At 47.2% G+C, this 113774-nt stretch overlaps 2 protein-coding genes and 1 pseudogene across 2 annotated transcripts; 2 read left to right on the plus strand and 1 right to left on the minus strand.

The window, feature by feature from the left end:
* Positions 1–21632: 21632 nt before the first annotated feature.
* On the minus strand, positions 21633–32019 carry LOC101531072 (acyl-CoA desaturase 1). The gene is made up of 6 exons (XM_004579962.4): positions 31566–32019; positions 30838–31123; positions 27810–27940; positions 25994–26199; positions 24466–24698; positions 21633–21861 (listed from the first exon to the last, which is right to left on the minus strand). Exons 1-6 carry the CDS (start codon positions 31587–31589, stop codon positions 21662–21664), a joined length of 1080 nt encoding a protein of 359 aa, XP_004580019.2. The 5' UTR covers positions 31590–32019; the 3' UTR covers positions 21633–21661.
* A 21609-nt stretch (positions 32020–53628) lies between these two features.
* On the plus strand, positions 53629–113205 carry WNT8B (Wnt family member 8B). The gene is made up of 8 exons (XM_058671091.1): positions 53629–53758; positions 54392–54505; positions 63440–63536; positions 108947–108980; positions 109774–109912; positions 110634–110759; positions 112172–112314; positions 112510–113205. Exons 1-8 carry the CDS (start codon positions 53629–53631, stop codon positions 113053–113055), a joined length of 1329 nt encoding a protein of 442 aa, XP_058527074.1. The 3' UTR covers positions 113056–113205.
* Positions 74569–74663, plus strand: LOC118759477 (U6 spliceosomal RNA; annotated as a pseudogene).
* Positions 113206–113774: the final 569 nt, after the last annotated feature.

The raw sequence follows: 113774 nt of genomic DNA on the forward strand, positions 1-113774 counted from the left end.
AGGACTGAGCGTGTGAGCTGCAGTGTTCCCGTGAGGCAGCCGGGGCCCTCCCCCTGTGCACAGCCAGGGCTGGGGAGAAGGGAGCTGGCTGCAGGGCTGGGCCCAGCTCCGCCCCCAGCACCACCTGCCACTGTGCATCTCTGTGTGGTCTGAGAGTTCTCAAGCCAAATTGAGCCTCCCAGGTCACGCAGGCTCATGTGTCGAGATCAAAGGAAAGGACACGTGAGCATCTCCGGGTGGCTTGTCACTGCAGACATCGCTGTCCCTCTTCTTTTCCTGTGGCCCTGCCAACGTTGGGCCCCATTTGGGGATCTTTGCTATCAGGAACAAGTTAGGAAAGTGCAGGTTAAAGAGCCCACTGGGTCTGTCTGTGCCTTTTGCCACAATAGTTTCATCTGCTAGTTTGGCGTTCATGGGCCCAGTTGGCCCTGGAGTAAGTCAGCACATGCCAAACAGAGCCAAAGGTCAGTGACTGCAGGTGGCCTGAGCCGGAGGACCAGCCCTGCCTCCCTCCCACGTCCCTGGATGAGCAGGGTCCTGTCACAGTCAGCCCTGCTGAGCCCACCTCCTCTACACATGCGACCTTCCAGGCCTCCACCTGCTTCTCCATACATGTCTCCCCCGCCTCTCCTTCCTGCCTTCTTTCCTCTCCCCTCTTTCCTTTGGCACGGCACCCATTGTTGGGATTGTCTTTGGTTCTAGAATGCCACAACCTTGGATTGCAACATGCTGACCAGTGCGTGGCACCAAGCCAGGCCCTTGCTCGTCGCAGTGTGCAAGGCCCCGGGAACCCCTCAGCAAGGCCTGGAGCTCGCCCTGTACCTCTCTCCCCAGCTCCCCGCACAGAGTGGACCCTGCTCTTACTGCTTCTGCAGCCTCTGGACACAGAGCAGCGCAGATGTCACGTGGCTATGTTTTATTCATGAGGAGCAGCATGAAAGCAGTGCACAGTGAGGAAGAACTCTGTCTCACAGGGCAGTTTTTTCATCCACACCCACTCAATCTCAGCACTTATGTCCTTTCTGATCAAGAGTTAACATGACCTATCCTGGCTACTGCTCAGTCTCTCTCATGTAAATAGGACAGTCTGGAGACAGGACCCAAGGGTACAGGACTGTGGAGTCACTGAAGGGCAATGGTTCCTTCTGGTTCTAAGGGTCTGCAGGTTTAATTTCTGGACACTTGAGTAGTGGGATTCTCAGGGAAACAGGAGATGCTTTCCCATTCTCTCAGTGTTGACATTGCCCAGTCTGGCTTAGGTTGAATTTGACACCTTAGCTCTCATCTGGGCCAAAGTCACTCAAGGTCACAAGATCACAAATGGAATTTTTTCCAAGGTTATCTGTCTTGTGGGGATGAATGCAAAAGATAGGTAGGAAGGGCTGCCTTTCACACACTCCTAGCCTGTCCCTTTATTGAATTACTAGGCTAAGGAGCAAGAAGTATAGATTTTAGAAGTCAACATTCATGGAAAGGGAGCTCTGAGCTGGTATAAAGCAGAAACAATGCACGGGTGTGTGGGCCACATGTTCAGAGGGAAGGTGAGAAGGTGAACACACCGCCACCATCAAGAAGTCTTGGTCTCACGTCAGAAAGGATGAGCTGGCACCAGGAGCACAGGGGCCACCATTACACCTCCCTGCAGCTGCCCTCCTGTTCGGAGCCAGCAGCAATGGCAGCTGAGCGTCAGCGCCCACACCTGGCTGGGCAGCTTCCGTGGCCTCCTTGAACTGTGCTGCATCCTCGTGCAGAGTCTCCCTGGGCCCATGTCAGGAAGCAGTTCCTGGTCTCTGCACTTGTCCAGTGCTTGGGGGACATGCTGCCCTCACTTGGATGCTTGCTGAGGCATCCACATGAAGTACATGCTTGTCCCTCACCTGAGAATGATCCAAGCACATTCCTGTGTTTCCTCCTAATGATCTTGCAACCAAGCTTTGTAGAAAGAGCATTCTGGGCAGTGTTTAAGGACAATGGCAACTGAAAGGATGGCAGCTCTTATTCCTGATGTCTTGATGAAGAGAATTATTTTCCCCCATCCTGGTCCTGAGACGAGATGCACATCATGTCTCTAGCTGGCATGTGTGAGTCCCGTCATTGTCTCGCTTCTTCCCTGATCTCTGTGACCATTGCAGCTCCAGGAGAGGGCTCCTCTGGTGGATCTGTGAAAAGACTTTAATCCCAAACCCAGTTCCCCGGCTGTGTTCAGATGACTGTGTGACTCAGCAAAGACCCTAAGGGATGTCTTAGTGTGTGCTCCACTCTGTGCCAACCTTAAAAATGCCAAGTCTGGGGCCCAGCGCAGTAACCTAGTGGCTAAAGTCCTCGTCTTGAACATGCCGGGATCCCTGGACAGGGAAAGCAGTTGAAGATGATCCAAAGCCTTAGGATCCTGCACCCGTGTGGGAAACCCAGAAGAGGCTCCAAGCTCCTGGGTTTGGATCAGCTCATCTCTGGCCATTGCGGCCACTTGAGAAGTGAATCAGCAGATGGAAGATCTTCCTCTCTCTCTCTCCTCCTCTCTGCATATCTGACTTTGCAATTAAAAAAAAATCTTTTTAAAAAGGGGAAGTCTGGGAGCCAGTGTTGTGCTATAATCATCCTATAACAGTGCTGGTCCAAGACCCTGCCACTTTGCTTTTGATCCAGCCACTTGCAAAAGCACCTAGGAAAGAAGCGAAAGATGCTCCAAGTAATTGGACCCATGATTCAATATAGTAGATTCAGATGGGGTTCCTGGCTCCTGGCTTCAGCATGGCCCAAATCCAGCCCTTGTGGCCTTTGGGGAGTAATCAACAGCTGGAATATCTTTCTCCCTCCACCACCCCTTCCTTTTGTTTCTCTCTCTCTCTCTCTCTCTCTCTCTCTCTCTCTCTCTCTCTCTCCCCTCTTTCTGCCTTTCAAATAAATAAACAAACCATTTAAAATATGGAAAGTTAGGTTTTCTTAAAAAAAAAAAGATTTATTTACTGTTATTTGAAAAGAGACACAGAGAGAGACCTTCCGTTCACTGGTCCACTCTCCAAATGGCTGCAACAGCCAAAACTGGACTGGTCAGTAGGCACAAGCCTGAAGCTTCTTCCAGGTCTTCCATTTAGGTGGAGGGCCATCTTCTGCTGATTTCCCAGGCACATTAGCAAGGAGCTGGTCCAGAGTGGGGCAGCCATAGGGAATACTGGCATTACAGATGAAAACTTAATGTACTATGCCACAGCGCTGACCCCACATTAGCTTTTAATTCAATAAGCCAGAATGGAAATGTTTTTGCCTAGCTTTGTATAGTTCTCTGATTTTATCTGCATAACATGATTGAGTAGACAAAAAGCTAAGGGTAAAGTTCTATTCCATCAAGGTCTGTATTGGTTGGGGAACCAATGTGGGTGCAGGGTCCCAAGGCTTTGAGGCCATCCTCTACTGCTTTCCCAGGTCATAAGCAGGGAGTGGATGGGAAGTGGAGCAGCTGGGACACGAACCAGCACCCATATGGGATTCTGGCACTTGCAAGGTAAAGATTTAGTCATTGAGCCATTACGTCAGGATCTCATTCTGCTTTCTTGAATACCATTTGTTCACATTTCAACAACTTTTCAATTGAGTATCTATCATGAGTCACAAAATGTTCCCAAGACCTCTTTGGGAGACTGTCCTAGGAAGGCCAGGCAGTGTGCAACAAGACCAGATTGGCAGTTATACTGGCATAGGTTGAGTTCTGGCTGCACCATCCATCACCAGTGTGACTTCAGGTCACGTAATCTCTGAATACTTCATTTCCTCACTTGTAGATGAAGCTAGTGATTTAAGCCTGATCAGGCCACTGTAAGTTGCAACATAGGAGGAACCAACACAGTTCTAAGGTCACAAGCACCACTTAGAGTTAGTGGCTTTGATTATGACTCTGAACAAAGCACCAGCCTGCAAGAATGTGAACTGGCACTTAGGAGATGGATAAATACGAATCATAAGATCAAGCTAGCTTGCTTCATACACCAAAGCAAATATTAAATGCAGGATAAATTAAATATGTTTCCCTGCCAAAATAATATGGGTTATATCACTCATTTATATTAAAATGCCATTATTTTAAAAGAAAAAATATTTATTTTTACTGGAAAGGCAGATTTTTACAGAAAGGAGAGATGGAGAGCATGATCTTTCATCCACTGGTTCATAACCCAAAACAGCCACAACAGCTGGAGCTGAGTTGATCCAAAGCCAGGAACCTGGAGCCTCTTCCAGGTCTCCCACATGGTTGCAGGACTCCAAGGCTTTTGGGCCGTCCTTAACTGAGTCCCCAGGCCACAAGAAGGGAGTTAGATGGGAAGCAGGGCTGCTGGGATTAGAACTGGCGCCCATATGGGATCTCAGTGCATTCAAGGCATCAACGTTAGCCACTAGGCTACTGTGCTGGGCCCTAAAATTATATTTATTTTTAAATAAAGAATCAGGAGGTTGGTGCCATGGCATTGAATTGGGTCCCAATTCAGTTGCTGGCTGCTCCACTTCCAATCCATCTCAGCACACAAGGCAAGGATTTTAGTTACTAGGTCACTGCCCCCAGCCTTTCAAATGAAAATAAAAATAAATTTTAGGGACCAGTGTGATAACCTGGTGGCTAAAGTCCTTGCCTTACATGCATTCGGATCCCATATGAGCACCAGTTCATGTCCCAGCTATTCCACTTTGTATCCAGCTCCCTGTTTGTGGCCTGGGAAAGCAGTAGAAAATGGCCCAAAGCCTTGGGACACTGCATGTGGGAGACCCGGGCGAAGCGCCTGGCTTTGGATCGGCTCAGTAGCTATTGCAGCCACTTGGGGAAAGAACCAATGTCTGTCTGTAAAATCGGACTTTACAGTGGGAATCCATACTTAGTGGGAATGAACCCCAAATCAAGGACCATCACATGAAATTTTGGAAAAGAGAATAAGGGTCATATTTGAAAATGCTTTTTTTTTTTCTGCCATAAAACAAAACCAAAATGGGATTCTTCAAAGCGTGGCAACTAAGAGGAACACAGATGACCAAGGGGCAGGGGTTTCCAATGAGAGGGAAGAAAGGGAACCCTCTAGAATGACACTGAAGAGAATCGCAGGCCAAGAATCATGCAACATGTTTACAGAACATCAGTCCAGCCAGGAGCAGGATAGGAACCAGGACAGAGTGCTTCCAAAAAATGAAATTGGTGCACTCCCCATGGGAGCAAATGTTGAGAGGCCATGGAGACCCCTGGTTGGGATATTGGGCTGAATTCATAAGAAGCACCTCAGACAGCATAAAGGGTAATTAAGATCATTACTGAATCTGTGCCCTATGCAGTAGCCTAGTGGCTAAAATCCACACCTTGCACATGCTTGGATCCCATATGGGTGTTGGTTCGTGTTGTAGAAACCCCACTTCCCATCCAGTGCCCTGCCTGTGGCCTGAGAAAGCAGTCAAGGACAACCCAAAGCCGTGGGACCCTGCACTCACATGGGAGACCCAGAAGAGGCTCCTGGCTTCTGGCTTCGGATCAGCTCAGCTCCAGGGAGTGAATCAGTGGATGGAAGATCTTCCTCTCTGTCTCTCCTCCTTTCTGTAAATCTGAATTTCCAATAAAAATAAAATAATTTTTTAAAAGATCATTATTAAATCTGGAGAAAATTTTTAAAAAGTTGTACAAGAAAGAAGTCATGTGTGCCTTATATGACTCAGGTGTGAACACTATGTACAGAGTGCTAGGAATGCAAACAGTGACTATGGACGTAACCGAGACTGCAACACAACTGGATGGGGAGGATGGAGAGTGAGGCATGCAGGTGGCAGAGGTGGCATCCAGTTTGTCATTTAGAGATACAGAAAGAAATGTCAATATTTCAGGGCAAACGGTATAAAGAAGAACTCACTTTAGTTCTTGTTTCACATGAAAGAACTTCCTTGCAAACAGCAAAGTGAGCAGAGCAAGTTGTACCAAAGTCTTCCCCCACCCATCTGCAGGCAACTGCCTAGGCTGTCTTGTACCTCGGCAAGTGTTCTACACGGAGAAAAGCAGCTAATAGCTAGTAGGCATCCTGGGCCTGGTTAATGCCAAATTTGTTAGCTATACCAGTGTGCCAGCATAGTTGCTTATTCTATTTTTGTTGTTGTTGAATATGTGGGAGGCAGATGCCGGCATGCCAGCAGATCCGGTCTGGAACCCATGTATGTGCAAGTGTTTGTGGGCCCCTGGTAGGCAGGCAAGGCCCCAGGCTAGCACAGCACACTGCTGGAGCAATGGGCTTGGAGATTTGTGTACTTGTGGGCATGGGGGGCTGTGGATTGCTCAGTGAAGCATGTCTAGAGATATGTGGGAGGTAGGAATGCTGAGGGAGAATGTCAAGGTGAGGAGTGAATTCTGGGGGGACTTCCACCAATCACGCTACTGCACAAGGGTGCTGAGACTGGGTGGTTTAGGGGAGAGAAACTAGAAGACCTCAGGGCCAAACCAATACACCCACCCATATGGAGACCTGAGCTGGGCTGGTAAGTATTGACCACTGCCTACTGGTACACACAAAGCCATGGCTGAGGGGTCTGCCTGGCAAGGCTCGACCACAGTACGCACCACTTGTTTTGGGACAGGGTGTAGACCATGTTAGGCTGGGCCATGACACCAACCAGCTCACGAGAGAACTGGGTCTGGGAGCAGATTCTGTGGGGATCATGGACTCACCCTTGTGGGACTGCCATACTAGCTGGTTTGCTTAAGGGCTGGAGGTGGCGATGGGATGAGTTATGCATGACCACAGAACTCACAAACACACATGGGTGCTGAGATTGGGAACAGGCTGAGCTAGTCCGGGCTGTAGCACCCACAGGTACACCCAATTCTTGGGTGTGAGACAAACTGGGCCCCAAGATACACCAGCACACACAAAGGCTGAGACTGGGAGGCAGACTAGGCAAGGATCTAGCATCCACTATCACGTGTGAGAGCTGGGTCTGGGAGTGGGAATGGTGGGGAAACTTGGGAAACTCCCGCTGGTGAGCATGGGTCGGGCTGGGTGTTGATCAAGCTGAGCAAAGCTGTTTCATTTGTCAGTAGGTGTGTGGGTTGACTCGGAGTGGGGGAGGGGAGGTGGCAGGCCTATGCCAAACCATAGCATATTAGCATGCAAAGGAGCCAGGATGGGGTGTGGGCCATGGTGGGCTAGGCTAAGCCATCACATCTACTTGTTTGTGTGAAAGCCAGGGATGGGGGCAGGCTGGGCAGGGCTAACCTGCAGCACTCACCAGTGAGAGTTGGAACTTGGGGCAGACAGGGACAGGCCAAGCTGCAGCATCTGATAGCAAAGTCCAAGCTGGGTGATGGGTTTATGCCAAGCTGGGTCAGAGCAACTACTGTCACAAGAAAGATCTGTGGCTGGAGCTAGCCTGCTCCAGGATATAAGGGGACACCCCCTACTGGGCTACAGTTCCCACTGGTGAGTGTGAGAGCCAGAATGGGGGCAGCAAACTGGGCTGAACATTGCTACGCTATCCTTAGGCATGGGTGTGGACTGGATCTGGGGTGTGCCAGACTGGGCTAGGCTCAAGTACCCACTGGTGTTCAGACCTGTGCGTGAGCAGGGTCTAGGGGTAGACCAGGCAGCCCTGGGCTATAGCATCAAACAGTAAGAGCCAGAATGGGTGTGGGCCAATTTAGGCTGGGCCAAGAACCCACCAATATACATGAGATCTGAGAAAGCTGATCTGATAAAAGAGCTTGGGGAATTCCTCTGTCCGGACCAAATCCCTGCAAGTGAACGCAAGAACCAAAGCCTGGAGTAGCTCAGACCAAGCCAGGTTACAGTACCCACTGGCATACGTGTGGGTCAGGTCTGGGGTTAGGCCAGGCTGGGCCAGTTCATAGCACCCATTGGCAGATCTAAGAACCAGGATGAGTTGCGGGAGAGACTGGGTTGGACCACAACACCAGCCAGTTCACATTAGGACTGGTATGGGGCAGGCTGGGCACTTTTGGTGAATACCAAGGTGTGGCAGTCTGGGCTGCAGATCCCACCAGGATATGTAAATCTTGTGATGGGTGACAGCCCAGTAGGAGAGCTGCAGGGATTCCTCTGCTGGGCCACTGCTCTCACTGGTGAACATGAGAGCTGGGACTGGTAGAAGACCAGGCTGGGCAGGGCTACAAAGCCCATCAGCCTGTAAGTGAGCAGGGTTAAGGGGGGTGCCAGGTTGGGCTAAGTGATCATATCCACTGATGTATGAATAAGACAGAGTAAATGCAGGCTAGTTGGACTTTGCCAAGGCATCAGCTGGCAGGTGCTGGAAATGGGGGTAAATCCTGTCAGTTGAGGACAGCCCAAAGCCTTGGGACGCTGCACCCACGTGGGAGACCCACAAGAGACCCCAGGCTCCTGGCTTCAAGTCAGCTCAGCTCCAGCCATTGCAGCCACTTGGGGAGTGAATCATCAGATGGAAAATCTTTGTTTATTCTCCTCTCTTTATATCTGACTTTCCAATGAAAAGAAGTGCTTTTTTAAAAAAAACCAAAATTTTGCTACTGAGTTTCTAAACATGAAGCCCAGGCTTCACTTAGTCTGTTGTAGCTCCTCTCCTACACATTCCACAACCCTTGATTCTTTGTTGTTGTTTTTTTTTTTTTTAAAAAAAGACTTATTTATTTTTATTGGAAAATCAGATATACAGAGAGGAGGAGAGACAAAAAGGGAGATCTTCTGTCCACTGATGCACTGATTCACTCACCAAGTGACAGAAAGGGCTGGAACTGAGCCAATCCAAAGCCAGGAGCAAGGAGCCTCTTCTGTGTCTCCCACATGGGTGCAGGGTCCCAAGGCTTTGGGCCATCCTTGACTGCTTTCCCAGACCACAAGCAGGGAGCTGGATGGGAAGTGGGGCTGCCAGGACACGAACCAGCGCCCATATGGGATCCTGGCATGTGCAAAGTGAGAACTTTAGCCTCTAGGCTACCATGCCAGGCCCTCAACGCTTGATTCTGACAGCAACTTCTACTCTTTCCTGCCTGTTGTCTCCTTTAGTGGCTACATTGGCCTTGGGGTTCACCTGCCCTGGGAGAACTTATACTTGCCACAACTTCTATATGTGGGTAGTTGGATCACAGGCTCTGTTGTGACCTTCAGCTCACTTTATTGCCTTCACTGGCACAAAGGTCAAAAGTGTTGTGGGCTGTGATTAAAAAAAAAAAAACCTTCTATACAAAATTCTAGAATGTTCCCTTTTTTCTCCAATGCGTTTTCTGCCTGCTGATTCTGAAGCTTGTACATGATGTAAATAAGTGGGCTGTTGAGAGGTCAAAGTCAGAATGACCATGGTGGACCAGATGGGCTGCTCCATGCACTTCACAGTGTTCAAGGGAGCTGGTGTCCTGTTTCAGATGAGGTCAAAACAAAACATTCCCCTTTATCCTTGGCTCTGACCCAGACAGCCCTCTTATCTGCTATCCAGTAGGCATGTTTATTCTATTTTCAATTAAACAAAGACTGCTGGGGTATTTGATAGCTGAGAGGAAGGAATTGGGTTTCCAAAAGCTCTCAATAGGTTCCCAAGTCAAGCTTCACAAACAAATGGAACTTATCAGACTTACATTTGAAGTCTCCTATTTATGATCAAAATATTCTTTCCTAAGCACAGGATGGGTTTACAGTTCATGTGAAAAAGCCTGTGAATCTTAGCTATCAAGAAGCCTAACAAGTTCACAGCTTTGTAGTGATTGCAAAAACAAAGGTTTTCCCTTTGTATCATCCTGAGGTCATAGGGAAGGTTGTTTCTGTTGTATCAATCAGTTTGCCAGTAAATATTTACTAAAGATTGGCTGTGGGCCCAGCACTGTAGCCTAGTGGCTAAAGTCCTTGCCTTGCATGCATCGGGATCCCGGCTGCTCTACTTCTCTTCCTGCTCCCTACTCATGGCCTGGGAAAGCGGAGGATGGCCGAAAGCCTCAGAAGCCTGCACCTGAAGGAGACCAGAAAGAAGTCCTTGACTCCTAGCTTTGAATCAGCTCAGCTCTGGCTGTTAGGGCCACTTGGGTGAGCAAACCGGTGGATGGAAGATCTTTCTGTCTCTTTTTATTTCTGTAAATCTCACTTTCCAGTAACAATAAACATTAAAAAAAAGGATTGGCCATGTGTATAGTTCCAGGAGGTTGCACTGCCAGGTCAAAAAGAAAAGAACTTAAGGATCTTTCAGCAGGTAGACAGACAATCGAGACATTGATGACAATAATGAAAACTTACATTCATCCTGTCCAAGCATTTGTATCATCCTTTTCGATTTCACAGTTGCTCTAGGAGTTGCTAAACCAAATAGAGTGACCATTTTAAAGATAAGAAAACAGGTTCAAAGAAGTTAAATCAGTGATTTTCAACTTCACACAATGTACGAACTTGAAATAAAAATTAGTATTTCAATATAAGAGCTGCAAAACTCCTAGAAGACTAGGCATAAACTGTTTGACTCTTGGATCAGTGCTGTGGCATAGTAGCTACTCACTACCTGCAGCACCCGTATCCCGCACACCAGTCTGTGTCCCAGCTGTTCTACTATTGACCCGGCCCCCTGCTCACACACCCGGGGAAACAGTGAGAAATGACCCCTGAGGGAGATCCAGACGAAGCTCCTGGTTCCTGCTTTAGTCTGCCTTAGCCCAGACAATGTGGTCACCTGGGCAGTGAACCAGTGGGTGGAAGAGCTCGCTCTCTCTCTCTCTCTCTCTCTCTCTCTCTCTCTCTCTCTAACTGTGCCTTTCAAAGACTCATCTGATACAATATTAGTAGGTCTGACTTTTGACATTGGTCCTACACCTTCAGTCTGGCAAGCATAGCTGTCCTTGCTGCCTCTGTGAATTTGTCCATTCTGGAAGTTTCATGTTAATAGGATCATACATATGTTCTCTAGGAATCTGTGAGCCAGTACCACATAAAGGTTCACAAAATTCTAAATTTTTCATTAAAGTGTCAAATTTTATCATTGGAACAGGAAACATACAGTTTCTTTCGTATAACAATTCTACTTTATTATCATTTGAGAAAATATCATCCAAATGCATATATCTGATTAACCATATTTGCTCTTCATTCTTTTAAGAAAAAAATAATGAGACAGGAAAATGTGGCTGATTTAGTTGGCAACTAGAATGATTACAGTGATGCTTTCTTTTTTTTTTTAAAGATTTATTCATTTTATTACAGCCAGATATACACAGAGGAGGAGAGACAGAGAGGAAGATCTTCCATCCGATGATTCACTCCCCAAGTGAGCCGCAACGGGCCGATGCGCACCGATCCGATGCCGGGAACCTGGAACCTCTTCCGGGTCTCCCACGCGGGTGCAGTGTCCCAATGCATTGGGCCGTGCTCAACTGCAGTGATGCTTTCTTAAAGACAGCCATGATTCCTTGGCAGGTATCTTCAGGTGTATTTTCTATTTCATGCCATAAAAAGATGTATCTCAAAGATTAATTTTTTTAAGATTTATTTTATTTTTATTACAAAGTCAGATATACTGAGAGGAGGAGAGATAGAGAGGAAGCGGAGCTGCCGGGATTAGAACCAGCGGCCATATGGGATCAAGGCGAGGACCTTAGCCACTAGGCCATGCTGCCAAGCCCAAAGATTAATATTTAACCGTACAAATAATACTCCTTTCTTGGGCCCAACATGGTGGCCCAGTGACTAAATTCTAACTTTGCACGTACCTGGATCCCATATGGGTGCTGGTTTGTATCCTGGCTGCTCCACTTCCCATCCAGCTCCATGCTTGTGGCCTGGGAAAGCAGTTAAGGATGGCCCAAGGCCTTGGGACCTTGCACCTGGAACAAGCTCCTGGCTCCTGGCTTCAGATTGGTTCAGCTTCAGCCCTGGCGACCACTTGGGGAGTGAACCAGCAGATGGAGGATCTTTTCCTCTCCTTCTCTTTGTAAATCTGCCTTTCTAATAAAAAATAAATGAATCTTCAAAAAAATATTCCTTTATTAAGAACATCTTCAATGAAAGTGAATTGATCTTTAAGAGCATGGTAGTGGAAAATAGAATAACCAGAGACATGGCTTGGTGTCATTGCCCAACTTGTGGGTAGGGTACAGGAGCTCGCTTAGTACTGCTTTGATACTCTGCATACAAACCTCAAAATGCAAGTGAAAAATGACAAATAGAAGTTACGTATCATCACAAACATCACTGTGGTCTTGCAGATCTTCTAAAAAGTCACTGGAAAGAATTCAGGGGTTCACAGGCCATCCACAGAAAGCCTCTACTTTGGGCCAGCATTGAGGTAAAGTGAGTTAAGCTACCATCTGTGGTGCCAGCATTCCAAATCGGAGCCCAGTTCAACTTCCAGGTGCTCCACTTCTAATCCAGCTCCTTGCTGGGGCTGCTGGGTAAGAAGCCAAAGACAGGGCCCGGCGGCGTACCCTAGTGGCTAAAGTCCTCGCCTTGAAAGCTCTGGGATCCCATATGGGCGCCGGTTCTAATCCCGGCAGCTCCACTTCCCATCCAGCTCCCTGCTTGTGGCCTGGGAAAGCAGTCGAGGACGGCCCAAAGCTTTGGGACCCTGCACCCACGTGGGAGACCTGGAAGAGGTTCCTGGTTCCCGGCTTCGTATCGGCACAGCACCGGCCATTGCGGCTCACTTGGGGAGTGAAACATCGGATGGAAGGTCTTCCTCTCTGTCTCTCCTCTCTGTATATCTGACTTTGTAATAAAAATAAATAAATCTTAAAAAAAAAAAAAAGCCAAAGACAGCTGAAGTACTTGGGCCCCTGCCACCCATGTGGGATATCAGGATGCAATTTGGGGTTCCTAGTTTTGATTTGGCTTAGCCCGGGCTGTTGGATCCGTTTGGGAAATGAAGGAGCAAATGGAAGATGTCTAAGTTAAAATCACAGGGTCTTGAAAGTGGAGAAATCTGGGCCTGATGCGGTGGCCTAGTGGCTAAAGTCCTCGCCTTGAATGTACAGGGATCCTATATGGGTGCTGGTTCTAATCCCGGCAGCCCCGCTTCCCCTCCATCACCCTGCTTGTGATGAAGGATGGCCCAAAGCCTTGGGATCCTGCACCCACGTGGGAGACCTGGAGGAAGTTCTTGGCTCCTAGCTTCGGATTGGCGCAGCTCTGGCCATTGTAGTCACTAGGAGAGTGGACGAAGATACTCCTCTCTGTCTGTAATTCTTTATACTGACTTCGCAATAATAATAAAATAAAAATTTTAATGGCCAAATCTAAGAGAAAGTCTGGTCTTGAAATTGTCGGACAGCCTTGCACCACCCAGAGCTAAATGCCGCACTCGGATCCACCCCTGCCACGGAGACAGTGGAGGACCAGGAGCCCAGAGAGGAGGGAGCTGATGGAGGAGGGGCCAGCTGCGGGGAAGGAACCTCCTCCATTACCAGGCAAGAGACGCCCCAGTCTACAAGGGCTCCCTCATTTCCCCATTCCAGCGGGCGGGAACACTGAGGCCTCAGGGAGCAGAGCCCTGAGGCAGAGCCTTGAAAAGAAAAAGGCCACCAGACCCTGTGGTTCACAGGAGCAGGAGAGGCTGGGAGATCGCGCCTCCTGATTGGAGCAGACAGAATCAGACACGCTCGGCGCCTGCTGATTGGCTCGGCCGGGTCAGGCGCTGTTGGGCGCTGTGAATGTCAATAGCGCACGGGGCCGGGTCGCTGACCGGCAGTAACCCCGGTGGGAGGGCGGGGCGCGCAGCCATGCTCTGGTGCCTGTTGGCCACCAGCCAGGCCCAGCCAGGCCCAGCCAGGTCTGCCCGAGCTCAGCAGAGGGGGCTGAGCGAGAGAAGGGTGGGATGTGTGTCAGTGTTGTTGAACTGGAGCCGAGCTTGGCATGCCCACCGCCAGGGGCAGGGCTGATGCGGGCTGGCAGCTTCTCCTTGGAGCCGCTTAGGTTGTGTGTTGGGCTGTGCCTGTTTGGGAGAGTTTAAAGTGGTGTGCGTGAGGACAGAGGTGCTGGAGGTGGCTGGTGGCATGGTGTTGTGGTCAGATGGGTGGCTTAGTGGCTATGCCCAAGTGACCACGGTTAGGGGGCACATGACCTGGCCTGCTGCAGTGCCCAGTGCCCCAGGGTGGCACAAGCAAGAGTGGACACTTTGGCGTGGGAAGAGTCTTTCCAGCAGAGATGCCACTCTGGCTGGCCACCCTCTCCCCCAGGGCAAGGGCAGTCTGGGGACTGATGTTCTGGGAAGTAGGGAGGAGAGAGGACGGCTGTGTCCACAGGAAGAGCATGGGGTGAGCTGGTGTGTTATGAGCCCCTGTGGACAGCAGCTGGTGTCTCCAGATAGCAGTAACACCCACCAGCCCTGTATGTCAGTCCCTCCTGTCTAGGAGATGCCCCAGTGAGTTGCACAGGTCCCCCAGTGTTTGTATGCAGGTGATGACAGCAGCAACAAGATGGGGACAACTCAGATGGTCATGGGTGTCTGAACTGAGAAGCCAGCAATGAGATCAGAGCACAGTGTAGCCTCAGTGGCAGCGCTGGTTCCTGCCACAGCACAGCAGCTTTATTCTAAGAAAACACAGTGCAGCCAGGAAGGTTGCCCCTTTGAGTGTAGTCCTAAGAAATATCCCGACTAGGTACATTCATGGCAATGGAAAGAAGATGGTCCTGTCCAGTGACAAGTAGTAAGGGAAAGATGAGGAATCCCTGTTGATTAGGTTAAGTGAATTCTCTTCAGATGATGACCATATATTGGATGAAATAGTGACTGCACAATATAGTGAATGTCATGAATGCTAAGGAATCTAAATGTAGTGTATGTTTGTGTATGAAGCAATAAACCCACTAAAAGATGATTCTCTGCTTCCAGAATTTTCTAAGGCATGACAGTTGAGCCATGGTTCATTCTGGGCCCTCTATGGCCTTTATGTTCTCTTTCCTTGTAACTCATTTCCTCTCTTTGTTCACCAAGGTTTCTAAAGCCTTGCCTGGCCCCAGCTGCTCCCTTCTCTCTGTGGGAAATAGTCTGAGGGAGAGGCCCTTTTAGCCACTCTGAGAAGGCCCTGACCTGGGCAGAGAAGCCGTGTGAGTCAGCCTCCACAGAGCACAGTGAGTGTTTGTGAGCCCTTGGTGGCCTGGGTGTGGCAGGCGGGGCGGACTCCATGGGAGAGGGGACCTGTATATCCAAACGGCGAGGTTTGTGCTTCCAGCGCTCCCATGCAATTCCTTGGAGCCTATGATTAGGGCTTGTGGCATTTGCCCCACAGTTAATGAGTAAGAGCCAGTGTTTTACTGGAGGCCTGAAATGTTAAGTGCAAGTCAGCCTAAGGACTCCCACTCTGTGTGACATTTTACACAGAATCACACAGGCAGAATTTGAAGTGGGATGTGAGATTTTTCCAGCTCTGCATTTCTGACTCTTCATTTCTTTCCCTTTTAAAATTTATTTTTATTGGAAAGCCGAATATAGAGAGAGGAGGAGAGACAGAGAGGAAGATCTTTTGTCCACTGGCTCATTCCCCTAATGGCCACCATAGCCGAAGCTGAGCCTGTCTGAAGCCAGGAGCCAGAACCTTCTTCCATGTCTCCCATGCAAGTGCAGAGTCCCAAGGTTGGGCTGTCCTTGACTGCTTTCCCAGGCCACAAGCAGGGAGCTGGATGGGAAGAGGGGCTGCTGGGATTAGTGTCTACAGTTCATGTATGAGGAAAGCTCTCTGCCATTTTCACCCAAGAGGGCCACAGCGCCAGGCTTTGCCTCTGAGTGTCACTGAGCATACACTTGGATGTGAGAAATGTAAGAGTAACTTGTTTGTTATCTTCTCCACACCCAGCAGTCACGTGTTAGATCATAGTTCTGGACCCAGAGCACAGCACATGGCTGCTCCTTCACAGTGTTCATCTTGACAGAACTCAGACACCTCAGCAAAAAAAATATGGGCAGGAAGGGCTATTGCCCCTGGCCTGCTGCTCCACTTCTGATCCAGCACGTGCTGTTTGTCTTGGAAAGCAATGGAGGATGGCCCAAAATCTTGGGACCCTGAACCCATGTGGGAGACATGGAAAACGCTCCTAGCTCCTGGTTTCAGATGAGTCAACTCTGACTTCGTAACCACTGGGTGAGTGAACCAGCAGATGGAAGATCTTTCTGTCTCTCCTATAAAATCTGCCTTTCCAAAGCCAGGAGGCAGGAGCTTCTTCCTCACTTGCATGCGTGTGCATGGTCCTAAGGACTTGTGCCAGCCTCCAGTACTTTCCCAAGTCTTAAATAGGGAGCTGGATGGGTAGTTAAGTATCTGGGAGAAGAACTGGTGTCCATATGGAATTCTGGTGCTTGCAAAGTGAGGGTTTAGCTATTAAATCATTGTGCTAGGTCCAAAAATAAATAAATCTTTAAAAAATAATAATCAGGACCATATGATATGCATTGTTTTGGAGTTTTGACTTTAAATTCCATCAAAGTTCCATCATGTAGCAGCTCTCATAGTTTTTCATGACTGAATATTATTTTGGTTTTTTTGTTTGTTTGTTTTTTAAAGATTTATTTATTTTATTACAAAGTCAGATATACAGAGAGGAGGCGAGACAGAGAGGAAGATCTTCCATCCGATGATTCACTCCCCAAGTGAGCCGCAACGGCCGGTGCTGTGCCGATACGAAGCCGGGAACCAGGAACCTCTTCCAGGTCTCCCACGTGGGTGCAGGGTCCCAAGGCTTTGGGCAGTCCTGGACTGCTTTCCCAGGCCACAAGCAGGGAGCTGGATGGGAAGTGGAGCTGCCGGGATTAGAACCGGCGTCCATAAGGGATCCCGGAGCTTTCAAGGCGAGGACTTTAGCCACTAGGCCACGCCGTTGGGCCCTGAATATTATTTTGTTACCTGAACTTACCACATTTATGTTGTTTATACTTTTTCACAATTTTATCATGCATCTATGAATATTCATGTGTGTAGAAGGACATTGTAACCCTAGAAGGTAGTGAGCACAGGATTAGAATTCATTGGTTAACATTTGTATGAGAACAACTGAATGGATGCCATTTGTGTACTGACTGGATATTCTTCGTATGAGAACAACTGAATGGATACCTTTTATATAACTGATTGGCTGTCGTATGTATGAAAACAACTGAGTGTGTACTATTCACATAGCTAAATGGATATCATTTGTATGAGAACAGCTGAGTGGATAGCATGTGAATGAGAACACTTGGTGGGATATACAAGTGTTCCAAACAAGAACAATTGATGGGTTCTGTTGATAAGCTCAATACCTCCTCCCTTATGCCATATGACCCTCGTTCTATAAAGTCTGATACCATCAGTCAGAGTCAGTGTTGTTATCGGCTCCGTGCACCAAATCCATTACTGCAGGACAGCAAATTTCTCCATAGATAAATGTTCCCAGTTATTTTGGGTATATAATTAGAAGCTGAATTGCTGAGTTTCCTATAACCTCTATGTTTAAGAAAATGTTTATTTTCATTCACTTAAAAGGTAGAGTGACAGAGAATAAGAATATTCTTCACTCACTGGTTCACTACTCAAATACCCACAAATAGAAGAGCTGTTGCGAAGCTGAAGCCTGGAGCCCAAAGTTCCATCTAGCCCTTCCACGTGGGCAGCCGAAGTGCAAGCACTTGAATCATCATCCACTGCCTCCCAGGTGCACTAGTTGGATGCTGGATTAGAAGCAGAGGTGATATCAGTACTCTGATGTGGAATGTGAATGTCCCAAAAAGGGGCTTAACCTGTGAAGCACTATCTCACTCTGCCCCAAGATTAAATCTTGATTCCTAGTAGGACCTCAACATCTTTACATCATTCTCTTCCAAACATGTCACTTGACCCTCTATTCTACATCTCACCCTTACAGGACAACTCAGGACTGTTCCCTCCTCAAGTCTTCAATCCAACTAACATCTCTCCCTTTTCTAACATTTCAGACAGCAACCTGGGCTGCCCAGTGGGAGTTGCAAGGTCACCAATGGCTTTCCCAGGTATTGGGTTTCCTTTTGATCTCTTCCTCTCCCAGGATCTGTATCTTGGGTCTGTGAGACCATGTGATCACTGATGACCAGCCTGGTTGCTGGCAGGCTGAGATGCAGTAGGTGTTAGCATTTGACCTAATGGCAGCCAGCTCTGGTTTGCAATAGCCCAGAGTTTAACCTAAAGTAACCTTTCTGAAGGGTGGGGCAGATTCCTGGTGTGAGTCATCCCACAGCTTCCACTTCTGTTTTACTCTTAAAGGTACAGGATATATATAAATAGGGTGATGGGCCATAGAAGCTGGTCCCGGGAGACTGAATCACAGCCAGACACAACGCAATCAGAATCATTTCCCTTTTTATTATGAATCAACACAGTGTCAGATCAGTACAACTAGCTTCAGAGTTGACAGGAATAGAAACTTTTGTAAAATTATTAAGTGACAAATAACTACTATCCCAAAGAGGGAAAATCGATCCAAGCCAGGAAGAGGTGTCCTGTGTTTGTTTTCGTGGCACTGAAGATGCGTCCTCATGTCTTTTCTGAATAGTTATCCAGCATTTACCCATCTAACAGATTAAGTCAGCCTTGAGAGGGAGACTAAACAGAGTACCCAGGACATAAGAACTACAAGTCCACAGTGGGCACTGCTCCCATAGAAATCCTTGGGACTTGAGAATTCTTCTACTGAAGGATCCCAAAATGCTTTATAAAAAGTTATTAGTCATGCATCAAACCTTTCCTTTTGGTGTGAGTCAGTGTTGTGGTGTTCATTTCACTAGGACAATGAGGCACATTATAATAAAATGCCTAGGGGCACAAAGCAAGTCAGTGGCAAAGTGGTAAGAGGCCTGGCCTTACCCACCAGCATAACCTAGCCACCTTGCTTTCCTACCTTTCCCGCTGACCCATTTGAGGTATGCTTACAGATAACTCACTGAGCATCCTAGCAAGCCAAGAAACTTCTTTTAAAATGTTACAGGCATCATTTATTCTAAAGACAAATTGCAAATTGAATACATTCAGATTATTTTCACTGTCCATCAAATGTGGGCACTGAACCAAAGCATCCCTCAGAAAAAATTTCCAAAGTGAAGCTCAACAAATCCTGAAAACGATTAGCCTGATCCTTCCTCAGGTGGGTTCCCTTTTTTACCTGCCCCTGCTGTGGGCACACAGGTGCAAGAGAGCTCCACTGAGGGAGTGAGGGCCAGCTTGATGCTGCATGGATTAGCAAAGATGTAAGGCACTAGATAAGGTGTCAATACAGTCACAGCATAGGACTGTTAGAAAAACTCTCCTGCTGATTACATCTGAGTTACTCATTAATGTGGCAACCCAACTGGGGCTTAAAGGCTTGAAACTATGGCTCCTTACTCAGTAGTCACACCTGGAGGCCCACAAGTTGAGGTGTCCATGCAGCCCTGTAGAGATTCACACCATGAATCAAATCCGTGAAACAGGATTAGAAGGGAAAACTGATTACATTGTTCATATGATGTAAAACAGGCTGCTGATGACCTGTGTGATGAAAACTGCCCTACAGACATTTCCAGAGGATGGACATGCAAGTTGGCAGATGCCAACAACTGTGATGTTCCATCAGATTTCTTTCTACTGAGTTGAAAGGCTCCAAAGACAAGGATGCCTTTCATCTGCTTTCATCCTGTGGCCTCTATTCAATTAACACATGAAGAAAAACTCTTCTCTCTTCCACCACGGGAGTCACAGTGACACGTGTGTGGCATTGGACACTTCCAGTCGTAGCAGAGCAAAGCCTGGCTTGCACATTGATGGCTAAGGGACAGGGGACAGGAGTCCAAGAATCTCAAAACACTGATGTTCTGTTTCCCAGATTCTCCTGTGCTATTGGCTGTCTATGGCTGGGGGTGTGGGGGTGCGGGGGGATGCTGGCTATTTGTTGAACAGATAATCTGTTCAGCAAGATGCATGGTATCTCAGGTGTGTCTCAAGCTAAAGCTGTGCAGTGCTCACTGCCTCAGGATTAGGGATTCCTTTCAAAGTGAGGCACTTGGGAACTGGGTCTTGCTTTTTGTGCTTGCTAGCAAGGACTAGGCATCCTCCTCCTTCTACAAGCACTGCTCAGTCAGCTGGGATCCCTGATGTTCAGAGGTGCCAGCTGACTGAGCAAGCAGGGTACACTGAGCACACTCTCTGCTCTGACCCCGACACATATCTTCCTTGGCTCAATGGCATAATAGGAGTATATGGCTTAATTGTGTGTTTTGTGAGAGGGCCTTAGAAGCCAGGGAGGGTTCTGGGAAGCTGTGCCAGCCGTGTCTGGAGCCATCAGTGCATCCAAGGGGCATAGGAAGGTGGAGCAGCTCTCCTTGTGGAAGGGAAGCAGAGGTCAGGGGCCCCTGAGCATTGTCTGCAGGAGGAGCTGCCTGTTCAACAGGTTGTCATTGTCTCTGAACACATGCATGGAGGCTGCCTTGCCAGAGCCAGAGTCAGCATGAGGGAAGGGCAGGATCAAAGCAGGAGAGGGGAGAGCCATAAGTGAAGAACAGGTGTGGCTAACAGAGTCCTACCTTGCTTTCCAGGCACTCCTATAATCTAGGCTAGTTCTTAACAGCAAAATATCACTCAAGGCAAGAGGTCAGCTGTCAGAGAACTAATACATGAACTTGACATTGAACTTGTTTCATTAGGACACTCAATTATTTAGAAATCTGAGTCCATGACAATGCAATGTCTGACCCCTTTCTTTAGAAAGTTACCACTTAGAAGCTACCAATAGATCCTGCCCCTCAGCCTCTCCATTCTTTGCCAGCCAATAGAGTGGGGATTGGAGCTAGAATAGAAGGACTAGGCAAATCAGCTAATTTCCCGCATCCTTGAAGTTTCCATAAATATTCCTTACTCATAGGAAAACACTTTCAGGAAAATATTTCCAGATTCCAAGCAAAGGACTTAGGTCTACCTATTTTTGCTTGACCAAACTGTACAATGCTGCTGGCTTAACCTCTGTCCAGAGCCTGCTGAGGCACTGAGATTTGCTGTTGTGAGCTGCCTGTCCAAGCTCCAGGCCAGTCCTCCTCACAGTCAGGAGAGAAAGGAAGCGTTCCATGTGGAGGGGCTGCATGTCCTGGCTAGGCAGGCAGCTGTGTGCCTCCTCACAGCAAGACCATCTTCTGCTCAATTCCCACCTAACCCCTCCCTCACTTAGCAGTCATGCCTGGCAGCGAGGCTCTCCCCTGACAGATGACCTGCACTCACTGTCCCTCTGGCTCAAGCCACCTATGTTAAAGCTCAGACAGCACAAGAAAAAAAAAGTTACCCAGGGTTTAGAAGTCAAGAGACAATTCGAGTTGAGAAAGGAAGTTGATAGGACAAAGCAAGGAGAAGAATGAGAATGGACTAGATAAGCAGGATTTATCACCTTAGCATCGTATAGTTGTTGGTTTTCAATAATTTTTTAAGAATGCTAAAATTTATTCTGATTAAAAAACTGACATAAAGTTTTATGTATTTCTCATGTACAACATGATATTTTGAAATATATATGTCTATACATATATATGAATGATTATTGTTTGGCTAATTAACATGTGGATTACCTAAATAAGTTATCAAAACATTTGCATTTTAAAAAGATATTGTACTGGAATGGGTTAAGGTTGTCATCTTTAGTGTCCTGGGAGCATTATTCAGTAGTTAATAAACAGAACAGTGAACCTCTGCATGGTTGGCCTTTGGAAAAGAAGATGAAGATCTCAAAACTCAGCCACTCTTGTGACTTCCATCTCCAGTCCTCTTAATCCTGGCCAAGATGGCAGCCTTGGATACTCTCTTCCGGTCATAAGCCAGGCCCAGGGCAGCCATGCAGTCGATGAAGAATGTGGTGAGGTTGATGTGCCAGCGGTACTCGCTGGTGGAGTAGTCATAGGGAAAGGAATGGTGGTAGTTGTGGAAGCCCTCACCTGCAAGGAAAGCAAGGAGAGCCGTCATGGAGCTTTGCTGATTGCCATCTTCTTTTCACTGAGCACCAGCTTCCTAGCAGAGTACCTGACCCCAGGAGAAATCTGCTGTTGTGGAGTGGCAGGATGGAGGGAGGGATTGAACCAATCTGTTCTACTCTGTTGTGCACAGATCACGCCAAAGGACATTAAGAAACGATTGATGAGGCCTCTGTCACACCTGCTTGCTTTCTCTCAGGGTCTGCATGAGTTGAGTAGAAAAGGGCTGAGTGCTGAGAATGTAGTATAGACTGGAGACTCCCAGAGTTTCAGGAAACATGACTTAAAACCCTAAAGGTTCTGTGTGTGTGTGTGCATGCATGCACACTGGGGTGGAGAGGGGATAGCCCAGACCCTAAAGGGTTGTGTGTATGTGTTTGTGTGCGGAGGTAAAGAGGAGAGCCCAGAATAAAGAACTTGGGCTGTGTTGCTTACACAGTGAGCAAAGGAGCCTGCTCTCTGCACTGCAGCAGACCACCATGAGTGTGAGAGGTCCCAATGGAATAGGAAGAGGTGCCCAACAGTCAGAGGAATATGAGTCCAGCAAATTCCTCAGTCTCTGATGGTCCAGAGCAGGCCTCTTTGCCTTCTTATTGTCTGAGCTTTGGCCCTGGGCTGGGGCTGATGGTGATAAGAGAGAAATTCTCTGAGGAAAGAAGAAACAAATTGCTTAAATACTCCCTCTAACCTCAGAGATGCTGAGAAGTCATGGAATAAGCATTTCACATGGATCGACAGAAGGATCCATGTGCTGTACTGAGGATAACTCTGCAGCAAGTCAAAGGGAGGTTTCCAACTCTTGCCTGGACTCCTCTTTCTTAGCTGCAAGCAGCACTGACACACTGACCCTTGTCAGGTCAGGGTGAAGGGATGCCGACAAAGAGGCTGTTGGGCCTTCTGTGGGAAACCTACTCCGGATAGGGAAGGGATGACACTAGCAACAAGTAAGGCCATGTATCCTGCAGAGAGCGTGACCCCAGGTAGCTCATCTCCAGGTGGGTGCCTCCTCTGTGAGGCCTGATCACCCACAGTGTGAGCTGAGAAGGAGCGGGTAAGTCTAAGGCTCAGGTGCTGACAGAGGACTGCTGAGCTCCCAGATGAGTTACAGTGATTCTCTGGTTGAGCACCTGCCTGGCTCACAGATGCCAGCCTTAACATGGAGTCAGTCCCCACTGTGCAGAGAAAACTGGGACTGGAGTAAGGGAATGTCAGTTGGTCCAGTTAGCATGAAGGCCATGGTGGATTAGAGGAGGATGTCAGCTATTGTAGAGGTGGTTTGAACATGTAAGGAAAGTGTGTCAAGAAGCAAAACGAAAAGCAGAAAGCAGGCTGAGGGACGAGCAGAGGGTGGGAAAACGAATAGGAGTGCAGAAATATGGAGAATTGAACGATAAACAGACAGCAGTCGGGGAAGCTCACTCTAGGCTAGAGACAGAGGTGTTCAATACACAATACACCTCAGTCCAGAAGAGGGCTTCCCTAAAACAGCATGGGTGGTTCACTTCAAACATGGGTCAAAGTGAGACCAACCCAATGGTAGAAGGTGTTTGAAAGGAAATGAGGCATGTACAAAAATCAAAAGCAATGGGGGAAAAAGGAGCTTTTAATAAACTTGGCAAATATAACCAGGTTTGGAATACAAGATATTCAAGTAAAAGAAGAATGTTAGGAAACGATGGCATGACTAGGAGAAGGGTATGCTTGTCTGGGATTTCTCGGATGACCAACAGCAACGAGCACTGATGGAGGAGTCATTTGTTTCTTTTTGAGAAAACTAATTTGAGATATTAAAAATGGAGACAACTGTTAGAGAACTCTGTCGCTTGCATATCTAGTAATTGAGATTGGAGTTATGGGGAAAAATAAATTCAGGAGCAGGCAAAATGAGATCAAGCAAGAATCTAACATCAAACTACTTTTATGAGAAATTTCCTAAGCCATGTTGTGGGAAGTAGTATGACAGAGTAGTAAATGAAAGAAAAAAGACCTTTCAAAAGGGACAAGGGGGTAGAGGCTGATGGGAAAGAACCACCAAGAGTTGGTCTGATACCCTTCATATTGGAATCACTAAGCAATCAGGTATGGCTCACACCTGAAGTATGATGCAGGGAGGTGAAATATACACTCAGTGTGACAGTTCAACAAAATCACAAGCATTTCTACATTTTATACAGCATTTTTACATAGACAATGCCTGTCTAACAGGTCACTGTGATTACCCCATTGTCTTATACTTTGCCTGTTCTTTTCCCTTGACCATGCAAGAGTGAAGTCCAGGAGAAAGGACAGCAGAAAAAAAAAAAAAAGAAAAGAAAAGAAAACAGACTCAAAATACCTAGAATTTAGAAATGGTTGGAAATCAGAATCATAGTGAAATTTTCTTAATCTGTCATTTTACACAATACTTATTGCCTGTGCATAAGGGTTTTCCAATGTTATACCATTCTTTCATGATGGAGAAAAACGAGATAAAAATGACCACAAGGCAGATTAATCTGTGATTGCTGGTTCCTAGCCTACACTTAACAGCATCCTACAGCACAGTCTTACTATGGACTGCTGACTTACCCACAGCTCCCAGAGAAACTAGGATATTCTCTCGGGATTGAATGTTCTTGTCATACGGGCGATATCCATACATGTGGGCAGCGCTGTTCACCAGCCAGGTGGCATTGAGCACTAAAGCATAACGCAGGAAAGTGGCCACATACAAGCTGTGTTGAAAAGTTTCACCCCAGAAATACCAGGGCACGAACGTGGGCAGGATGAAGCACATCAGCAGGACAGCAGGTTTGTAGTACCTGTGTAGAGAGATCGCAGGCTGAGCCGGGCCCTGGGATCAAGACCTGCCCCTTACCGTCCCCTCTCACAGGGCTGGGCTGTCTCTTTCCTCCTCCCTGTGAGCACAAGTGGGATCAGTTGAGCATGCCAAGACCGGCCCTCTCTGTGCAGATGGGGTGAAGAGGAGGGTGAGGGACTTCTCTAGACTCCCAGTATGGGAACCAGCCCATCATGACTGGGATGCTGGACCCTTAGCTCTTTCCATTATGCATGATTTCCTGGGGGTGAAGTGACAGGTAAGGTCCATGCCCCTGGAGCTGCAGAGTCCTGCTGCCTGGGCCTATGTCTCTCTGTCTTTGGGTTCCCTCCTCTTTCCCATTGCATTCTTGGGCACAAAGTCCATGGGTAGTGTTCTGCCTCCATTTCCTGTGATGCCCCTGTCTGTTACTCATTTGCCTTGGAAGGGCACTGAGTGCCCTTCGTCACATATGAGGCCTGTCCCTCTCTTTATTCTCCAAGGGGACAGGCCATTGACAGCCTGCAGGAGGGATCCCCTTCATCCTCACTATGGATCACTGATGTTTCCTGTGAGTCCGTACTTCCTGTTCCTGCCCCTGCCTCCCCAGGGTGGGTTCCCTGGCCCGCTAACTTCTGTCCCTGCCTCTCCTCTCTGGTTCATGTTCTGACAGCAGCCCTTCTGAAGCACACTTCAGACTGTCAACCTGTGCTCACCCAGGAGTGCCTTCCTGCTGTGACCGAATCGCATCCCATGTCTACCTTCCTGACTCGATGAGGATACAGGCTGTCTCCAGTCTGTTGCCTGTCCCGTCCTGTCCTCCAGGCAGAAGCATTTGGGGTGGAATACTCTGGGTGTTGTGGCTCATCTGCACTTTCTGATTGCGCTGTGCCTGTCCATGCGTCCTTGTGAACATTCCTGTCTCCTTGTGGAATTTATGCAATTCTCTTCACAAGCCCTTTCCTGGAGTCCCCTCCATGTAGGCTACCTCACTGTCATGGTTCTTCAGGTACTTGGTTTATCCCTGCACTGCCCCATAAGCTACTAACTTCATGAAAGTAAAAAGTGCTATACTCATTTAAGTAATCACGTGTTGCACTTGGTTGATTTAACTAAGGTAGCCCAGAGAGGGAGGAGCAGAGCCTTGGTGCAGGGCTGTGAGCCTGAGGTTTGCAATGATGGTTTTGCATCTGCAAACACTCAGTTATTCAACATGAGCTTACTAAGGCAATGGAGTAAAAGCGGAGTCCCTCTGCCACAGGTGCGGGACCACTCCTGGCTGCATGGTTCCTCACTCACCTTCTCTGGAACATCACCAGTTTCTCAGCTTTGAGGTCAGACAGGTCCAGCAGCCCGCCCTTCTCCTTGACGGCCGGGTGTTTGCGCACCAGCAGCCAGCCCACATGAGAGAAGAAGAAGCCACGTCTGGAGTTATGGGGATCGGCGTCGGTTTCTGAGAACTTGTGGTGGGCGCGGTGGTCTCGGGCCCATTCAAACACATCATTCTGCAGGGACAGAGAAAGTGGGGGGGCCTGAGGAGAGATGTCCTCTGAGGAGAACCAAGTCTCGGGCATCGTCTCAGCCCTGGGGCATCCTGGAGGAGCTGCCCCTCTGCTACACACTACCACTGAGGGTCTGTGCCCTCCAGAGGCTCCGGGGCTGTGCCTGCCACCACCTGGGGGGTCTCCTGGTGGATGGGGCAAGGGGAAGGCCCCAGAGCACAGGCAGCTTTATCAGGAGTGAGCACCGTACTTCCTCAAACAGAGGAGATTGGGAAATGTCTTCAGAATCTGCCTGATCCCTGGACAAGACAAATGTGAGGCAGGCCATGCAGTGTTAGGGTCCTGGTTGGGGAGCTCCATTCTAATGGCAAGAGATGGCTCAAATTGCCTGGGCATCCTTCCCATCCCTTAATGAAGGTACCAGTGGCTAGCACAGGGCACAATGATTAAAATGTTGCTAGAGGGCTGTGTGTGGACTGCTGCCTAGCTTCAAGTCTAAAGGCAACTGTTGATCCCAGGCTTCTGCTAAGGCTCACTCTGCAAGGCTACAGGATGACGCCTATGGTCTTGGATTCCTGTTGCCCATGTGGAGAAACTGAATGGGGCCCATCCGATTGTTGCTGCTGTGGGCACTTGGGGAATGAACTGGTGAACACATCTCTTTGTATCTATCTCCATCCCTCTGTCTTTCAAACACAATAATTTAAAAAATATTATTGTAATAGTGTATTCATATATATTCCTTCCTCTTTCTTGATGGGACCTGTCAAGGTATGAGTTACGATGGTGGAGATGATTAAGTAAATGTGTCGAGTAGCATGGATAGTGCCATGAGCAACAGGACTAAGTTGATTCCCTTTCTTCTGCCCCCAAGCTAAGCCCCACACCACTGCTGTCTTTTGCCCCTCACCACAATCTACTAACTTTCAGTCTCTCTTCTATATTCTTTTCATTCTGTCTCTTTTTAGCTGAAAATCTTCAATTCCTGACTTCATGGCAGCTCAAGACCACAGTGCTTGTCTATCAGCCTGTCAGTGACTGTGTTTCAATGGGGGATCATAGCAGCTATGTTGCGAGAGTCGTGAGGATTTAATGAGCTAACCTCTGTCTGCAAATGCTTGGATGAGCACTAGGCATGCAGTCCTTGCTATAAAGCTGTTGCCTATTGAAAAACCTCAGAGTGCACCATTCTGGGAAAACTAATTTCACTGCTGTGGTATCCTCAGATGTTCCAGTTATACTGTGCATTAGACAATGCACAGTATACTACTATCTGCCCAGGAAACCAAGGTTAGTTACTGCCTTGTGGCTCCTGTGGACAGAGGGGCACAGCGGCCAGACAGAATAACGTGGGGACTTTAGGATCAAACCAGCCCTATCTGTGAAGAGTGTGAGCTCCCCTGCTGAGCTCCCCTTCCCCTTCCAGGGACTCAGAGCGTCCACCTGCTTTGCAGACCTCAAGCTGAGCCTGCACTTGCAGTGACATAGAGGAGAGGAGAGTGCCACAGCTGTCAAGAGTGGCTCCTCTGCTGGCGCCAGTCCCCTCCGTTCTGCTCCCAAACCATCTCTAGGGTCAATGGAGAAGCAAGAGCTGAGCCCCACCAGTTCCTTACCTGGAAGGCCATGGTGTTGGCAACGATCAGGAAGAGTCTCAGGGGCAGCCGGGCTTTGTAAGTCCTATGGCTCCACAGACGGTGTGCTCCTGCTGTGATGCCCAGGGCACTGACTAAGTAATAGAATATCCCTGCCAGGAAAAGACAGTGGGTGTTAGGGATGGAAAGACAGTAAAAGTTAAGGAAGCTGTCCTGATGCCAGAATCTTGTCTTGTCTTGTCTTAGGCCTCAGGTGAGGGTCTGCTTCCTTCTAATCTGGAGCCCCAAGAGATATTGAACATAAGCGCCAACTGGAAAATGGGTAGCTGGGTGTACCCATCACTTTGTTTTCAGCAGCCTAGGAGGCAGGGGCTGAGCCTTGTTGGAAACTGTGAACCATAACACCTGGTGGCTAAATCCTTGCCTTGCATAACCTAGGATCCCATGTGGGCAGTGGTTCAGGTCTCAGCTGCTCCATTTCCCATCCAGCTCCCTGCTTGTGGCCTGGAAAAGCAATCAAGGATAGCCCAATGCCTTGGGACTCTGAACTCATGTGGGAGACCTGGAAGAAGCTCCTGGCTCCTGGCTTTGGATCAGCTCAACTCTGGCTATTGTGGTCACTTGGGGAGCAAACCAGTAGATGGAAAATCTTTTTCTCTGTAAATCTGCCTTTCCAATAAAAACAAACAAATCTAAAAAAAAAAGTGGCTGGGGAACTGGTTATAGTTAAGAGACACCGCATAAGCAGCACATGGTAACTGTCCTGTGTGCCTGCTGGGGCCATAGACAGGAGTTTCCTAAATAACCTCCTCCTCTCCCATCCCACCTCCTCCACCCTATTCTCTCCCCTCCCATAGGACCCCCTGGAGAGCCATAGAGTCTGAGTGTCCCAGGGAAAGTTCTTGCCACATTCCTGCCAAACTAGACCTTAGGCCCTAGGGGACTTGCTGATGTTAAGCCATGTGGTGATACATGGCGTCTTCCCAGGACCAGAACCTGCCTGTCTCTGTACCTGCATAAATAGCTGCTCAGTGAGAGCCCTGCAAGCACCCAAGACAAAGCAAACAAGAGAGCAGGAGCACTGTGCTGGGAAGCAAGGACCACTTCACGCTGGCAAGCTGACAGGGAAAGCACCTAACACCACAGACTAGCACGGGAACTGGGAAAAGAGCCCAGGCCCTGCGGTGCCTCTGCCTCCAAGACAAAGATTGTTCATGTCCATACTGGTGATTGAGCAATACCTCATAACTGTGGCCTGAAGCAAGAGTTTTTCCCTGGAGCCCTCAGGGCTGCCACAGCAGTCTATTCTGCTCTTTCCCTCGGGGCTGCTCTGAGAGGTTCCAAAGAGAACTGGGTAGAAGCTTCTGAATGTAGGTCAGTCAAGAGAACTGCTGCAACGACACCCACGTAACTTGAAAAATATGACCTACCTAGTGGTAAAAAAAAAAAAAAAAGTGTTGCCACCCCGAGATGGCTTCTGGACAAATGGAAAGACATCGAGGAAGGGCCTGTTTTCAGCAGTCTTTCACTGTGGTACTTGCATTGTCTCCCATGAAGAGGCTCAAAGACGCCCGACACAATATCACTGCGCAAGTGCCGGGATCCCATATGGCTGCCAGTTTGTATCCCAGCTGCTCCACTTCCCATCCAGCTCCCTGCTTGTGGCCTGGGGAAGCAGTTGAGGATGGCCCAAAGTCTTGGGACCCTGTACCCATGTGGGAGACATGGAAGAAGCTCCTGGCTTCAGAATGGCTCAGCTCCAGCCATTGTAGCCATATGGGGAGAGAACCGACAGATGGAGATCTTTCTGTCTCTCCTTCTCTCTTTAAATCTGCCTTTGCAATAAAAATAAATACATCTTAAAAAAAAAAAAAAGGCTCACAGGAGCTCTCTCACTTGTTCTTCCAGCTTTAGGAAGATCCATGAGGTCCCATAAGATCTCCCTGCCTGTCCACAGAACCATCCTGCAGGACGGGCTGCATGCGAAAGTGCCCCCACCAGAAACTACTCTAGAAAACCTCAAGTTAACTTCAGGGGTGAGGTTCCGAGTTCAGTGCCCCTCACGCTGGGTCTGTAGAGGTTCCTGAGGCCCCTTCCAAATTGAAGTTTCTGGGGGCAGACGTGAAACTGCATCGAGAGCACATGTGTGTCCTGAGGGCAGGGGGCGGCATCCCTGACCAGATGAGCTAGACAAGGTCAAGCAAGAGCTGGAAACTGGCTCCTTCTTACCCCAGCCTCCAGGCCAAGGCTGCACGGGGCTTCTTTTCAGACCCTGCCAGGCTGTTTCTGATGAGACTTGGGGGACAGCCACAGAGGAGTAGGGAAGAAGGTTGGAGCCAGGAGCTTGACACTTCACAGCATCAGCAGAGGCCTGGGAATGGGCTGCATGGGAGATGCCACATGAAGCATGTACTTTTTATCAGCTGCAGAACAGATGACAAGCTGTGCAGCACCCTGGAGACATGCATGAGCAACAGAGCACCACATCTGCGCACTATGTACTGGTGTATACAGGAGCCTTCTCCATCCTTCTCTATACCAAAGGATTCTGGCCTGGCCAAGGAAGAAGACTCAAAGAATTCCCTGGATAGTCACCTTTCCCTTCCTCCTTCAAGCAAGCTCTCTCCCTCAACAGAGGCCCCCCTGCTCAAGCCCATGAGTGGGCTCATCGTCCACCATAAAGCCGTGGGTGTGTCCCAGGCTCCCCTGCCTCTCAGCTCAGGGGCTGGTCTTGTTTTTGGCAGGCCTGGGACAGGAGCCAAGCAAATGACTCAAACATAAAAGTTCTCAGGGACGGCTGACTCTGGCACAGGTCACTTCAGTCACATGGCACGTGGCCTCAGAGCTACTTCCTGAAGACCCTTGCTAAAGGGCCCCCAGGATTCACTTTCCAGCAGTATCCAATCCCCCTAGACCACGTTTCCAACCCAGTGGAGAAATGCCTGGCAAAGCCAGGGTTGGGAGGACCCGGGGCTCTGTGGGAGATCCTGCCTCCCTCCAGAGCAGGGAGAACCCTTGGGCTTGCTCAGCAGGGTGGGAAGCCACTTACCCCAGAGCCAGGTGTGGAACTTGCAACTGGGCACCAAGGTGATCCCATACAGGGCTCCGATGTGTAGCAGAGCCATGAGGATGATGTTTCTCCAGACATACTGGAGCTTGGGCCTGGGGCCCTCCTCGTCCTGGTAGCTGGGGTCATAGATGTCATCTTTGAACTCAGGACGGATGTCTTCCTCGGTGGGCAGGGGGTTCTTCCCCAGCTTGTCCTCTGCACCCTGTGGGAGCCTGGAGTGGGGTGTGGTGACAGTAGCGGTTGTGTTTGTGTAGGAGCTGGAGACCTGTATGGGAGGGAAGAGGAGGTCAGGAAAGAGGAGACAGAGGAGGCAGTGGCAGCCACTTGACTTTCTGATCCCACAAGGGAGAAGGGAGCGGGCAGGCTCAGACCCGGGCCCACCACAAGGTGTTCGGGTAGGTCGAGTGTGCAAAGTGAAGAAGGCTGAGGATCGCAGGAACTGTACAGAGGGATTGGGGGAAAACCTGGTGATGAAGTGCTCTCACTCCTGTTAACACACAAAGGAAACGATGCAAGTATACATAAAGTTGCCTGCAGGGTGTGCTTTTCTTTCAAAGTTTAAGAAACAAAGGGGGGGGGGGAGAACCAGCCCCCTGAGCAGAACGAACATCTGCAATCCAGTGAGGCTCTCCAGTGAGGCTCGGGAGAGATGACAGAGCCCCAACGGGGCGAACCCACTAGCTAGGGGCGGATGCTGGAAAGCTCACCTCTTGTAGCAAGTGGGCGGGCATCTTCTCTGGCCTCTGGGTTGCTGGATCGCGTCAGAGGCCGAGAGTGAGGACTGGAGTTTGGAAGCGCAGGGAAAGACGGTGGACTTGGGATCCGGAACGCGCTGGAGTGAGAAGATCTTCGCTCTGCGGTCGGAAGCTTTGTGGGCGCCTGGGACTCGCGAGCGCGAGATTGTGTCGGCTTCTGAACTCAATGTGCGAGGGCCTCCTCGCGGCCGTGTATTTAAAGGCAAGAGCTGGCAGTGAGTGCTCGCGTCCCCGATTTCCTCAGACCCTTCTCATCCGCTGCCAAGGAAGGGCAAAGTACGCAGAGCTGGATGAATGTGGAGTCCCGCGTGGAGGTGAGGGCGGGACAAGGGAGGGGACGGAAAGGTGGGGCGGGCAGCAACTACAGTAGCCACGCGGGGATGCTGCAGACACCGATGCGCCGCGTCTGCCCCGGCCGCTGCCCCAGGGGAAATGCTAATGAGGCTTCTGTGAACTCTGGCGCGTCATTGGCCAAAGGGAATTTGGTGCCACCTAGGCTGCTATTACCATTGGCTCGGCACAATCTGCTGTTCCCTCCGCCGCGGGCTCCTCGCTCCCCCTCCCTTCCCTCTCTCTCCCACCGTGCGCGGTGCCTCTGCCTGTTCTCAGAGGGGCTCAGAACCTCCGTCTGGCGGAGAGGACTTTGTGTTGCAGCAGGAATGTCAGGGAGTGGAGCAAATGCTAGGGAACGGGGCACAGTTTGCACAGGAAGTACCTGGGTTGCCATCTAACCTTTCCATTTCTTACATCCTAGAAAGGGGACGTTTGACTGTCACTCTTAGAATTGGGGCCCCGGCATTGGACCCACCCCCATCCCTAGAGGGTCCAAAGATCAGGGCTTTCGGGGGACAATGGCTCCAAGACAGAGAACCCAAAGCTGGCTGCATCTCACAGGCCGTGTGCATGTGAGCCTGCACGTACTGTGCGGGCAAACTGGGCAGTCCCAACAGCAAGTCGTGCCGCAGCTGTGCAGAATGCGTTGGATTATCGTGTTGTAGGGAGAGGTTTTGGGAGTGTTGGACTCCTCTTCCTGAGGAAGAGCAGTATGCCCAGTCTCACGTCCTCACAGCAGCAGGGTAGGGGGTTGAGGATAGAATGAGAGGAGCTTGTGTGTCTTGAGTGATCCCTGCCAGTTAACCGTCATTTTGCTGCATTTTGCTCTGATGACTCTGTGAAGTGGGCATTTTGTAAACCCAAAGGAAAGAGAAGTTGTGGGCAGATGCCATACCTGCTCTTGGCCATAGCAGCCAGAAAGTGGTGAGCTCAGACTCAGCTCAGAAATGCTAAAACAAAGCCCAACTTTTAATACTGCCCAGGACTTTAGGGTCCCAGGATCCCCAGAGTTGTGACCCATGGACCTGTACCTTTTGCCACATATTTATTCTCTGTGCCCTGGGAGCCTCATCTGCAGAGCTGGAAAGCAGGGAGGGCATGCTTTCAGGCAGTCTCATTCCATGCCCAGTGTGCCCCACACTGCCCAGGATCCTGTTGCGGGAAGAGGAGAAGGCCAGGAGTCCTGTGCTGAGGATGGGCTCCAAGGAGGGGAGGCCCCTGGGCATGCCCGGAGGAGGACAAGGCAGCTCCCCTTAGGCCCTGTGTGGTCCCTGTGCCATGCAAAGGAGCTGAGTGAGAGCAGGTGCTCTTGGAGGGCACAATGCCTGATCGTGGCTGGGAAGAGCTCTGCATGGGCAAGGAGTCCTTGCTGTGTTTCTGCTCCTCAGGATCTCTGCAGGGAGGCATGTGCCAGCCCCTTTCCCAACAGCGGGTGTCACTCAGTGGGTCAGTCTATTTCATCTGCTCCCACAGAGCAAACTGCTGAGGGTGGAACAGTTTCCATAACAGCAAATATTACTCACAGTTCTGGACACTGAAATTCCTAGGTCAGACACCGGCAGGCAGGGTGTCTGGTGAAGGCCCCTTTCCTGCTGTGTGGATGGCCATCTTTCATTGTATGTTCCTTTGGGGGAGGGGTCTGAGATATTTTGGGGGATTCTTTTCCAGAGGCAGTGATGTCATTCATGAAGGCCCTGCGTTCGTGACCCAAACACCTGCTAAGCACCAACCTCTAAATAAACACAAAATGCCATCCCAAGAGGCTGTGCTTTCCTGAAATGTTAGGAGGAGGGGATACACCTTCATCCATGAAGGAAGAGGGCTCAGGATTTCTTCTGGGGCCTACCCTCCACTGTGGCTCGAGATGGCCGTGCCTTGGACACCAGCTTTGCTTAGGTTGTAATTGCCCAGGCACACTCACCCTGGTGTCTCCCAGAGCTGTGCCCATCGGAAATCATCTGACATGCCAGGATTCTCTGGACACTGCCCTCCTGTGTCCTGAGATCCTGGTGGACACCACTGCTGCTGCTGTGCTTACTTTGGGCTGGTGGCATTGCTTAGGCCAGGGCACTGGCATCATTTTCTGCCGAGAAAGAAAGGGGAGGTGTGTCCAGGCCAAGTCTGAGTTGGAGACATTGTTTTTCCTCCCTAAGACCGCTGCCCTTAGGGAGTCCAGAGAAGGTCTGGATGAGGGACAGGGCGGCGCCCCTTTCAGGGTCTGGAACCAGGCCCCGAAGTGGTGAGTGCTTCATGCATGTGTGTCCCAGGGCTGTGATGTGTCACCCACTGCTTCCCATCTGTCAGGAGCTCACACTGCCCCCTAATTAGGGCTGCATGGTAGGAATAGCATTATGTGAAGAACAGGAGGCTTACTATCAAAAGGTCAGCAAACAATCAGAAGTTTTAAATAAGTGTATGATCAGCATTTGTACACAGTTGAATTCAAAATGACTCAGCTCTGGTAGCTCAGATCTAAGGCCTCCCCACCCCCCATTAATATCCTCAAGGCAAGGGTGTAGTTGAAAAAGACACCAATATCTTAAGAATATATTTGAAGGGCTCGGCAGCATGGCCTAGTGGCTAAGGTCCTCGCCTTGATCCCATATGGCTGCTGGCTCTAATCCCGGCAGCTCCACTTCCTCTCTATCTCTCCTCCTCTCAGTATATCTGACTTTGTAATAAAAATAAAATAAATCTTTAAAAAAAAAAAAAAAGAATATATTTGAAAAACAAGAGGAGAGAATATACTACCCCTCATGAATGTCTTAACTTGGCCTCATTCACCCTAAATTTTTCATATTTCTCATTCTGGTGAGCCGCCAGCTCCACATCACTGGAAGCCACTTGCAGGCACATCACTGGAAGCCACTTGCAGGCCTGATGCAGATGCCTTTGGTTTGATGGAGGAACCCAGCCACCCAAAAGTGGAGAGGTCCTGACCCCTTGCTAACTGTGGGAAGAGGGTTTGCTTGTGTTTTCCCAGAAACCGAGCCACAGCCTGTGTGGGTGCCTGCTTGTAATGTCAAGGCCTGGACCCCATCCACTGGAGGATGCTCCTCCAGTAAGACAACCTCGTGATCTCATCCTGAAAGATCCATCACCTTCGAGGAGACAATGGAGGAGGAGGTCAGACCCCTCCCAACACCGGGTGACATGGGGGATCTTAAGGGATGGGTACCTCGAGCACAGCAACTGTCCCTGACCTCATGATGTATTCAAATCTGTGATAGATTAGGGCTACAGAGAAATCTTCCACATTCAGATGTTTAAGAAAGACCTTAAAAAATCCTCAGCTAGATCCTTTCCATGAGAAACAGGTGATTTATAAGTGACAGATTCTTAACTGATTTGGACATTAAGAAAAGCTGTAGAGTCTTACAGTGGGACCTTTGGGCATGCTCATTACCTCTTTGAGGTGGTTACATGGTCTCTTATAGACCAGGAAGGGATCCCTTAGCAGAGCAAGAGGACAAAAGGAGGTTTGTAATCCCAGTCCCAGTGAGACACTTGGAGGCCTCCCAAGAACGTTCGCTGCAGACTTCTTCTCCAAGGGCTGTCAAGTAGGATACCCAGGACCATGTCCCAACTGCCAAAGTGAACAATGGAGGTTTGACTTCCCCTGAAGGCCGAGAACTTTGGGGTCAGCCACTCTCCACTGAGTCTCCCACTCAGGACTGAAGCAGCCCAGAATTCTCTGCAGGCTCCGGTGCCACACCAGGCCAGCACCCAGGAGCCCCGGGTGGTCCTCATGGTAAAAGGAAACAAAGTTTTCCCTCTGGACACGGGAGAGCAGCTTTCTCTTTCTTTAGCTCTATCTTTGGTATCTTTTCCTCTTAGAGTGACCATAGGATCTCTCAGAGCCCAGCTTAGCTCAGATGAAGACTTCTATTCTCATTTAGAACAAAGACAGAAACTAATATAGAAGATTAGAAAATCGAGGAAAGTTGGCTGGCCTATTACTACCCAGCCTGTTCATTGACCAGGCCCCTCCAGGGCTATTTGCCAGCCTTCCTTTAAGATTTTTTGCTAGACCCATGGAGTTGTAGGATATCTTTATTGCTGTGATGCAGAGTCCATGTCTTCCTCACATGTTAACTTATTGAGGATTTTCTTGTCTACCTAAGACTATTCTGTTCCCTAATTGTCAATATATAGCTTGTTCTCTTAGAACCATTTAATCACTTGTCTCTGTCTTAAGTATATAAAATTCTGCAACTGCTGGACTGTTGTGTAGATCTTTGCAAGCTACTATATGATTCACATAAATCTTTATAATGAGTGTTTTGCTATTGTACTATGTTCTAGGATACTGTAATTGCTTTAGAGGATCTAATATTGCCTGTTTCCTGACTAGATGCAAAATGACCTTAGCATCTTAACGCTCAAAAGTCAGCAGGAGAGGCCTCCAAGCTCTAATCAATACTTCAGACACCAGATGACTTCTACCTTCTATCAGGGACCTCTAGAAATGAACCCCTGGAGAGTGCCCTGCTGCTGCCCTTGGCCTTTCAATGTCCCCTTTTCAGCACAAAGAAGCCAGAGTGGTCACTGTCCTATGTTCCTGGCAGCAGCTAGGATCCACTCTCCTGGGGGGAGATGAGGAGCCAGATGGGTGATAGGCAGTTAGGGTCCCTGGTGAAGTTATCTTTTCATTTTCACAGTGTATTGGGATTAATGTCAAGGACATTCAACATTGCTGTGATAGGCATTCAGTCTGCAATGTGATGCTATAGCATATGATGTACTTATGTTAAATTTTGCCCTCGAATGCCTGTGCCAACATCGTAGAATCACAGGACTTATGACTGCCCTTATGGTGGAAGGTTTTGTGGTATAATTTGTTCCAAAAACAGATAGGGGAGATGTGGGCAATCTCCCCAGGCCCCTTCCCTGCTGCCTGGAGGGAATGGCTTAAGCCTAACCCTCCCCTTGACCTGAAGCTAGAAGGTCAAGGGAAGCACTCCTGAACCTGACCTCTGACATGACCTGAAGATCTAGGGAGATAGATTGCAGTGTCTTTGGTGGGCGTGGGGTCTGCCTGAAGGCTCCCTCCTGCCCTCCACTTCCTTACCCTTTAAAACCTATAACCTGTCCATAACAAAGCAGACATTCCTCCTCACACACACAAAAAAAGACTGATAGAGAACTCAGCATAGATATGGGGAGTACAAAGCACCTTAGGAGCTGGAGCCCGGAACCACAGACTCTCCTGTAGGAAAAGTGGTTTCGTAAGTGAGGTGGTCACAGAAGGTGGCTAGGAACTCGCATTTACTTTTAACATATTGGTTACTCATTACTATGTCAATTAATTCCATAATGATGTAAATTTTTGCTGATGGTATGTTGGAGCTTTCAATTGACTGGGATGATACTCTGCTGGCTCTGTCTTCAGACCAGAAAGGGTATACCTAAGAAGCCGTTGAACTTGACTGGACAATAAGATGCTGGACTCTATGTTTGGTATATGCTTGCAATGGGGGAATCTCAACTGAACTTGAGCTGTGGTTATGCAACAAGGTGGAGGAATCCACCATGGTCAGAGGGTTTGGGGAGGGGTGGGGAGAACCCAAGTACCTATGAAACTGTGTCACATAATACAATGTAATTAATGAATTAAAAATAATAATAAAAAAAAAGTGGTTTCATGATGGTCCTTACATTTCAAGTTGATTCTTCATTTCAGGAGAGCAAGAGAATCAGGCCCCCTTAGGCATCCTTTGTAAGTAATGTGTCTCTAACAAGGAGGCCCAAACAAGATCTTGTATTCATTCAATCCTCTCCAGTGTTCTCAGGTCTGATTCTTTTGGCAAAGAATTGTTTGTATGTAGGCAGGACTGGGAATACAAATCAGTGCTTGGAAAACATTCTCTGATTCACCCCCCCCCCCATTTCTCTGAATGTCTTAAGCTGGAAATCCTGTGGAGCAGATAGTGACGGGACACCATAGACCCAAACCAGGGTGTGAGTGTAACAAGATGCCAGAAATTTAATTCTCTCTCAATCACACCCCGGGAAAATTGCTACTACTTTCACATGAGCTTGACAAAAACAATTTAGAAGAATGATGCATGCTATAACTAATTGAACATAATTGAACTTTGAAAAAAAATAACAGAATAAAGCCACTGATTGTATAATTTCATCTTCATAAAATGTCCATATATGCAAATGTATAGAGACTGAAGATTACATTTTTCTAGGGAAATAAAAGTTGGAGGCTTTGGTTAAGGTAGTTGAATAAGAAGTGCCACAGCTGGGACGGAAATTAGTGCCCATATGGGATGTTAGTACTGCAAACGGAGGCTTTATCATGCCATGACACCAGCCCCTCTCAGCCTTTTATGATTTGATAAATCAAGTATTTGTATCTATTTATGGTCAGCTTTAAAATAAATTTATTAAGATATAATTAACATGCATAATATATGAAACATGCAGTTAAATAATACAATGTTATGACTTTTAGTATATTTACAAAGTGGTACATCTATCATTATAATCACTTTTAGAACACCTGCAGTACTCCAAAATGAAACTACACTCAAAGGATTCAGCAAAAGAAAAATCTAGAATAAGTTCTAGCCTGTAAGATACAAGGTTGATGTACCGAATCAATCACTCCTACATGCTAGCAATGAAAAACTGAAAATAAAAGCACAATACTATTTACATTAGTACCCCCAATAAAATGCTTAGGAATAAATATAATAAAATACGTACAGGACTTATATTAGGAAAACTATGAAACCTTAGTTAAAGATATTAAAGAACTAAATATATGAAAAAATATTTCATGCTCATAGATAGGAAGATTCAATATTGGCAAGATGTTAGTTATTTACCTATAGATTCAATGCAATCCCAAGCAATATGCCAGCCAAGTATTTTATAGATACCAACAATTTTATTCTAAAGTTTAGAGGGACGATTGATCTAGAACAAACACAACATCAAAGGAGAACAAAATTGGAGAACTGACATCATTCAATTTCAATCACTGTTATAGGGCCCAGCACAATAGCCTAGTGACTAAACCTCACCTTACACACGGGATCCCATATGGACACTGGTTTTCTCTGCAGATCTGCCTTTCCAATAAAAATGAATAAATCTTTAAAAAACAAATATTGTTATAATCAGGACAATGTAGTACTCTCATAAGAACAAAAAACACAATGGTGCAGAATGAAAATTTTAAAAATTAATTCACATAAATAGAGTCAACATCTTTGAAACAAGAGTAAAGGTAATTCAATGGAGAAAAGGAAGTCTTTTCAACAGATGGTTGTGGAACAACTGGGCATGCTTAGGTGAATAACATGAATCTAGACACAGGTTTGCACTCTTCATAAAATCAAGCTCATAATGGAATTAAGACCTAAATATAAATTTATAGTTATAGTGGCTGGCATTGTGGCATAGTGTGTTAAGCTGCTGCCTGTAATGTCAGCATCCTGTATGGGCAACAGTTTGTGTCTTGGCTGCTCCTTCCAATCCAGCTCCCTGCTAGTGGCCTGGGAAAATCAGTGGAAGCTGGCCCAAGTGCTTGGACCCTTTTATCTGAATGGGAGACCTGAAGAAGCTCCAGGATTCTGCTTTAGCCTGAAACAGCCTCAACTATTGCAGCCCTCTAGGGAGTGAACTGTGTGTTTCTCTTTCTGTCTTTCTCTCTCTTGCTCTGGCTTTCAAATATATAAATAAACCTTAATTTTTTTTAATTAAACCATAAAAACTGGAAAAGATAAAGAGATCTAGAATGACCTTGAGTTTGGTGACGAGTTTTTGATGTGACACCAAAGGCATGTCTCATGAAGGAAATTACAGATAAGTTGGACTTCGTTAAAAATAAATTCTTCTTTGGCAAATTGTCAGGTAAATATAAAGCCAAAGACTGGGATTATGTATTTGCATAAGATACATACAATAAAGGACTGTTATCCAAAATATCTTTAAAATGCAACAATAAGAAAATAACTTGATTAAAAATTGGACAAAAGCCCAGACACCTCAGCAAGAAAGATATACAAGCGGCAGTGTTGTGTGTAGCGGATAAAACCACTGCGTTCATCCCTCGTGGGCACCAGTCCCAGTGGCTTCTCTTCTAATCCAGCTCCTGCTAATGACCAAGGAAAAGCAGCGAAGGATGGCGCAAGTTCTCAGGGCCTCTGTTATCCATGGCAGATGAACCTTCTGGCTCAGGATTCCAGTTTGCCCCAACCCTGACCGTTCAGACCATATGAGAGTAAACCATCAGATGGAAGCTTTCTCCATCTAACTCTTTCAAGTAAATAAATCTTTAAAAAATATATACAGAAGGTAGAGCAAGTATTTCAAAAGATGAGAGCATATGGGGTAACAGGTGCTCTTATTCATTGCTAATGGTAATGCAAACGATTGTTATAGGTGGGACATATTAATTTTTTTCAGGTAACTTGTTTTTTCATATTTTTAGTTTTCTTTTTGATATTGTTTTACATAGTTGAAATAGATGTATGCCCACATGAACTTCTTACTAGGGTGGGGAGGGTTGAGGTATGGAGGAAGGTGGGTGGGATAAATGTTTCAGTTTTTTTTTTATTTTTTTCTCCTGTGTCTGCAGAAGGGAAAGGAGAGAGGCCACTTCTTGCTGTAAAGCTGTATCAGCATCAGGGATGAGGGACAGTCATCTAGTGATGCCTTGAAGACCCCGATGTGGGGAAGAGAGTTCCGAGGGTGTTACTTGAGTGCTTTTGACAGTTCTCAGATGCTGTCTGTTTCATAGGGGCTTGTTAATTAAAGGGGCAGGGAGTGCATCTTATATCTCTGTACATTTCATTTCATTTTGTTTTGAACTGAACACTCCTTTTAAAAATAAGAAATAAAATGTTTTAAAAAAGAATAAACTGCAAATACATGCAAAGATACGGATGAGAAATTTAGACATAGAGAATACATATGGAATCATTCCCTTCTGTGAAATAATAAAAGCAAATCTAGAGTGTTAGAAGTCAGAATGCGATTGCTTAGGACAACAAGGAACTGTTTCAGAAGGGTCTGGAAGGAAGGAAGTTTCATATAATGGAAATGTTCTAATCTTTTGGGTGATGGTTACCTGAGTATGCGAAACTGCCAAGATTTGTCAAGCTGAGTTCTTACAATCCAACATTTGATTATTTGGTAATCATATGTCAACTGAAAAAAATAACAAGGGCAAAGAAAGAGAGGAGCCCAGGAAAGGGTGTTCTAAATTTTGCCTCATTCATTCCTTCAAGATGCAATATTTGTTGAGGTTTATTGTAGACCTGCTACCATTCTGAGAGAAACAATGATGAACAAATTCCATATTCCTGTCTTCAAGGAGTTTACATTCTAGTGGGAGGGACAAATGACAAAAATACACCAAGGTATGTAATATCAGGTGCTGGGAAAATGTGAATGGAACTCAGAGTAAAATGTTCTATGAGATTCAAGAACACTCAGGCTTTGGGTTGAGCTGCTCCAGAGGAATCCGTACCTAAATGCATTTTTTTTTTTTTTTGCTTTGTTTTGTTTTTACTTAAAACCTACTTGCCCTATCAGCCTGGTGCTTCAACCCTATGCCTAATAATTTTCCTAGCTGAGTTTCCATTTGGCTGTGGCTTTTTCTGGCTCACCTTTGGGGCTACAAATACTGTAACCAGGAGTTTGCTATCAGGGATGTCTTGGGGGCCTGAGTGTAGAGTAGGCAGAATTTCCATGAGATGAGATTGATTTCAAGAATACAGATTGTTCTCAGTCCCACTTTGAGAGCAGGTTTAAGAGGAGACTGAATCAGAGAACTGGGACTCCTATCCCTTCTTGACCCTTGCAGGGGTAGGGATCTCTCTGAGGAATTCTTTGTCCTAGGATTTATTTTGGTTTTGTTTCTCATTGGAATCTTGGCAGCTGAACCATCCCCAGGACCCGAGCTGTTGCATTTACCTGACCTTTGTCTCACAGGGACATCTAATTGGAGGGAGGAAAGTGCAGACGAATTATCTGCCTCTCTCCACTGCTAAAACGGCAAAGACCTTAAAGTTTCCCTCTTTGTACCAAGAAAGGCCATGACCTGTAGTAAATCTGGAGACATGCTGCTCAGAGTAGCATGGGCTGCTCCACTCCCTCCTGGGGAGGCCTTCCCTTTACAACCTTGCTGCTGCAAGCACTTGGGTGCAAGGCTTTGGGTTTCCCAGTCTACACAGTCCAATGATACTGCCCTGGTGTTCACTTGGAATCTGTGATCTCTTCCGGGGAGCTGGGATGGGGAGGGTGGCATAAACTCAGAGTTTTGCAGAAGTAGCCAATTTGCAGGACTTGTTTTGGTTTTTCTCTAGTGGCTGAGAATCTCTCTAGCTACAAAATCAGTGGCCACATGGGTCAAGACTGTACCTCTTGTTGGGTCTGACACGGGGGAGGGTTCTGAAACCTAAGTGCTTGCTCTGGCCTGTCAATGTCTAAGGGCCACTCTGCTTCCTGGTATCAAGTGAAAGACCCTCAAGTCCTGGGCATCTGATTTGCCTTGTGTGCCCAATGCAAGTAACATCCTTTGCATCAGGGTGAAGTGGTAGCCAGCCTTGTGAAGAAATCAGATGGTCCTTGGCAGGATGTGATTTGTGTAAAGAACATTGATTTTGGAGCTTGTTGCTTCTTCCAAGGCTAGTCCAAACTTCCCTGACTTGCTTGTCCAGTGCTTCGTTCCACTTGTGATATGGGAAGAACAGCTTTCAGTTTCCATGTATTTCTCTAGGGGGTGGTAGGATATACATCCAGCTGTGGTCATGCAGAGGTCTGGGGGAAAGGATGAAGTTTCCAGTGATGGACTTTCTATACAGTTGTCACCTGAATCTCAGGAGCCATGTCATTCCCATGGATGCCCACTTAGAATATGGACAGGCTTGATAGCTTAGATCTCCTTTCTCTGTTGTTGACGCATGTAGAAAGATTAAACATGATGATGCATACTAGACTTAGGGTACATCAGTCTGTAGGAAGAAGGGAGATGAGCGTTGTCAGTCAAGGATGGGGACCAATCATTGGATGACACTTACTTTGAGAATCTGTGTCTGTCCCCAGCTAAATGTCAATAAGGGAAAGGACATTCCCTGGAGATCCTATTTGAAATTCTCTTCCTTTTGGTTTTCTGGGTTCCTTGCAAGGAAAGAGTAGAAATAGCCAGAAAGCTCTGACCCGGAGGTAAGGTAAGACTTACACAAGACTGACTGTAAACCCCAGAACTACCAAGGAGCCTTAGGGTTGTCCATTTTCTCAGCTACCTTCAGCTTTGTCCTTCCTAACCTTCTTCATCCTCCCCCATCACCCGGAGCTCAGCCAAATATTGGATGCATGTAAGAAAAGAACACATTGGGCCCGGCGGCGTGGCCTAGCGGCTAAAGTCCTCGCCTTCAAAGCCCCGGGATCCCATATGGGCGCCGGTTCTAATCCCGGCAGCTCCACTTCCCATCCAGCTCCCTGCTTGTGGCCTGGGAAAGCAGTCGAGGACGGCCCAATGCATTGGGACACTGCACTCGCGTGGGAGACCTGGAAGAGGTTCCTGGTTTCTGGCTTCGGATCGGCGCGCACCGGCCTGTTGTGCTCACTTGGGGAGTGAATCATCGGACGGAAGATCTTCCTCTCTGTCTCTCCTCCTCTCTCTATGTCTGACTTTGTAATAAAAATGAATAAATCTTTAAAAAAAAAAAAAAAAGAAAAGAACACATTGTCTTGCATTAACATCCCAGGCACAAAGTTGGATCAGTCCTTCTCCAGTGTCTGGCAGGTGCTCACTCCAAATATTTTCTCAGGTACTATCACTTCAGCAACTCAGGATCCTGAGACTAAAGTGTGATTTTAAGTAAATAAGCTCACCAGGGCCTGTTATCCAATCATCTGCAAATATCTGTCCATCCACACCACATGTGACACAGTCCATTGGGCAAGAGGCCAGAGCAGTAGAAACTTTCTTCATAACCCTGGACCTCTGATGGTTTCCTATAATAGAAGGCAATGAGAGCATCAGCTTCTGTCCAAGAGCTGGACTTCCATCCTGGCGCTTGAGCCTAGTGAAGTCAGCAAGGGCTCCTCCCTGTCCAGGAGTCCATGCTGAGTCAGAGAAGCAGACAGGAGAGATGATGTGAGGAGATTCCTTTAGGACTGCCAAAGCACAGGCCCCTGGTTAATCTGCTTGTCCAGAGCCAGTCTGGACATGACAGGTTCCTGGAAATTGAGTGAAACAAGGCATGGGTAGATATAAGGTCCTGACAGCTCACGACAATGGAGATCTTTATGGCTTTGGGATGTTGAAACTCAGCACAGGGTGTTAGGGACTCAGGGGAAAGGCAGATGCCACAGCAGCTTGGCAAAACAGGGAAGACTTCCTGGAGTAGATGCTGGTATTTAGACCTCAGGGGTTATTAGAGGTTCAGTGACAGAAATTTCCAGAGTACTCCTGAAACAGCTTCCTGGGTTGCCTGACCTCTATTGCTGCACACTAGCCACACAGTCCAGACATCCCCTTCCACTCCAGGCCTTCCTTACTATAAAAGGCAGGGATAGACTCTGTGTGCGCGTGTGTGTGTGTGTGTGCACACGCACACACATGTAGTCATGTTTCCACGCCCAGGTTTGTGTACTGGGGAGAGGCCACAACCCAATCATACCACTTAATCAGGGATCTGGGGGTAGGTCAGCAGATGGGATAGTGAGTGTGACCAGGAACAGTTAATGTCTCGGGAGTGTGTGTGGTCTGAAAACTCGCAGGACAGGCCAGACCAGAGGATGTAGCTGACAAGACCAGGGCTAGGATGAAGACAATGTGCAAACGGCTCCTCCCAGGTCACAGGCCTCTCCCTCCCTTCCCTGGAGTCAGCAGAGGAACTTCCCACCTCACTCCCAAAGCCAACCCCTAACTAGAGAGTGCCTGCAGTGAGGGTGGGCACACAGGGAGCACAAGAGCCCAGGGGCCCAGAGTCACTGACAGCAAGTCAATGAACCAGCAGGAAAGGCTTCTTTATCCAACTCTACTCTGGGCCAAGGTGGGAATGGGGATGAAGCTTGCCCCCTCCTGACCTTGGTGATAAGAGACAAGGGTTTCCCAACTGTCTCCCAGAGGGCCTGAGGGGCATGGAAGGACTCCAGCCAGCCCTGCCTTCCCTCTCCTCAGAACGCCCTCTTCTTTGAGCCCTCCCAGCAAGGCCCCCCTACAAGGCAATCTTCCCTGAGTTCAGCAGGCCCTGGCCATCAGGGCAACACAGGCAGCCGGCCCACTGGCCCAGGCCTCTCTCTGCCTGACAGTAACCTCTGCCACACTGATGTCACCCTGGCTTTGCAGGGACACAGCAGTTGAGCCATGAGGTCCAGAGGGCAGCTGGTTGTGTGCAAAGCTGAGATCCTCTAAGAGCTAGTTCCTCCCAGCCAGAAGTCTGCATCTCTCCCAAGCCGAGTCTGGGCACTCCTGGCTCCATCTGGGGACTGAGTGCTGACAGCACCTCCCCTGTGCCCAGCAGGGGGTCCAAGCTCTGCTCTGCAGTGGGGAGGAGGGAACCTGGGTCAGAACCAGGGCAGCACAGATTCCCAAGAGCAACAGGACAGGCACCACAGGAGACCAGGCGCTGGCATCTGGTGTGGGCAGGACACCAACAGGAAAAATGGGCTGAGAGGTCAGGGAAGCGGGGAGGGTCCCCACCCTACAGAGGCTCTTCCAATCAGGAAAGTGAGAGAATGGGCTACAGACAGGGTGTTTTGTTTTTGTTTTGTGTCTACTTAAATAAATGACCTGTGCTAGGTGCTTGGGCAATCAGTGAATGCTCATGTGCATATTTTCCTACTCTGCAGACTCAGAAAACTGATAGCAGCCTGGGGTTGGTGGGGTAGGGCATGTGGTGAGGGGATTGACTCAGTACCCACCTTCTGTCACATGTGTGCAAGTACTTTGCCTTCTCTAGTAAGAAGTCTGTCCACCCACTACAAACATGTAAAGTACAAAGTCCAATGCACTGTGTCTGGGCCCTTTGTCTCCCCATTCCACCACCGGCCACTCTCCCTTCTCCTCCTCCATGGTGCTCCCTAACCAGGCTGAAGAAACCCTGAGAGCTGGAGTCCCAGCCCCTGTGCGGGGGGCGGGAGGGGCGGGGTCAGATGGCTTCCTGGGACAGATGGAGACTCCCTTCCCCAGGTCCACATTTCCTCCTCATCTCTCCCCACCCACAGGAAAGAAGGAGAACCCTGCCAGCCCTGCTCCTTGCCTTTGGCATCCAAGGTGTCAGTGAATGTCATCTTCGTGGAAGCCCATGCAACTTCTCAGTTACTCCCACACTAGGCACTTGCTGGCTGGATACCCCGTTAAAGCCCAGGGTTATTTCCATCTCATTTCCCACTGGGACACTAGATCCGTTGTGCCTTCTGCTCCAAACATGGTCTTGCAGAAGCCTTGGTTTCACCATGTCCTCCTTTCAAACGGCAGCACAGAGAGCCAAGTGTAGCCGCCCAGGCCTCCCAAGCCTGCCTTTCAGCTCAGCACTGGCCAGCGGGAGAGGAGCCAAGTCCAGAGCCCCATACACAGCAGGCCCCTCAACCCCTCCTCAGTGCTTCCGGCCTCAGGGTGCAGATGGGGACAGTGCCTGAGCAGACACTCTGCACCTAACACTCCCTTTGCCAAATTCCTGCTAACCCCAGATATGCCAGTGTTTCCTTCCTGAGCCCCAAGCAGCTGGCAAAGCTGAGGCCAGGACCTCCCCATCAACTCTAGTGCCAGGAGAGGGGCACCACAGAAACAGGGACCCCAAGAAAGACATGGAGCCTGGTGTTGGCCAACCAGCTGCTTACCAGGGCATGCTGGACCCTGGCTGAGTCAGAGCTAAAACCAATACTCAAATAATTCTGTTACCTCCTTCATGTCTTAGGGCTTAGATGCAAGAAGGAGTCAAAATCCAGGCTTGGAAAAGCAGGCCTTGTGCCTAGGAGTGAGTGAACTGAATTCATGCAGGTGAGTGGGGACAGAGATCCCTGGGGCAGGAGATGTCTGCTCTGTGATCACTGGGTAGGACTGGGGAGGGGGTGTGTGAAATGGCAACATGAGCAGAAGGAAGAGGATTGAACATCTCCCTCAGAGGTAGAACTTGGTTGGGATCCCTGAAGGCCAAGGCTGCCCCTTCTCAAAGGTAGGCATGGAGATCATGGGAATGGGCCTCCCAGACCTCCAGCCATGGGCTGAGCAATTGACCAAGAGCTATACTTCCTGGAGCTACACTTCCTGTGGCCACTCCTAACCCAGGAGCAGCCCCACCAGCACTGTAGCTTCACAGGGATTGTAAGCAAGCCCATACATGGAGGACACAGGAGGGCCAGAAGTCTTTCCACCCCTACATAGAGTGAGCCCCCCAGTCGTCCACCCAGTCTTCCCATGTGTGTCCTTAACTCAGCATGGACGTCCATCACAATCCAGCTCTCCCAGTCTAGCCCCAGCCGCCCTGATGGTTTTCTTGCACAATGGCCCAGCCTTGGAGTCTCTCCTCAGGGGACACAGGTTCACCCAGAAAGTTCCCAGTCGGCTGGAAGGATAAAGCCCTGTGGGTAGAACCTGCTCAGTGTCAGAAGGCACCCTGCAGAGGTTGTCAGGGAAGAGGGTAAGGATCAGGAGGAAGTTGGAGGGTGGTGGAGGGGAAAGGTCCCTGGACTGACCAGGACTCCAGGAGAGCACAATCCTCCAGGGGGGGGTCTCTCAGTTTTAGGAAAGAGCCCTCCCTCCCTACTGGCAGAGACTGGGCCAGAGTTTCTATTGCCTCCTGGTGGTCATGCTGTGCATAACACCTTTGTCACATCCCATCTTGTGCTGGGATTCAGCTGGAGGGAGAAGTGGAGAATTTGCTTGTTGTTTAAGGTCCTCTCACACCCTCATTTACAGCAGATTGCAGGAACTCTGACCTCCAAACCTAAGGCTCAGGATCTCCTGTTCTGAAGTCAGCTGTGTAGCTGTGCACGTGTGCAAATGATGCCCAGACCCATTGCACTGTACAGGGTGATTGGAGGAACTGTGCAGTATGGGAACTCTGCCTCGGCAGAGCTGAATTAAAACTTATACCTTAAGGACCCGGCAGCGTGGCCTAGTAGCTAAAGTCCTTGCCTTGAACGCTGCGGCGCCGGTTCTAGTCCCGGCAGCTCCACTTCCCATCCAGCTCCCTGCTTGTGGCCTGGGAAGGCAGTCGAGGACGGCCCAAAGCTTTGGGACCCTGCACCCGCGTGGGAGACCTGGAGGAGGTTCCTGGTTCCCAGGTTCGGATCGGCGCAGCACCGGCCGTTGCGGTAGCTTGGGGAGTGAATCATCAGATGGAAGATCTTCCTCTCTGTCTCTCCTCCTCTCTGTATATCTGACTTTGTAATAAAAATAAATAATTCTAAAAAAAAAAAAAAAAAAAAACCTATACCTTAAGAAGAGTTGGAGGATTCGATGGTTCTAGTTCATGAAGTGGCAATTGTTGGTTCAGTTTCTTGGGACATCTCCAAATAGATATGCAAGATCACACAGTAGGTATTCAATGAATCCTCAATAAATCACTTATTCAGTAAAATGCACCTGCTCCATTGCCTCACCATCTGCCTTTTCATGTATTGGCTGACTTCCTCAATTCTATGTGTGTCTAAAGCCTTCTCTCTTGTCCATGGTCACCTGAGATATTTGAGCGCAAAATTTCAAAACCTTTGATTTCATCAGACCTTCCTTGGACCTGGATAACATTCCATGCTGTCACTCATGACCTCCCTTCTTACAAATCAGCTCCTCTTTATTTAAAATGTTATTTGTAAAATTCATTTGTTTCCTTCTTTATTGATTTACTTGAGAAATGGATAAACAAACTTGAAACCATATGGGATGCAGGCATTTTAGTCAGTGGCTTTACCTGTGACACCATTCCAGTTTTAAGGATTGCTTTTAAAGAAAAAAAGATTTATTTATTTTTATTGGAAAGTCCAATATACAGAGAAGAGTAGAGACAGAGAGGAAAATCTCCCATCTGTTGATTCATTCCCCCAAGCGGCTGCAATGACTGGAGCTGCACTGATTCGAAGCCAGAAGCCTGAAGCCTCCTCTGGATCTCCCACGCAGGTGCAGAATCTGAAGACTTTGGACCATCCTCGACTGCTTTCCCAGGCCACAAGCAGGGAGCTGGATGGGAAGCGGAGCTGCCAGGATTAGAACTGGCACCCATATGGGATTCTGGTGCATTCAAGGCGAGGACTTTAGCTGCTAGGTTACCATGCCAGGTCTCCAAGGATTACTTTTATACTCTCCTGCTGCAGGGCATCATTCTGTTCTACTGGTGAAACAGACAATGTCGGTGAGGCCCTGGCTGAAGGGCTGGCATGCACAGAGCCTGGTGCAGTGGCTTGATTGGCTAATTCTCCCCCTTTAAGCACCAGAATCCCATATGGACACCAGTTCATGTCCCAGCTACTGCACTTTCCAACCAGCTCCCAGAAAGCAGTCAAGGATGGCCCAAACTTTTGGGACCCTGCACCCATGGTGGAAGACCCAGAGGAAGTTCCTGACTCCTGGCTTCAGGTCAGCTCAGCTCTTGCTATTGCAGGCACTTGGGGAGTGAACCAGTAGATGGAAGATCTCTCTGTCTCTCCTCTCTGTAAATCTGCCTTTCCAATAAAGATAAATAAATCTTTAAAAAAGGTAGGGTACACAAGAATGAATGCAATGATAAGATCCATAAATAAGTTTGACAATTGACCTAAACAATTTTTTAGGTCAGCGGAGCAGATACTGTTCTTAACACTTTGCAGAAACTAGTCTAAAACCCACTCACACTGCTAGGATGTTGCTGAGCCAACAGTTAAACTCAGGAATTCAGACCATATCAAGCTCAGGATTCTGAGTTACTGCTGGGCAAAGGCAGCGTGTGCCTCAGGACGTCTCTGACAGTGCCTGCTCTTTGTAACAGGAATAGTGAAGTGCCAGTAGAAATTTGAGGACATGGAGAAGAACTGGACACAAAATCACCAGGAGATTCCACTTGATTACCACATTTGCAACTTCTTGAGTAAGTTGAATTACCACAGGAAGGCACGGCACCTTCTGGAAACATTTCTCAAGCTGTATTACATCACCAGTGCTCCTGAGGCCATGGAGGTGAATCCACGTGGGGAGGCCCAACCCTGAGCAGGGGAGAGCTCAGGCTTGTATCCCAGGAGGTGGCCATGAATAAAGCTGTCTGGCCATGGTGTGCTCAGAGGAGTGACCCGCATCACATGTTGCACCTCTTAAGTTCATCCCACTTGTTACTGGCCTCCTCCAGAATTCAAATAAGCCCCAAGGGACTCGGAAGCCATCTCCTGTTTTCTCTGGACCACACTGCAGCTTCCTATTCATCATCCCTGTCCTGAGGTCCACTTTTCCAAGTCCAGGATTGCCAATTGAGCAAAACATTATAGGCAGGAGGCAACAGCTGCCCTTTCCTTCCAGACCAGCTGACTTGACACGGGATGCTTGATAGTGCCACAGTTCCTCAGACTTTTTCTTTCCAAAGAGCACAGGTGCCCTGGAGCCTTACTAGCTGGAAAACAAGGAGATTGTCCCCCAACTGACAATTCCCCAGCTCCAGTCTAAGCAGGGAGATAATTCCCTTAGTAGTGCCAGGGCCTGGAGCAGGAGACTGTTTTAGCTGACTGAAGAGTATGATAGCCACTTTTTGAACCCTGTCTTAGAAGATGTTGTTTATCAAAAGTTAAGACCAGCCCTCAGCTATGTGAGACCAAGATTGCTCTACAGGAGCACTCAAGACAGGCTCCACCACGGTGAGGTTTTCCTGAGCCGGAAAGAGGCATGCGGCCACTGCAGCAGCATAGTAGTCCTGGGTGGGAAGCCCAGAGTTGGCAGAGGACAGCCTCCTGCCAGGCATCCGAGACGGAGGAGTACCAAGGGCACACAAGCCAACATAGAAAGTGTAACTCCAACAGTCCAATCTATACTGTTTTTTTGATTGTCTTTTGCTTGTTTGGCTGTATCCCATGTGTTTTGATGTTTTTATCTCAGTTTGGTTGCTTCCAAATAATCTCTTTTCTCTAGTAGAATTCATCACATGCTCATGAAGTATACGATGGCATCATTCTTCCCAAGAGACTTCTCTGTTTCCTTTTTGTCACGCATGTGTTGGTTACTCAGTGGTATGTTATTTTATCAGGGTGCTATAATTTGTTGTTGATGTTGTTGTTGTTGTTGATAATGATGTGGCTGTTATGAAATTATGTCAATCCGAAAAACAATAATATTATTTCAATCCCAAACAGCCTGTATCTCACGCAATAAGATATTGTGAAGTAACCAATGAACCAACAATCGATATGAGTCAGATTGCTTATGATCTACATCAAAGAATTGTAAAACCTAATATACTTGTCAGGACCTATGCTACTCGGAAATGGGGAGGGAGAGCAGAGAAATCTTACTTCACCCTAAAAGGTGTGAGGAAGACGGGAAGTATAACCTATTAGGATCATAACTGGTAACTCATAGACAACAGACTCGAATCAGCATTAGACAATAGCAAAACTACAAAGGCATATGGGGGGAATCAGGAGCAATCCTAACAACCTCTTAACAGGTGGTCATATGCATAGAGCAGGGGGGGACCCCAGAGTGGAGCAGGCGGATAGGAGAAGGCTTGTATCCCAACCCTGAAGACTCCTAGTTCCTCACCAAGGACTATCAGTAGGATCACTGAAGACTACATCACAACTGCCAAGGAGACCACAGGGAAATGGAGTACCTTCGGAGGCCAAGAACTCTGAGGTCACCCACCCTCATTTGGATCTACCACATGGGATGGAAGAAGCCCAAATTCTGCCTTGCGGGATCCAAGGTCATCGGAATGACAACCAGAAGCACTGAGCGGTCCACAGAAACAGAAGAACAGTAAACTTCCTTCGGGAGTAGGGAGAGCAGCTTTCTCTGGTCCTTGCCTGGTTCCGGCTTTGGGTCCCCACCCTATCTCGCAATGACCATCAGGATCGCTCCAAAAACCCCTCAAAAACAAACAAACAAACAAACAAACTAGAATAGATAGATAGAGAACAACAAGGAAAGCTTAGAAACAGACAGGAAACGGTCAGCGGGGATGTACTTATAACTCACTGAGTGGGACACAAAGGTTAGTCACTCCTCACTGGGGTATTGAAGATTTCTCTGCGCACCCCTACTAAAACTGTTCACCTAAACTGCTGACATATGTCTTGTTAAAGTTATAGAGTTAGACTACTCGAAAAACAGCCAGGTTCAGCAAAATCATGCTTCAATGCTATGAACTGCTAAATACTAAAATTAAAATAGCCATGAGACAGCCATTTTAAGGTGTATAGCACCTGGTTGTATATAAACTAATAATTGAAATGTCAATGTAGAAGTCACAGGATGTGGTTCAGAACTTGCATTTTTTTTTTCCTCTTTTAACATATTGGTTACTCAATACCGTGTCAACTAATCCCAAAACATCATAAATTGTTACTGATGTAATGTCGCGGCGTCTAATTGATCGGGAAGATACTCTGCCAGCTCTACCTTCAAACCAGAGATGATCTCCCCAAGAAACTGTTGAACTTATCTGGACAATAAGATGCTGGACTTTATGCTTGGTAGATGCTTGCAATGAAAGAGTCTCCACTGAATTTGAACTGTGGTAATGCAACATGGTGGAGGAATCCACCATGGGGGGGTGTTGGGGAGGGGTGGGGGGAATCCCAGCGCCTATAAAACTGTGTCACATAATGCAATGTAATCAGTAAAAAAAATGAGCTTAAAAAAAAAAAAAAAAAAAAAAAAAGACCAGCCCTCAGCTACGTGAAACCAAGATTGCTCTACAGGAGCACTCAAGACAGGCTCCACCACGGTGAGGTTTTCCTGAGCCGGAAAGAGGCATGCGGCCACTGCAGCAACATAGTAGTCCTGGGTGGGAAGCCCAGAGTTGGCAGAGGACAGCCTCCTGCCAGGCATCCGAGACGGAGGAGTACCAAGGGGCACACAAGCCCTTTTGTAACGTCAAACCCCTTCCAGGGCACGGTACATGCCTGTGGGAAGCCAGGCCAGGTGATAAAGCCACAGCTGGGATGTGCCTTGAGACTCATGTCAAGGATTTTACTAGATTCATTCCTTTATTTGAAAGGCAGTGAGACAGAGAGGAAGAGACAGATATCTACCATTTGCTGGTTTGTTCCTCCAAAGGTTGCAATACCTGGGGCTGAGATAGGTTGAGGGGAAAAAAGCAAGGAACACCACCCAAGTCTCCCACAAGTGTGGTGGGACCCCACTGTCTGGGTCATCCTCTGCCGTTTCCAGGCACATTAGCAGGACAGCTGCACTGAATATGGGACACAGTTGGTAGGAGTGGCAGCCTAACCCACAGCACCCCAATGCCCACCTCAGAGTTTTTATTCTGAGGTAGCCCAGTACCTGTCAAGGACAACCCTGATTGCTCTTATGAACCAAGTTGCATATCTCTCACACGCCAACCACCGTGTCTCTCACGGACCAAGCCCACATCTCCCATGGACCACGCCTCCCGTCTCTCATGGACCAATCGCGAAATCCCTTACAGACAACCCCAAGTCTCTCACGGACCAATCCTGACATCTCCCATGGACCAACCACGACCTCCCTCACAGACACACGTTGGATCTCCCACACGTTAATCCAATGGTCTTTGAAGATGAACCTGAAAACTCCTGCTTCCATTCTTGGCTCAGACCTAATAGCAGGCAGAGGCACAGGAAAGGGGGCCGCCGGCTCCTGGAGCGCCTGACACCTAATGCTCACAGGGAGCCCAGTAAGCTGTCATTTCTTGTTCTCTGATCATCCCCACCCCCGGCAGGACTTGACCTTTTCATGAACTTAGTGCCATTTGCTAAGGCACATAATTCTGTGACTGTGCCTCTCCCCAAGCCTGATGTATAGCTGCCCGTGGGTCCACAGAGGTATGCATGGGGTAGAGGGAATACCTGAAGGTCTTAGCAGGAGGTGTTTCAAAGAAGACATGAAATCACAGAATGGCCCTGGAGTTTGTGAATTGCCTAGGTTAGAGCTGCCTGCCCCAGTACTGGGGCCACACTCGGGTCCAAAGGGGGAAACCTAGTGTGGTCATCTCTAAGGTGCCTAGAGGGGCACGTGGGTGCCAGGCTGAGTGAGGACATGGGCACAGTACTTCCCTACACTGTCCCCTCTGGCCCAGGTGCCTCCTTCCTGCCTCATTCTGTAGGATCCAAGGCACCCACCCTGCCTACCTCATGGAGTTGGAGAGTGCAGGCACAGGTGTGGGCAGTGGGCAGATTCAGTCAAGGGGCAAGGCAATGGGCATGAGAAGCTCAGCTGGAAATGGGTACAGTCCCAGGGCAGAGCAGTGGGGGTGGCTGGGAGCAACACTGCTGTCAGGCATGCTGATCACTCTCCCAATGCCCCTTAGGACTTTGGGGAACGACCCTGACAGAGAACACAGCTGAGAACCGGGAGCCTTACATCAAGACCACCCTGCGGGAGCTGCTGGTGTACATCGTATTCCTGGTGGACATCTGTCTCTGTGAGTAGCTTCTGCCTCCATGTCCCTGTGTCCTGGAGCTGTGTGCAGTGACTGTCTCTGCCTTCCTGCAGGCAACACTCATTTCTGTAAGCTATGGCCTGGGAACCTGATGCATCAGTCTTCAGACCCTACTCAGTATCTCTCAGCTCCAGATCCTTGGTTTAAAAATAATTTGTCACTGTTTACAGTACAAGGAAAGCAGGTGGCAGATGGGAGGGTGGCCTATGGAAAGAGTGGAAGAACCATGATGTGGAATGCTGAAGTTGGGCCAGCAGGTGCTTTTAGGCCCAAAGAAGAGGGTAGGAGTTTTATACATGGATAATTATTTCCTTATAAAGTTGCACAGGAAGTGAAGTTTGCCTCACTTATGAGGGTTGTGTTTGGCTGTGTGCATGGTATGCTGACTGAGGCTGCAGCAGGCCCACAACTAAGGTGTCCCGCTCACTAGGGGCTCAGTGGCCCCAGCAGGCACTGGTCCTGTTAAGGGCATGGATCTATGCAGGAGGAAGCTGAAGCTCTGATCACATTAAGCAGATGCCATCAGCTTGTCACAGTGTGCACCCTCCAGGAAGGCGGGGCAGAAGGCACTTGTTTCTGCTGGGCTCTGTAGGGATTCTGTGAGGACCAAGGGGCCTTAAGTCCCATCCATGCATGTTTTCTGTTTTCAGAAGCCTCAGTACAGTGGTCAGTGGCAGGTCTTCCAGGACTTGCTGATGTTGGGCACAGACTCAGTCTGATCCCTGTGGAATCCTTGAAGGCCAAGCGTGTCAGAGGCCCTCGGGTTTGGGGTGCAGATATGCAGAGTCACTGCTCTGCTGTCTCCCATGGTGCCCTGCCAGGGGCCAGGCAGCCCAGCCTGGGCAATGTCAGTGGGGACTTTACTGTCAGTGTGGAGTGTTCCATTTTACTACAGTTGAGCAGCTCTGTTCCCTTCCATTGCCAGGCCTCATGGGAGCATCTTAGATGACTGGCATGTGGGCCTTTCCCATCAGGGCTCAGCTTCTCGTTTGTAGAATCTCCCTGTTCTGTTGAGCACTGCCTTACCTGACTCTCTGCAGTGACTTTTCAACTGTTTGAGTGACGTAGCTCTCCTGTTTCTCCTTGGTCATTTGTCCTTCTAGTTAAAGAATTTTGATCTTCTCGCTAAATTGGTGACAATGATGTTCTTAGAGGTGGTGCTGAGTAGAGATAGCAGGCAGAGGCTCTGAACTTGTACAGATTTGCGTCCAGGTGTCATACTTTACCATCAAGGGACATTGAGCAAATTGTTCAACTTCCTTGAGGTTTGGTTTCCTCAAGAAGATTGTGGGACATGGTATCCATGACGTCATTCACTGAGAGCCTGGCTTGTCCTAGAAACTCTTCTGCCTGCCTACTACCCCGGTTCCTGTCTCCAGCCCTGGAGTACACGATGCCAGGTACTGCTAGAAGTATTCCATGGGCATCTGACCAACACAGAATACTCCTGCTGTATCCAAACCTGGGGGCTGATGAGGACAGACAGAGGAAGTGGTATCTCATTGGACAACTGAGAGATTAAGAACATTTAGTTTATTGAAGGTAGATAGGAACAAACTTTCCAAGAAGAGGGGAAAGTATTGTCAAGAGCCAGGGCTGAGGACAGAGTTTAGTGAATGTACGTCATGTGCAGCAACACAGAATAAGCAACAGAAAGGGAGCAGAGAAGAATGGTGGCAGGGGCAGATTGTGGTGGGCTAGACAATGCATAATATACAATTTGCCCTTTACCCGAGGTCCCCAAGGGGCCACTGAAAAGGTTGTAAGCATGAGAATGGACCAGCCCCAAGTTGGGCCAACTAGGATATGTGGGCAAGTTCACTGGTCAGGATGATGGTCTTGGGCTAAATATGTTAATGGAATATTTTGCTTAAGCTTCACAATGTTTTCAGGGGCCACTGGGCCCTATAGCATACTGGTTAAAAACCGTGGTCCTGGATCCAGTGCGGCGTGGCCTAGCTGCTAAAGTCCTCACTTTGCATGCTCTGGGATCCCATGTGTGTGCTGGTTCTAATCCCAGCAGCCCCGCTTCCCATCCAGCTCCCTGCTTGCAGCCTGGGAAAGCAGTTGAGGATGGCCCAAAGCCTTGGGACCCTGCACCCACGTGGGAGACCCAGAAGAGGCTCTGGACTCCTGGTTTTGGATCAGCTCAGCTCTGGCCATTACGTCTGCTTGGGAAGTGAATCAATGGATGGAAAATCTTCCTCTATGTCTGTCCTTCTCTCTGTATATCTGACTTTGCAATAAAAATAAATAAATCTGAAAAGAGGAAAAAAGAACCACAGCCCTGAAGTGAGACAGATTGCAGTTTATACTTTGAATTATTAACTGTGTCATTTTGAGCAAGTAGCCAGCTCAGAAATGATCATGTCTATCTGGTAAGATTGATACAAAAGTAAATTAAATAGCCCACTAATATACTTAGCACAATTTCTATCTTGCACATCAGGACTGTTATTCTTTTCATCTCACTGTAGACTCTGTGAAGCTACAGTACAACGCCATGAACCCAACTAGTGATAGAGCATTATGGAGAATTAACCTTTAAATGTAGAAACCTGCAATTGCTGAGGAGTTGGACTGTTAGCAAAGATCTAAAAATCACCAAACTACTGGAAGATGTGCCATGTAACTTCCTTTGATGCTGAAGACTGAAGTCCACACCCACAAGTTGCCAACTTCAATGAGAGCTTTCTGTGAAACAGAATTTGGAGCCACTTTGTAATCTGATGGTTCCTACAACGCTTAGTAAAATGACCCTTATGCTGAAATACTAGGTTTCCCTGACTCTTCATTTTTTTCAGATCCATCTTCAGGTCACATCAGTCAGTTGTGGTCTTAGTAAGGCCACTTTGGCACTCACCAAGGTCGTGAACTCCCCTTCCCTGACTTTCAAGAAAATAATTTCCTAGAGACCAAAACCTCCAAGGTATTCTAAACATTTTTAACCTGCCAAAAGGCCACAGGATAGAAGCAAGTACAATTTAATTGGGGTGGAGGGGTAATTAGAAAGATAAGACCTAAAGAGGCTGCGTGGGGAGGAATCATGTGTAGAAACACTGCAGAGACTCATCCTAGAAACCAGCAGGAAACAGGTGTGACGCCAACATAGTGTCGCTCAAGGGCTGGAGTCATGCTGTTGCAGATGCACCTTGGCCAACATGCTTCCGCTGTCAGTTCCTATGACTACTGCCAGATGCTGCAGACACCACGAGTTGTGTTAGGGAGGGAAATCTATGGCCTAATGAAAAGATAAGGACATTGGAGTCACACAAACTGAAATACTAGCTCTGTCACTTACTAATGTTGTGACCTTTGGCACTTCCTTGGTAGAACAAACATAATAATACTTATCTTATGCAGATAACATGTATCAGGGATCTAACACAATCATCTCTAGTAATTATCTGCCACATTATCTAGTTGAATTTCAAAACCCTTAATCCTCTAGATGGGTTATGAAAAATACTTTCCAAGAAATAAGGCAATCTGAAGAGGCTAAGTAGTCTACAAGTCTAACTAAATAGTGGTCTGTAAATACAAAACTATGGAGATTGTAAAAGTGATCAGTGGTTGCTAGGGGCTGGGGAGGGGAAGAAGAAAGCAGAGAATTTTTAGGGTAGTGAAACTACCCTGCATGATACTGCAAACATGGCTTGCATCATTATATTTTATCTAAACCCATAGAATATGCAATACAGGGCCCGGCGCAGTAGCCTAGTGGCTAAAGTCCTCGCCTTGCATGCTCCGGGATCCCATATGGGCGCGGGTTCTAGTCCCGGCAGCCCTGCCTCCCATCCAGCTTCCTGCTTGTGGCCTGAGAAAGCAATCTAGGAGACACCCGGCAGAGGCTCTGGGCTCCTGGCTTTGGATCAGCTCAGTTCCGGCCATTGTGGCTGCTTGGGGAGTGAATCAACAGATAGAAGAAGAAGAAGAAAAAAAAAAGAATATGCAATACCAAGAACTAACCCTACAGCACACTACGGGCTTTGAGTGAAAGTTGTAGGTCCAGTTTGTAACAACTGTACCACTGTGATGTGGAATGTCTGTTGCCATTGTTACTTGAGAGGCAGATAAAAAACACTCCCATTTGCTGGTTGTCTTTCCAAATCACTGCAATAAACAAAGCTGGGCTGGGGCCAAAGCCAAGAGCAGAGAACTTCATCCAGCCTACTTAGGTGGCAGGAACTCAATTACTTGAGCAATTACTGCTGACTCACAAAGTCAGCAGTTGGACCCAGGTATCAGATTTAGGCGAAGAGTCTTAACCAGCTTCTTAGTGCTAGGCCAAATGTCTGCCTGTGATGTGGGATTTGCTACAAGAGTAGCCTATGCCTACACAGGGGCATGGAATATGTTCTGTGTTGGAAATCCTCATAATTTTTCAATGAATTTGTATGTGTTTGGGTGTGAATTTAAAACTACCCTAGATGGGGGCTCGGCAGCGTGGCCTAGTGGCTAAGGTCCTCGCCTTGATCCCATATGGCCGCTGGTTCTGATCCCGGCAGCTCCACTTCCTCTCTGTCTCTCCTCCTCTCAATATATCTGACTTTGTAACAAAAATAAAATAAATCTTTAAAAAAAAAGAAAAAAAAAAAAAAACTACCCTAGATGGCCCAGCACAATGGCTCAGTGGTTAAATCCTCACCTTGCACACCCGGCATCCCATATGGGTCCCAGTTCATGTCCTGGCTGCACTGCTTCCAATCCAGCTCCCAGCTTGTGGCCTGGGAAAGCAGTAGAGGATGATCCAAAGCCTTGGGACCCTGCACCCACATGGTAGACCAGGAAGAAGCTCCTGGCTCTTGGCTTTGGATTGGCTGAACCCTGGGCGTTGCGGCCACTTGGGGAGTGAACCAACAGACAAAATCAATCTTTCTCTCTGCATTTCCTTCTCTCTGTAAAATCTGCCTTTCCAATAAAAATAAATAAGTTTTTAAAAATGTCCTAGAAAACAGAGTATTTTATGAAAGTACAGTAGCAATAATTTTCATGGTTATAGTTAATAATAAAGTACTGTGTGTTTCATACAATGAAAAAAATAATTTTAATTGTACTCACTACAAAGCAATGATAAATATTTTAGGTTATGGATATGTTAATTATCCCCATTTTACCCTGTTACAATGTGTATACCTCACAAAACATAATCCATATGTGTGTATATGTATATATACATTTATATTTGTAGAATTGTTATTTGTTGGGGCTGGTGCCATGGTATAATAGGCTAAGGCTTCCATCTACAGCAATGGGATTCCATATGGGTGCTGACTTGTGTCCCAACTGCTCCACTTCCCATCTAGCTCCCTGTTTATGTCCTGGGAAAGCAGCAGAGGATGGACCAAAGCCTTGGGACCTTGCATCCACACGGGAGACCCAGGAGACGCAGGAGAAATTTCAGGCTCCTGGCTTCAGATCAGCTTACCTCTAGCTGTCATGGCTATTTAGGGACTGAACAACAGATGGAAGATCTCTCTCTCTCTGTGTCTCTCATTCTGTGTCTCTCCTCTCTGTAAATCTGCCTTTCAAATAAAAAAAATATTTTAAAAATTATTTGTTAATGAAAAATAAATAAAATATTAGCAGGTGTTTTACAAAGCAGTTAAGCTGCAATTCTGGACTCCCATATCCCATACTTGATTTGAGTCCCAGCACAATCCTAACCCCACTTTCCCAGTAGGTAATGACTCTAGAAGTGTGTCCCTATTACCTCCAAGGGAGACACAAACTGAATTCCTGTCTCAGCTTCTGCCTGACCCAGCCCTGGTTGTGAGTACTGGGGGAGAGAACCAATGGTTGGAGGATCTTTCTTTCTCTCTACCTTTCAATTACATTGAGTAAGTACATACATAAAACACCATTTAGAATTTATAGTTGGCTTCACATATAGAGGATGTATCCTCTGAGCAACACCCTTTAAATGACCACCACCATCCTCGTCCTCATCATCACTGGTAACACGCAATCCTTTGTTGAGTGGGTTTCAGTGTTTAACCCTCTGCTCTGTATTTTATCTCACCATCTATTCCCAGTGCCTCTGTGGCATTGGCTCAGCTATATCCATTTCGCCAATCACAGCAGGATCAAATCTGCCAACAGCCTGCCCTAGGCCACACAGCAGACAAGTGGAAGAAGCATGATTCCTGTCTAGCAACTGTTTGTCTGACTCTGATTCTGAGACTTTTTCCTGCTGGGATTTCCTGCAGCCTCGCTGTGTGCACATGAACTACATGCTGATTCACTATACCTACAACATCATAGCAAGGGTGGCTCTCTGCCTTCCCTCATAGAGTATAGAGAGAATTTGACTTGCTTGTTCATCTTCTTTCATTTTATTGATTTATTCAAAAGATCATATAGGTGCCAGCGTGGTGGTACTGCAAGCTAATCCTTCACCCTTTAGTGCCAGCATCTCCTATGGGCACTAGTTTATGTCCTGGCCACTCTTGCTTCTGAACCAACTCTCTGCTTATAGCCTGGGAAAGCAGCAGAGGATGGCCCAGTGGCTCGAGCTGAGCTGGTCAATGAGCCAGGAGCCTATAGCTTCTTCCAGGTCTTTCACGTGGGTACAAGGGCCCAATGACATGGACCATCTTTTGCTGCTTTTTCAGATTCATGAGCAGGGAGCTGGATTGGAAGTGTAACAGTGGAGACTCAAGCTGGTGCCCATGTGGAATCTGTCTTTTTAGGTAGAGGCTTAACCTGCTACATCCTGGTGCTAGCCCCAAGAATTTATGTTCATAAGCTATCACTTGACACTTCCTAGTTGCAGTAACAGGGACCTAAGTCAGAAGATGGAACATGAAGTGACACTCTGATACGTGATGTAGGCATTCCAAGTGGTGGTTTAATAAGCTGCACCACAAAGCCTACTACACATTTCCTCTTATTTCTAAGTATATTTGTATTTTCATCTTAGTGACAGTAGTCATGCTACAATCAACTAAAAATTTTATCTTCTGGTTCCAATATTTGTCTATTACAGATCTATACCTGCTACTGCTTTTTAAAAAACTGTTATTGAGTAATTTTCTTGGACATTTCAATGGAGATACATTACTAGACCACAAGACAGAAATCCCCCCGTAGTATTTGGCGGTGGTTGTCACTGTGCCTCTCTAGAGGATGAAACAGACTTCTGACATTAGTGATGTGAATCACACCAATTTTGTCACAACTTCACAAAATTGGATTTCCTCATTTTTATATTAAATAGGTATAAAATAGTACAATTTCCTTTAGTGTGTTTGTCTTTCCTAGTAAAGAAAGAAAATAGTTTTCTCCTATTTTAATTAATAATGTGGACTGACTTTGTGTAAATTGTATAAATATACTTTAAGAGGGACATGGGAAAAGAAAGGGAGCTTAGATCTTGGACCTTCACACTCCTAATGGGAACCAACCTATGAGACTCTCAATTCCAAGATCTGATTTCCTGGGAGTGGAAAGAAGCACTGACATAGTTAGGCCTCAGCTGTGTGGCAGTCTGACCTTGGGTATGCCCACATTCCTTCCCTTCATGCTTTATTCTGGGAACTTAGTGGGCTTGGAAGCCAAAGCTACCTGGCATCTCATCTGGCTAAAATAGAGCTATCTTTTTTTTTTCCATGCAGGTAAAGTGGGTAAACTGTCAATCTTCTAATAACGGCAGCCATTCATACCTTACAAAGAGCTGACAGACCTAATATCTTTTTTTTTTTTAAGATCTATTTTTTATTGGGAAGTCAGGTTTACAAAGAGGAGAGACACAGAGAAAGGTCTTCCATCCACTGGTTCACTCCCCAAGTGGCCACAGCGGCCGGAGCTGAGCTGATCTGAAGTTAGGAGCCCAGAGCCTTTTCGAGGTCTCCCACATGGGTACAGGGTCCCAAGGCTTTGGGCTGTCCTCGACTGCTTTCCCAGGCCACAAGCAGGGAGCTGGATGCGAAGCAGAGCATCTGGGACATGAATCAGTGCCCATATGGGATCCCGGCACATGCAAGGCAAGGACTTTAGCCACTAGGCTACTGTGCTGGACCCAGATCTGTCATGTTATTCGATCCTGACGGCAGTCCTGGAAGGGTTAGATACTATTACTTCTCTTCCACAGACAAGAAGAATGTTAATATTGCCATTATGAATCATTCAGGAGTGAGGATTAGTCATTCAGAACCATCCCTGGTGGGTGGAGTTGGCTCTGAGACAGATACTCCTCAGCAAGGAAATTGCTGGAGAAAGATCTTCCTGCTTCCCCTCCAGCCACCCCACACCATCATGTTATTTATGAAAGGGCTTCCAGCCCTTTGTCTTTTGGAAGGATGGCTGTAGCCTTTTGTTGATGGAGAAACATTGACCATCTTTGTGTTGAAACAGTGGCTGTTTGTTTTAGGAGACATCATTGTCATCTCAGAGGTGCACCTGGAGCTGGGCCTGTATAGGAGAGGCTGTGAGCCAGGGCAAGGCTCAGTCTGGTTGCCATGGAGTTGGTCGGCGCCGGCAGAGTCCCTCAGCCTGGATGCTTTTTATCCTTCATTGGTTATTATTTTAGTAGACTGCTTTCTTTTAGTGGATTTTAAGGTTTTTCTCATTAATTGGTGGAATCATCCCTGATCAAAAGATGTTAAAATGACCTTGAAAATCTAGAATAAAATTACTTTCTTGACTGAGAATTTCTAGAATCCACGAGGAGTAGAACAGAAATGCATTAGAAGTTCAGAAAGTATCTGTGGGGGGGCCACTGTCAGGTTATAATGAGTGATGGAAGGTATTTGGTCACATAGAATCATGGCTTTTGTGAAGACTCAGAGATAGAATACAAAGAACATGGAATCTAGAATGAGGTTCAAATGAGGGTGCTGTCGGTTGTTAGCCATGCATCTTTAACAATATTGGTCAAGATGCTTAAATTTCTCTGTGACTTGATTTCCTTCTCAGATGAGGATAAAGTATGCCTTTGTGAGGAATGTGGGAACCAAAAATGCCTGCGCTATCATAGGCTTTCAGTGAACATCAGTTGTCATTGTCCAACAAGGTATAAATTAAGAAAATACTGAAACCCATCTCTGTGTTTTGGATTGTTGTGGATGAGATCAGACTTGGGTGCTGCTGTTTAAGCAGCTGGAGAAAGAGCAGGTGTCCGGACCTTACGCTGGGAGTCTGAGCACTAGCTCTGCCTCTCACCAGATGAATGAACCTGAACTCTGAACTTTATGGTTCACAGGAAATTTTGATTTTGTGTTCAGTGGAATCACCAGTCATGTGTGATAGGTTGTTAGAAGACAATGCTTTGAAAACTATGAATTAAAGTACAAACCTGAGGGCTGATAATGGTATCAGTAACACTATCTCTATGCTATGGTGTGGTAACTGCTGGAAAATTTTGGCCAGATGTATGCAGAGGTTCTAGTCCTGAAAGTAAGGCATTGAGCAATGGTTCTGACAGGCGTGCTCCCAGGTGCCCTGCAGCTTCCTCTGTCCTCTCCTGTGCTTTGTGGTATTTCTCTTACTCAATAGCACATTTGTATATGTTCATATTTTCTTCAGACACTTCAGCCAAACCACGTATTGCAACACATTGAATGCAGAAGCGGGCATGAGAATCCAGCTGTCTTTTATTAAGCCAGACTTTGAGGAGGTTTGCAAACATGGATAGCAGTGCCACTTTTCTCACTATCATTTGCTTTGTTTCAGAAGATATAGGCTTTAAAAAAAAGATTTATTTATTTTTATTGAAAAGGCAGATCAAACTTATGGAGAAAAGAAGAGACAGAAAGATCTTCGTCTGCTGTTTTGCTCCCCACACAGTGGCCTGAGCTGAGTCTATCCAAACACAGGAGCCAGGAGCTTCCTTCAGGTCTCCCAGACAGGTGCAGGGTTCCAATGCTTTGGGCCGTCCTCTATTGCTTTCCTAGGCCACAAGCAAGGAGCTGGATGGGAAGGGGGGTAGCTGGGACACAAGCTGATGCCCATAGGGGATCCTGCCATGCAAGGCAAGGATTTAGTCACTGAGCCATTGTGCTGGGCTCAGAAAATATAGGCTTTTTTTAAAAAATAAAAATACAATGTATATTCACATGTGTTGGGTTTGTTGTCATCTTTGAAAGAATGACTTAATAAATACTTAAACTTTCCCTAAGATTTTATTTCTAATGAGGTACTGGTTGATAGATGTTACCCAAGTAAACAAAAACATTTTGGGGCCCTCAAAACTTTTAAGGCAAGAGTCCTGAAAACAAAACACTTAAGAGCAACTGACTTAGGCACTGAGTCAGAGCTGGTCTAATTAGATAATTTCACAGCATGGAAGCAAAGAAAATGAGGAGATCCTGGGTATTCACACATCCATTTGTTCGAACATTTATAAAGTCCTACCATGTGCTGGGCCCTTGGTCTGGTGCTAAGGACTTCAGAATACTTGAGGCACATCCTCTGACTTAGGAGCAAGGGAGACCACCAGGTAAACCAGTGGTGACAGGGTGAGGAGTATTGCAGGAAGGCTGCTCCAGGAGCACGGTGAGATATGGGGGCAGAGTGGTCAGGGAGACCTGGCACTCTTGTAGGCCCAGGGACAGGAACCCACTCAAGTCTGAGAGGTCCAAACTCTGCCAGGGAGGCCTGAAGGCATTGCCATTTCCCTGCTTGCTTGCTTATTTGTTTGCTTTAAGGGTGTTGGCTCAGCCCATGGAGGCAGGGGTCAGAGGAGGTGGCGTCAGCCAACCAAGCCAGCTGAGGCCTCAGGCCATGACTGTGTGAGAGCTTTGCCAGTCAGAGTCTCAGTGGGCAAGTAAAGGGAAAAAAAGGTCAAGCAGGATTTCTTTTCATTCCCTTGCAAAATAAAGAAAAATAAAACTGGGAATATCTTTATTAGATTTTTACCCAATGCGTAGTCCTTGTTTTCACAAACTCTAGTCACATAGCTGTCAGAGCCGCTCCCTGTACTCACTGTTGCAGTGAGGTACTTCGTGTCAGCCGTTTTCCAGACACACAGAAATGTATGTGAATCTTCCAATAGAAGCTCAGGGTGGTCACACTGGAAGGAGTTGTGTGGTCACGATGAGAGCCTTGGTGAGCTGCAGGGGCCACTGCTGGAGACAGAGCAGTATGGAAGCCCTCGTCCAGTGTGACTGCCAAGGGCAGCAGAGGCCATGCAGGAGGGTCTCTGGACGCACTCTGAAAGACAAATCCTACTTCAGAATAACAACAAGGAACCACCAGGGCAGCCCAGGGGCAGGAACGTGCTCCTTGCTGGAGCCTTCTGGGTCCTGGACCAGCTCTCCCAGCTCCTACTCCTTTCTCCTCCCTCTCCCATGTGCCCGTTTTGTTATCTTCTCACCTGCCTCTATGCATACCTTTGCGCTTCTCTTCCTCTCTGATCCCTGTCTTCCTGTTCCCTGCTGAAAAACATGTTTTCCACTCTTTGTTCTTGAGCGCCAGGAAAGACTGCAGTGTCTCAGGAAGATCATGGCCTTCCACATGACATCGTTTCTGTTTAAATTGTTTAAACATCAGCCAATGCATTCATTGCTTGTTTGCTTTCCCTGTGAGTGGGACCATTTAAGAGCCTCTTCTTTTGTATGGAACAAGTCTCAGATTTAAAGAGACGATGTACTTTTCTGTGATCCAAGGCTGTGTTCACACAGTTTTCTGGGATTGCACTTAATTTTCTTTTCTTTCTTTTTTTTTTTAAGATTTATTTATTTTTATTGCAAAGTCAGATATACAGAGAGGAGGAGAGAAAGAGGGGAAGATCTTCATCTGTTGATTCACTCCCCAAGTGGCCGCAACAACTGGAGCCATGCCGATCCAAAACCAGGAGCCAGGAGCCTCCTCTGGATCTCCTATGCAGGTGCAGGGTCCCAAGGCCTTGGGCCATCCTCCATTGCTTTCCCAGGCCACAGGCAGGAAGCTGGATGGGAAGCAGGGCCACTGGGATTAGAACTGGCGCTCATATGGGATCCCTGTGGATTCAAGGTGAGGACTTTGACCACTAGGCTACTGTGTTGGGCCCATCCTTAATTTTCAATATTTTGTGAATCAATCTATGATGAGACTACCCTTCACAGACACAGTAACTTCAGAGAGAATCGATTCTTGGCTTTTGGGGGAACATTTGGTTTGGTTATGGTGTTAATTATCCTGCCAGCGTTGCAGGGACTTTGTGACTATGGAGCTTGGAATGCAAACTTACAGGTAAATACAAAGTTTCTGTTAGTGAAAGCTTTCTATTCTTGTATTCATTTTCAGCTCTGTTAACTTGGTCACCTCCTGTTTGCTGTTTGTTAAGACCAATGCTAAATCTTTGTAAGATGGTGGTGTTACAATGGACGTGACCTCCGCAGCTGAGATTAGTAGGTTTCCCCGTCCCTTCTGGGCTCAATTTTTTGAGGACTCCCTGCTTGTCAGCTGGCAGCATTAAAGGCTCCTCTTCTGATGTTTGTTCAGGTTCTTTACTTATTTATTGTTCAGTTAAATACAGAAAGCAAGAAATCTTTGGGTCTCAGCTTTGTTTCTCTCTCTGTGACTTCAGCTTTTTCCAAAATGATCATTTTCTGAGAGATCTTGGACAAAACAATTAAAGGGATGACTAAACACTAGCAGAAGTTTTCCTCTGTAGTTTTCTGTAAGATGAGGTGGAACCCAACCGCCACTGCTGAATTATCATGCAGAGAAGTCTCCCTCGCAAGGCGAGTCTTCTGTATCATACTACAAGTGGCATCCTCCGTCCTTTAAACACCGTGTCCTGCTCAGACACAGTCTCATGTGTTTCTTGTGACATGAACTGCAGCTTATGTTAGGTCTTGAGGTTTCTGGATGCTATGGATTAGAGAGACAGTGTTTTCAAGGATGGCTCTGGAGAAACTCATCCATTTTAGTAAGGACTTTTGATCTCCTGGTTTGGCCAAGGTCTTAATAAACTCTGGCAGTTCTTACACCATATTAGGAGGTTAGCACCCAGGGCAGGGGTGAGGCTCAGAGTTAAGACACGCACAGGCCATAGTGGAATGTCTGAGTTCCGTTCCGCCTCAGGCTGCTAACTGCAGTTTCCTGCCAATAAAGTGCTTCAGAGGCAGTGGGGAGTGGCTGAAGTAATTGACTTTTTTCTTTAATAGTAGCTCTTTCTTTTTCTTTTTATTTCTTTTTTTTCAAGATTTCTTTTTTTCTTTTTGAATTGGGAAAAGCGTATCTACAGAGAGAAGGAGAGACAGAAAGAAAGATCTTCTGACCACTGGCTCACTCCCCAAGTGGTTGCAATGGCCAGAGCTGAATCGATCCAAACCCAAGGGCTAGGAGCTTCTTCTGGGTGTCCCACAGGGGTGCAGGCCCCAGAGCTTTGGGTCATCCTCTGCTGCTTTCCCAGGCCATAAGCAGGGAGCTGGATGGGAAGTGGAGCAGCCAGTAAACAAACTTGCCCATATAGGAGACTAACATGCAAGGCGAGGATTTAGCCACTGAGCCATCACTCCAGGCCCAGGTAATTGGGTTGTTAGCATACACATGGTACATACCTGGATTATGTATTTGGCACTCAGCTTTGCCTTGGCATCGTGGGCATTTGAGGAGTGAGCCAATAGGCGGGAGAGTTTCTTGCACTCTCTTCATAATCTTGCTTTCCCTTTCTTTCCTTTCTAAAATTAATTTTAAAATAAAAAATGTTTTAAAGGTTGTAATAGCCAGGATCTGTAAGAATTGGTTACCACGTTTTCCCTTGCATCTGCATCCAGAATTGAACAGAACAAGGAGTTCCGGCGACTAATAGACAAGAATGTATAGATCTGTTCTTTCTGCTAAGTTTGAGGCTATTTCAAACTTGAGGAGATAAATAATCCGTTCTTGGACCCGTTTTCTGTTTTCCAGAATGATTACCCTCAGCCTGATTGAATTCTCTTCAACAGAAACTCATAAAACTCTTTGAGTCTGCATCTAATTTCCTAAGGAGAAAGCAGCCATGTGTAATCAGAGGTTCTCTAAAATTCTGATCTTCTGAGCCCACAGCCTGGAAGACGTGATAATGCTCAGAGACTTTGTCACTAGGGCAGATGTGAGTGATGGAGTTCTTCCAGCTGTTGCCTGTTGACACGCTGGAATGACACGAACTGATCGTCTACAACCCCTTTGTGTATACACTGAGGAAATAGCTCTTCCTTTAATTGCCAGATTCTGCCTACATCCAACCAAAGACACATAAGGTATTTGGAATCCAACTTGGAATGACTCAATAGCATTAGCCAGAATGTGTGCATGGGAGAGCGGCAAGGAAGAGATTAAAAAGAAGAATTGCCCAAGAAGAAGGGCAACAACACAGAAAATGTTTTTAGTAGATTTCCATTATGAAAAGGAATCAGATTCTTTATACCCAATTAATGGTTTTAACCAGGAGAACTGGGATTAAACCTGGCTTTTCTTAGGATAGGCGCCAGTTCTAATCCCGCAGCCCCACTTCCCATCCAGCTCCCTGCTTGTGGCCTGGGAAAGCAGTCAAGGATGGCCCAAAGCCTTGGGACCCTGCACCCGTGTGGCAGAAACATCCCATCTCTCCAAGTTCTTTACCAGTTAGTGGAGGGAATTGTCGCTGCCCCGGGAGACTGCTGACAGCAAAGAACAGCCATGCACTTAAAAAGTAATTAGGGGCAGGGAAGGACCATGTGCTGGCCTCAAAGACTCTCACCTGGGAAAAGGTCTCAGAGCAACTGCTAATGTCTTGCTGTTCCTGGGAGCTGGCAAAATATGCCAGCAGTTCAAAACACAAGACAGAAAGATTCAGTCTGTTCTGTAAGCACAGGAACAGATGAAATCAGGTTACTATCCGAGCTCATGATGATGATTAGTAATAATTATTATAGTCAGACTTCTCTAACCTATGTCTAGAAGAAATGTGAACTGACATGAAAAAGCACGGATGTAATAAGCTGCAGGCCGTCGGCACTGCAGTGAACAGAGACTTAGCAAGAATAGTGGGGAGACATAGATGCTAACTCTGGAAACAATTGACTTGGTTGGTTTTTACAGAAGAGATATGAAATATCATAAAGATAAAAATCATATTAAAAATTGGAGCTATTTTTCATTTGACCATTTCTCATGTCCCCCTCTACTAACACTCCTATTAAATACTAATTCTACAAAGGCAATTTTAGGAGTGAGAAATATTTGTTTATGTACATATATGTGTGTATGCCTACAAATTCATATTTGTGTAGCTAAAGAAGTGATGGTATCCCAGAGAGCTGACTTTATCCAGAAATAAAGCTTGACAAATCTGAAGCAATTAATGGCAGGCATGGACAGTCCTACATTACTGTCATCCATTTATTGGGTTAACAAGCCCCTTTCAATGTAGGATAAGAGAATATAATTAATGCATCCACTATACTCTTTTCTAGTTCCATTTTCCTTAGAAGTAATGCACTCTGTTTTTTAAAGTCATGATTCCCATGTAAAACTGGCTTAAATCAGATGATACTTGCCTTAGTAATGGCAGTCCAAAAGAGTACGAGGTTTCAGGTTTATGAATCCAATAGTTCAATGACATTGTCAAAGACCCATCTGTTTTATTGTTCAGTTCTGTTAGCTTCACAGTTTTCATCCCAAGAATGACTCCTCTAGGGCTTTCTCTTCATATTCAGTAGGACCAATATTCCCTCTTGATGATTCTTGATTTATTTTTATTTGAAAAACAGTTTTACAGAGAGAAGGAAAGAGAGATCTTTCATCCTCTGGTTCACTCCTCAAATGGCCACAATGGCCAGAGATGAACCAATCTGAAGCCAGGAGCCTGCAGCTTCTTTCTGAGTCTCCCACATGGGTGCAGGGACCCAAGCACTTGAGCCTTCATCTGCTGCTTTCCCAGGTCATAAGCACGGAGACAGATCAGTAGTAGAACAGTGAGACATGAACTGGCACCTGTATGGGATGCTGCCACCACGGGTGGATAATTAGCCTGTTGCCACCACTGTGCTGGTCCCTTGACAGCTCTGACCTGAAGTGGATTACATGTCCATTCCTGAACTATAGCGACATCAAGGGAGGTGCCTGAGCTTCCTGTCCAAGTCCTAGAGCCATGGTTGGATTTAGCTTCTGGAAAAATGTGACACCTGAAATGAAATCATGGTATTGGCCATAAGCGGAAGGAATGAGGCTCAGAGAAACAGTGACAAACTCCAGAATAGCATCCAATCACTGGAAATTTCAGCCTGTAACTTGAAAACATGAAAAGCCTTTTAAAATTTTATTTTACATTTTACCGTTTTCCTAATAGTAGTAATGACAAAAATGAATTGCACCTATTATACTACACATATTGTCAACGTCGGGTTTTCCTTCAAGTTTTTCCACAGGTTTTTTTTTTTCTTTTTCTTATTTGAGAGGGAGAGAGGGAAGGAAGGAGAGAGAGAAGCACTCCCACCTTCTGATTTGCTCCATAAATATACACAATAGCTAGAACTGGCCTGGAGCCTGAGTCAGGATCCAGGAATGCAGGTCTCTCATGTGGGTGCTAGGAGCTCAGTTACCCAAGCTGTCACTACTGCTTTGCAGGGTCTGAGCTGGCAGGAATCAGGAGCTGGAGCCAAGAACTGAACCCAGGTACTCTAGTATAGGAGGCAGGCATTATAACAGGCTAAATACCCAGGCACATTCTCTTGAAATGTTTTATTGTAATGTTAGCATGAGCAGAATTTTATACTTTTTGTTACCATTTCAGTGGTTGGATCATACTTAGTTAAGAGTCACTGATGGCGTAGCTCTGTGTATGAGCTCCTCAGAACAGATCTCTACTGACATTTCCTGGCCGGGGGGTGGAAGTGCAGGTCTGCGGAGTGGCCCATTTCATGATGCAAAGTTCTAGTGGTTAGGAAAGGCTGCCTGTTATGGAGCTTAGGTTTGCCACCCTGTGCTTTCTCACCCCTGAATGCAGTCCTCCTTTAGAGCAGTCCAGAATCAGACGACTGTGCAGGCAGATTTGCGTTTGGATCTTGATTCCATTTGTTATTTACCTTGGGTAAGTTACTTCAACTCTCTGAGACTGGAAAATGGAGACAATTACAACAGTTACCACATAGGGCCATGGTGGGATTACGTGAAACAGGCTTGTCAAGCCCTTGGCACAGGGCACACTTGGCATTTGGCGCAGTGTTTAGAGGTAATGAGCAGCTGGTCTGGCCATTTCTTCCTGATGTAAATAAGGTTGATGGTGAAACGATAGTGTTCTGAACCCGACAGGGCTCAGGAATCTCAGAACAGGTGTTCTGGTTAGAAGGCTAGGTCTTCATGATGTCCAAATGGGATCCTTATTACTTGAGTAGAAACTAATAGGTAGAGAGGTGAGAGCAACACCGAGAAGAATCAAGTTGTTGTTGTTGTTGTTAAGAAAAATTTATTTCCTATTCATTTAAAAGGCAAAGTCATAGAGAGAAGAGACACAAAGAGACTCTTCCACCTGGTGGTCACTCCATAAAGAGCCACGGTGGCCAGGGTTGGGCCAGCCCAAAGTCAAAAGCTTGGAGTGTCTTCCAGTTCTCCCAGGTGGACACAGGGGCCCAAGGACTTGGGCCAATTTCCACTACTTTCCCAGGTGCTCTAGCAGGGAGCTGGATCTGAAGCAGGGCAGCTGGACTCAAACCAGTACCCACATGGGATGCTGGCATTGCAGGTGAAGTCATGGGCTGCTATACACCACAACAGCAGCCCAAGAAATAAGTTGTTTTCAATCTGCTTCCACCACAGTGCACCTAAGGGATGCAGTCCTTTATCCTGAGAATAGTGGTGATGAGAGCAGTGGAGTTGGTACTTTTCCTCTGGGATGTGGAGAGCATGGTCTGTGTGATTTGTAGAGCTCTCTCAGGCCCAGGGAGCTCCTGAGTGCCTGCCTTCTTTTCCACTCCCAGTCTTGAGACTCGCTGACATCAACCCTGGGAATCCCACTGACTTCCTGACACCTCTAAGGACAGAAGTAGTGTTGACTGATTGCAACAGGACAAAGCAGTGGTTCTTAAAGTGCAGTCTGAGGACCAGAGGCACCAGTATTAAGAACTTAAAAGCGTGCAGATGTTGACCCCACCCAAACCTACCACAAGCCTTCCAGGTGAACCTGCTCCTTGTTAAAGCAGTGGGTTAAGGGAAGGGGAAAGTTCAACAGCTGGAATTGTCACCCCACCAAGCAACCCTGGGTTCCGGCTGCCCTGCTGCTGATTTCAGAGTGCTGCAGGCTATAGACCCGATGCCCATCTGATGTTCTGAGTGGCTAACTTAAGAGACCGAGTTCTGCAGTCAATTTTCTCCCCTCGAACCGAGAAAGGGCTGGCCAACTGGGCTTACTCATTAAGCCAGCCAAGTCCTGGTTTCACTTCTCTTACTCAAGAGTTTTATGAGTTTATTATTCTCTCTGGACTAAGGAATATTTCGGACTCTTCCCAACATCTAAATAGAAGTTGTCTGACTGTGTTGATGAAATTGCTGTTATGGTTCAGTTTGAAACTGGTTTCTTTATTTTTTTTAAGATTTATTATTTAGCTTTATTGGAAAGGCAGATTTATGAGAGAAGGAGATACAGAGAGAAAGATCTTCCATATCTTCCATCCACTGGTTCGCTCCCAAAATGGCAATAACGACTGAAGCTGAGCCAATCCTAAACTAGGAACCAGGAACTTTTTTGGGGTCTCCTTCACATGTGTAGGGTCTCAAGGCTTTGATCCATTCTTCACTGCTTTCCCAGGCCACAAGCAGAGAGAGGAAGAGAAGTGAAGCAGCCAGGACAGGAACTGTGCTCATACAGGACCCCATACTTGGACGTGGAGGATTGGCCAGTTGAACCAATCTGTCACCCTTCTTTTTTTTTTTTCTACTTTTTATTGTAGTTACTTTTATTTTTCTGCTGTTGGTTCACTCCAATAAATGCTTATTAAAAAGCTACTAAACCACCATGGGGAGAGGGTTTTGGGAGGGGTGGGGGGAATCCCAGTGCCTATAAAACTGTGTCACGTAATGCAATGTAATTAATAAAATAAAAATAAAAATAAATTTTAAAAAAGCTACTAAATACCAGACACTATATTAAATGAGTAAAACCCATGCCTTATCCCAGAGAAACATAAAATACTCCTTGCTGAGTAGCCTGTAAGATATTGTATTCCCTACCTCACAAGTGCCACAGAGATCAGATTGCGCTATAAGAGGTAGGCCTGCCTAGCTCCAAACCTCATGCTCATTCTACCACAGCAAGTTCATTCTGGGACATACCTTCCTCAAGAGGTCTTTGTAACCATGATACCTGTTAAAGTATTTTAGTTTTTAAAGATTTATTTATTTTTATTGGAAACACATATTTACAGAGAGATGGAGAGGCAGAGCAAAAGACCTTCTGTGCACTGGTTCGCTCCACAAGCGGCCACAATGGCAAGGGCTGAACCATCTGCTTCCAGGAGCCAGGAGTTTCTTCTGGGTCTCCCATGTGGGTGCAGGGTCCCAAGGCTTTGGGCCATCCTCGACTGCTTTCCCAGGCCACAAGCAGGGAGCTAGCAGGGAAACAGAGCAACCAAGACATAAACCAGTGCCCATATGGGATCCTGGTGTGTGTAAGACAAGGGTTTAGCCACTGAGCCATCATGCTGAGCCTGAGATATTTTACACAGGGGCAGATGAGGTGGCACAGTGGATTAAGTGGCCACCTGCAGCACTGGAATCCCACATAGGACCAAGTTCAAGTCCTGGCTGCTCTACTTCCAATCTGGCTCCCTGTTAACAGACTGGGAAAGCATCAGAAGATGTCTCCAAGTGCCCCTGGCCTCTGTGTGGGAGTCCCAGATGAAGTTTCAGGATCCTGGCTTTGGCATGACATAGCCCTGCCACTTATAGCCATTTGTTGAGTAAACCAGTGGCTGGAAGAGTCTCTCTCTCTCTCTCTCTCCAACTCTGCCTTTCTAGTAAATAAATAAATAGTAAATGATATTTTACATAGTGGTAGCTTTTGAGTATTTCTCTAATGAATCAGTGTCTTAAAATAAGTCAGACCTAAGACTGATAATGAAGTTTAGTAAGCATCAAAATTAGGGGTACCAGAAATTGTTTTGGTGCTTGCTTCAGTAGCACATATACTAATATTGGAATGATACAGAGATTAGCATAGCCCCTGTACAAGATGATTTATGAGACATTCCATAATTTTTAGCAGAAAAAAGAAAAAGAAATAGTTTCAAGGGGAGGCACTGTGAGGTAGCAGCTTAAGCTGCTGCTTGCGGTGTCTACATCCCATAGAGGAATTCCAAAGCTCAAACCCCACCTCTGCTTCCAAGACAGCTTCCTTCTGATGCGAACCGTTGGAACCAACAACTGATGGCTGGAGCATGTGAGTCCCTGCCACCCATGTGGGATACCCAGCTGGAGCTCCTGGCTCCTGGCCCCAGACTAGCCCAGCCCAAGCTGTGGGCAGGCAGTTGGGGAGTGGGTTCCAGTTTCTCCCTCTATTTCTACACACACACACACACACACACACACACCTATATTGTTTCAGAATAAGTGGAAAACATAATGCTCTATTTTTCTAAATATCTTTTTTTAAGACTTATTTATTTATTTTATTGGAAAGGCATATATACAGAGAGGAGGAGAGACAGAGAGGAAGATCTTCCATCCAATGATAACCCCCCCAAGGGACTGCAATGATGGATGGGAAGCAGGGACGCCGGGATTAGAACCGGCGCCCATATGGGATCCAGCGCATACAAGGCGAAGACCTTAACCACTACATTATCAAGCCGGACCTGGTCATGTTAACTCTTGATCAGAAAGGACACAAGTGCTGAGATGGCCACCACTGTGTGGGTGTGGATGAAAAAAACTGCCCTGTGAGACACAGTTCTTCCTCACTGTGCACTGCTATCATGCTGTTCCTCATGAATAAAACATAGCCACGTGACATCTGCGCTGCTCTGTTCCAGAGGCTGCAGAAGCAGTAAGAGCAGGGTCCACTCTGTGCGGGGAGCTGGGGAGAGAGGTACAGGGCGAGCTCCAGGCCTTGCTGAGGGGTTCCCGGGGCCTTGCACACTGCAACGAGCAAGGGCCTGGCTTGGTGCCACGCACTGGTCAGCATGCTGCAATCCAAGGTTGTGGCATTCTAGAACCAAAGACAATCCCAACAATGGGTGCCGTGCCAAAGGAAAGAGGGGAGAGGAAAGAAGGCAGGAAGGAGAGGCGGGGGAGACATGTATGGAGAAGCAGGTGGAGGCCTGGAAGGTCGCATGCGTAGAGGAGGTGGGCTCAGCAGGGCTGACTGTGACAGGACCCTGCTCATCCAGGGACATGGGAGGGAGGCAGGGCTGGTCCTCCGGCTCAGGCCACCTGCAGTCACTGACCTTTGGCTCTGTTTGGCATGTGCTGACTTACTCCAGGGCCAACTGGGCCCATGAACGCCAAACTAGCAGATGAAACTATTGTGGCAAAAGGCACAGACAGACCCAGTGGGCTCTTTAACCTGCACTTTCCTAACTTGTTCCTGATAGCAAAGATCCCCAAATGGGGCCCAACGTTGGCAGGGCCACAGGAAAAGAAGAGGGACAGCGATGTCTGCAGTGACAAGCCACCCGGAGATGCTCACGTGTCCTTTCCTTTGATCTCGACACATGAGCCTGCGTGACCTGGGAGGCTCAATTTGGCTTGAGAACTCTCAGACCACGCAGAGATGCACAGTGGCAGGTGGTGCTGGGGGCAGAGCTGGGCCCAGCCCTGCAGCCAGCTCCCTTCTCCCCAGCCCTGGCTGTGCACAGGGGGAGGGCCCCGGCTGCCTCACGGGAACACTGCAGCTCACACGCTCAGTCCTGGTCACAGCCCCTGCACACAGCCACCCCCTGGGCCGGGCCAGGCGTGCATGGGCAGGGCAGCCCCCTCAGAAGGCCACAGGCAGGCTGTGCTCTGGGAGTGGCCTTGGGGACCTGTGACCACGCAGTGTGGGATTTCCCATCCGAGCATGGCATCAGGGTGGCCACATCTTCTCACCAGCTCCTGACTCTGGATGCTTTCCTGGGGCTCTCTTGCTCCTGTGGGCACAGCCCGAGGCCTGACCACACTGTTAAACTTTAAACTACCCTGAGGCAGAGGCTTTTGCAATGTGTCCATTCTGGGGCTTGTGGCTGGAGTGTTTCTCAACCCTGGAGGGCTTCTCAGGTGTTCAAGCACACTCCCAGCTGTGAGAGCCACAGGGCACGTGGGATAGCACGAACAGGACCCTGGCCAGAAGGTCGCCTGTGTCTGCCTCGCTAACAGAGACCCGTGCCAGCCTGGGACACCACTGTCCTGGTCAGAGGAGCTGTGCCAAGCCCGAGTTGGCTATTTCCCCACCTGTGCATTCGCTCAACTCTCAAGAGGGCTTTACCGTCTAGCAAGCAGGCTGCTAACTTCAGAATATCCAGCTTTGGTCCGGAGTGAGACACAGGGCCAAAGCAGGAGACAAGGTCATGGTGCCATCCCACAGCCTTACTCCCTAGTCATCTCTTCTGCCTTGTGCACCTGCATGCTTGGGTGTTGGCACCGATGACCCTTCCAGGGAATGCGCATGCCCTCAGAGAGCCGAGGGGTTCTGTGGGGTCCTTGTGCGGGCCCTCAGCTCAAGATCCAGCTCCCTGCGTCAGCTGAACACTCCACCCTGTGTTTCATCTCTTCACTCAGCACACACCCACGGGGCCTCTCGGCACAGGTGGTATTTCCAGCCTCAGGTACACGGCAGGGGACAGCACGCTCAGCTCTGTCCTTTGCAGATGACACTCTATGGAATTGAGTTCCCTCACCGAGAAACTCAAACACCCAGTTCTGAATTGCAAGTTAGCCACCATGGGGCTCCAGGCCACAGATGACAAGTATCCTAACCCACGGGAGCCTGGGGCAGCAAACATGGCAGGAGAGTCGCCAGCATGGCTGCCAGAGACCCCGGCTGTCCCTGGCCGGTCTACTCCCACCTGGGCTGTGTGCTGCAATGTCGTGTCTCATCTGGACAGTAAGGATGGCGAGTTCCTCATCTCCACAGGCCCCTGCGGGCTGAGGGTGTGGGCAGTCTCATACCCGTCCTGTGCAGTGATGTCTCTGCACATGGTCAAGATGGACATGCCCACGATGCCAGGGAGGCCATGGGGGCTTACTGTGAAGGAGAGGAGTGCCTGGGAGCCAGGTGACACCGTAGCCACGGCAGCCACAGGACAGTCACAGCCCAGGGCAAGCCCACAGCCTGCCACAGCCTGCCACAGGGCAGTCACAGCCCATTCACCCACGCTATCCCTGTGCTCTGGCTGGCAGCACCTTGGGACAGACTTCTGGATGCTCCTCAGAGCACTTACCAAAGCACAGAAATGGACAGTGGTCTTCAAGGGAGATCCCCAACTCAGAGTTCATCAGAAACCCAGCTAACCAGCATGCCTTCTTCCTAACCTTTACTTACTTCTGATGTATTTATTCTGTTTCACAACCATGACCAAATTGCTGATTCCTGTTCCTTGAGATTTATAGGAGCAAAGTCAATGATTTCTCCTGCTGCAAACAGTATGAAACATGCACGCAGGAGCAGTCTCCTACAGGGCAGCGAAATCATCATGCAAGTCAGAAATAGATGGAAGTAAATCCTAGACCCTTAGTTTTCTTTCAAAACATTCCAGATGTGTTCTTTTTTTTTTTTTTTAAGATTTATTTATTTTTCTTGGAAAGATTTACAGAGAGAAGGAGAGCCAAAGATCTTCCCTCTACTGGTTCGTTCCCGAAGTGGCCACAATGGCTGGAGCTAAGCTGATCCGGAGCCACGAGCTTCTGCTGGGTCCCTCATGTGGGTGCAGGGTCCCAAAGACTTGAGTCATCCTCTACAGCTTTTCCAGGTCACAGGCAGGGAGCTGGATGGGAGGAGAGTATTTGGGACTTGAGCCAGAGCCTGTATGGGATGCTGCCACCACAAGGTGCTAGTTATACTGGCTATGCCACAGCCCTTGCCACCAAAAGAATTATTTTTTTCTTTATTTTTGACTATCTTTACGTAGTGAATTAGGGCAAAAATGTTCAAGGGCTACAGGCAAGTGGGTCAAACTATTATTTCCACATCGTTTCATGTATCTGGGGTAAAGGGGGAGATAAAGGGAGAAGCCCCACGCAGTCTCCCACCCATCCCAGGTGTCTGATGTGTGGCATGCTCCGAGGGTCTTGCTCAAGTGGCTTTGATAGTTCACCAGTTATGAATTGCTGCCAATCTCGCCATTCCAAGCATGATGCGATCGCTGAAGAATCTACTAATTGACATAATCCATCTTAGAGTCTCCGTTTGCCCAGTTTTTCACTGCCAACATATGGCTGGGGTAGTTGACTGTCTTGTTCTGCCCTCTGTCTTTTCATGGTTAGGGTTCTGAGAAGAATTATTTTTTTAAAAGAAGCATTCTGCTGTGTCCCTCTCTCTCCTATGACACCCTCTCCTCACCATTCCAGCGCCCAGCCCAGACTCCTGGGTTGAGCAAGTAGCATCAATCCAGCAGTGTGGGAGGTGGGGCTCCTGGGACACAGGAGGTCCGTGCTCAGAGCCTGTTGTCCAGGGCCCACAGCGCCATTAGGGGACAGCAGACACGTCGGGAAGAAGCGTTTTACACAGTGGAGCATCCAGGACAGGCCTATCAGGGAACAACATGTTACATGGAACTGCCACACACGTGTCAAAGAGAAAGTCATTCCACTGATTCACAATACGCCATACTGCTCCTCTTCAGCTTGCATCACGTGCAGGTTTTGATTCCAGATCCACCAAGGCCACACCCCATGCCCGTTCCAGGGTCAGCCTCCCAAGTCACCCATGCAGGGACACCATGGAAGTCCCCGGTGGAAAAAGCAGGCAAGTGCTGTTCCCTGCAGGACAGGAGGGTCACTGCAGCTCCAGGGGTCTCAGGGCGACGTCATACGCGGTCGTAGCGCAGTATGTCCACCAGGTGGCACTACTGCTCTGTCACTCCACAGGCTTTTTCATGTGAAGACCTGCTGATGGCAAGAATGAAGCACATAGAAAAGTATTTATGATTTTGATGAGTCAAAAAAGTATGTAATGCCTGAAATATGGCTTATGTAAGAAAAAAGTCGAATTTCTTCAAAAGTGGAATTGCTGGTTTTTAAAAGGTGTTAAAGAAAAAAATAGGCAAAACACAGAAAATTCATTCACAATTCACATACCTGACAAAAGACTAGTATCCCAAGCAGAGAACTCAAAAACAAACAGCACAATTGTAGAATGGGAAAGGAAGACTCGTGTATTGCAAGGGTGCACCGGGAAAAATACTCAATAGAAAATGTTCAAGTTGCATTTCACTTGCAGGGAAACGCAAATGAAAGCCTTAGTGAACTAGCAGTGCACACTTGCTGGGAGAGCTGTAATCCAACGTCCAACGATAGCCAGTGTCGGCAAGGACACTGAGCCACAAGGACCGACATACACAGCTGGGGGCTGTGTAAAATGGCAAAATCACTTTGGACAAGCCTAACAGTTTCAGAAAATGTTTAGCATGCACGCACACGCACCGTAAGATTCAGCCATTGCATCATTTCTAGGTATTTATCCACAATAAATGAAAGTGTATTTCTGTTTAAGACTTGATCCAAATGCTTTTAGCTCCTTCACTTTTTTTTTTAAAGATTCATTTATTCTCTTTGGAAAGGCAGATTTACCGAGAGGAAGAAAGAGCGAAAGATCTTTGGTCTGCTAGTTCACTCCACAAATGGCCACAAAGGACAGGGTGGAGCCTTTCCAAAGCCAGGAGCCAGGAGCTTCTTCTGGGTCACCCACATGGGTGTAAAGTCCGAAGGCCTTGGGAAATCCTCTAATTCTTTCTCAGGCCACAAGCAGAGTTGGGTGGGACGTGGCGCATCCAGGACATGAACCAGTGCCCATATTGGATCCTGGAGTACAAAGCAAGGATTTAGCCACTGAGTCATTATGATAGACCCTAGCTTCTTCATTTATAATGTCTAAATGCAAACAAACTGGAAACAGTCCAGTGACCATCAACAGGTGGATTGAAGGAAGAATGTGGTGTAATTATACAATGGAATAATACTTAGCGATAAAGAGAATGAATTATTGACCATGGCAACAACTTGAAAGAATCCCAAAATATTACACCCAGTGAGGGAACCCAAAAGGTACATGCTGTATGAATCCATTTATATAAAATGGTAGAAAGTGCAAACTCACCTTGAGAGACAGGTTAGCGATTGCCTGGGGACGGGCTGTGGGATGGGCAGATGAGGAGGCGCCAAGACAGGTTAGTGATTGCCTGGGGACGGGCTGTGGGATGGGCAGATGAGGAGGCGCCGAAGGGAGGAGGAATAGAGGCTTGGTGGGCGTGTCTGAATCTTATTTGCTGTGGTGCAGTCATAGGTGCACTCCAATGCAAAATTCCTGCTGAAAGCTGATAAAATTTCTTTAGGATAATAAAATGTAAAAACCCTAACTGTATAGTATTATGGGATGTGTTGCTTCATTGACATTTATGTAACATAGGAGTTTCAGATCATACCTACTAGAAATGAACCAATTTGACAATCCTTGGGAAGCTAATGCATATGAAACAATGGTCACTTATGTACTTTGTAGAATCCCAACAAACAGGACAACATTGACGGGAATAGAGCTGCCACCCAATTCCCAGCTCTTTATCCATGGATCGTGACGTTCCTGCAGAGTGAGGGCCTGGGGAGCGTCTGAGAAGGGAAACCACGGCTGATGGAAAACCCGGCCATGAGGCGCCCTACCAGGAGTCCTCCAGGCTGGGGCTCAGCAGAATGGGGGCTGCCACGCAGGAAAGGCAAGGCCAAGCAAGGAGCCAGGTGCCGCACAGGGGAGCTGTGGTTTCCTCTCTCCTCTCCAGCACACCAGCAGAGGGACCAGCAGGAGCAGGTGGGGGCAACTTTGGGCACGTATTCAGCTCATCGTTTTGAAAACGCAGAGGCTGCCCCTTAGGTGCTCAGAGTGAAACAAGATCCCCAAGGGATTCTGCAGCAGCTTGCATGGGGAGAGGCTCCTGGGGCCACCAGACCCCCGTGCAGCCTGTCTCAAGTCACCAGACTCAGGCATCCTTCTCTCTCTGCCACCTACCCTCCAGCAGTCACTGTCACTGACAGAGAGCTTGTCTCATTATTCTTCCCTTTATTCCATGTCTTCTGTTATGGTGAAAAGTGCATGCCACTTAACGTTTTGCCCATCTCCCAGTGTCCGGCTCAGTAGTATTAAGGATACACGCGTGTCAGGTCTGTCCTCTTTCCCCGAACCATCTCACTCTTGGTACCCCTGTTTTCTCTTAGTGGCAGACGTTGAAAATCTCCACATCAACCCCTGACTTTTTCTGTTCCACTTATCAACTCCTATCAGTTCCCCCTGTAAATGCTGCTCTTCAACTCAGCGTCCAAAAGCTTCCATCTCATCCTTCCCTCAAGCTCTCTCGTGTCTAACCCTTTGTCGTTTTTGCATGCACAATTGCAATAGATCCACAAGCAATGTTCGTGTCCCTGGGGTCTCTGCCCTAGGATCCATTCTTCACGAAGGTAACTCTTTATAATGTCTTGGTCATGTTGTTCCTGTTCAGATGCACCTCCAGTGACTCCTGCTGGGGGACAAGGTGAGGCGTCCTGCCCAGCACACCTACCAGCTTTGCACCGTCTGCCCTGACCCCTCTCGCTGGCCTTGCAACCGGTCAGCATGGTGCACTCCAGGGAGCTGAGCACAAGAGAAAAGCCACTGTGGATGTACAAGCAGGGACTGTGTTTTCCATATGTCGATGCCATAATGCCAGTTGGACATTGGTTTAATGAGTGTTCTCATTGCAAAGCACGCCTTTTCCCTCCCCAAACAACGCGAGTGTGCACACTGCTGTGCAGTCACGGAGAGCCATCCCTTCTGCATCCTACGTTTCTACTCGATTTGGTCACTTTCTGTGTATTCTGCGCTAGCGCTTTTGCCCAAGTGTCTTCACCCTTCACCTGGACCTCTGCCTGCGCTTGATGCTGCTTAGCAGCGTCTCCAGGTTGAAAAGTGCTTCCAAGTGCCTGGCAAAAGCAGAAGCTTTGAGACAGCCTAAAATTCCAGAAGATGTAGTTAGAAGCAACACAAGCTTGTAAGCAAACTACACTTGACAGAGTTTAGCTATTTCAGTTATTCAAAACAAACATTTTTACATACTTAATAAGAAAAAAAATTGGACCCTGCATCCACATGGGAGACCCAGAAGAAGCTCCTGGCTCCTGCCTTTGGATTAGCTCAGCTCCACCTGTCGCGGTCATTTGGGGAGTGAACCATCTGATGGAAGATCTTTCTCTTTACCTCTTCTACTCTCCATAAATCTGATCTGCCTGTCAATAAAAATAGATAAATCTTTTCAAAGAGAATAAAAAGAAAGGATGAGGAGGAGAAGCTAAAAGTGTAGGTAAGACTCAAGAACCTATATAATTATAACAAAAAGTATAAAAATATGCAGACAAAACTCATTGAGATAAATATAATAATTGAAATGTAAACCCAATGTATATGTGTTTAACAGTATATCAAAGTCAGGGAAAGATAGCTAGTTAATTGGAATAAAAATGTGAAAAAATTATCCAAGATGTAATAAGCCTGTGACTTTATACTAAATTGAAATTATGTTACTACAAAAATTAAAGGAAGGAGAGGGTGGCTGGCTTGAAGCAGGGGGGCAGAGTGGGACAGAAGGTTATCTCCTTAGAGCTTGTCGATAAAATATGAAATCTGTTCTTTATTTTAATAATTTTTTTAAATCCAAAAAGAAACAACGCTATAGAGAAGACGAAAATACACTGAAGGAGGGTACAATACTAACACCAAGCGACCAAAGAAAAGAAGGACAACAGAGCAAAGGGTGTGTCTGATGGGATCATGGCTAAGAATTTTCTGGAACTAATTTAACGCACAATGCTACAATGCAGACGCTAACAAATGACAATAAAGATATATAAAAAGAGCTCTACTTTTAGAACACTCAATCCAGAGGTTTTGTTTGTTTGTTTGTTTTGCATCTTACAACTTTACTGAGATATTGTTACCCATATTTGCTGTAGATTTTTGAAAGTAGTGACAGGTATATAGGTGACCAAAGCGTTGAGCTTGTTTGGCAGAGCCTCATCCTCATTACGGTTTCTGGATGATCTCATGTAGATGTGTTATGGGGTGTTCCTTGGTTCTTTTGCCCACGTAGCTTTGTTGAACCTGGTATTAACAGCACATCTGGAGTCCCAATCTCTTTTATGATGAACTTACAGATCTCTGTGAGTGCCCAAGTGGCCTACTTCTTGCAGCCCACTCCACGGATGCACTTATAAATGTTGGTGGTGTACTCCCAGGTCACTGCCTCATTTGTGGCAGAACGACCCTTCATCTCTCTGCCCTTATTTTGTTGTTGTTGTGGTTGTTGTTGTTTGTTTGTTTCTAAAGATTTGTTTTTTATTGGAAAGTCAGATAGACTAGAGGAGACAAGGACTTTAGCCACTAGGGCTACCATGTCGGGCCCCTTCCCGCCCTGCTTTACTGGAGCCATCTTGTAAGCTTGAGTTGGACAGGAACAGCTCAGAAACTTGTGTGGGAAAAGTGAAGAGAATGTCTTAAAAGCCATCAGAGACACAGTGCTTTCGAACAGAAGATTATTAGACTTACAGCTGATGTTTTAAGAGGAACAATGAAAATCAGAAAACAGTAGCATAATATCCTTAATATGTTCAACCAAAACAGCTGTAATATTACGGTTGTGTATTCAGTGAGTCTAGATTTTAAAAGCAAGAAATACAGAAAATTTTCATGCAAAAAACTGAGAAAAATTTGTTGTCAATGTGTCAGGATTTAAAATGTTACCCATCCGTTAGAGCTCATTCTTTTTAAATGATTTATTTATTTATATTATTTTATATAAAAGGTGGAGAGAAAGTAAGATAGCTGTCATCCACTAATTCATTCCCCAAATGCCCGCAACATCCAAGGCTGGCCCAGCCCAACTCATTCCAGTCTGAAATGCAGGTTCCCGAGCAGTGCTCTAACTGCTCTGCCAAATGCCCATTCCTAGAAACTTATTTTTTTGTTTGTTTCTTTATTAATTTTCATGTGAAAGGCAGGGTTAAAGAGGAGAGAGAGAGAGAGCCTCTATCTGCTGGTTCACTCCCTAGAAGGCCACAGCAGCCAGAGCTGCACTAATCTAAAGCTGGGAGCCAGGAGCGTCTTCTGGGTCTCCCATATGGGTTCAAAAGCCCAAAGGCCTGGGCCATGCTGTGAGGCTTTCCTAGACCATTGTCAGGGAGCCAGGAGGTGTAGCAAGTGGGTGCCAGTTCAAGACCTGGCTCTTCCACTTCCCTGCTAATGATCTGGGAAACCATGGAAGGTGCCCTGCTCAAATGTTTGGGCCCCTCCACCATGTGGGAGAACCAGAAGAAGCTCTAGGCTCCTGGCTTCAGCCTGGCACAGTCTTAGTCACTGCAGCCACTTGGGATAGTGAACCAGAACAGTCCCTCTTTCTCTCTCTTTTCTTTGTGTCTCTCTCTCTTTTAATATCTCTGCCTCTCAAATACATAAAAAAACTAATGTTTAAAAAATTCATTTGAGAGGCACCGACACAGAGCTTCCAGCAGCTAGTTCAAGTCCCAAATGCCTAAAACAACTAAAGGTAGGCCAGGACTGGAGCCAGGAGCCAGAAACTCGGTCTAGATCTCCCACACGAGTAATAACAATCCAATGATTTAAGACATCACTGTTGCCTCCCAGGCTTTGTGTCGGCAGGAATCTGGAGTCAGGAGTTGGAACCAGGAATCTAAATCAGGTACTTGGATGTGGGGCGTGACTGTCTTCACCAATAAGCTAAATATCCCTGTCTCTCCAAGAATTCTACATAATGTAGCTTAGATAGAAGGAAAGTGATCTATTTCTAGATACAAAAAATAGAATAATTATCAAAGAAAGGCAAATTCATCCATGAACTGAAAAATGCTAGTGACATGAAATTGCTATGACAGTCTTTTGTGGGGGCTTAAATAAAGCAAAATAGAACATGACAGCAAAAGCTCGGGAGCTGGGAGACCAATTAGTGATGGTAAACTTTTTTTTTTAGATTTTTGTAAAATTTTTTATTTTTGATGATATTTACATAGTTGGTCAGGGTGGTAAGGATCAAAGGTTAGGGGAAAGTGGGTGAGAGCATTGTTTCCAAATTTTCCCCTTCCTCCTGTGTCTGGGGGAGAGAGGGGAAAAGGGAAGAAGCTGCACCCAGCCTCCAACCACCACCCTGTATCATCCCAGGGTCGCCACTGTGGAGCACGTTCGGGGGTTCTGCCTCAGTGGTTTCCATAGTTGTGAAATGCTGTCCATCTTGCTGATCCAAGGATGAGGAAATCCTTCCAGAGTCCATCGACTGGCGTAGTCCACCTTAGAGTCTCCATTAACCCAGACATTTTCTGTCAACGCTTGGCTAGGGTAGCTGTCCAAACTGTTTTGCCCTCCTTCCTCTGCTGTGGTACCAGATGTCCTCTGCAGGCCCCAGTGGACTGCCATATCTTCCATATGCATATAGGCATGCCGTCTGCTGCTCTGTCTTAGCCACCGAGGAGGCTAAGTTCTGACATAGTCCACCAGTCTTGCAGTTCTCCCCGTGGTTGGGAATTGTGGTTCAGCTGGGGGAGGGGGTCCCCATAGAGACTTCACCCAAGGTGATCCCAGACTCGACTTTTGTGTGTGTTTCTCAGTATGGGGTCTGGCTCAGTCTATCACCCACATCAGCCTATACACACATCGGTGGTTGCAATTGCTGGATCAATTCTGTCCCCAGCCCCATCTCTTTCACAAACTAATAAATGCTGTGGCCTAGTCCAACCCAGCCCTCTACACACTCGGCCCTCCCGTACAACAATGGGAACTGCAGCCTAGTCAGAGCAACTCCTAGTAACCCCCACCAGGCCTGTGCCCAGCCCTGATTCTTGTGCTTGCCAGTATGTGCTGCAGTCTGTCCCATTCAGCTCATGTATACATCAATGGGTGTTGGTGCCTAGTTCAATGCAACCAACCCCACTATCCAGCCCACGCTCATGCTGGTGGGTGCTACCACCTACCAAGCCAGGCCCACCCTCAGCCCTGGTTCTCATGCTCAGTAGTAGGAGTTGCAGTCTATCAGAGAGGTGCCCACCATTTTCCTCCTGGGCCCACTTTTATTCCCGGATCTTGTACTCTCCAGGTGGTTCTGAAGTCCAGCTTAACAGGATTTGCTGCCAGTCCCAACACTTGCCAGCCAATGCTGAGGCAAAGGCCAACCAGACTGCACTTACTCTAGCTCCTGCCTGCAGCACCAGTGGTTACAGTCAGTTAGCCCAGCCTGGCTCTCCCTCTAACCCAGTTCACATGTAGGCCAACAGGTGTTGTAGCTCTGCTCAGCCTGGTCTGCCCTCAGTCCAGTTCTCACACTTACCAGTGGGCACAGTGGTCGAGGAGGGTACCCCGTACTGCTCCCCTACCAGTCTCACACCCCTCTCCTCCCCAGGTCTCCCCAGGTCTACTGGTGGGTGCTGTGGCCCAGTCTGGCATGGACGGCCTCACTCAGCATTTGCTGGCAGGTGCTGTGGCCTGGCCTGGTCTGTGGATGGTAAACTTTTCTATTGTACTTCCATTGTCAGCAGTGTGGTAAAGACACTCACTTCCTCTGGATTTAGAAAAATTGAGTGAGGATGATAAAATTTCAAAGAAAATTTTCAAAGAAATTTCAAAGAAAAACACTAAAAGAATAAAGACTATGTAATTTCCAAATTACCAGAGGGAAATTAGAAATGAAAAAAAAAATCAAGATAAGGTTAACCATATGGGTGAAGAGAATGATGAAACAAGTAGAAATAACACCAAAACAATGGTAGGCAGAAGTCAAGTATGTTAGTAATTATAATAAATGCAAATGAATAAATGGGTCCCTTTGGGTTCCTTTAAGGCAAAGATAGTGTGACTAAAAATAAGTCTAAGTATGTGAAGCTTACAAGACATACATAAAAGATGAGGATACAAAAAGTTTGCAAGTAAAAGGATGGAAAAAGATGTACTAACAGTATCTGAGCAGTGTGCCATCTGTTAATGTCAGGCAAAATGGAGGAAGAAAGAGAGAGATCCCACCTGCTGGTTCATTCCCCAAACACCTGTAACAATCAGGGTTGGGCCCATGTGCAGCAGGGATTTGGGCTCAGCCTAGGTCTCCCACATGTGTGGCAGGGACCCAAGTATTTCAGTTATAATCTGCTGCCTCTCAGACTGTATCAGTAAGATGCTGGGTTGGAGTCCCTGGCTTACAAGTGGAGGCTTAAGCCCACGTCACAATGTGCACCCTGATACCAAAATTTGACAGGCTGTGAGAAAGAAAATTGTGGATTATTCACTCAATAACAAAGCTGAGGAATCTAAAAAAAGTGTTAGAAAACTTAACCTAATAACGTAAAACAATGACAATATGTTATGACCTAATTCGTTTATTCTAGAAATACAAGCTTAGTTTAACATTAAAAAAAAAAGTCACATTCGTGTGTTAAAGAAAAACATGTTCATCAATGCAGAAATAAAACACATAGTCTTAGGCAAGTGTTATACTGCTGGGAGAAAAGCAGCCAATAGTTGACGAGCATTCTGGGCCTGGTTAATTCCAACTGTGTTAACTGTGCCAGTGTGCCATCATGGTTGCCTATTCTATTAGCACCTGACACTCTGGGCCCATGCAAACTGCCCAGGGAAGGGGCTCTGGGTACGTATTAGAGTGGGAGAGGCTGAGGGCATGTTTGACAGGGGAGGAATGACATCTTGAGGCTTCCACAGGCAGGTAGGCAAGAGAGCTGAGAGAGTGGTTTAGAAGAGAGAAACCAGAGGGCTTGTCTGGGTCAGGCAAGGCACCCACCCATGTGGGAGACCTGGGCTAAATAGCATCCCTTACCATCCACTGTGCACACAAAAGTTGGGGCTGGGGGCATGCCTGGCTGGACTAGCCTGCAGTGCCTGTCCACAAGTGTTGGAGCAGGAGGTGGGTCACAGCACCCACCAGAATGCAAAAGAACTGGGTCCAGGAGCAGATTCTGTAGGGAATTGTGGGTTCGTTTCTGTGGGACTACAATACCCATCAGTTTGCATGGAGCTAGGGGTTTTGACGGACTGAGCTAGGTTGAACCACGGAACTCATCTGACACTTGCACGAGCCAGGGCTTGGAGTAGGTAGGGCTGAGCCAGGCTCCAGCAACCACTGGCACATGCAAAGGCCAGGTCTGAGGGCGGATCATGCCAAGCAGAGCCATAGCACCAACTAGCACATATGAAATCTAGAGCCGGGAACAGGCCTGGTAAGGGAACTTGGGGAAATCCCCCGCTAGGCCGCAACTACCCCTGGGAAACACAATGGCCAGAGTTGAGTGTAGGCCAGGCCATACAATGCTGCAGCACTCATTGGCATTTGTGTGGGCAGGGTCTGGGGCCAGGCCTGACTGGGGCAGACCACAGCAGCTGCTGATACACATGACAGCTAGGACAGGGTATGGGCTGTGCCCAATTGGGCTATGCTGTCTCAAGGGTTGAGACTGCAGAGGGCTCAAACCAGGCTGAGCTGAAGCACCTGGCAACATGCACAAGGTCTTGGGGTGGGAGTAGGCCTAGTAGGAGAACTTTGGGGACTCTCTACTGGCTGTGACTTCGACTGGTAAGCAGGAGAGCTGGGACTAGGGACAAGCCAGTCTGGTGGCAGGCCAGCCTGGGCTAGGCCACAGCACCCACTGGCAAAGCCAGAACTGGGTGTGAGTCATTTTAGGTTAGACCACAGTATCCCCTGGCAGGCATAAGATCAGGGCAGAGAGTGAGCCTAGTAGGAGAACTATAGGCACTCCTCTTCTGGGCTGCAGCTCCCACTAGTGAACATGAGAGTCAGGGCTGGGCCAGGTTGATCATGGCAGCGGCACTTGCCAGTAATGTGTGGGATGGATCTGGGGGTGGATCAGGCTGAGCTGAGCTGCAACACCCATAGTGTGCACAAGAACCAGATGGGATGCAGGACAGACTGGGCCAGGTCACAGCACATGCCAGCACATTTGACTTGGCAGGGATTATTGGGGATCGCCCCAACTAGGCCACAGCCCTCCGCTTGTGGGAATGAAGACCAGGCCTGTTGTAAACTAGGATGGGTTAGGCCATAACACCCATCAGTTTACTAGAGTGGATAGGGCTGTGGGAAAAACAGACCAGGCGGCTGCATTCAGGCACTGCATTGGCTGGTGGAGGTGACAGACCATACCTGACCCTGCACTGGCTGGTGCCCACAGGAGTCAAGTCTGAGGTCATGCCAGGTGAGGTTTCCTGGGGAATTCTCCAACTAGTCCATGGACTCAAACTTGGCCACAGGGAAAAATCACAATATATATGGTTTGACCTTGGAGTCCATGTGTCAGGACTGGGTCTCCTCAGTTGCTGAGGCCTGTGCAGTGGACAACGTGCCCAGATGCCCATGAGGGACATGACAACAGAGGACGTCAAGTGCACTAAGGTAGACCTGGTCAGCCAGCAGACCTTAGAAAGATTTTCTCAACTCTGCTGCAACAAAGCCAACAACATCTTAGAAATATTAACACTACTCGAATAACACCTTGGAACACTCCTCCCAACATTGGAGTCTGAGACATCATTAAATGACCATCCCCCATCCCCTGGTGCTGATACAGTTTGACAGCAAAGAGTGGTCCCTTTCACTTCCCCTACTGTGAACAGAGAAGAAAAAAAAAATGAAAACACTTGTCCCACCCCTCTTTCTTCAGCCCTCCCAACCCCATTAGGAGAGCCACATGAACGTATATTTTAAAAAAAAAAATTTAAAAAAACAAAATTTAAAAAATAGCAAACAATAATGAGCAGAGATGAACTTATAAAGTTAAAAACAATATATGCTGGAATTCAATTTTATTTTTAATCTATTATGCTTACTCCCCTAAGAAAGCTATTTCACCTTAACGAGTCTATTGTTTATAAGCCAATACCCAAGGGGTAAACTTAGTAACATGTAACTCAAAAGTAAACTGAAAACAACCCAAATAGTCAGCGAAATACGATTACTTAGCACAGTTGACAATTTGTATTATCCATTCTTGAGAAAGAGAGAGATCTTTAGGCCTTAACATGGTTTCCCATGTTCTGTAATCATTATGTAACATGAAAAGAGAAAAGAAATTTGCAAAATACATTCTATACAATCTCATTTTTCTTAAAAAAAAAATAGTGTACATACATATTTAGGTTCGTGCATGCATATGAAAAACCGGGATGAGCACCCAGAACCTAACGGCTGTTATCCTGGAGAAGGGTCAGCAAAGGGGCTTGTATTCCCTGCCTTACATATTTCTGTCATGTTTAAGTTTTTTAAAAATATTTACTTATTTTTGTTTGAAAGGGAGTGTTACAGAGAGAAGAGACAGAGAAAGATCCACCACCTACTGACTTAGATGGCCACAACGGCCAGAGTTGGGCTGGTCTGAAGCCAGGAGCCAGAAGCCTGGAGTTTCTTCCGGGTCCCATGTCGGTGCAGGGGCCAGTCACAACAGCCATCCTCTGCTGCTTTCCCAGGCCACAAGCAGGGTGCTGGCTGCGAAGTGGAACAGCAGAGACGCGAAGTGGTGCCCATGTGGGATGCTAACACTGCAGGCAGAGGATGAATGTCATGGTGCCGGCCCTGTGTTTAAGCCTTTATACTAAGAATGGGGTGATTTTGTACAAAACAATGAGGTATTACATTTTTCTTTCACGGAAGAAATTCTGAAGAGTGATGCCTCAAGGAATTCATTTTGAACTAGTACCCTACTTTCTCGCAAAAATCACTCAGATCTGCTTACTTTCAAGTTTTTCCATCTCCTGGAAATGCCCTTGGTAAGAAAATGCTAAGTATCTTCGCCCCAATGGTCATCAGGGGAGAAGTTAAAACTGCAGGCAGGAGTCCCTGTTCCTGGTATGACCCTGCATCTGAAATCCATTCAGCTGCTGCCTTCCTGAGTTAAAAGAGATGGGACCTGAAGTTTTTGTGGGGGTAGGAACTGCTAACTTCTTCCACTCTAGGATTTCAAGTGAACAACAAAGCTATCCAATCCCAGTGTTGGAGTCAAGACCTCTTATGTCAACAGGGTTACATTGACAGAAGTAATGAGTGAGTTTGATAGTCTGTATTTTGCAATTCGGTTTTCCAGGGCAGATCTGGTCACGCAGGGCCCTAACACCAGAGGAACAAGGATGGAGGAAGGGAATGAACACAGCTGAGTGTCTCTGAGGAGCCCTTGAGAAAGGCCGTGCTGAGGCTCCGAAGATGTGGCCAGATGGAAGGGAACTGAGAGCCCTCTAAGGGATATGTTCCTTGCAACGGAGGTAATCCTTTTCCCTCAGGGAGCAGGAAGGACAGAAGTCAGAAAAGTGAGGGTGTGGGCTTGGGGGAGGCTCTGGTGCAGCCCTCTGAGTTCAAGAGGATAAGGATTTTGAAGTCACATGGGTCTGTTGAAATTTCTCTCATCCCTTCTTTGGAACGCAAATTCTATTTTCTTCAGCAATCCTCGAAAGAAGACTGTATGATTTGTAGTCAGTTTGTAGTGAGATGATGCTGTATTCTATTACATTTTTGCATCATCAGCTTATATTCCTTGGTTGGAAATGTTGTCAGGGTAGAAATCCCGTTTCGGCTTTTGGGAATGCCCACAATGCCTGGTGTGTAGGCTGTTTGTGATGGGTATTTGATAAGTCATTGTCGGATGGAGAAGTTGCAAGGAAGAACCCATCAGGCTTCCTAACGCTCCCAGTGTTGCTTCTCATTCAGAGGATGGAGATGGCCTGTGTTGAACCCCCACACTTTGACCTCAGGGGGCCTGAGGTTCACCCACGCAGGGTCTATTTAGCTTCCCTCCTCCCGCTGTCCGGGAGAGCGATCCTGAAAGCAAATGTGGGCTCAAAGTGCTACAAAGGACGAGGGTCCCTCTGGGGACCAGGCTGTGTCTGTGTGGACGTGTGCGTGGGTGGGGGTGGCTGTGGCGTGGTAGGCGGGGACAGGCAGAGACTCAACGCAGTGAGTTTGTGGAGGGGATTTGTCGTGTCCCCCTGCCCCTGCTTTGTCCTCTTTCTCCTCGTCCCCTTCTTCTGCATTTGTCTGGGAGGATCCTGGAGTGTTCTTTTGATCAACTCAATCTTTCCCTGGCACTTGAGTTCTGATTGGCTGAAAGACTTAGAGGGGGGAAAAAAACTTTAATTAAGTAGATAATCTCTTCTTTGGGCGTTTGGCAGCTCCATTTCACCTCCCCTTAACTCTGTTTGGGATCGCTTACACACCAACGAAGTGGGGCTTGCAGAATTCCATCCCGCTACCATTGAGGACAACACTCCCCACCTTGCCTCCCTGTCTCCCAGTGTTGGAGAGTTTTCTCTCCCTTCTGCTCCCGGGGCTATGTTTCCTAAGAAGCCTCTGGTGTGCATCTTTCTTTTCACCTGTGTCATCCAACTTGGCCACACCTGGTAAGTAACCTGGGACAAGGATTCGGTAAGTGTATGGAATAAATTGGAGAAGGCTCGCTTTCATTTCCAGAATTCTGAGAATCTTTGAGAACTTTCCCAAGAGGAAAAAGAAATTTTCTCTAGAGCAGGGCTTATGACTCACTGACTTATGACTGGTTTTAATACATCTTTAGGACTTCTACCAATAAAGGAGCAGTTTGAAAGATGGTGGCTTGGGGGTAATGGACAGGAGCCCTATTCTTTCAGACCCTGGTATGAGCACTGTGGAGAAGAGGAAGTGGTTCAAAACAACTTCTACTGTGTTTTGAATCTTATCTTGGGATGGAAGCTGGAGACAAAATTCAGCAGGATCTTATTTTATACTTTCTCACTTTAATTTCCTTGGACTGTTTGAGGTAACGGCTCATATGGTCGTTTCCTGGACATTTACAATTTATCTGGCCATTAAAGCTATACTGGGTTAGCAAACATGGTTGAAAGCAGATATTTTAGAAATCTAAACTTCTCAGCAAAATTGATTTTTTTGGCTTACAAACATTTCTAAATTGTTCAGACAGCACAATAATGTGTGTGAACGTGCTTGGTAAACTATGAACCACTGTAAATACTATTACCATGCTTCTTGCTTAGTTCTTAGAAACTACATAAAGTGTCTGTACATGCCACTGTTAATCAGCAAGGGCACAATAACATCCAGAATTAGAACTGGGAAAGCAGGTGGCCAGGGCATGCAGAATTTCTCCCCAATTCAGACACAACCTCAGTCTCAGTTCATCAGACCTCATTCTGACCCATCTATTTACCCAAAATGCGAACCCAACTGCCACATAAACTGTGGAGGGAGGAAGAACAGGAATTTCTTCGCTGAAATAAGCTTCTTGTGCTAATTGAGAGTGTATTCTTATCACAAATGAGCCTAGCCATCTTTATTGGAGTGTTAATAGGAAGTATACCAACTTCATACAATCATTTGCAAATTAATGCAATCATTTGCAGCATTTCTGATCACAAATGGAACCACCAAAGAATTGGTTGTTTTTTAATTGGCACTTTAATTAAAAATTTCAGCATGCAAAAAAAAAAAAAAAAAAAACCTCTCTTCTCTCCCTGTCATGAGAACAAAAAGACAAAAGGGCGAGAAGACTATTGCTGGGCGTTTCTACTGATGCTCATGGTACTCTTCAGCTGATTCAGTATCAGCAAAAGAGAAACACGAGATTCCTCTCCCCAGTCACCAGGGCAGTGCGAAGAATTGTTCTGTAAAAAATACCTTAACTGTGTGTTCCCTTCCCTGCTGGAGCGGGTCATGTTCATTTCATTCTGATACTGACACAGCCACACTGAAAGGTGCCTGGGTTGCTTGTCTGTCCAAATTCAAGTGTCTGGATTCAAAAAGAGAAAAGAGAAAAGAGACGTGAAAGAAAGTTCTAATTTAAAAACAGGGTTGGAGAATCTTCTCAAGCCTTGCCTGACTTTAAGGAGAAAATGATGTACAATTCTTCCTGTATTGTGCAAGCCAATTTTAGTTGCTTTTTTTCCAATAAGCCCCAATTGGAATGAATCATTTATACTTTGCCAAACATCTGCTGTTGGTAGCACTTGAAAAGTGAATTTTAGATTGAACATCTCTGATGATTGCAAGCAGGAAACCATTGGGGTTTTGCATAAGGTCATCAGCCCCTTTGTGCAGTGGCAGAGAAATTTGACCAATCACAGTCTTTGAGGTGTTTCTCTTAATACTTTATTATCAATCTTTTATGTAAGAGCCTCAAAAGCATTTAACAAACAGGGAGCCACAATTTCTGCCTGGCTGTTCAATTGTAGGACTGCTTGAAATTACTGTCTAAAAAGAATCCATCCACAGAAGTCCAGGGATTAAAAAGAAAAATAATCATAATAGTCACCCGCCATGTGGCGTATTAGTAGGTAAACTAGTAAAACATATATATTTTTAAAAAAAATGCTTGCCATAGTTTCTTATATGGGGATATTTCTGAAGATAATTTTTTATGTAGTGACTGGTGAAAAAAATCTTTGTTTGACTTTGTTTTTTCTTAATCCTGTGGATCTCAGCATGGTAGTATGTGAGGCAACCAAGCAGATAGTGATGGTTATAACCAGGGCAGGAGATGAACCAATGGGACTTTTCCATTTTCTGGACCTTTACTTAGCTGGAATGAATAGGCCTAGAAAATCTTTTTCTCTTAATTGTTGATTTCATGTGATTCCAAATGATGTTCTTAATGACACTAAGTCTTACCCAGTTCTCTCTCTGGCTTGCTCTCTCTCTTTCTCCCACTCTCCCTCCTAAATCAGTCACCGTATCAGAGAGGCGTGCTGGGATTGAGGGGAGCCAGGGCGCAGTGACTTCTTGAAGACCCACAGTGGGGATTTAGTCCAGCTCTGCAGTAGGGGAGTGTTTACGGAACACCTGATGGTGCTGAGGCATCTTTTGCTTCCCCACACTGAGGTCTGTAGGGTAATCCTGGATCCATAGCTTTTATCTAAGAGTCACGTAGGGTAAGAGACTTCAGTTAAGCCGAAGGGTCTTTGAATCATATTCTCACCAGGCATTGCACATAGCTCCAAGTATTGTTCCCGATGTTTTTGCTACCTATGCTATTCTTTTCTCTCTCTCTCTCTGTGCACTTTTATTTTGGGGAGGGGGAATATTTTTTTCTTTATTTTCTTGTGCTACTCTTTTATTTATTTATTTATTTATTTCATTGCATTATGTGTTACATTTTTTTTTATGCCCTGGAATTCCAGTGCTACTCTTTTTAAATGCCCACCATGAGCAATAAAAATACCAACTCCTACAAGACTGATGAAATTCATGGTTGCTCTTGGTTGCACTTAGTTTTTCTCATATTGAATTTTTTCTACCCACAATTGGCAAAAATCAAGATGATTAAGCTCAGTGGCCACTGAAGTTAGTGGCATTAGAAAGGAATTCTCCTCCTAGAAGAGAGGGGAAATCACTGATGTAAAAAGGCAGGCGTGAGGAGCTGCTTTGGAATCTGGAAAGTAGGAGGCTAATGTAAGGCTCACGCGCCTAACACCTTGCTGTCCCTGAAAGAGCAGCTGAGGGCTTGGATTCGCAGCTGCCCCCTGGGGAGGCCAGAGGACTGAGAGCAGAGTTCCATTCTCACTGTTACTGTGGGTTTCCTCCCAGACGTGAGCCCTGTGTTTTCATTCTGGAGTCTCTCTCCCATTGTGAACAACAGCCACGACTGTTATGACTACTGCCGTTCCTCTTTTTAACAGCAAAGACTGTGAGGGCCGGGAAGGAGCTGCTGCGTATAGAAGCTAACTTTGTTGTGTGAGTAACGCTGGAGGTGCTGGGATGAGGGGAGGGTGTATTTTCATTCTCTTAGTTTTTTTTCCCCCTCTGGAGGATAAAAATCTCAAAGAAAGATTTCATTGTGCCATTACATGAAGACAAACAGGATGTTTCAAAAAAGGACGAGAAGAGTTTTAACTCCAATCTTCTCTCTCTTCATGGGAAGAGATCATTAACAAACTTTTTTATTCTTTTTTGTCCCAGCTGCAACTATGGGTTTCATGCTGCTAATCCTTCTGGGGAAGACTAGGAAAATCCTTCCCCCTCCCCTGGGCTCCAAGAACACTTTTCTATTTTCCTCAGAAAGCCAGGGAAGAATTCATAAGCTTAGAAAATGAGGTCCATGCAAGTTTTTATTAGAACAGATCTTTGTTTTTCAGAAAGCAGATTGCTCTTACCAGGTAAAGGATCCATCAAGGTTAACAACGGGGGCCGCTCAGAGCTGGCTTCACATAAATAGCATTCCCCATCGACTCCCACCTGAAACAGACCAATGCTCCAAGGGCCTCTGGCAAGAAACTGCCATCTGCCTTGGACAGACCCTCCAGGCTCATTACAGACCAAACTTTTATGGGTTGTTTTCCTCCCTCTTTATGGTAAGCCCCTGTTATTGATCATATCATTTCTCTGCATGCATCCTAGGTTAGCTTTTTCTCCCACCCAAGAGAAATTCAGACCATAGGGGACCATTTGAATCACCGTTATCCGGCCAATCCAATTCATTTATTTTAATAGGTTGTTTTTCAACTTTAGCACCTTGTGGTACAATGCAGATTGAGGTTGTGTGCCAGTCGTCCTAATAAGACCCTGGCAGAGGCCCACAGTTCATTCTTTCTATGTAACTCCATATATGGAATTTTTAAAGGTGTCAGGCCAAACCTAAACATTCTGTGTATAGGGGAATCGCTCCTTTATCCAAAACTGTAATCACCTTTGCTGCTATTGGTCTTTGCCACTTTTCTGTACTCAGGTTTTTTGGGTTTACAAATTAGACTTGGCAATTTCATTTCAGGCTAGAATCCAGGATAATAATTAATAAACCAATACGTGATCCCTGGGGTCCTAATTGGCATTCCTCCAGGAGCCTGGAGGAATCTCTGATTCTACAGATTACCACTTCAGAAGAATTCTGTTTCTTTTGAAAGTTTGATGCATTGAAAACTTTCATTTTTTAGTAGCTCTAGAATGATCGGACACATAATGATAAATGGTAGATAAACTCTAACTCCACTTCAACCATTATGAGTACCTGGTCATTCATTCATCTATACTTTCCATAGTATTTCCAACTGCATATATTTCTGTTAGTTTTAAATCTTCCAAAGACTAACGTGTTTCAACACAAGAAGAAAGATAGGGAAAGGAATCTTCATACTGTATCTGATAATACTATAGACTGTTACAGGCAGAAAGCAAATTAAAAATCTTCCCGTGTGTAGTGACTGGGAAGGAGCTCCTGTGGTCCCAGGCTTTCTGGGAACAGTGCCTGAACAGTGTTTAGCAGTTTTTCACTTAGAGACCCAGGAAAGTGGACTGAGCCCAGCCTAGTCCCCACTTAGGATCCTCAGTTAAATGCTACGCACTAAAGTGCTTCTTAGGTAGTTCATTGCCTCTCAGCAGAGCTTGCTGCAACGTGTGAAGAAGGGAGACGAGTACAAGCAAAGCCAGCCCGTCACTCCAAAGAATATTGTGAGATACACATGACACTCGTCTGGGGGTGGGGGAACTCTTCCTTGGAAGGCTGTGAAAGGCTGAGAAGGAAATCTACCTGAGATTGCTGCTGGAGATCCGTGGTCCACAGTTGTTCCCTGGGCCTCTTCTGGCCATCATTTGGCAAAGGCTGAGTTTGGGATAATGTGGGATCTGCAAGTAAGGATGCCTGCTCACGTGGGCATGTCTGTTTAATTTTTTTTCCTTGTCAATTATAGTTGACTTAGTAATCAAGGTTTTCAACACTTTTTGTTTTAGGGCACTGAATTATTACACAGAAATTTCACAAATACCAAAAAAAAATGTGTTTAGAATTCTTTACAGAGCTAAAGTCCTTATGAAGAAAGAGGTGATGTTAGAATTAGTGCAGTAGACATGGGACGTGACAGTAGGTTACTTATCCCTGGAGTTTTTCCTTTGAGATTCATTTATAAAACTCTTCCCTGGGCTCTGGTCTCCACTGCAAACACCTCTCCCTTGTTCTTTCCTTTCAATGTCACACTCGTCTGAGTCCACCGTCCGCTATGTCAGCCTGCATGTCATAATTCCCGTTCTCTGGAATCTGCCAGCTGCTTCGCTGCCCTCCTGAAGGTGAACTCTCAACTGATGCCAGCTTTCATCCCTCTCCATGCGTTTGGAAGTGGGAGGAAACTTGGCTTTGTCTGTTTTGTTTATTTATTCATTTTAAAGATAATTGTTTTTATTTTTGATGATTTTTACATAGCTGATTAGGGTGCAAAGGGCCAAGTGCTACAGGAAGGTGGCTGAGACCATTATTTTTTTCTAAAGATTTATTTATTTTTATTGCAAAATCAAATATGCAGAGAGGGGGAGAGACAAAGAGGAAGATCTTCCATTCGATGGTTCACTCCCCAAGCGGCCACAACGGCTGGAGCTGAGCCAGTCCAAAGCCAGGAGCCAGGAGCTTCTTCTGGGTCTCCCACACAGGTGCAGGGTCCCAAAGCTTTGGGCCATCCTCAACTGCTTTTCCAGCCCACAGGCAGGGAGCTGGATGGGAAGCGGAGCTGCTGGGATTAGAACCGACGTCCATATGGGATCCTTGTGCGTTCAAGGCGAGGACTTTAACTGTTACACTATTGCGCTGGGCACAGAGACCATTATTTTCACAATCTCTTTTTTTCCTTCCTGTATCTGTGGGGAAGCCACATCCAGCCTCACAATCACCTCTGTACCCTGCAATGGAGAACAGTCAGTCACTGAACGCCATTTCAAGGTCCCCGCTGTGGAGTATGCCCTGCGTGCCCTGCTCAAGAAGTTTTGATAGTTCAAAACTTTTGAATTATTGCCAATTTCGCCACTCCAAGCATGATAAGAAATCTCTCCAGAATCCACTGGTTGACAAAGTCCACCTTAGAGTCTCCATTTGCCCAGATATTCACTGCAAAGACTTGGTTAGGGTAGGGAAACTTGACTTTGAACCTTTCACTATGTCTCTTTCCTGCAAGACTTTCAGTATCTGTGCCCTCTGCCTTTAGTGTCTTTCCCTCACTGAGAGGATACAGCCCGATGCCAATGATGGATACCTTAGAATGGATAAGAATTAGCTGTGCCATTTGTCCTGGAAAACATTTTTGCCTTTTGAGCTGAGCCCTTAATTATGCAATGACATGTGCCTGGTTTCAATACTCTTTTGTGTTGTCAGAGAAGGACATTACTGCCTTCTCTGTCATTTTGTGTGTGTGTGTGTGTGTGTGTGTGTGTGTGTGTGTGTGTTCATACATAGATGTTCTGTCACATGTTGTGAAGTATAGAGGAAGGCACAAGGAAACACACTCAGAAGGGGCTGTGTCTGCACTCTTTTTGGGTCTAATATCTGGAGAGTTCTATGGAAGGAAAAGCGCCACTGGAGCACCTCCCAGCTAGCACTCTGGCAGCTTCCCCACACTGGACCCTCTCCCTTGCCCTGCCTACCCCTCCCCTCTACACTCCCTCTGAGCCGAATCTGCAGGTGAATCTGCAGTCATATTCACTCCCTTGCACCCTCTTCTCCCCAGTGACAGCAAATGGATAGACTCTCCACCCCCATCTCCCCTGATGTAGGCTGGCTATGGCCTCAGGCCAGAGAGTTCACATGGATGTTGGGAGATGGTGTTCAAATTTAGGCAGAAGCCAGAAATGTCACACAAGCATGTGGGGGTGAGTGGAGAAAGGCAGCACAAAAGAAAGGATCAGAGGGCATGAAGACAAATATTGTGGGTGTAGAGGGCCAAATATCTGATTATTGAGGGATGCGGCTTTGGCATGGTGGTTAAGGCACCACTTGGGACACCCACACACCACACTTGAGTGCCAGTGTTTGAGTCTCAGCTCCAGTTCTGATTCCAACTTCTTGCTAATGAGCACAGTGAATGGCAACAGATGGTAACTCAAGGACTTGAGTCCCTCCCACCCAAAATGGGCAACCTGGGTTGAATTCTGGGCCCCAGGCTTTGGCCTGCTCCAGCCCTGACTAAGCAATGGCGGACACATCAAGAAATTGGGTCCCTGCCATCCATGTGGGAGATCCCAAATTGAATTCCCAGCTCCTTGCTCTCATATGGCTCAAACATTTGGGGAATAAACCAGAAGATGCAAGTTCTCTGTCTCTCTGTGTCTCTTTCTCACCTCTGTCAACCTCTCTCTCTCTCTCTCTTTCTTTCTCTCTCTTTCTCTCTGTCTCTCTCTGTCTTTCAAATAAATTTTTTAAAAGAAGAAGGAAAGCATCTCATTTTGGAGCATGCCCAGAAAATTTGCTGTAAAATAACACATGTAAGGCAGAGAAAAGTCCAAGGAGAGTGAGTCAGTAATGGCAGGGTGCCAAGGCCCTGATGGCCGAGCCCAGCAAGAGCCGCACCAGGACCCCGGGCTCCTGGGAAAGGAAACAAGAACTGTGTTACTAAATTCTATAGGGCGCTTGACCCAAAATGACAGTTTTAACACCCAAGTAGAAGAGGATACCTCTAAACATGGTTAACAGATACTTTTGAAATTCAACATATTTTGTTTTAAAGATTTATTTATTTATTTGAAAGAGTTATAGAGAAAGAAGGACAGAAAGAGAGACAGAGGGAGATTTTCCAGCTGCTGCTTCACTTCCCAGATGGCAACAATGGCCAGGACTGGGCCGAGCCGAAGCAAGGTCAGGAGCTTCTTCCAGGCCTGCCACGTGAATGCAGTGACCCATAAATTTGGGCCATTCTTGCTGCTGTTTCAAGGCACATTAGCAGGGAGCTGGATTGTAGAGGGAGGAGCTGGGACACAAACGAGAGCCCATATAGGATACTGACACTGCAGGCAATGGCTTTAACTTCTACAACACAACAGTGACCCAATGAGATTTTATTTTTTAAGAGTGTTTTTAGAGTTACAGAAAAAAATCAAGCAGAACATACAGAGAGTTCCCATATAGCCCCTTCTTGGATGCTACAGTTTCTCCCAGTATTTGTTTGTGTCAATGTTTTTGTATGTGGAACTCAGTGTAGGCAACAACAGTCTCCAGGAAACATGCCCAGGAATGTAAGCTCTCAGATATCAGGCTGATGTGTCTATATGGTAGACATGGAAGTGGAAGAGAGGGTGGAAGCAACAAAAGACTGGAAATACCAGAGGAGCAGGTGTTTAGCCCAGCAGTTAGGATGCCCAAGTCCCTCATCAGAGTGCCTGGATTCCAGTCCTGGCTGTGACTTTTCAGCTTGCTGCTAATGCAGGCCCTGAGAGGTAGCGAGTGATATAGCTCAAGGGATTCGGTCCCTGCCACCCACATGACAGAGCAGGACTGAGTGCCAAGCTTTTGCCTTGGGCCCTGGCCTAACCGTGGCTGGTGTGGGCATTTTGGGGAGTACTTTCTCTCTCTGTCTCTCTCTCTCTCTGTTTCTCAAATAAGTAAATAATTTTTAAAATGCAGAGATCATATGTTAGTAATGGGGCTTATTTGTATGGGTATGCAAGCCAAAAAAAAAAAAAAAAAAAAAAAAAAAAACCACCCAGGATTTTGCATGAGTCCAGAGTGCTGGATTGGCAAGAGGCTGCAGGAGCAAGTGAAGCAGGGGTGCAGGAAGCACAGGTATGCAGTGCTGCAGGCTCTGGACTCAGCCTTCCTGGGCTCCCTCCTGCCCGTGCCGCTCAGCCCGCATGTGGTGCTGGCTAACTATGCTGTGTGCCAGTTGCTGCACCCACAAGAGGGAAGGTAGACAGTTCCCACCCATGCCACCACAGAGACTTCCACACACTGAAATCGTGTAAAACAGAGTATTGTAGTGCAAAGAATGTATAAATTAGATAAAGTATGGCATTGCCGTGGAAATTGAAAAATACAAATAACGCACTTAGAAGAATTCCTGACATACTTGAAAACTGCTGGCTATTCTTGTGCTTTGTGAGTTAAAATGTGTTTGACAACAGTACACATAAATACATATATATACACCTATATATAAACAAATATAGGATAACAGTAGGACAAGACACTAACAGTTTTACTGGTAAGTGTAAAAGCAAAATAGAGTTGTATATATAAATTGCTTACCACTTTGCTTGATCACTGTGAAGCACAATTCCAATTCCATGTAGCATTATGTGGGTCACATTGACTTTGGTGGAGCTGGGATTCGAGCACTGCCCTCTGTGTGCATATACACAGTATTCTTATCTGTGGTCTTGCAATATGTCCAACTGCTGACAGAGCACAGTCATTGTCTCCCTGCATTGAAAAGGTAGTGAGAGGACAGCCTTCTCACACACTTCCTACATCGCCTCCAGAATCTTCCTCATCAAATTCTCCAGTCTGGGCCCAGAGTAGTAGCTAAAGTCCTCTCCTTGAACATGCCTTGATCCCATATGGGCACCGGTTCTAATCCCTGCATGTGGCCCTGCTTCCCATCCAGCTCCCTGCATGTGACCTGGGAAAGCAGTCAAGGACTGCCAAAGTCTTGGGACCCTGCACCCACGTGAGAGACCTGGAAGAGGCTCTGGGCTCCTGGCTTTGGATTGGCTCAGCTCCGGCTGTTGCAGCCGCTTGGGGAGTGAGTCATTGGACAGAAGATCTTGCTCTCTGTCTCTCCTCCTCTCTGTATATCTTACTTTCCAATAAAAATAAAATAAAATAAAATAAATCTTAAAAAATTTTCTCTAATCCATCTGATAATATTCCCATCTACCATTCCAAAATTCTTTCAATTCCTTTAAAAAAAAAAAAAAAGAGGTTTTTTTTGTTTTTACTAGAAAGGCAGATTTATGGGAATAGGAAAGACAGAGAAAAAGATATTCTAACTGCTGGTTCACTCCACAAATGATCACAATGGTCAAAGCTGAGTTGATCCAAAACCAGAAGCCAAGAGCTTCTCCCATGCCTCCCACGTGGGTACAGAATCCCAAGGACTTGGACTATCGTCTAGAGCTCTCCCAGGCCTTAAACAGGGAGCTGCATGGGAAGTGGAACAGCCGGGACATGAACTGGCACCCGTATGGGATGTTGACACTTGGAGGATTAGCTTATTGAGCTGTTGTGCCGACCCCTTGTTCAATCCCCTTTTTAAAAAGACTTACTTGTTTATGTTGAAAGAGTTGCAGAGAGTGGGAGAGACAAAGATCTTCCATCAGTTGGTTCACTCCCCAGATGACCACACAGTCAGTGCTGGGACAGGCTGAAGCCAGGAGCTTCTTCCAGCTCTCTGACATGGGAGATAAGAGCCCATGCACTGGGCCATCCTCCACTGCTTTCCCAAGCACATTAACAGGAAGCTGGAGCAGAAATGGAGCAACCAAGACATAAACTGATATGGGTACCAGCATTGCAGGCAGCAACTTAACCTGCCGCCACAAGGTGCTGGTCCTGATTGAGTCCCCTTTTGTGGAGGACTTCCTGTATCCTAGAGGCTAAGGAGTATACAAAGCTAGTAACAGCAGCCTATGCTTGTAGTCAAATATGCAGAAGAGAACGACTTCTTTAAAATGAGGCAGGAAGAACTTGCCCTACTTAATGAAAAACGTAGAGTCGTGTACACAGGCCCTGATGTAAAACAAGCTTAAGGCAGCACATTTGGTGCTGCCGCACAACGACAACTAACTGGACAACAGCCTCAAACAAATGAAGACAGCAAATAATTTTGGTGAATGGAGCCAATGGACATTGGGAGGGTGACATCATCCTCAGATTGGTGAAATCAGCATTTCAGAGCTATCCAAACCGCTTGGACAGAACCCTCAGAATCTGTACACATTGAAACTCTGGTTGGTATGAGGTGGCAGTTCACCATCCCTGAGTACTGGGATGTGTGGAAAGTCATGAGTGGTCTTCCCCTTTGTTTCTCCCCTTCCTGGATGGAAGTGGAGCTGCTGCGATTCAAACCGGTGCCCATATGTGATGCATCTCTGTATCCTTTGCCCATTTTTAAGTGGGTTATTGAGTTGTTGTTGAGTTTTAGGCATTTTCTCTGTATTCTGGATACATCCTTCCATATTCCTTGGGTGGAAGAAGCCCCTAAAAGTGGGCTCCTTCATTCTTTTACTCAATAAATATTATTCAATATTTGTTATTTCTAGGCACTGGTAATACTTGGTGAGCAAAACACATCTCCCCAAGGTCTGCTTTATTGGAGCTGACAACATAGTGGGAAGAAGCTAAAAATAAGCATAAATGCGTAAAACATACAGAGTCAGGTACTAACATGTGCCAGAGAAAAGTCAGAGCAGAGAAAGCTGTGAGCAGAGGAAATTACGAATTTAAACATAATAACAAAGAAAAGTCTCAAGGAGAATGACACATTTGACTGACAAGACTGATGGATATGACAAAGCAAGCTATATGGACATTCACATAGGGAGAAGTCTAGGAACTAAAGCAGCGAGGGCAAAGACCCGGAGACTACGGAGCCTGTGCATGGGAGAAACCATGAAGCGTTCGGTATTGCCAAAGCAGGATGCCAAGAGGCAAGCACCTGGAGCAAGGCTTTACAAACCATGATTAGCTTTTGACTTCTATGCTACACAACGTAAGAACCTATTAGAGAGTTTGAAGCAAGCAGTGGTATGATTTTATTTCTCTCTTGAAGCTAATCTTTAAAGAAACCAGTCATTTCAAGAGTAGCATGTGGAAGAAGGGGGAAAGCAAGGAGATGTTGCAGAGGCTTTTAAAATAATCCAGACAAAAGACTGTGACAGCTCAAAGCAGGGACTAACAGTGAGACACTGAGAGCAAGTTAGATTCTGGATGCACTGTGAGGATGAAGCTAGTAAGACTTGAGGACATGTGGAATACAGGATGAAAGAGAAAGAAAGGGGCCCAGCACTGTAGCCTAGTGGCTAAATCCTCACCTTGCAACCTCTAGAATCCTATATGGGCACCAGTTCTTGTCTTGGTTGCTCCACTTCCCATGCAGCTCCCTGTTTGCAGCCTGGGAAAGCAGTAGAGGGTGGCCCAAGGCCTTGGGACCCTGTACCCATGTGGGTTACCTAGAGGAAGCTCGTGGTTCCTGGCTTTGGATCAGCTTGGCTGTTACAGCCATTTGGTGAGTGAACCAGCAAACAGAAGATCTCTCTCTCTGTATCTCCTTCTCTCATTGTCTCCTTCTCTCTGTAATATCTGCCTTTCCAATAAAAATAAATAAATATTAGAAAGAGAGAAACAAAGGAATCAATGACTTTACAAGATTTGTACCTGAACAGAGGAGGAGCTGAAGAAGGAACAGGTTAGCATGGTGACAGCCAAGAGCTGAATTTTCCGTTCAGAGCTGAGTCTGAGATGCTTGTTCAAGGACAGGTGCTGGGAATATAGCTGGGGAGTTGGGGCAGGCATTTGGGGCAATGGTCTGGCTGTTGGAATGGGATACCTGTATTTCATATTAGAGTGTTTGGGTTCTTCTGGCTCCACTTTCAATTCCAACTAATACGGACATTTGGGAGGAAACAGGTTAATAGCTTACACAATTGGGCCCTTGCCACCTGTGTGGGAGATCTGGGTTCTCTCTGACTCCTCTCTTCAGCCTAGCCCAGCCCTGGCCGTTGCAGGCATTGGGGGAGTGAATCAGCAGATGGGAAATCTGTTTCTCTCTATGCCTGTTTGCCTCTCTTTGTGTATCTCTGTCCTTCAAATAATTACAATAAATTTTAAAGGAATATAGCTGAATACAGAAATCTGGAGTTCAGGAAAAGATCTGGGCGTCACTGGGAGGGTTCAGCAAGGTGTACCAAGTCCATTGACCGGCAGCTGCTCTGGGTAACATCCTCAGCACATCCTTCTGGAGCATGGGAGGCTGTGTCCCCAGAGAACACACCAGCTGTGCTGTGTCCTGTCTGGAGAGAGTCTCCAATTGTCCCACGGAGCTTCCACCTGCCATGTTTGTTACTACAGTGCTTCCAAGTGTAGGGCTATCCCTAGGTACACCCATGCAAATGTGCAATTCCTCGCTACATCTTTCACAGCACACATTAACCGTGTTGTGGGTGATTGATATGTTGCCTCCCACCTCAAATGACATCCCACCATTGTCCCATTAATCAAGAACAAGGGCCCCTCATTTGGTGCTCGTCACAGGACCATGGTCTTGTCTTGATATTGGAGATTCTGAATGCGACTCAGAATGTCTGTGGGTAACTCAAGGGTTCACAGCACAGCTCGCTTCATGAGAACATTGTCCAAAAGAAGCTTACAGTCTGTCCCTCCACAGGTGCTTAATTATGCAGCATTCACCAATCAACCGGGGAGGGTCCCCATAGCATATAAACCTTTCAATATTAGAGCCTTTTCTAGAAATAAAGAATCCTCTAGACTCTCTGCCTTTTACTCCCCAAAGCTCCCATCTAGAACCTTATAGAAAGAATCTTCACCTGGGTTTATGGCAGTTTTCTCCTTTGTCACTCATTGTGATTTCACTTCCCTTCTGGATAATGTTTGTCTGAGGCAATGGGAGTCAGCTTCTCTGGCCTGGTAATGTCCCAACTCTCTGAATCTCATTCCTCATCTCAAGTCTGCCCTGCTGAGTCAGCGTAAGCTCAGGCTTCTTTCCCCAAGGCAAGGGGCCTGGCCAAGTCCCCAGACACCAACTTCTGGGGATTAGAAAGTGACCTTCAAACTCGGGGTGGGTTTGGCCATTGTCAACTCACTTCAATGATACTGCTATCCCCAACACAGCAGTGTTGCTTTCCAGCTGGCTTAACATTGCCTACCTGATTTGAAGAAGCAGATTAGTTTGGCCAGATTTTGTAGTCTTTCATGGCTTTCTAAAATGCAATTATATCCCTTTCAGAATCTTTTTCATCTTCTTATCTGGCAGCCTCCCAGTTTGGTAATAACTTTAATCTGAGATTCAAAATGTCCCAAATCCAAAATATTTTGAGGGTCAGGCCTTGTGGCAGAGTGAGTTAAACCTCTGCAGAGACACCTACACCCATGATGGCATCCCGTTCAGTTTCCCATCAACGCACATGGGAACGCAGCCAAGGATGGCCCGAGTACCTGAGTCCCTGCCACTGCCACCCACATGGGAGACCATGGCCCAGCCCTGCCTATTGTGGACTCTCTCTCTCTGTCTTCCAATTTTTTTTTTTAATTTTGAGCACCTGCATGATTTCCCCAAGTGGAAAATTCCACACCCTGTGTGACCAGCCATACTCATCCAGTCATAGTCAAAAGGCAGACACACTAAAAATAATGTATGAAATCACTCTTGAGTTATGCGTATAAAGTCTATATGAAACATAAATGAATTTCATGTTTAGACCTGGGTCCAATTCTAAAGGTATCTCATTATGCAAATGCAAATACTCCCCAAAATCTGAAATCCAGTCTGTTTCTGGATCCAAAGGATAAGGAGTACATAGCCTGCATTTATTTTTTAAAAATCTACCCACAGGGCCCAGCCCGATAGCCTAGTGGCTACAGTCCTCGCCTCACATGTACTGGGATCACATATGGCTGTTAGTCCTAATCCCGGCTGACCCATTTCCCATCCAGCTCCCTGCTTGTGGCCTGGGAAAGCAGTCAAGGACGGCCCAAAGCCTTGGGAGCCTGCACCCACATGGGAGACCCGGAAGAGGCTCCAGGCTCCTGGCTTTGGATTGGCTCAGCTCTAGCCATTGCGGTCACTTGGGAACCAGCAAACGGAGACTCTTCCTCTCTGACTCTCTGTATATCTGACTTTCCAATAAAAAAAAATATTTAAAAAAAAATACTACGCACATAGGAATAAGCATTGTGGCACAGCACATTGAGCCACCCCTTGGGCCACCTGCGTCCCATGTCAGAGTGCCAGTTCAAGTCCTGACTGTTCTGCTTCCAATACTGATTCCTGCTAATGCATTCTAAGGGCAGCATGTGACAGCTCAAGTGCTTGGACCCCTGCCACCCATGAGGGAAAGCCAGATGGAGTCCAGGGTTCCTAGTTTTGCCCTTCCCTAGCCATGCCTGTTGGGGACATTTGGGGACAGAACCAAAGGATGGAATCTGTGTGATGTGTGGATACATGTGCCCAAACACCTGTGTTTCTCTGCCTTTCAAACAGGTGGGGGAAAACCATTAACTACATTTTCAGTGTGTTTTATATGAAGAGAGTCCAGCAAATCCTTTGGCCTCTAAGTGGAGACTGAACTTTTCTTGGTCTAGTTGCTTTCCAAGATCCTTTCTAGTGGTAGTTTCTGATTTTATAATTCTGGAAATTGCAGTTGACTATAAAATCCAATGCGATTATATGATTTTTATTTATTTTCCTTTGCCTAGATGAGTTATCTTTACTGTGTTCTCTATGCATACTGTTTCCTTGGCAAAGGTCGTTTCCCTTTCTTCCTGCTGCTTATATTTGCTGAAGTCATGCTTAAAACACGTGGAGGCAGAAACTGGTCGATGTCTCCCACTATCCTCTGATGCTTGCCCTTTTCCTAGGTCTGTGAACAATTTCCTGATGACTGGCCCAAAGGTAAGACAACGTTCCTTTAATTGGCGTGGATTTCACAAACATTAGCTTGTTGACTAAAGACTGAAAGGGCTTGTATAAGTTTGTAGAACATGGATACTACACAAAAGCATTATCCATGGACTTTCAATGGTTTTTGCATTAGACTTGTCATTGCATCTTCCATGAGTTTTGAAGGACCCACATTCATATCCACTTTCTTTCCATTAGAGCCACAGCTTTATCTTGTAATGTGTGTCACAGAGAGGGTTAGGGACAACTCCAGGTCCACACTGCACACTAATGTCAGAGCTGAGAACTCAGAAATTCTGATTTGGAGTTCAAGGCTAGGACTCCCAGAATATTAAGAGTCTCTTGCAGCTGCAAAGTTACACACCCTTCCCAGGGCAAGGGGTGGGAAGCAGTTTCCCATCTTCAAATTCTGAAATTATACTACCTGAGAGCCTCGTGGAAAGGCAGAAACAGTGCATAAATGTTCTTTTTGGGTGTAATTGACCAAAAACAGCTACATTCATGACTTGTGTGATTTGGGCTCATTCTGGAGCAGTGGTGTATGCCATGAATAAAGGTTAGTGGAGACATGAGTATGATAAAATGGCATTTCATCCCTAGACCTGCCATCGCCCCACTCTGGGATATGAATACAGGATGTCACCCACTCAGCCACGGATTCCTTGTTTATAACAAGGTTGTGATGCTAACTAAGATAGCACAATTAAAACATTTAGGAGGGGTGAGTGAGTGGGCAAGAGACAGCATCTATATCTGGCCTGAATGTTGGCTCATGTGCTCGCAGGCTTACCTGATCTACTCCAGCAGTGTGGCTGCTGGGGCCCAGAGCGGCATTGAAGAATGCAAGTACCAGTTTGCCTGGGACCGCTGGAACTGCCCGGAGCGTGCCCTCCAGCTGTCCAGCCATGGTGGGCTCCGCAGTGGTAAGGAGAGCCCCTGCCACAGCTCCTGGGAGCCCCTGGTCCCAGCCTCCGCCTCCACCATGCCTCTCCCTCTCCGAGCTCTCTTTTTCCCAGTGCTTTTTCTGACCTAGACAATTTTCTCCCTTTCCCAATAATCTCACTGTGCAACAGGCATACCTTGCCTCACTCCTAGTTCTGTGCCATTCTGGCCCTCAAACTGGCTACAAGGCATTCTCAGGATATAAGTAATGTCAATAGGTAGGTAGGAACTGAACTTCCTTCAGCCAGATTAGCAGAGAGGTACTAGGCCAGTGGCAGTTGGCCTGGAGGCCAGATTCCCACAGACATGATAAAAGCACTTGTACTGGTCACTGCCCAGCCATGGCTCTTCTCCAGACCAGCCAAACAGGCCTTGGTGGTTACAGTGTCCTCGCAGGAACAGTGGGGATGGTCCTTTACAACCTGCCCTTCAGATTCTTCTAATTCCCACTGCTTCCAGGGGCACCATTCCCACCCAAGTCCTTTACAATCACTTCTGTCACCAATGACTACCAATAGCTACACGATAACTGACTTGAAAAGACAGGAAGGGACGGGACAGCCCCGAGAAGAGGATGGATACCTTGAAAAGAAGGGGAGATAGCGCAGGGTGGGGAGGGCAGTGGGAGGATGGTGTTCAAGGCGGGCAGCGGGGCTGGTGTGTCTGGGTGCCCCTCTAACTCTGGACTTCGGTTCCTGCCAGCGAACCGTGAGACGGCGTTCGTGCATGCCATCAGCTCTGCCGGAGTTATGTACACACTGACCAGGAACTGCAGCCTGGGTGATTTTGACAACTGTGGCTGTGACGACTCCCGAAATGGGCAGCTGGGTAAGGAATGCCATGGGGGTGGGTGGCCAGGGCCGGTGAGGATCACTGAAAGGCAAAAGAGATGGGTGGGGTGGACAAGAGGTGTGTGCTTGTGTGAATACAAGGAAAAGCAGGGTGAAGCTGGGTGAAGAGTTCAAGCCCAAGCCTCTGGTTCCAAACCAAACCATGCAAAATGTAACTGGGGCCTTCTCCTTCACTGAACTACACACATTGCAACAACGTAATGGGGCACCACTCCCTGTAGATTCAAGCCTCCAGACCCAGATAGAAGCCTAACTTCCTCCTGACATCCCTCCTCACCTACATCCACTTTTTTTTTAAGACTTTTTTATTTTACTGCAAAGTCATATACAGAGAGGAAGATCTTCCATCCATTGATTCGCTCCCCAAGTGACGACAAGGGCCAGAGCTGAGCCGATCCAAAGCTAGGAGCCGGAGTCTCTTCCAGGTCTCCCATGCGGGTGCAGGGTGGCTTTTGGCTGTCCTTGACAGGCCACATGCAGGGAGCTGGATGGGAAGTGGGTCAGCCAGGATTAGAACCAGTCCCGATATGGGATCCCAGCACGTGTAAGGTGAGGACTTTAGCCACTAGGCCACTGGGCTGGGCCCACCTACATCTACTCCTTACTTCTGGTGCCATGACTAAGCCTCTGTGTCCTCCTCTCAATCCCACCTTTGCTGTTCCATATTTTTTCTTTAGCTTTTAAAAAAAATTTACTTGAGAGGCAGAGGAGGGCAGATGCAGAACACTTCCCCAGAAACCCACAACCCCCAGAAGCTCACAACCAAGCTGTGAGTTGGAAACAGACTTCACTCCAGGTCCTACCTGGCAGGATGGCAGGGATCCGAGCCCTTGCAGCCCTCTTGGCTGCCTCCCAGGGTCTACACCAGCAGGAAGGTCTCATCCAGAACAGAGGCAGGATTCAAACTCAGACAGCTAATGTGGGCCGTGCATGTCCTGACGAGTGTCCTAACCAGTGTCTCAACCATTGTGCCAAACACCCTGGCTGATGGTATTTCACGGTATGCCTCTCCCCCTACAGTGCTGGAGTGTTCCTTACCTTTTTTCGTACCGTTTTGTCCCTCCTGGATTTCAACATCAGACGGGCACCGGCACCCTGTGCCCACTGGATTGGCTATATGCAGGGGAAGAAGGCCCCCCAACACTTTACAGAGAATCTACTTAGCAACTATTTACGTCATGGAGCACTGAGCAGGGGATTGGCTGGGGCTGGAAATGGCGCACAAAAGTGGCACAAACACATCTAGGCTGAAACTAATCCGGGCACAGGGCACTCATCCAACATTAATCCTTGCCTAGCTCATCCTTCTCCCCCACCATCCCCAAACCCAGTTCGAAGCAGCAGCCCAGGAGAGTGCTGAACCACCTTTCTCCCTCTGCACTTTTCCAGGGGGCCAAGGCTGGCTATGGGGAGGCTGTAGTGACAACGTGGGCTTTGGAGAGGCCATTTCCAAGCAGTTTGTTGATGCTCTGGAGACAGGACAGGATGCCCGAGCAGCCATGAACTTGCACAACAACGAGGCTGGCCGCAAGGTGAGTCCTGGTCCCTAAGATCCTCCACCTGGGTCGCCCAGCCACACAAGGTGCGGACAACCCTTTCATCACCGCCCAGATCGTACCGAGTGGACTGACCCGGGAGCGCCCTCCGGTGTTTCGCCCCCACTCTGGGCAGAGGAGCTCTAGCCACTGCATTTCTTCCCTGCTCCTCAGTCCTGGCTCTCCCCGCAGGCGGTGAAGGGCACCATGAAACGCACGTGCAAGTGCCACGGCGTGTCCGGCAGCTGCACCACACAGACCTGCTGGCTGCAGCTGCCCGAGTTCCGCGAGGTGGGCGCGCACCTGAAAGAGAAATACCATGCGGCGCTCAAAGTGGACCTACTGCAGGGTGCGGGCAACAGCGCGGCCGGCCGCGGCGCCATCGCCGACACCTTCCGTTCCATTTCTACCCGAGAGCTGGTGCACCTGGAGGACTCCCCGGACTACTGCCTGGAGAACAAAACGCTGGGGCTGCTGGGCACCGAGGGCCGAGAGTGCCTGCGGCGGGGGCGGGCCCTGGGCCGCTGGGAGCGCCGCAGCTGCCGCCGGCTCTGCGGGGACTGTGGGCTGGCGGTGGAGGAGCGCCGCGCCGAGACCGTGTCCAGTTGCAACTGCAAGTTCCACTGGTGCTGCGCCGTCCGCTGCGAGCAATGCCGCCGGCGGGTCACCAAGTACTTCTGTAGCCGCGCGGAGCGGCCGCGGGGGGGCACTGTCCACAAGTCGGGGACAAAACCCTAACGGGCCCCTCTCTTGCCTCTTTTCCCTGATTGTCCCTGGCATCCTTTAGATACCCAGTCATAGAGGAGTCTAGGGGATGGGGCTCCAAAAGGGAGAGACTATCATGTATTTGGAGCTTGCCGGTTGCAGTCAGTTCCCCAGTTCCAGTGGGCTCTCTCAGAGCTGCATACGCACTGGCCTCACAGCCCACACTTGGGCCTGAGGACTCCTTAAGACTGAGCCATCGTCCCTTGGACCAGGATGAAAGCACGCCTTCCTCCTCCGCCTTCCTAGCTGCCCCAGCCGTCCGAGCCTTAGGAACCAGAAGGGCCCTTCTCGGAGATGTAGGGCCCAGGTAAAGCTGTGGCTTTCCTCTTTGGTCCGCTGTCTGCCGCAAGATCCGCGCCACAGCGGCTGCAGGGCGCGGCTCAAGCCTCGGTGACTGCTGACACAGAAGCCCTGGGAATCTCGAATGCTTCCCTACCCCTTCTTTCCTCTCAAGAGAAACAGAAAAAGCTGGCCTAGGCATAGAGGATGCCTTTAGGTGGAACTCCTGGCGGCGGAGGTTGAGGCTGGGAGAAGAAACACCCCTACAGTGTGGATGACTTGCTGAGTAGCAAGAGCCTGATTCATGCTTGTATGGCAGCCCAGATGGACAATTTTCCGCCAGACTGCAGACACAGGGCTTGAAGGTGTAGGAACCAGTGGGCACAGGGCCAGTCATTTCCTGACCTGTACAG

This window comes from Ochotona princeps, chromosome 13, assembly GCF_030435755.1.
Source record: "Ochotona princeps isolate mOchPri1 chromosome 13, mOchPri1.hap1, whole genome shotgun sequence".
Lineage (NCBI taxonomy): Eukaryota > Metazoa > Chordata > Mammalia > Lagomorpha > Ochotonidae > Ochotona > Ochotona princeps.

Bases quoted from the DNA above. Each gene is read 5' to 3' on its own strand.
- LOC101531072 (XM_004579962.4), bottom strand. From the start codon at position 31,589: ATGCCCGCCCACTTGCTACAAGAG. The intron at 27,941-30,837 runs GTAAGTGGCTTC...TTTTCCTGGCAG, and splicing joins GTTCCACACCTGGCTCTGGG to GGATATTCTATTACTTAGTC. The intron at 26,200-27,809 runs GTAAGGAACTGG...CTGTCCCTGCAG, and splicing joins CCAACACCATGGCCTTCCAG to AATGATGTGTTTGAATGGGC.
- WNT8B (XM_058671091.1), top strand. From the start codon at position 53,629: ATGGTCTTTGAAGATGAACCTGAAAACTCCTGCTTCCATTCTTGGCTC. The intron at 53,759-54,391 runs GTAAGCTGTCAT...AATGCCCCTTAG, and splicing joins TAATGCTCACAGGGAGCCCA to GACTTTGGGGAACGACCCTG. The intron at 112,315-112,509 runs GTGAGTCCTGGT...CTCTCCCCGCAG, and splicing joins ACAACGAGGCTGGCCGCAAG to GCGGTGAAGGGCACCATGAA.